Source organism: Rhamphochromis longiceps, linkage group LG1 (genome assembly GCF_057381845.1).
Source record: "Rhamphochromis longiceps isolate RC_006_pf linkage group LG1, R_longiceps_female_GT1.1, whole genome shotgun sequence".
NCBI classification, from domain to species: domain Eukaryota; kingdom Metazoa; phylum Chordata; class Actinopteri; order Cichliformes; family Cichlidae; genus Rhamphochromis; species Rhamphochromis longiceps.
The window spans coordinates 15,631,175-15,774,756 of record NC_140557.1 but is presented as its reverse complement, the minus strand read 5'-3'; the positions used below and the strand labels follow the sequence as shown (position 1 = coordinate 15,774,756).

At 41.1% G+C, this 143,582-nt stretch overlaps 6 protein-coding genes across 9 annotated transcripts in view; 3 read left to right on the top strand and 3 right to left on the bottom strand.

Moving 5' to 3' along the window:
• Positions 1-8,753, top strand: part of rab4a (RAB4a, member RAS oncogene family) — a 10,390-nt gene extending 1,637 nt beyond the window's left edge. Inside the window, exons 2-9 of one of the 2 annotated variants that reach the window (XM_085399786.1) lie at positions 38-88; positions 575-655; positions 2,664-2,778; positions 3,441-3,503; positions 3,742-3,896; positions 4,023-4,118; positions 4,437-4,582; positions 5,880-8,753. In XM_085399786.1, the coding sequence (XP_085255912.1) occupies positions 55-88; positions 575-655; positions 2,664-2,778; positions 3,441-3,503; positions 3,742-3,896; positions 4,023-4,118; positions 4,437-4,552 (660 nt within the window). In that variant the 5' untranslated portion in view covers positions 38-54 and the 3' untranslated portion in view covers positions 4,553-4,582; positions 5,880-8,753. The remainder of the gene's footprint in view (positions 1-37; positions 89-574; positions 656-2,663; positions 2,779-3,440; positions 3,504-3,741; positions 3,897-4,022; positions 4,119-4,436; positions 4,583-5,879) is intronic. The other variant, XM_085399795.1, reaches the window with a different exon arrangement.
• Positions 8,754-9,506: 753 nt separating this feature from the next.
• Positions 9,507-16,630, bottom strand: ccsapb (centriole, cilia and spindle-associated protein b). Of its 2 annotated transcripts, XM_085399759.1 has the most exons (5): positions 15,785-16,630; positions 14,481-14,887; positions 13,563-13,622; positions 13,090-13,310; positions 9,507-13,008 (listed from the first exon to the last, which is right to left on the bottom strand). In XM_085399759.1, exons 2-5 carry the CDS (start codon positions 14,860-14,862, stop codon positions 12,826-12,828), a joined length of 846 nt encoding a protein of 281 aa, XP_085255885.1. In that variant the 5' UTR covers positions 14,863-14,887; positions 15,785-16,630; the 3' UTR covers positions 9,507-12,825. The 2 variants fall into 2 exon arrangements, with proteins under 2 accessions (XP_085255885.1, XP_085255818.1); XM_085399692.1 differs by lacking the exon at positions 15,785-16,630 and having other exon boundaries at positions 14,481-15,016.
• A 129-nt stretch (positions 16,631-16,759) lies between these two features.
• Positions 16,760-20,821, bottom strand: acta1b (actin alpha 1, skeletal muscle b). Its single transcript, XM_085399302.1, has 7 exons — positions 20,666-20,821; positions 19,700-19,836; positions 18,872-19,196; positions 18,347-18,508; positions 17,721-17,912; positions 17,420-17,601; positions 16,760-17,258 (listed from the first exon to the last, which is right to left on the bottom strand). The coding sequence occupies exons 2-7, from the start codon at positions 19,826-19,828 to the stop codon at positions 17,115-17,117; spliced, it is 1,134 nt and encodes a 377-aa protein (XP_085255428.1). The 5' UTR covers positions 19,829-19,836; positions 20,666-20,821; the 3' UTR covers positions 16,760-17,114.
• Positions 20,822-26,842: 6,021 nt separating this feature from the next.
• Positions 26,843-42,104, bottom strand: abcb10 (ATP-binding cassette, sub-family B (MDR/TAP), member 10). Its single transcript, XM_085398987.1, has 14 exons — positions 39,644-42,104; positions 37,741-37,947; positions 36,746-36,948; positions 33,935-34,069; positions 33,256-33,402; positions 32,509-32,644; positions 32,320-32,415; positions 30,785-30,994; positions 30,615-30,694; positions 30,295-30,475; positions 29,733-29,776; positions 29,542-29,576; positions 29,327-29,385; positions 26,843-29,226 (listed from the first exon to the last, which is right to left on the bottom strand). The coding sequence occupies exons 1-14, from the start codon at positions 40,077-40,079 to the stop codon at positions 29,033-29,035; spliced, it is 2,163 nt and encodes a 720-aa protein (XP_085255113.1). The 5' UTR covers positions 40,080-42,104; the 3' UTR covers positions 26,843-29,032.
• A 747-nt stretch (positions 42,105-42,851) lies between these two features.
• On the top strand, positions 42,852-62,530 carry urb2 (URB2 ribosome biogenesis homolog). The gene is made up of 12 exons (XM_085398879.1): positions 42,852-42,953; positions 44,569-44,719; positions 44,808-44,984; positions 45,215-46,341; positions 46,440-46,578; positions 47,670-50,112; positions 50,794-50,954; positions 51,198-51,308; positions 53,979-54,221; positions 57,215-57,311; positions 58,942-59,075; positions 62,117-62,530. The coding sequence occupies exons 2-12, from the start codon at positions 44,594-44,596 to the stop codon at positions 62,312-62,314; spliced, it is 4,956 nt and encodes a 1,651-aa protein (XP_085255005.1). The 5' UTR covers positions 42,852-42,953; positions 44,569-44,593; the 3' UTR covers positions 62,315-62,530.
• Positions 62,531-75,123: 12,593 nt separating this feature from the next.
• Positions 75,124-142,837, top strand: galnt2 (UDP-N-acetyl-alpha-D-galactosamine:polypeptide N-acetylgalactosaminyltransferase 2). 2 transcript variants are annotated; one of them, XM_085398755.1, is made up of 16 exons: positions 75,124-75,483; positions 115,013-115,100; positions 120,782-120,935; positions 123,478-123,576; positions 123,659-123,726; positions 123,822-123,887; positions 124,032-124,153; positions 127,826-127,913; positions 129,033-129,120; positions 129,257-129,360; positions 131,140-131,266; positions 133,968-134,060; positions 134,849-134,932; positions 135,989-136,115; positions 137,669-137,788; positions 137,882-142,837. In XM_085398755.1, the coding sequence occupies exons 1-16, from the start codon at positions 75,388-75,390 to the stop codon at positions 138,035-138,037; spliced, it is 1,680 nt and encodes a 559-aa protein (XP_085254881.1). In that variant the 5' UTR covers positions 75,124-75,387; the 3' UTR covers positions 138,038-142,837. The 2 variants fall into 2 exon arrangements, with proteins under 2 accessions (XP_085254881.1, XP_085254806.1); XM_085398680.1 differs by having other exon boundaries at positions 135,989-136,142.
• The last annotated feature ends 745 nt before the right edge of the window (positions 142,838-143,582 follow it).

Sequence of the window (143,582 nt, the reverse complement as noted above, 5' to 3'; positions counted from 1 at the left end):
ATACCTCAACCTTTTCTCCCTGTTTCCTTTCCTTAAGAACAACTGAGTTTGTAGATGGATCAACTGAAGGATGAGTTTTATCTCTCAGGTCAAGTTATTACAGTTCACTAAAACTAAACTAAAAAAATAAAACTGTTTTTTAAAGATGGACTAACTGACATGACATTGACTAATTAAACTAAACTTATTTAGTTTGTTGTCACATGTAGCTTCATTAGGCCTTGGTACATTTGGTTATTAAGGCTTGGAATGACTGTGAGCTAACTGCCTGTGTTTGTATTATAATATCTGTTCTGAACCCCTGAAAAGCACAACCCAGATTACAATAAATAAGAAAGCTAGCACTGAAGCTAAACACTAAAATGAAACGAGCAAACTCACTGTGGAAATGAAACTAAATTGACAAGAAAAACGAGCTGGATATACCAAACTAAGACTACAGTAACTGAGCTTTTCCCACATTTTTCTTGTAATTTCCTGTCGTTTTAGCTACCGTCTATAGCAACTAGTTTCATATAGTCTGATAATAATAGTCCAACTGATGTAATGTGTGTCCTTGCTTTTCCCTTTGCAGATTTCCTCTTTAAATTCCTGGTGATTGGGAATGCTGGAACGGGAAAATCCTGTCTTCTGCACCAGTTCATAGAGAAGAGGTGTAAGTCTGAAAGATCCATTACACTCCTGACTGTTTACTGCAAACTACAGCACTACATCAGGGAATTTCTTCAGGCAAATGAGACAGTAAATATGCCAGTAATTTCCACATGTTAAAGATTCCTAGGATGGAAATCAAGATTTCAACATTTTAAGTCAATATTTCATGAGTGAAATAAGCAGTGAAATTAATGGATATGACTGCATTCTTAATCCATGGATTTAACTGTGTGCATTTATACTTGCATTCTGAGTTTTATAGGCAAAACTAAGAAATCTGTCCTGTTAACTTTGGGTTAAAGCTAAGCTTCTCAGAGCTGACACGCTGGAAAGGGGGTTGTGTTAGATAAGAAAAGCATTTACATTTCTAATATTGTTGAGGATGATCCACTGTAATGACAAAACTATTTGCTCGTCCACCTTCACACTCATATAAACTTGAGTCTCATCCCATTCTTAATCCATTGCGTTTAATATGTCAGCCCACCCTTTGCAGCTATAACAGCTCCAGATCTCTTCCACAAGATCTAGGTGTGTGTTCATGGGAATTTCTGATCATTCTTCCAGAAGTGCATTTGTGAAGTCAGACACTTATGTGGTTTGAGGAGGCCTGGCTTGCAGTCTCTGCTCTAATTCATCCTAAAGGTGCTCTGTTGGGTTGAGGTCAGGACTCTACAGGCCAGTCAAATGCTTCCATGCCAAACTTAATCATTTATGGACCTTACTTTGTAAGTAAACATGTGCAGTCATGTTGGAGCAGGAAGGGGCTATCCCCAAACTGTTTCCACAAAATAGGGATCATGAAATGGTCCAAAGTGTCTTGATATGCTGAAGCATTAAGAGTTTGCAGTCAGACAAGTGCTGTTCTCTTGGCAACCACCAAACTCATACTTGTCCACTGCTCTAGTGTCCAGTGGCAGTGTGCTCTTTACACCACTGCAACCGACGCTTTAAGTTGTGTTTGGTGATGCATCGCTTGGATGCAGCTGTGTGGCCATGAAGCTATCTATGCACTGTCCTTGAGCTGATCTAAAGGCCACATGTAGTTTGGAGGTCTGCAGTGATTGACAAAATTGACTTTTTTATTTCTAGACACTGTGTGTGTGAGTTGCTGTCGTTCTTAAATGCTTCCACTTTGTTATAATACAACTAACAGTTGACTGTGTAAAATTTAGTAGTGAGAAAATTTCAGACTGGACTTGTTGGGCAGGTGGCATCCTATCACAGTACCACGCTGGAATTCAGTGAGCTCCTGAGATCAACCCATTTTTACAAATGTGTGTAGAAGCAGTCTGCAGGCATAGGTGCTTGATATTTATACACCAGTGGGATTTGAAATGACTGAAACACCTACATTCAATGATTGTGATGGGGGAGTGAATGCTATCGGCAATATAGTGTATGTGAAATTTGCCAGTCTGAGCCAATCTGATATATTGACATGTGGTCAATTTCCCCTTGTTTTTCTTCAGAATGACTTTCCAGTTCAAACATGTAGAGCTCAAATACTCCAGTGTCAACTTGCCATTGTGTAAAGTAGAGCAGTGTTAGTGTGTGAGCAGAGTCAGAGGTGAACCGATTTACTGGAACTGCGCAGCAGCAGGGGAGGAGTGGGTGTCAGTAGAGATTGGAATGAAATTTCATATTCACAGATGCGAAAGGAGGCAAAAGTGTGAGTGACATCAAGCTACATCACATTTTACACCAGGTTGAACCACATTTTAAGGCATGAAGGGATACATTTATGAAAAAACAACTTCTAAATGTGTGATTTTTATGATTGGTTCTGTTTTTTAAGGGTGAAACCAAAACCTACAACCAGACTTCAGGAGAAAAACTTCAAAGAAAATCATTGTCTCATCTACACATGCTGAAATTGGCTTATTTTTCATTGAAGTGCAGAAGCAACAGTTGTTTTCCTTACAGCCACACAGTGATAATCATATCATCCCTATTAATCCCCCTTATTTAATAATATTAATGCATTTACATGTTTTTTTTTTTTCTAGTCAAGGATGAATCTAACCACACAATCGGAGTCGAGTTTGGCTCTAAGATCATCAGCGTGGTCAACAAAATGGTCAAGCTTCAGATTTGGGACACCGCAGGACAAGAGAGGTTCAGGTAGGAAAAAAGCCCAACGTGAATATGCACTTGGCACACAAGTCATCTCTGTTATGCTGCAGACATTCAGCTAGCAGTACTATAGCTTAAAGACCAGAGTAACAGACACAGGAGTTTTGGAAGGTAACGGAGAGCTCAAAAAGCTGTTATTAAACTCGGCTGCCTAATTGATGTCCTGAGTAAAACAGGAATAGTTTTGTTGCTTCTGATTATTTTATTTATTCAATTTTCTGCTATAGCTGCTATAACAATTTAAGGCGAATCTGGTGAAGATATTTTCCAGAATTGCTTTTTTTTTTTTTTGAGGTAGCACACGCCAGGAATTGGTTCTGTTGTTTTGTCCTGGCTAAATGCAGCTGTCTGAACAGAGGGTGCACTGAGCAGCAAACATGACACCCACTCACTAGTGATGCATGCCCCAGACGGTTAGGTCTGTCTGTGCATTGCCACAATCCAGCTCACGTGGACTGTAGAGCTAGCAAGTTAAAGACCAACCTGATTAAACTGCAGCAGACATTTAAGTAGGTCTCTACAAAGTTCAGGAGTTAAATGGTTTTTCACACATGCATTGATGTTTTTTCTTTTCTTCAGGGGGAATGTATTGTATACTTCCTGATTGTTCTCAATGTATGTCTACTAATCTGTGTGTGTCTGTGTGTTAGGTCTGTGACCAGGAGCTACTACAGAGGAGCAGCAGGAGCCCTGCTGGTCTATGACATCACCAGGTATCACACAATGTGATGCTAGACTTTTCACATTTCTCTAATTTGTTCCTCCTCCTCTCCTCTCTCCACCCTCTTGCCTAAGACTAAAAGGAATTGAGGATGCACAAACTGAGAAATATGATAGGCTCTGTGTTTCAAGCCTCTAATTTATTTTTGTTTTCTAATTAGCTTCCACATCTATTCCAAACTGTAACATGTCATTACCTGCCATCCTTTTTATTATTATTTTTTGTTGCAGTCGAGAGACGTACAACGCTCTGACCACATGGCTGAGTGACGCGAGGATGCTGGCGAGTCAGAACATCGTCATAATCCTGTGTGGGAACAAGAAGGACCTGGATGCTGACAGGGAGGTCACCTTTCTGGAGGCTTCCCGCTTCGCTCAGGAGAACGGTAAGACCAGCAGCTGATTATTGGGAACGATTCCTGTTGTTGTTGTTAGCTGTGTAGACCATCAACTTCAAAGAATTATTGAATTGTTATTTATTATAATGTGTTCATTGTAAACTGATGTAACAGAACTGATGTTCCTGGAAACCAGCGCTCTAACAGGGGAGAACGTCGAAGAGGCCTTTGTCCAGTGTGCTCGGAAAATCCTCAACAAGATAGAGTCAGGTATGAGCTGTAGTCAACACCCTTACCTGTGTGTGCCCCAGCGCTTATTCTGTCAAACCACATGATTCTGTATACCTCTTAACACCACTACCTCAGTCAGAAACAAAATATTTTTATATCATTCAGAAGCCCAGACAGCTAACCCATCAACTAGCTGGCCTACAGCATTGTTCCAGGAAGAATCGAACTTTAACAAAAGCCTTTTGCAAACTTATATAGATGATTAAAGCCTTTTCTTAACTGTCAGTAAACTAAGCACAATAGGTGTAAGTTGGTTATCTCGCTGACTGTTCACTCATGTGATCTCTTGTGTTTCAGGGGAGCTGGATCCAGAAAGGATGGGCTCAGGTATCCAATACGGCGACGCTGCTTTACGACAGCTTCGCTCTCCTCGTCGTGCTCAGCCACAGGGCACCCAAGAATGCGGCTGCTAGTGGACGTGTCCTGTAACACATACAGACAAGGTGAGGGGGTCCTGAGTCTGTACTGTCTACACAGCATTAAAATGAAAAGGTGTCTGAGGGCTTTCAAATAAGGAGAACCTGTGTTTAGAAGCTGAAATTATGCCTTCTGCTCCCCGCAGTGTCTCTCAGATGTGCAGACTCAGTAATTCTATATTTAGTCAGTGCCCATTTTTGCTTCTGCGCACTTGATCCACCCATCATTTGAAAGGAAGCCTTCATTATGATTGTCCAAGACAGTAATCATGAAGGCTGTAATCATTAAATAGTGGCATAAAGTAAAAGGTGGATGTATGTTATTACCTACATATTACACAATAAGATGAACGTAGAAATTCTGGTGTCCATAACTATTTGCACCAGACTTTGGCTGCACTGATGCCTGATCGCTGATAGAAAGTCATTACACCACAGTTCCAGCTGCAGTCTGACAGTTTTCCCTGTTTACATGTCAGATTATTGCTTTTGCCTAGATATTATTATTATTGTTGTTGTTGTTGTTGTTGTTATTGTTGTTGTTATTATTATTATTATTATTAGCATCAGAACACTATGAAGCAGTTTTGCTGATTCCTACATGAAGTCCAGTAAGCACTCCTCAGGGCGCTAAAAACCAGACCAGCGGCAGATATTTAAAATAGCTTGATTAATTGTGATGATCTCATCTATGACTCTCGAGTAAGTGGAAATGTTTAATGATTCAAGTTTTCTTGTTTTTTTTTTTTTTTTTAATTCTCATTCCAGCACATGTATTTACATGAAGTGGAATTACAGTTTTTATTTTTGGTCCCTGTTCAGGCCAATGAGGATAAAACACATCAAGAGCGACAGAAACAAGAGCAAGAAGTATATTTACAGTGTAAATGACAAGTCAGTTTCCAAGTGTCAGATTGTGTGCGGTGGATTGTAGCTGAGGATCACCAGAGCTGAAGAGACTCCAGGGAGAAACGATCACTGAGTCTTGTGGTTCTGCTCTGCTGGGTCTTTAAAGTTACTGGAGCCTCTTTTTCTGGAACTGCTGGTGTTTTACAATGAGTCAAAAAATAATTTGAGAGAATAACCTTAATTCAATTTAGACGTAATGGTTTTTTTTCAGTGGCAGATTCAATTTTTTTTGTAATAGCTAGTTGGTCAAAGCTCTGTAATTCTTTCTTGCTTCATAATGATGAGAGATGATTAAGATAACCTTTATTAACCTTTATTAGTCCCACAAGAGGGAAATTTGTTAATTACTGGGTGGACAGCCTGATATTGATAAGCTTTTGTGTATTTCTGCAACATCTGTGTGTTTTATATGCAGGTTTGTGAAGACCAGGAGAAAAACAGCCATGTGAGACCTGATAACGTGGGGTTCAGATCGCTACGCTGGTGACTTCTCCCCGACCTTTGACCCCTAACCTTTGCACGGACCCCTCAGAACCTTGTTGCCATGCAGATAGCTCAAAAGACTTCCCTGTCACGCCCCCTCCCAGAACTTAAAGATCTCCAAGGTAACCAGAGATCAGCCAACAGTCTGCTCTTCTATTGGACCAAACTGTCCCTCCAACCAAGACCACCCCCAACACTTCTCTCGTCCACACACCTGCCAACCCAGATTACCACATTTTAGATTTCCCAGTCGACCCTCCAGCTACTTAAACAGACATACTAAATACAGATTTTTGGAGCAAGCTCCACAGACCTTTAGATTGAGCTAAACTAACTGCCCCCTGGCTCCAGTTTGATACTTAGTGCACTGATGCGTGGTCTTGATTTTCTCAGAAAAAAAAATTTCTCGTCTTGTGGAAATATTCCTTCGACCACATGCTAATTTAAGTCCCTTCCCTTCCACAGGTCTTCTGCTTCTCTTGCTCTAATTATCTGCTAACTCCATGCTTGCATTTGCAAACACACCACTAACAGTATCCTGTGTAGCTGTGCAGTTTGCACTTCTTGTGTGCCACCTCCACTCCCTTTCTTCACCTGATATCACTGTTTGTATTCTTCTTAAAATATCCAGACCATCATTGCAACTGAATAATTATGCATAGGATGTGATGTCATGGGTTTGATGTCACAGGAGGAAAAAAAGATGAGGTTGTGGTGGATGAATGGCTCAAATCTGAGTGTTGAAGTGGATGGGATGAGAATTGGCACCCTCAGATCAGACCCCAGGCTGTAAAAGGGTGAATTACCCGCTCTCAGCTGAGACTGAAGCAGATTAATCTACCTGTCCTCACCTGTGGCCACAAGCTGCGGGTGTTGAACTAAAGAATTAGTGGACGAACAATCCCCAGCTGTAGTGTATGGGGTCTGTTAGAGATAGAGTAAGGATCTCAGTCAGTAGAAACACTGCTCCTCCATGTTGAGGTGTTTGATGCATGTCCTATGGGCTGTTGTCAGACAAGCTGTTGAGATTGCATCTCTCAGCTGGACCATTAAAAACTGTGGATGTTGGGAACAGGGAGGTCTAGGCATCTCTGCTTACACTGCTGCTCTCATGGCCTTCAGCAGGAAATGAGTGGATGAGAAACACTTAATTTGTTTCTTTCAAGCAAAAGCAAACATGGAAATATTTGTACTTCCATGACCTGTTACATTTTCATTGTAAAAATGTGTTTTGAGAAAGGGGAAAAATACCGTATTTTATTAAAATTAGCAGAAACATGGATCTTTTCCTAAAACAGAGTCTTTAACGATGTTATTTCTCTATTAAAAAGCATGACTAATCAGTAACAGTGATGGTCCCAGGGCAACACCTTAATATTGATATGATATTGCAGGAAATACACACACACTTTTACATCCCCCTTTTTCTCTCCTCCTCTCCCCTAAAGCATCCCTGTACCTGTACAGTGTTTCTGTAAATAGTTTGACGCATGTTTTCTCAAACAAAATATCAGAGTATTTCATTATGAAGAGATATTACGTGTATATTATAATAGATATCATATTCAGCATCTGCTTCGTGCTCCACTGCATCATTATCATTTGAAGCAACTATACACTGGCAACTTGTAGCAGGATACTAGTGATGGGCAGTACTCAGTATTTTTATTTTTTTTGTTAAACAGGACAAGCTGATTCAGATTTTATTATGAATTATGAGGGGAAAGATTCTGAAACAAATTTTTATTTGTTGTTTTTGGGTTTTTTTTGACAAGCTCACAGATAATAAACAGAGGTAGCCTGACATGTTCTGTGTAGACACTGGGCTTTCATTTGTGTTAAATGAAGGTACATCTTTGAATTCACAAGTCAGCAACCGCAACTGACTAAAATGTTGGTGTAAAACTTTCTTTATCCAAAGTTTTCCACTCAAGTCTAATGACTGACCTGTCGTACATAAATGTTGCCTGTTTACATGAGTGCTGACTGCTGCCAGATGTGGGGTCATACTAACTTGTTGGTTTTTAAGTTTTAACGATGGTTTGAGGCTTATCCAGTGTGTGCTTTACTCCTTGTTATCTCCTGTTGTTAACTTTGACCGTGTTAAGTCGGAGGAAACGATTATGAGGCGTGTTTTGCATCAGAGCATTCACGTGTCGCATCAGCTCAGATATACTTTAGATCAGGGGTATCAAACCCATTTTACATTTTGGGCCACATATAGCTCAATTTGATATCAATTAGGTCAGACCAGTAAAACTATCGACTAATAACATATAGGCTTACAGTTGAAAAAATAAAGGTGTAAATTACAGGAAAACCACTGGCAGTTCATTACCTCCCAGTTATCTACTTATCATTTAATTAAAAAAAACAGACATTTTCTGTTAACTTACGATATGTTTTAATTTCTATAAGGAAGCATGGAAAAAAGGTTTTCTGTTATGTGATGGAATCTAACAATAATAAGAGAGTCCAAAGTTTATGCCCTTGTGAAGATTTCACATTTTCCAAAGCCATACGAGGGGCCTTCTCTGGCCCCCGGGCCATACGTTCACCTTCCCCGCTTTAGATGATATTAGCCATTTTAAAACGCGGATTTTGAATCAGACACTTCAAATGTTTCCCATCCTTCGGTGTTTGATATCTGATGGTGGCTTTGGTTGTTCTCTATCATGTGTTTTTCTCATCAGGTCATTTGTTTGTATTTATGTGTGTCCTTTTTTCCTGTCATTATGAATATCATAGATTTATAATTTATTATGTATGATAAAGGCATATGTTTTTAAAATAAATACTACTACAAATCCAGCATTGTCTTCACTAAACGAGACTTTTTTACCTACAATCTTTGACCAAGCAGAAACCATTTCAATGAGCTCTGTGAGCTCTGATGGATGGAGTATAGTCAAACGTAAAATCAGAGGATTCCTTTTATTTGCAACAGTCATAGATTCAGTAAAGGGTCATTCAATATAAAATCAATCAAGTATGAAAAACGTTCCCACTTTGACAAACTTGTTTTGGATTTAATCTGAAATGTTGCAACAATGATATAGAACGTGTGAACACCAGTGAAGTTTCTCAGTTTCACAGCTGTAATGTACAGTACTGCATGTGCATATTTACTGCATTTCAATAGCAGTCCTCTAATCTTCTTGACCACTTATGGAACTTTAGATGTCTAGTGTCAATGTTGAAAAGCCTGCTTAGCTTCTGAAATCAGATGAGATAGAGTATGTCCAGAGCAAAGCTAGGAGATGAGCCTGGTTATCAAACAGTAGGTAAAACAGATCTTTCATGCGATCCACCTAACCCAAATGGTAATAAAAGCCTTGAAAATGTATTTATATATATATATATTTGCAGGACCTTTAAAATTGTACATGGCCTTATTAAATATGCTAAATTTATTGTACAAAAACTTAGTGTAAACAGACTTATTTCAGTATACAGCAGGTGCTTGATAATGTACTGAGAGACCACACCATGTCACTGCAAGAATCAGGATTAAGACAATGAAAATAGCCTGTTAATATTAAATAAGTCTTGAGAATAATCACAGATGTAAATGTATTTTATTAAAAGCTCAGCGTAACACCACGTAAGCCCACCTGTTTTAAATCCTTTAATTATGACAATGAAGCTTGTTCAAAGCTCAATATGTAAACAAAGAATGTACAGAATTAAGCAGTTTTACAGTTGTTACATCTGTTGTTAGTAAACTAGACCAAGTACATCAGTTATTTGTCATGCAAGTGCCTTCACAATCACGTGAAACTCATTTTTCACTAACATCATCCTGCACTGTGAAGCGTGAATGAGTAACGTGTCAGGAATGTTTTGGCTTGGTGGATTTCTGCCACACATTATCATGTAAACCTAAGAAAAACACATAGTGAGTAAAATATCTCCTGACTAGAGGTACACGTCTAAACAGTCTAAGTCGACTATAAAGCTTTGTCCCAATAACTAACAAAGAAGTAAGGAATGTATCGTCCTGCTTCCCTCCTGTTTTTTGAGATTGTCAAAGTTCATCACATCTAAAATCACAAAGGCTCAAAACCGACTTTTAAAGCATCAAAATATTGCACCAACCTGCATTTCATTATAACTTAAAAGCAAATCTTAATGTAATACTGAACTCAAAGTTTCAACATTCACAGAAATCAAGTGTGAAAAAGTAAAAACAAAAGTAAAAGCGGGGCCACTAACCAAACTATCATCTGCAAAATATTTACACCAACATATTTTATCTTTGTTACATTACTAGATCTGACTTCTTGTGGTTTGAACAGTCATTATTTGAGTTTACATACTTTTGTCTAATGTTCATAAATTAATTACATGAAAACAACACAGTGATTAAATGATCAAAGCGCTTCTTGACTGGCTGAAAACCAAACAGTACATCAGCATAATGTGTTTGTATGCATTTCCTGTTAATGGTTATTTAAGCTGTAACTGACTCTAAATTAATAACGATAAAGACGTTTGGCCTCAACAACAAACCAAAGGGAGCTCAACACGCTCTAGTTTAATGACATGCATGCAAGTAGCAATTAATTTTTTTAAGTATCTTCCATCTGCCAGCGCATCAACTGCAAATCCAACACTCAATCAGACAGAAGGTTTTAAATACAGAGGCTTAAAACGGAGCCAAATCACGTAGATTAAAATATTCTGATATTTAGTTTTGCTAAATATCAAATATTAAATTGTTGAAAGCAACAGGACAACACAGATTTTGGTTGCCTTTCATGTATGTGCTTACATAGGTACTAGTCAAACCCTCACAAAGGCCTATTCAAAAACTGGAAATATTTCTAGATGACACAAAGAGGTGATAAACCAAACCATAAGGAAGCTTTTTTGCCACCACACCAAAAACAAACAAACATACATACATTTTGACTAGGACTCTCAACATTAACGCATCATCATGATTAATGTGATTAAAATCTTTGGCGGTCAGAATGGACAAACTTTGGACAAACTGCCCGAAATACATTGACGGAGACATTTCAGGGATTTTGAGTCATTCTGCAATTCAGATGGGTGAATTGCATAAAATTTTAATCGCGTTAAGTGTGATGACGGATTAATCTGCATTAATGTTGACAACCCTAGTTTTGAGCCGTAAGTAAAAAATTTATTTATTTCAATTTCAAGTTATTTTCTCAGAAGTTAGTCAAAGATTTTACTCATGGATGCCAAAAAATGTTTGTTGTCCATACAGCTTCCATACATGCTTGTTGTTTTTGTGACTTAAGTTATTGAAGTCAGCAGCAAGTCAGCTGCAAGTCGATAGACTGTGCTCCGTTAGCCAAACACAGTCTATCGTTTTTGCGTCCCCTGTAAATCTTTCAGGTGTTGTCTGTGCAGCACTTCTCTGTAGTTGGTTATTTTCTCTGAATGTTTCTAAATCTGCTTGTGTTTTTTCTATTTACCTGTGCTTTTAAAACAAAAAAACTGCAGTGTGTTCAACTCTCTCTGATGCTGCTGCTACTTGCGTGTGTGGATGTATGAAGGAAAGTCCGCAGTATCCACAATACCGTTGAGACCTTAGCACCAAAATGATTAAGAACAAAGCAATGCTATCAGTTATAAAACCACTTTAAGTCACTAACGCATCAGAGTTCATGAAAATACTTGAAAATGCAATGTCACAAAACACGTGCGATTTTCACTGTCAGCATAAAGTGAGTCACTACCTAACAACCACGTCTGAACCATCAGGAGGGACACAAATGTGAAGCAGCTCCCAGCATTAAAAATCCACTCTTACATATCAATATATCTATACATCAATTAAGTGTACTCAGCTGTACTCTGCACAAATAGGAAAATATGCACATTAAAAGTCAAGTGAATTTGAAATAAAACTTTCATCTGATTAAACTACTCCGAGTTCTTGGCATAAATTTGTGTGTCTGTGTGCGCACACAGGAAATGACGTATTATTATATACGTTCACACCATTGTTCACTTTACCTCAGAAGAACAAGGCTCTATCTTTTCGACATGTCCCACTGTAGTTTGAGATCTATGTATAAAAATATGGGTACATCTTATACAGCATGTATTTAAAGGGGCTGCATCAAAGTATGGCTTTGACATACGTTTGGGACTCCTCATCCTCAACTAAACTTGTGTATTACAGACGTATCCATTATTTTTACATTTGTTATAAAGTATCTTACTCTGTAAAATACATATTATTGTACTGTCTTAGTAAAAGCGGTTTATAGAAACATGGAGGAATAAGCCACACAGTGAAACTTAACATTGAAGGAAAGTCAGCTTCCATCCTGAGAATCTGTTTGAATCCATTTCATGTTATCATTTACATGTGTCGGTGTTTAACCCTCAAGTGACCATGCTCCTTTAGCCACTAAAATGACCAAGTGTGGTCATTTATGACCCTATTATATTATATGCAAGAACTCTTTTCTCTGTTAGTGCTTGTGCTCTAATATCATTCAATAATGCTTTTTATGCTCTTTTGCATTGTTTATGCAAAAAACAGACCTTATTGTCTGTCTGTTACTTCTATTAAAACTATTTTCTTTGTTTCAATAATACTAGGGGAAAAAAAGATTCATTTTAAACCTTGAGGTATGTTTGTTTTACAGCATGCCAATTTTAACTCTAAAATTTAGGGGAAAAGAACATTTAAAAAAGGAACTGCAGAAAACTCTAGATGAAGTAACTATCAAATTCATAGTAGGGAACATTAAAGTAATCCCAGTATAAATATAGTCCTACTCGGCCACTTGAAGTTTAAACTTTAGAGGTGAGAGGCAGTGATGGCTTCAGTTTTGTGTTTGTTGTCTAGAGTCATCCTGATGTAGAGGGTCTTTTTTCCGGTTTGTGTCCTATCGCGAGCGAGCCGAAAAGCAACGCATGTACTCAGTTAGCCAGGGGTTGAACTCAGGTTGGACCACTTTTCTGGCCTTGTCCAGGTCAGCAGACTTGGCTCTCCGCCGCTCAGACCGCTGAGTCTGGATATGACGCTCCACCTCCCGCCTGGTCTTAGCACGCAGAGCTGATTCATAGATCTATCAGGTAAACAAAAATCCAATGTAACAACAAGCTTCTGTATGTACCTGTCAACAAATCCACTATGACAGTAAAATAACCTCATTAGTCGAAGCCACTGGGCCGACGTTGTGCGTCTTCCTTCCTGCAGTGTCTGCATCTTTCTCCCCCGACCCATACAAGGCGAAAGGATGTCTGCTCTCCTTACTGTCCTCTCTGGGCAGTCGAGATGGTGCAGGCCTGACCCGCTGTGATCGCCGGGGTTGCCTCAAGGACTTTGAGGGTTTACTCTGCTGTGGTCGGGGTCCTTCAGAGTCTCTCTCTATAAACAGAAGAAGCAAACGGGCTAAAGCACCACCAACATGGAAGAGGAACTCACAAAATAAACCAGAGGCACTATAAACTATCTATGGACGTTGCTTATAACAGAGAGTTGTTTGCTAAAAGCAAAATACAAATTGATTTAACTTTAATCAACTTTCAGTTCATCATTTCATTAACAGTGTTTATTATAAGGCTTTTTCATTTATTTATTTATTTTTAATTGACTCAGCAACTGTTAATTACTTATTACCTCTGTTGCTGGCTCTCTGCTCCTCTTGTAGTACCTTTGTCTCCCTCATAGCATCAGATGCTGGGCCAAAAGAGCAAAGAAAATCGTAAGTTACAGTAAAGTATCAAGCATGTATCCCTACAATGCAGTAATAGGGCAACTGAATGAAAAAGAAATAAAGGAGCTGGACAAGAGGGCTCAAATTTGGAGAATAAACTTGACAACCAAAAGCTTTGAGTCAAAGACTTAAGAATTTTTCTGGGAACATTATTATTACTATTATTATTATTATTATTATTATTATTATGAACAACCCACATCACCCACTGCATGAGTATTTGAGTGGGCTGAGCAGCTCCTTTAGTCACAGACTGAAACACCCTCGCTGCAGGAAGGAGCGCTTTCGCCGATCATTTATCCCAACAGCAGTTAGACTCTATAACTCCTCAATCACAATGTCATAAGTCACTGGACACTGTGAACATCCACGGTCACCACTTCATGCATAATGGACCTTCCATGTGTATGGACATTTGCAGGTATATATGTATGTATATGTATACATATGTATATTTAGTGTCTACATGTGTGTGTGTACATGTCTATAAATAGGAATAGTAGTGGTACAATAGCTATATCAAGCTATATACTTTATGTCTTCCATATTTCCAACCATATCCATAATCACATACTGTGTATGCTACCATTGTATATAGTGTATTATCTTACTTTTTTTCATTGATTGTACTTATTTGTATTTTTGTATTTCCTTCTGATATCTGTACCTGAACTGAGGTGATGCAAAAATTTACCCGTTGTGGGATCAATAAAGTCTTATCTTATCTTTATTATTATTATTATTATATTTTCGGTGGCTTTAATACATAATATTTAAAATGATACATCCCAGTATGTTATTAAGGGTTTTATACAGGTTACCATGAAGTGCAGACTGTGCAGCAGGCCCTGTATCCTCCTCCTCTTCTTGAATAGGAAGCCTGGGTACGGGCCCCGAGGTTCTGCTCTGCTCCTGCTGTGTGTCCGTCCTCGCACCCCCACACTCCTCTAGCTCAGCCTCCGCGCGGCCACCGGTATCCTCCTGGTCCCGTACCTGGTTCTTGCTTGGAGGAATAGGAGGACTTCTACCTCCCGAGTCCGAGTCAGTATCGGAGCCGCTCCAGAACCAGGGGTTGTGCGTGTGTTCCAGCAGCCTGCGGGTCAGCCTGTACTTCAACATCTCCTCGTAACATTTAGTGTACGTGTCCCATTTGGGATCTTTAAACTTCTTCATGTACTCCGAGCGGATCCTCTTCGCCACCATCTTGCTCCTCTGAAAACTCTATAAACTGAAAAAACAGCTTGTTGTTACTCAAGCAGAACACGCCTAAACAGCCTCCACGCCCCTTTACACACAGCTCCGTGTTTGTTAGCACCGCCAGACATTTAAAAGATAATGGGGAAGCCGTTAAAACCAATGACGGAGCAGCACGAGGGGTTCCCCCTCCTCTAAGGAGCCCGCCTACATCCTGTCGAAGGCGGATGCAGGCGGGGGCAGTTTGCTTCCTTGTGTTAGGAAAGAGGACAAAAGACAAATCTGGGGACAATTACATAGTAAATGATCCATTTTTAATTCATTTAATCGGCGTTTCGTTTTTTTAAATGGCCTCCGGTAAAAACCGTTACATCGTTAAGAGCAGAAAGTTCCTGAACGCGATGACGTAAGTGCCACCTTCTCCTCTGATTGGCCGCAGAGGTGTAAACTGCTCTTGAGTATTCCAATTTACAGGTCGGATACAAATCAGTGTGAAAAAAGGAAACAAGAAACAAAAAAACACGACAGGCTGTGAAACGCATTCAGCTACAGCTCTACAAGCCTGTCCTCACTGCTGAAAAATGCTGTTCCGTAGTCCAGCTAATCAACACCTGCGTACAGAAAGCACAAGTGTACCATACGCCATTAGGCTGTAACTGAGAATCAGTGAGCTGGCTATTTATTGCCTGTAGCTTTTATAGCTATTACCTCCTCATGACAAATGTGTTATTTATAAACCTCCATTATTAATCATATGGCGCTAATACTGACACAGGGCAGTGATAATCGCCTGTCAGCGCCAGCAGGTGAAGCGCAGTAAACGTTAAATGTCACAGACCATCCATCGTCACTACTCAACAGCAGTGCGCGCCTGGCACGGAGAAATTCGGGGCTGTAACTGTCTAATTTTGCGTACAGTAAATATACTCACATCAGGGTCGGATTTCACGGAAGCAGAGCAGGACAGATGGCGTTCACAGTGCCGCTGCTGTAATCACACACGGGACTGCGTCTCCGAGCTTAGCTCCGCCCACCTGAAGACGTTTTTAAAAAGCCAAACACACCCGCAACAGGTGGCCCCGCGCCGGGGTGTCAGGAATGCCGTCTGTGCGGCCATGGAACTTGTACAAAATGGCAAAAGAGGATGGAAATACAGTTTGTTTTTGTCGTATAAGGTATGAGCCGTTTAGGCTTCAGTGATTACACCTAGGCCAACTTGTTAAGATAAATGGTGCTCTGTAGGGGGGAAAACAGGAAACATGTTGTCTTACAATAGGCTATAAATGATGTGCGCGCCTGCAGCCTACTCCCAAACCTACATCTACATAACCTGTGAGCTTATATGCATATAAGGTATAATCCTGCGGAGATGACCCACGGTACCCGGAGTCTGGTTGTGTCTAAAGATGGTCTGGGGGCCGGTGGGTGAGCTCCTATGGTCGTGCAGGGAGGGTGTCAGGTGTCGGATATGCTACTAATCCAGTCAGTCTAAAAGGCTGAGCTGCTGCTGCTGCCTTCGCGCATTCCTGGCAAGTCAAACACCGACTGTCGGCAACTGCTCGAAGGCGTCGCCCTTCAATACCTCTTTCACCTAGCAGCCCCTCCCCCTGCCTCTCGTCCATCCAAATATGATCCAGACATTAGTGCCAGCTCGCGTTTAGATGTCCATGAATGCGCCCTGCACCTGGTCTTTCGTGGAACAATTAGCCGCACTATGTTTCGTTTAGTGGTTATCCCGGTTTATTTCCCACAGTTCTTGCAGGATTTGTTGAATACTGTAATATTGCATTGTTGGCTTATGGCAAATTTATCTTTTAAGAGATAAAAATATATTTATCGTCTGATTTCCCTGCGCTTTTGTTTGTCATCCTCTGCCAATACCGGAAAAACAAGACCAGGGGCAAAGTTACCAAATAATGGACTTTAATAAATTATCAATATGTATATACACTTACATTCACATGTGTTGGGCAACATGTTGTTCTTATTTTTTTATTAAAGTTTTTTTGGTGGATGCATGGTTCAGTGGTGGTTTTCACAGCCTTTCTCCGTGCAACACAGACAACAGACAGCCATAAAATATGCACATTTTTGAAAGGATTAAAAAATGCATATGAATGTCAGCAGCGCGGACAGACAGTCCATCGACAGCAGAGTGTTGTCGTGCCGCAGAGGTCGATCCTCCTCCTTGCGTGATCTCCAGATGGCTGGTGGTAAAAATGATTGAGATGATGGAGAAGCTGGAGAAAAAGATGAAGGATTTAGAAGCACTTCCTGTGGACAATGCTGGGGCCGGCCTCGTCGTACTCCTGCTTGGAGATCCACATCTGCTGGAAGGTGGACAGGGAAGCCAGGATGGAGCCACCGATCCAGACGGAGTACTTCCTCTCGGGAGGAGCAATGATCTGGAGGAGGAAAGAGTGGATTAGTAAAGTGCCGGTTTCTATAAGTAAACAAGTGTTCAGTGAAATCGGGTGCGTATTTGCCAATTTATGCATAAAATATTTCAATCTTCTTGTAAACTCTGAAGCTTTTGCTTCTCTGATTTGAGTTCAATTTCAAGTACCTTGATCTTCATGGTGCTGGGAGCCAGGGCAGTGATCTCCTTCTGCATACGGTCAGCAATACCAGGGTACATGGTGGTACCGCCGGAGAGCACATTGTTGGCGTACAGATCCTTACGGATGTCAATATCGCACTTCATGATGCTGTTGTAGGCAGTCTCATGAATACCAGCAGACTCCATACCTGTTCAGATGAGATGAAAAAGTGTTAAGAAATTATTACCCGGTATGTACCAGTAGCCTCCATAAGTCTATTTGGTGGCAAAAACTTTTTTTTTTTAAAGAACTGATTCTTTGAAGTACCGATGAAGGAAGGCTGGAAGAGGGTCTCGGGGCAACGGAACCTCTCGTTACCAATGGTGATGACCTGACCGTCGGGAAGCTCGTAGCTCTTCTCCAGGGAGGAGGAGGAGGCAGCGGTGGCCATCTCGTTCTCGAAGTCCAGAGCCACATAGCACAGCTTCTCCTTGATGTCACGCACGATCTCACGCTCGGCTGTGGAGTTATAAGTTGATAAGTTATTATTCAGAGTGCCAAAAGCGTGAAGCGTGAAATACTAATGTGCGTAATAACACGGATTTAATGGGCTAAACTACACAAATTCTTCGCTGTTGTGAACATGTACACATCTTATTTTCACTCTATTTAAAACAATATCTTTACATTTAAGTATCAATATGCTCGCATGTGGGCATTAATAGGCCTCACAAAGTGTGACAATTATTTGCTGCGCCTTTTTATCTGTATGGGTAAATCTTTGATCAAAGCATGTCATAGCAAATTATCCCAAACACTGCTAATAAAAGTGAACGCTAACTGACAATTTAGACTCGTCTTCGCCCAGATAACGTCTTGCTAGAAAATGTTAGTTTCCTTCTTTCTTTTTCCTCTTTCTTTCAGGCCGTGTTGATTATTGTTCAATTGCTCACCAGTGGTCACGAAGGAGTAGCCACGCTCAGTCAGGATCTTCATCAGGTAGTCGGTCAGATCGCGACCAGCCAGGTCCAGACGCATGATGGCGTGGGGCAGGGCGTAACCCTCATAGACTGGGACGTTGTGGGTCACACCATCACCAGCATCCAGCACAATACCTATAGAGAGCCACGGAGAAAATTTAGTAAAGTCCGAGCGACAAAAAACGAAAAAAAAAAAAAAGGTTAAAAAATACGTTTTGTGCGTAAAATCATGGGTAAAGTGAGTGCTTTGGGGGTGAATTTACGAGATAAAGTCAAATAAACCTACATGAACAGTTCCAGAAAGGCTGGTCGAGTGTGCGTAAAAGTTGTGCGTAAAAGCGTTTTGTTGTGAAATTGCTCCCTCAATAGTTATTGTCATTTATGTTAGATCGATTGACTATGTCAGTAACATATTATTAAGTAATAAGGTAAACTAGCTATATGTGTTTTATGTGTTTAGTAAGCTATGTTTGTTTATTTGTTTTATGTCAGTCTTACCAGTGGTACGGCCGGAAGCGTACAGGGACAGCACAGCCTGGATGGCCACATACATGGCAGGGACGTTAAAGGTCTCAAACATGATCTGGGTCATCTTCTCCCTGTTGGCCTTGGGGTTCAGTGGGGCCTCAGTGAGCAGGGTGGGGTGCTCCTCGGGGGCCACTCTCAGCTCGTTGTAGAAGGTGTGGTGCCAGATCTTCTCCATATCGTCCCAGTTGGTGATGATGCCGTGCTCAATGGGGTACTTCAGAGTCAGGATACCCCTCTTGCTCTGGGCCTCGTCACCGACGTAGGAGTCCTTCTGACCCATACCGACCATGACACCCTGAAGGGAGGAGAGAGGGGAAGATAAAAGGAAGGTTAGCCGGGGACGTCAACTGATCCATACAGATGTGCGACCTTTCCTGGACAGATTAAAGTCTTCGGACAGACACAGTGACCATTGCGTAAATGTGCCACATATCAGTCACAGAGACAGACAGAGCAGTTGTGAAGTTGGCACTTCATCTGTTACTAATTTAAAGGCTGCTCCAGGTAAAAGAAGCCAAAAATATTGTGACTGCGCTGATATCAGCTGCGCAAGCAGCTGAACTTTTACAATCATTTTTAGCAATAAATGTTAAATGTTTTAACAATCCAAAATGTTAATTTATTGTTTTTGTTTATTGCATTTTGATTTTAATTTATTTTTTGGAAGGTTAATTGTATTTCTTGATATTGAACGGTGTGATGGGTGAGGTGTGACAATTAGTGAGTGTGAAATAATGACTGCCGCCAATTAGTCCAGGCTAATATCAAGTCTATCGGTTAATTTTCTTCGCTGTTTACCTGGTGGCGGGGACGGCCGACGATAGAGGGGAACACGGCCCTGGGGGCATCGTCTCCGGCGAAGCCAGCCTTCACCAGGCCGGAGCCGTTGTCGCACACAAGGGCGGTAGTCTCATCGTCGTCACACATGTTGGCTTCTGTAAGAGAGGAGAGGAAGACAAAATATTTGAGTTTAAATCACATCAAATCCATAATGTATGTGACAGAAATGAATTACACAGTAAGGCGTTGATTAACTCTATCATTATTTTGTATTCTCATCCTACGTGTGGCTAAAAAGACTAAAAATAATTTCACGGAGCATGAACCTGTTCAAGTCCACTGCTTGCGCTATATAAATCTATGGTGCATTAACAAACCAACGCGTGATGAGTATCTTTTGTAAACGTCAATTAAATCTTATTAAAAGTAACTGATATTATTTTTAAATTTTCTATTGGAATTTGGCCAGACTTGTCTAAGATTTACTTTTTATTTAATCTTAGAAGAAATCAAGGCTCTAAAATAAGCTAAAGTTGAACCAAAATCCCTAGTATTCCCATTGTCTCACCAATCCTCCCTCAGGTAAATTTCTCTCGTTTTTAAATTGTCATAAAGTAGAACAGCTTAAGATCAGACCAGAAACTCAGTCCAAATGTTTTATCTACCTATCTATCAATTTATCAATTATTTAGTCTATTTAATTACAGATCTGATAGTTTAGGCTTCTCCTGTCAAGCACAGTGTTTGTGTTCTGCCTCCTCAACTGTAAACAGTTCTTCTTCCTTCAGGTCTCTCCTATGGTCTAGCTATCCTCCAGCAGTCGTGTTGCCCCAAATCAGCCTCAAGTCCTATGCCTCCTGTCCCCGGTGGTCCTTCCTAATTTTTGCCCCTAAGTAATTGCAGTGGCTCCCCGGTTAAGGCTTAGTCTAGTGTCCCAGCCTGGATGAGTGGCTTCAGGAGTGTCAGGTCCTAGCAGGGTCTTACCTTAGGGGTGTGTCTGCGGCTCGGAGAGAACGACCCAACCAGTGCTGCTGCTGAACCAGCTACAGTCCTTACTGCTGCCTGTCCACCTTTTATACCGAACGTCCACCATTCACAAACCTCAGCACTGGCCCCCATCCCGGCCCTCTGCCATATTAGGATACTGACAGGCCGAGGCTAGGGAGTGGGTGGAGGTGGGGTGCCGACGTGAAGGCAAGGAGGGCACTCCATCAATCGGATTTCAGGAGGGGATCACAAGTGACGCTGCGCGCCCCCGACGTGGAGAGAGCGCGCGCCATATATGGAACTGTCGCTCTGACCTCCCATCAAGGCTCGCGGTCCCACCTCGAGGGCCGTATAAGGACCATGCGGACCACTGGGGAGTGTTTCTAGGGGAGACGCCAATTGCTACCAAGCAGGGTTATAGATTTGTTGCTAGTAGGCCTCATCCAGCCTTAAAATGGGAATATGCTTCCCTCATCTGAACAGATTTAGGCCACGGTGAGGGCCAGGGCTTGAAGCAGTGACTGACAGGTCAACCAGGAAGAGAGCTGTACAGGGCCAATTAATAACTCAATTAATACAGGTTTATTAAAGGTCAACGGACAAAAGCTGAAGTTGGAAATTCTGTATATAACAGCTAAATATGTACTGCATTATTTCAGCCATCATATGTCAGAATTAACCCTTTATTTCTAATTAATCACATTAATTAGAGTAGAATTAACTTACAGTGTTGCTATAAAAGTGTACTTTTTATTCATTGATTGCTAGTTTAAATATACTCTTTTTTTTAAAAACACTAAATACTAAACATATTGATCAATGTACAGAGAACCAATCAGAATTAGGAGATTGCAAACGTAACCCCCCCCCCCCCCCCCCCCCTTCTCAGTTATAACTGCATCCACAAATGTATTAAGATGCATTAAATCGTGTATCAAGACGTGCAATGAATTAAACTCAAAATCGGATCCTGCAGCCCATGTGGCTTCAAATTCACGGAGCTCTAAGTTCGAAGTAGCCAGCAGCTGAAACCTTATTTGAAGGGGCTACTCTGCTCTGTCAGTGAAGCAGTTGGATTAATTATAACTCCAATGGAGGAGGGGAGCTGGTGCGTGTGTGACAAATGGAGAGTGTGTGCGTGCGTGTGTGTGTGTACATGCATGTTAGTGTGTATTACTGACGGATACACCGAAAGGAATGAAAGAGGAGGTGCCAAGGTGGTTATAATAACTCCATAGGAGGAGTGAGAGAGGATTAGATTAGAGTAGAAACAAAAAAACAAACAAAACAAAAACAGAGATGGATCTAAAGCAGGAGAGAAGAGAATCATATTTATGGTGAACTGATCAATCAGACAGAAAAAAAAATCACAATGGGTCTGGCAACTCCTGGAATTCCTACCTGAAAGCAGCATACAGAAAGCAGGACAGCATTAACATGACTAATTATTCATTTATTTATTTTTTTAATATTCAGATCTTAGATCAAGGATTTCTTTGTAGATTATTTGTGTTGACTGTGGCTGTTTGTACACATCTAATTGCAAATATTTTGAAATATATCATGATGGGTAATTTATCAATAATGGACATATTGACTGATAAAAAGGGGTTGCTCTATATTTTACTTATCGAGCTGGGTTTCAATGGGAAGAGAGAAATATCAACACATAGTCTTACATAACCTGGACTGTCATTACAGCTCCTAACTATGGCCTGCAAGAGGTTGGAGGTAATGAATTGATTGCCTGTGTAAACAGAGGACTTAATCAGGTAATTTTTAATTGCATTCAGTAATTCAGTGGTTCCTTCCTGAACTTAAAATGCATTTCTGCAGCACCTGTGCTCACTGATATGTCAATGAAAATAGGAAAAGAGGAGGTAGGCTGACAAAATCTTGGATGCCTTGGTGGATGAGAGCAAATGAGCAGGGCCTCCTTGGGTACAGGCCGAAAGTAGAGAGAATGTGGATTAGGGAATGTGTTTGCGTGTGTGTGGGGGGGCTGAAGGGGTGGAGGAGCTGCAGAGCAAGGTTGAGCTACTTTTATGCACTTGCTGTGAACCATTTTGGATCCGGGGGCCAGTGAAACACCTAAAATGTAAAGGGACGGGCAGTTGTTGGGGAGCGCAAGAGGGAGACGCGCAAGAGGAGGTCAGAGGGGCCGAGGGGGAGGAGATTAGAGAGAGCAAGCCTGGAGCATAGAGGGAGGAGGAAGATGGAGGTGAAAGGGTGTGTGCAGCAGGTGGCAGAAAAGATGAGTGCAGTTGGTCGGAAGATGTGTGACCGAGGCAGCTGAAGAGAGACAGAGACTTTGGAAAGGGTAGAATATTTTGGGGGGTTTGTGTGTTTTGAAAATTAGATGTAGTTTGGTGACAGAGAGCATTTTGGACACTTTTTAGACGTGAATAGGCTGAAGGAAAAGGGTATTTTCTTTGTAAAAGCTCCCTCAGTCTCTGTGGCTGCCTACCTGCAACTTTTCTAGTGAGGCTTTCTTCAGCTGAAAGTTTCAGGACTATCATGGGAGCACAGAGGGCGAGAGTGACAGGGAACGTGTAAGAATAGCACAAGCTCAGGCATTCAGTAGCTGGAACCAATACTCTTGCTGTACATGAGCGTGCTACCTTTTAAAGTGTGGCAGCATGCTCGACATGTACAGTAGATCTTTCTTTATTTTAAGAGCGAATAGGCAGGACTTGATGTTGGAGATTTAAATGAACTTGCTGTCCATTTTGCTGCTGTGAGGAGTGGCTGAGGATACTGAGGATGTTGTAAGTGGACAGGTAAAAATCGAACACAACCATAAAATATCAGCTCCTTTATCAGCTCTTGTTTCTCTTCATTTTGATTCAATCAGCTCATGGAATCACCCTCCAGTGCTCGGGGTGAGCATAACATGAAGATGGTAAAATGTCACCATGTGGGCAGTGTTATGGAAGATGATGGGCGGTGTGACATGCCAAAGACAGGCAGAGGTTGATGCATGGCTACCTATTCGGTGGATTTCTCAAAATTATATTGAGTCTTCTCTGCTTTATGTGACTGTAGAAATTCTCCTGAGATTCCTCCATATGGTGCTTTGGCATGACTGAGATTCAAAACGCAACGTAAATTATTCTGGTTATTTAGTTATATTTATTATTATATATTATATAGTTATATTCCTGTTTGTTTGTTTTTTAGCAATGTAAGGCTCTGTGTGGTGTTTCCAAGTGACAAATAAAGACTTTGAATGCTGCTGTGTAAGGCCAAGAAGGGTCAGGACCTCTTTTCTTGGCGTTCCTCAAATAGCTCAGTGTAGTCACGTGGGGATCGGTGAGGGGAGCTGCAGCACATGGAGCTGGAATTGGAGACCTGGTCTGGTGCAGGGGAGAACCCAAAGTCTATAGTCTTAAGCTGAATGCCAACTAATGGAAGCAGCAAGACATCAAAGTCTTGAGCAATATGTCAGAAATATTCCAAGATCAGATATTTAGACTTTAAATTAGATAGTCTTTTTTACAGCATTATTTGGTCACTAAGGTCAAGAATTAATAAAACTATTCATCAAATCATTGTTTTATTCCAGATGTTTTCAGTGTGGTTCAGTCTTGTGTGGATGTGCTATAAAACCTGTCATTTACAAAGCAGAACTGACAAATTTCAAATTTTAAAGACTTGATTCATCTTCATGGACTTTTAAGCTGCCCCCCCCCCCCCCCCCCAGGTGTAACAAACGTTTTACAAGGATAAATATATCGACTGCATCCCTTCAATGCCACGACCTGTCTGTGTGCCAGCAGATGGGACAACGGTCTATTTGCAGCAAAGATCACAGCACTGTCATCACAACCTACCAGCAGCTGAATACACATTAATCATATCACAACCATGAGGTTTCAGTCTGGTATGAAGGACTGAACCAGAAACCTGAAGTGAGAGCCTCACAGCAGGAAGGTAGCTCAGTGTATGAAGCAGCAGTGCCACCTAGTGAGAGCCTGAAACACTGCACAGGCACGCACTGAAACGCGGTTAGGTCAATGAACATGAGGAGAATTACTGCCGTTTTGCACAAAGTAGTTGGACAACTGAGTTTTTTCATGACAAATTTAGCTGATAAAACATCTGGATTTTCCCCCCCAAGTGTTAACAATATAGAGGCTGTTCACCTGAACTCTCAATATGAAGTGAAGTGATGTCAGTGCAAATGAAGGAGCTCATCATTAACCAAAATAAACCAATCAGAGAGACTTTAACAGTGGTCAAATCACGGACCGGATACATTCAAGAATAAAAGCACTTCTCAGTCAGCAACACCAAAAGCCCTGAGAGGCACCTATAGTGGATAACTACAGAATTATTTCCCGTGGATATTACATTGCAAGTTAGTGCAACACTTTTATTAAACTCCTTGAATTGAGGCTGAAAATGTAATCATCCAGATACTTATGTAATATGGATGAACAAATGTGATATAATGACAGAACGGCAGAGCAGCTGGGACTGCTTGATTCATCATCACATGGTTTCTGCTGGAACTGTAGTGGAAAGTCAATTGAAGAGTGGGAGTGTAACAGCTTCTTTGTAAACTGTTTAAATACTAGTGTGATGACCATTCAACTCATTCAACTCTCTCGGTTTGGTTTGGAGGTGGGCAACCCGTGTGACGCGGGGCTTAAGAGGAAGCACACCTGTCACCACGTGGCTGATTGTTTAAAATATGTCCCTTCTCTCCTCTATGCTACGCATGTGGTTTTGTTTAGATTTGTTTCTGGGAGCCAAAAAGGCCATCTTTATGTTGCAGTTTTGCCTGATGTATATTTGAGGATGAAGATGACTATTTCACCATTTTGATGTTATTGTCATGATTGGAGAAATATAAATCAGTTTCTTTATTTGGTTCACATTCAGAATTAACTTCACGATGGTCTTCATCAGCAGACAGATCCTCCTCCTCTATGATCAAAGTTGAATTTTAGAGCTTTCAGGGATATGACCCTTTATTCTGCTGCTCATTCGGTAAAACTCTGACAGGAGAATGTCTCATATGTAGCTGTGGAATGTTGTCAGGACTCCACTGCAGAGATTCTTTACACGTTTTGCTCTCTTGCTGGCGAGTGTCCCCTCAATGTGGGTGGAGAAGAAGTCATAACGCCACCTGCATTCACGCGGTTTACACGAGGTCAATAGAACCTCATGTAGGGAGTGTTGTGCGTGTGGTGAAATGTGTCTCACAGCTGCACATAAAACAAATAGATTTTGACCCCTTTAACAACCACTTTGAATGCCAGGTCGAACTGACCCAAACACTATCTATGTTTTTTTTTGTTTTTTTTTTGTTTTTAAATGACATCAGAAACAGCAGTATGCGACATTACGTGATGGCAGAGCTTCAGTTCATCCTTTGTCATTTTTTTTTTTTTTTTTTTTTTTTTTTAATAAATAGGACAGGGGGAATGAATGAGAGAGAGAGGGGGAGAGAAAGAAAGAAAACCAAAGGGGAGAAGAGACGGTGAGAAGGGGGGGGAAGAGAGAGAGAAAAAAAAAAAACTCCTGGGTCACCTGTATGGAGAAAAAAAAAAAAAAAAAAAAAACAAACAAAAACAAACAGAGGAGACAGCAAACAACAAAGAGCAACATAATAATAGAGAAAACAAAGCACCATCACAATAAACTAGCTAGTCATAGATATCAGTATTTACTAAGTAATAAACGATATTGTGCAGCACGCAAGATAGACAGTATCTATGTGATATAAACATGCGGGGGTTAAAAAATACTTTAAAAAATCGAAGGGAAAATTTTTTTTTAACTTTAAAACAGGCCAGTTTGACCCGCAACATAAAAGGCCTGTTAATCATTGGTTACTAAGCTCTGGTTCTCTTCACAGTGTCTTTTTGTCCCATCTCCCTCCCCAGATCCCCAAACCTGTCGTGGCAGACGGCCGCCCCTCCCCAAGCCTGGTTCTACAGGAGGTTTCTTTCTGTTACGAGGACGTTTTTCCTTCCTACTGTTACCAAGTACTTGCTCATAGGGGTTCATCTGATTGTTAGGGTTTTCTATGTTTTTTTTACTTTACAATATTAAGCACCCTGGGGTGACTTTTGGTGTAATTTGATTCTATGGGGACTAGTAGCTGTGTATGATAACAAACCACTTACAAAAAATTCACATAAAACTCACACACACACACAGCAATTTATTAGTATTTTACTTTATTTATCTTTACATAGAAGTATCATAATAAACCCACCGTGTCATATTTATATGTCACTATTTACAAGTTAGAAAAAGAAAAAGAAACTTGCAGCTGTGAGTTGTGTGAGCACATTGACCTGCTGTCAGCTGGACGTTCAGCATTTACTTTAGTGTGGAGTGAATTTACTCTCCAGCTTCTCCAGTTTAGCAAAAAGACATTCAAGGCAACTTTTCAAGTAAACTTAGCTCTAAAATGTGGACTAACATGTCGCAATGATGTGAAACTCTAATGTGATTTGAGTAAAATTGTTTTTCCTTCTAAAGTGAAAAAAAAAATGATAAAGAAACGGGTCCACAATAAACCACCTTGTGTTCAATATACTTAACATAAAGAACACACAGATAAAATCCACCTGAAACACAGGCTACACGCTGCAATGAATAAATAAATAACTCTAAAAGTGATAAGTCACTGCAGATCAATGCCGGATTAATTTCCCCTAAAACTACATCTGCATTAGTGTCACTTATGAGCCACCTCACATCACTGCCTACAAACTGTGAGCTAAATTGATATTTTAGCCAGTTGTCATAGACAGTTTCCAACGATTAATTAGTTCAAAATGGACCAGAGTGTCCAAATGTAACAAACAGCAAATATGTGTAAGACAGCACTATAACATCTATATTAATGATACGTGATAAATTATACGAGTCCTTCATGTTGCTTGTTTTTTCTCACTCACTGAAATATAAAAGGAGTTTAGTAACTAATGCAGACTTTTCATCAGTAATGTTCCCAGCTACTCGTTACAAAGGTTAACTGGGCTCTACAGCGACAAATCAAAAGGAGCCGTTTCTGATAGAGAAGCAGGGAATTTGGCCTCAGGACATTTACATGTCTGGGTTAAAAATGAAGGAATATCCTCTCAAACAGAATCTCAGTGAGACGTGAAGAGGGCATTTATGAACCTAATATTTATGCAGGAGTGTCATCGCTTCTGAGTCTGTGTCTTATAAGCTTCAGCACTGTAGCTACATGTAGATGGTTACATGTCTATAGAGAACTTAAAGCCAGCCAAGTGCACATCCAGTAAACACCCGGCTGTGCACAGAGGAGACGATTGTGCCACATAGGCAGTTTTAAGCAGCGTCATCTGTGCTCACATGTACACTCACATGTCTAAAGGTGCAATGCCGTTTTCGGCTTTTCCAAATTAAAAGGTTAAACTCTCATCTGCGCTGCATAGCTTTCTGAAAACAATATAAGATGATGAAAGTGTGGATTTCTGACAGTGAAATAGACGTTTTGATGATACGCAGACCTGCACAGACGCTATTGACTTGACTCCAGTGTCCTTCCTCCTTGAGAGCAGCAGATCTCCAAACATAAAAGTGTCTGCTCAGCAGCCTCAGTCAGCTTTACCCTGCATCTGAACTCATTTGTATTACATTTGACAAACAAAGACAGTAGAGTTCAACAGTTTCAAGGCTGTCAGTTAAATCCTGAACACAAACAGTTACACGAGTGTAACTGGTTTAGACTAAAACTGACAAATGTGCTTACATTAATCAAAATGTATTAAAATAGTGTTCAGTCCTGTTTTACAAGGGTGTAAACACCACATACATATATATAAATATATATATATATAGCTGCTCATTTGTTTCATTAGTTCTTTAGACACTAATATGACAGTAAAAGGCTTCAAGTCTTTATAGAAAAAAAAATCAGCTGTAGAGAGACAAAAACAAATATACATTTAGCAGAGTTGTAAAAATCAATCTGGACTGTTTTGGTAACTTGACCAAAAAAAAAGAAAAGAAAAAAAAAGAAATCCAGATGCAGACACAGTGTCACATTTAAATTCTTCAAAATTCCTCCTGAACGTCTGAATGATAGAAAACAGGATTTGAGCTTTTCCCCTAAAACTGTAGTTATAAGTCCTTTCTCTTAATCTCACCTTCTTCAGCATAAGATGAGATATTTTCAAAAAGTACTGAGTGATCCACATGTGATGCTATGTACGGCAGTCTTTTCAGCAACGAGACAGAAAGAAAAGCTTCAGCCTTAAATAAAATTTGATTTTTTCCAGTGGCTTCCCTTCAACTGGAGTTCAAAGGTTATCACAGACAGTGACCTCACCTCCTGATTTCTCTATCATTCACGCATCCGTGCTCCCTGTCCTATCAGATAAGTGCTCGCTGCTGCTCTTCCTGTAGAAACGCCTGTTTCTCCATCAGCTTCCTGAATAGTCCTTGCCTGTTTCCTAGCAGCTCAGTAGGCTGGCCACACTCAGCTATGCGCCGCTGGTCCAGCACAGCAACAGCGTCCGCGTTCTTAATCGTAGAGAGACGGTGAGCGATGATCACGACTGTCCTCCCTGTTAAAAGGACGACAACAGCACGAAATAAAATATAAGTGTGGTTACGTATGTGTGACGCAACAGGAAAGGCAGGGAAAGCAAAGCGGGTAAAGTGTACCTTCCATCAGACGCTCCAAAGCCTCCTGGACAAGAAACTCATTCTCAGCATCCAGCGCACTACAGAAAAATGAAGATTAAAATAAATTAATATCCACCTTTAAACTAAGTTTCTATCACAGGTTACTTACAATCCGTATTCATGTTCAGATGAGCAAACAATGACAAACAAATCAACAAAGTATGATAAGTTATAATTCATTCCCCGTCTCTCACCTGGTAGCCTCATCTAAAAGCAGGATCTTTGGATTCTGTGGAAAGAAACCACAAATATGATTAAAAGACACCATTTCACACAAAAAGGAAATCTGGAAAAAGAGTAGAAGATTCTAGTCAAAATAAATCTACTCAAGTTCTTCGGTGAATGCAATGATTCTAGATGCGTAAAACAATTACGGTCTATTTACCTTGAGTAGAGCTCTGGCTATGGCTATCCTCTGCTTCTGACCACCTGACAAACAGACACAAGGTAATTATGTGCACAGTCAGAGTCAAGTTAGTCAACAGCAGCTAAAAACCCCAGAAAGAAATAATGAAATGATGCTCTGATAGCGCGAGCTTTCAAAAAAGAAACCTGCGCCCATTTAAGGAGTTTAAAGTCTAAAGATAGAGCTTCTGAACAGGTAGTATCAAATATTAAAACATAAAATGATTTTGGAGTTTAAATCCATCCATTCATGATGAGAATTTTGAACATGCTTCCTCAGTAATTAAAACAAATTAAATGAGGTCTATTGTGTTCATGTTCAGCTCCATATTTTTACTCTTAAATATTTAATTCATGGCACTAAATATATATTTTTTAAATTTATCTTATACTGGGAGCATTTAGAGCAGTCTAAGGCACTACAGTGAAAGCACAAATAAATGTATAAGGAATTGGACAGATGAAAAAATAGTTCCCATTTAAGTCTCACAAATAAAACTTTCTGTAGTGTCGGCTCATAAATAGTTGATTTGGTTCCTCACCTGACAGCAGCACTCCTTTCTCCCCCACCACAGTGTCAAAGCCTTTAGGAAACGTCTGGATGAAGTCATAGGCGTTGGCTACTTTGGCTGCTCTGTAGACGTCCTCTGTGGTTACAGCATCTGGATCCGTCGCTCCATAAGCGATATTCTCTCTGATAGAGCAGGAAAAGAGCACCGGCTCCTGCAAGAGGGAGGCGAAAAGTGCAGCAGGGGTGAGAGGTCATGTATTGTAATACATTATGCATTGCTTTTGCCGTATTTAACTTGTGTGGTGTGCGTTATATCTGCTGTATAAAACAAGTTAACCATTAAAGTATTACCTGGCTAACAGTTCCAATGTGACTTCTGAGCCAGTAAGCATTTAAATCCCTGATGTCATGACCGTCGATGGTGATCACACCTGAACAAAAACATTCATGTCAAATCCACTTTATCAGTAGCTTCAAGTGTTACAGTCACGGCGGAGAGGACAGAACGAGCTCGTTCTCACCAGCATCGGGGTCGTACAGCCTGAGAAGAAGTGAAACCATGGATGATTTCCCAGATCCACTCGCCCCCACCACAGCCATGATGCTACCGGCCGGGACCAAGAGATTCAGATTCTGGAAAATGGGGGCTTCTTTACGTGTCGGGTAGGCAAAAGAGACATCACAGAACTTGAGCTGGCCTTTCAGCTGGTCCGCTGGGAGGATTTTACCTTCTGTGGAGGAGCAGAGGATTTTATTGTATTAAACCAGACAAAGCTTAAAACTCGACTCGAGATTGATTTTAAACAGAAATCGTACATTTAAACACGTAAATGTGAGATGAATGTTTCTAGGAGAGATGTTCGAAATGTTAAATCAACTTGTGTTTTATAGTAGCAACTTGAAACTATCAATAAAACCTCTGAAAATTAATATACAGCGTAAACGCACTTCTATGCAACAACGTCATACTTTGCTTATAAAAGCATCTGTACCACTTTTTGTGTTTCTGACCTACAGTTTGTTCTGGTTTGAAAAGAGTCTGAAAACTTGCTTTAGGTTATTTATTTCATTAAGGAAAAATGAAAGCAAAATGCTAAATGTGTCAGGATTTGCATTTCTGACGCTTCTCCATCTGAGAAGTTTTACTGTACTTGAAGCTCAGTTGTGGCCTGTAAATAAATTAGGGGCCTGTGTTTTCAGTTCAGACAACAGTGAGAGAAACATTAGCACAACTAGGCAGGTTGCTACAATTTGTTTGCTCCAGTTTGCCCCAGATTTTAAAGCACACCTGACAACAGGAGCCGTTTAGCTCAAACTTGAGGAGCAGACCTGGTAGTCGGATCAGTTCGATGTTAGATTAAGTTGCCGCCACAAACAAAACCACTCGAGAGTTCTGTGGCCAGGCTAAGATCACGTACTCAGGTTTCAGAGCAGTTATTGCTCAGCTCCCCAAACAAACCAGAGACCCATTAAATTGATCGTCCCTCCTCCCCGCTCTCCTGCTGGCCTGCACTTCGTTAACCATCTCAACTCCTCTCTTTCCACGCACACACGGTAAGACCTCCCCATGGCCACTCATAGGGAACCAATGTAATTAAGCAATAGATAAACAATATAAACAATTAAGTTCCTGTTTTTCCACTATCGACATTGGGTCCACAATGAGGATAAAAAAATTTAAAAAAAAAAAAAAGATATTTTCTTTATGATTTATAATTACAGCACAGTCTGGGCTATGAACTACCAGAGCCTTTTCTTTTATTTGTATTTATTTCTTAAAACTTTAAGCACAAAGAGTCGTGCTGACTCTGACTTTATAATGTAGGAAAACTGAGAGGCACTGTTAAATTGCACTTCTTTACACTGACAGAAAGGAGAGTTTCAATGGTCTGTATGTGGCATCTCTGGTATAATGGACCTGGTCCAAGACTCACTTGAACTTGACTTTAGAGGTAAAATGTGCTCAGGCATTATACAAATACACTTTGAGTGAGTAGTAGTACAACATAACACGCGCAGGTATAAATCAGAATAATAAAATGTTGTGTGTACTGACCATTTAGAGGAAACTCAGGCTTTCTGTCCAGCAGCTCCCAGAGCCTGGCCCCGGCTCCAAAACCCTTCATCAGCTCAGAGTAGAACGAACTCAGACCTGCAAGTAAAACACAAAACCAGCGTGCTGTCAGCAACTGCACATCCACATGCTACATACACTGGTATGTATGTATGAATATGTACATCTTACCTGCGATACTGATGCCCACCCAAAAGGTGTACATGAGGAAGGATGAGAGCTCTCCCACAGTCATGTGCTGACTGGCCATCAGAAGGCCTCCTTTGTAGAGCACCGACAGGATCATCATGTTACCACTCAGACCAGTCTGAAATACACACGCACGCACACACACACACCGATCACATGTTATCTAATTAACATAACATTTGGGACCACTGCTCCTCAATTACACTGATAATCATCTATTAGGGAACCAGCACAACGAGCTAAATGTTGAGTTTTCTCACCAGTCTCTGTCTTAATGCCTGTTACAAATATTGCACATTTATCTGGTGCCTCACAACAAACAAACTCATCAGCCCTGCAATAAAAGGTAACACACAGTGCATGTTTATTGTTGACAGTGCATCACATGGTGTTGATTAAATGCTTTATATATGATCACGTTCATAAAAGAAGGAGAGTAATCCAAGCTATGAAAAGAGAAGACGTGCAGGTTTTATAGACTACGTAACTGTTTAAAAGCTATAACGCTGGACATGCTGCGTTGCGCTTTATCTAACTTTTAATGCACACAGGCTGGTTTAAATATTCTCCGTCGTTGCATGGAGAACTGAATCAAACGGCAATTATGGTGCAACACCTCCTTGATTGTGACAAGCTCAAACTATGGGGCAAAAAGCAGAAGCTTGAGTGCAACACCTCATTTGCTAACGTATTTGATTTGCATCACTGAAAGGACACAAACGTACTCACCACTCCAAAGAAACCAGCCCGCATCACAGCCTCCTTCTTAGCCAGGCCGAGGACGTGGTCAGTCTTCTGTGTGTATTTGTCGACTTCTGACAGCTCCTTACCGAAAGCTCTGACTGTCCGCATGTTGCTGATTCGCTCCTCTGCCAACTACACACGAACGTGATTTTATTAGGACTTCACTGATTGAAAATCAAATTATCAACAAGAAAATTTACTCTGTCTGCCTATTTAATTAAGTTACCTAAGGAAGTAAAGCACTTATATGACATGTACACAAAACTAAGGATCTACTGCACAACACTCTGTTATACTGACTGCCTTCAAAGCCACTTTGAATTACAGTCACCACACTTAGTAAACTATTTAAGCTATGCACTATAGTCATATATTTACATGGCTCTATATTGTAGTTTATCTTTATTATACATTTTCAACTTATTTTTTACTTTTATTGTATCTTTTTATTATTTAGCCTATCAAATTATTGTTATATTTAATAATATTTATTTTGTGAAGAATTGAAAACTTTATTTGTAGGACTTACATGGGATCTTTTTTGAAAAGGCCAAAAACACTGGGTAACTACCCTTAAAAACCAAAACACTGGATCATAACAATAATCCTAGTAATATAAATTCAAGCTGTTTAACCCAGATGCGGTGTCGGTCTGTTTGGGTACCTGTGTGGCTTGTGCGAGTGCGTCCTGTGTGCGCTTGGAGATTGAGCGAAGGTATCTGCCATAGATGACAGCAAGACCGGCCATAGGAGGAACAATCAGCAACACAAAGCTCGCAAGACTGGGCGAGACGTAGAACTAGAAGAAGAGAGAAAGAAGCGAAAACAGGAGTTCTGGTGAAGGAAGTTTATAGAAAATGGTTTCACAGTAACAACACAGCTGATGACCTTTAAGAGTTTGATAAAGATGCAAAACATGAAAGAAAATATATTTACTCATTTACCATCCTAAGTCACGATAATACTCCACACCAAACATCAAGGGCCAATACACAATCTACACCAACCACAAGAAGACAGAGTGTTATTTTATTTTGGCGTTGTTTCAGTATTACTACTGAAAAGTTTAATCGAGTTAATCAGCAACATTAAAACCTCAGTTATAGCTCACTTGACAAGGAAGAAAATCTTTTCTTCTTCAAATAGTAAAAGTTAAACTTGTGTTAAAATTTTAAAAAGTTGCCGGTTTCGCTCTGATCTGATTGAATCCACTGTAGAAGCCACTGTGCGGAAATCTGGGTGCATTTTTGTTGTTAAGCGTGAAAGCATTTAAATCAGTGAGGTCACAGTGACACATCACAAGACTTAGACAGCTAATGGAGCTATTGTGATCTGTGATACTCTGATCCACCCAGTTTAACAGCTGATTACGGTAATTACTTCCATTCATTTCCTTGACCATTTACAAAAAGTGGAAATACATTTACTTCCTTACAAGAAGTAAAAACACCTTGTAAAGGGGGAGAGGTTAAACCATGAAGAAAATCTTATAAAGTATGAAAATGGGTAGAATGAACTATTGATAAACCAGTTTATTAAAAGGCCAGTAAGCAAGCAACAATTTAGCAACCTCTCTGTCAAAACTCTACATGATTTATATTCACATATACACATTTTGTGACTTTAGTAATGAGCATTGTTTGTCAGAGACGTGGCAGCTCCTCACACTCATTTCCTCATGCTAATAATTATTTTGGTAAACCTGCTGTACAACAGTTTTATAGTCTAACAATAGCATTGTGACCACAAGCACGCAGCAGAGAATGAGAAGCTGCAGATCAGACACAGAAAAAATAATAATAAGACACTTCAAAAGCAGACATGCTCTGCTCCAGTGCTGCTCAATGACTAAAACAGAGCTTTAATGTAAGAGAGAGCATGAGAGATATACAAGGAAGGTTTTTTTAAACAGGAACTACGTGACATTTCAGCTTGAAGATGACATTTCCAACAATTCTTTGCTTCCAGAAGTCACACGGATAAGAGCAAAATACTTCACCGCTGTGTGTGTGCCTTTTCAAAAGGCTCATTCTGAGGAGGATAATTATCTTTGTGGCTCCAGGACATTGACTTTATAATATTTATGTCCATAGTAATCATTACACAGTTATTTAATCAGCAATTTTTTATGCTTCCTCCCTCATTCACAGGGTTTTTCCAGGTTCCCAGCTGGTCTTCATGTAGACGTACAGTATTTTTTATATTATATAAAATACACTTTAGCATTTTTCTGTTGTTTTTTGACACTTTATGACAAAAAATATTTATGACTGAGCAACTTAAAACCTATTTTTTAAAACATCACATTGTGATTTTCCTTTGGTGTAAGCCCAACTGTTTTACGTATTATTTTTTTTATATACACCACTGGATTTGGTGCGTGCACTAGTGGCATATAAAACCTGACTTATAAATAATGTACAGATCCATGGATCAAGGTTCAGCTGAAAGTCTGGGATATTTTAAGAAGAGAAGATAAACTAGAGGATAATTTACAAATACATGCTGAGGTTAAGCCTAATGAAATGGATCAAGTTTGAGGAAGGTCTGTCACTGTGAAAAACAGGACTTTTTCAGATATTTGAACACACCATTAGACACAGACTAGATCTTAATGACCCAATATTGAAAATATTCCTTGATGCTTACCAAAGTGATTCAACTAAGGGCAACATCTCTAAAATTTATAAAAATAAAAAAAAAAGCATTTGACCAAATAATTAAATAAATATATTCACACCATGGAATCATTAAAGAGAAATGCAGGGAAAAAAGGAGCAATTTCTTAATATCCAATGAGAACTAGTTGAATGTATTAAATTTCAGTGGAAATATACATATTCTCGGATAGTGAAAGAACTTGAATTGGCATATTTAATTTGTTTGTTTATCCCACCACAACTGAAAGCACATTTTGCAGGAGGAGATTCTAAACGTGGCTGTGTGGGTTCCAGGAAACCAATCACTGGCATATATTCTGGGAATGTCGGCTGATGAGGCCCTATGACGCAGACATTCACTAATTCACTTCTCACAAAGGGCTGAAACACATACTTAACACTCATCTACCTTTGCAGCTCTCCTCTGATACACTCTAATGAATACATATTTGATATTCTGCCTGCAAAAAAAAAAAAAAAAAAAAAAAAAAAAGCACTCACTAAAGACATTGGTTGCTGCCTAAAGCACCCACAATTCATGAGTAGATAGATATATTATATCATCAATTCGAAGTCGCTCTGAAAATTCTTCATAACTTTGTGTGTGCACTCCATCCCTCCCAGAATAGATTACATGAGACTTTCATATTTCTGTAAAAGCCAACAGAAGATATGAGATCGTACTGGCTCCGAATTTGCATTTATGAATATCAACTGCAAATAAAGAATTAAAACAAACAAACAAAAAACAATAATAGAGGGTTCAGATATGACCTGAGGGACAAGAGCAACACACTCGGAGGGGATGTACTCACCATCATGCTGACACCAGCAGCTGCCTGGGCAACGGCTCTCAGCCCATCTGACAAGTTGTCTGTGATTGAGCGGCCCACCACGGCCGTGTCAGCAGAGAGACGGTTTATAAGCTCGCCAGTCCTATTCTTGTCAAAGAATGCCACTTCCTGTCTGAGAATGGAGGAGAAGACGGAGGCACGGAGATTACGAACAATCTGTTGCCCTGCAGAGAGATGGGAAACGTGATCAGAGAGGGAGAAAGCAACTGCTGCTGTGCAAAATTACATGCACTTGGCCATGCCAGAAAAACGTCTGGTTCACACTTGATTATGTTCGGGTAAGTATTTGGCCAATTGTAAATTCAGTGTTTACAGGTGTTATTAATTAACTAAAGAGATAGAATAACATTTTGGGAGATTCCCTCATTCATGTCCATCCATCCATTGAGAGGTTGGGTAAATCCTGTAACACACATGCTCACATCTACAGCCAATTTAGATTTCCAAGTATGAAAAGAAGCCACACAGCCTCAGCCAGACAGGAGGTTGGGACGTCCTGCTCTTCATCCCACCCCCCAACACTCTAATGTTACTCTTGGCTGAGAAAGAAAAAGAAGCAGAGACTCCAGGAAGTCTCTGTGCTGGGATAATGGCTGGCAAAAGTAACTACAGCTTCTAAGTTTTCCATAAAACCACCTCTTTGTAGTTGTGACATTTATGTTTTTGAATAAATAAACAGGGCAAGACACGAGGCTCTCTGTGGTAACACAATCACATCAAAGCCTTCAGGTCACACTGTAAGACTGACCTTTAGATCCAACTCTTTGCAAACAATCTCTTAAATAAATAATTCCTTAAATGGTTGTTTGGATTATTTCCCTGAACTATGAAGATTAAAGCACAGACCATGAGGAGAGAGCTCAAATTTAACTGTAGTCTCAGCTGTCCAGTGTTTTTAATTTTTTAATAGTTACCCAATTAAGTGCCTTCGTTTACGTCAGGTGAGTAAATCTCACCTGAGGACTGCATGAGGTAGACTCTGGCGGCATTACACGCTCCACCACACAGAAACACCCCCGCCAGCATGATACACAGCGACGTCAACGAGGCCGTCATCGTCTCGGCGTCTGATGCACTGGCGTAAATGGTGTCAATCACTCTGCCCAGGAAGAAGGGAGCTGACATCGTTACTGCACTGGAGACAGTCAGGAAGCCTATAGCAGCTGTGGTGGATAAAACAACAAAAAGAGAGAAAAATCAGAACCAAAGCAAAAATGTGACACTTTAAATGTGTGTGAAAAATAAAAACCCAGGGCTAGAAATTATTAAACAAAGTCTTATCTTCTTCTTTGAAAGAGTTATACCAACACAACTACTATGGGAGGTTTTTCTAATGTCACAGATATTTTAAACAGAGCAAAGAGGAGCAAGAAAGGTTTATAGTAGGCAATGAATACCATTTGACTTCAACATGTACAGCTGCAGTCTCGACATGAGATCAGATGAGGTTAATGTAAGCCAGAGATACTAAAGAACTGTGAACCCTAAAGAAATGCAACCCTAACCTAAAAGAAAATACAATGACCACTTTGTAAAGTACAGTGAGGTGACCGGTTGTCACTGATTACAAAAAACATGGTAAAAGTGTAGACACTGTTTTACTTCAACTGATTGTTACGCTTGCATGCACATGACATGAGGGTTGGGAAACAGGAGGACTTACGAAAACCTTATAAAACTACAAATAAACTTCTACAGAAACAGGAAGTAACCTCTTGTTTAATGTGTGAGGTCAGCTTTGGCAAGCAGAAATAGATTTGTGATTTTATTTTTGTAATATTTGTGCCATCATCAATCCAGAGAACAGAAGAAATGAAGTGTGCCAGAACACCATCAGCTCTGAAACTTAACCCGACACGCAAAAACCTCCAGGGGAGCTTGAAGGTTTTCAGACCAATAATAATAATAATAATAATGATAATAATAATAATAATAATAATCCACAGCTATTTACACAACATAAGCAGGGGTTTTCCAGGCTTAAAATGGACCTAATGGTGTCAGCTATGCACATAAGTGTGAATGAGCTGTGTATGGTTAGGACAGCAAGTCTATATTGCCTTGGTTAATAGACATCTGTCCATTTTCTGACATTGCTGCCCATTTTGTGAACAAAACTGAAATTTAAACTGAGCAGAAGGCTAACACGTTTTTTGTGGGCATCGGGAAAAAAGAAGGAAAGGATCAACTTTCATAATGCTGTAAATATCCTAAAGGTAACTGATAAAGTGTGTCAGCAGATAGAGACACTATCAGCCGGGCACCAAAATCATTGTTTACAACGCTTTAGGACTCTGCAGCACATGTCACAGAGTAGCATCACAGCTCACAGACTAGAGTGTGGGGTTTGTCATGCATATAATGTGTTTGGCACTCAACATAACTAAAAAAAACAAAAACGAACTGATTCCACAGTAACACATTTACTTTGGGCACCTGTTTTATTTGAAGTCTTTCCTACTGTTCAAGCCTACTATTATTTCTTTTTTTCCTTTTAAATCCCTAGCACTGCTTTTTTAAGTTTAAAAATACATTCACGTCATGTCAAGTTTAAAAATAAATTTACATTTTTTTTAATGATTGTAAATCACCTACAGCAGTCCACATTTTGCGAGTCAGTGATATTTAAATTATAAAATGCAAAATCAACGTATATTTCCCACAAAAGGGAGTATCAGACACAGTTTTCTAAAATTACAATAAAAGTGACACCTTGTTTTTATTAAGGTTAAAGCACTTTAAAAATAAGAAATGCTTTTTACTCTGTCAGTGAAACACCTAAAGTTAATGATCCAGTTATGTTGTTGATGGTTTTTGTTAATGGCTACACCTTAAGGTAAAAGGTCACATAAAGTTTACCTGCCAGTCTTCCTCTCTCCGGGTGAGCCAGTCTCAAAATCCTTTTAACATCCTCCAGGGGGACCGTGGTGGGGGCCTGGCTTCTTTCTGTGTCCGCCTGGGTCTTCACTGATCCGGCAGGTGAGGGTGTAGAGGCCGCTGAAGAGCTAGCAAAGGCAACAGGTGTGCGAGCGAGAGTCCGGCTGTGTGCGCAGAGCACAGGGACACCCGTGAGGGGGCTGGGCGGTAGGACCGTAATGTAGGGCCTGGGAGCCCACACAGGGAATGCCAGGGTCGGATGGAGTGAGGATTTGAGCCCGGATGACTGCCTCGTCCTCCGGAGGGCAGCTGAGAAGGTCGGACGATGCTCCAGCCATAACAACCTAGAATGCATTAGCTTCAACCTGGATAGATGCACTTTGTGTGTGCAGCCTGGCACGCGTATTAAAAGACACATCGTCCTATTTCACAGCTATTTACCAGATAATATATGATACTTGATGATTTCGTCAAAAAATATAAATAAATCTCTTTGTATTGCTTTCTCCGGACTCAGTCTTTGAGGGTGTCGATGTGTTTCTGGTTCAGTAAGTCCACCAGGAGAAACATTTTTGGACATCCAGCCGGTCTGCCAACACACCGTGTCCTCCCGTACAGCTTGTAACCGCTACATTGTCGCTTTTAGACCGTTGCTGTCAATTTTATCTGTTCCTGACAGCCACCTTTTACCCACTTTATCTCTTATCACCGAACAGCTACCAACACCCCGCCTGTCGCTCTCATCTGCCGCTAAAAGTCCGTTTGGCAGGCGGGTGAAGTGAAAACACCAGCTGCCAAATACTGACCAACAGAAAGTCCGCTGGAAAGGATAGACCTACTTTAACGAAGAGGGTAAAAGATATAAACAGGAAATGTGACCCTGATTTGTCTCGCGTACACAAGATACCTCTTCCAACTCAACGCCGACTTCAATGGCTGACGATATAAACTTTCCCAGACGTAACCAAACAATCCCAGATCACTCGCACATGGTGGCTCATAAATCTCATCTCATAAATCCACCCTTTATAGAACATAGAAGATGTATAAAACTTTTTTTTTTAAAGAGACATTTTACTATTCTGTGAATATGTTTCATCTTGTCAAAAATAAGAGTTCGTTTTAATTTTGAAGGCAGCAACAGGTTTCAATAATCTGGGATAGAACCGTGTTTATCACTGTGTAGCATCCCCTCTTCTTTTAACAACCATCTGTAAACATCTGGTAACAGGAGACCCACTGCTGGACTTCTGGGAGCAGAATACTGTCCTATTCTTGTCTGATAGAGGTTGCTACCTGCTTAAAAGTCCTTTTTTGCTGTATTCTTCATTTCATGATGCTCCAAATGTTTTCAGTTGGTGAAAAGTCTGGACTGAAGGCAGGGCACTACAGCACCTGTACTATTCTACTATGAATCCAAACTGCTGCAGTAGGCAGTTTAGCATAGTATTTGCTGAAATATGCCAGTTTACCTAGTGACACCTCCACCTCGTCCATTTCCTCTCGTACCCACATTTTCCAGTACAAATTAATTTCCCTCCCCTTCTCTTCTAGGCAATAATATAGTGGGGGGTGCTTTGTATAGTAAATCTGACTGACTGTCAGAACTGAGATTATGTAAAACAAAACTTTTCTTTCTGTGAGATTGTTCACCATAGTAACATGATTATTGCTGTCATATCTGCTTTGTATGGGTAAAACAGTCCTCTCTCGTGTGCTTTCTGGTTAATTGCATCATTTTCATTTTCTCCAGAGAAAAAAGGAATCACCACATAGCTGCCCACATCTGTATCTGCCTATTTCCTGTAATTTATTTGAAACCTGCTGCAGGCTCCCTTCCTCTCTTCCAGGTGGCTGTGTTGTCAGTGAAAACTGATTTATCTATGTCCCCTGATACCTGATTAAATATATCATTAGTCATGATTAGAACGAGCAGTGGGTTGATTAAATTACCCTGAGCTATTCCAGCCAAGTCCTTGATTTATGCTCATCTTTTTAATGGTAAATGGTAAAATGGCCTGCATTTGTATAGCGCTTTTCTAGTCCATAGGACCCCAAAGCGCTTTACACTACATTCAGTCATTCACCCATTCACACACACATTCACACACTGGTGATAGCAAGCTACATTGTAGCCACAGCTGCCCTGGGGCGCACTGACAGAGGCGAGGCTGCCGGACACAGGCGCCATCGGGCCCTCTGACCACCACCAGTAGGCAAACACGGGGTTAGTATCTTGCCCAAGGATATTTGGCATGCAGCCAGGATGCAGCCTGGGATCGAACCACCGACCTTCTGATTAGGGGCTGACCTGGGGCCTGTTCTTCGTACCTCGCTAAGTAAGTTAGCTGGATTAGATTGTTGACGATTTTGCGTGATCAAATGCATACTCAAAATGTGCCGTCGATTTCCCCAAATATCAAGCGTGGTCCGGTGCACGCTTCGTGGTCCCATATATCCCACAATTCATAGCGCGGCGGTGGGTGTGGAGAATTTTGCCAGAAGGGAGCAGCCGAAGAGGTTTTTTTTCTCCAAACTTTATTGAAATTATAAAGCGAACAGTCAGTCATTCCAGTTCAGTTTGTACAGTAGACATACAAGGCAAATAAGAGTAACAATATACAGTACAATGAAATAAGAAGATAAATAAAGGATAAATAAATAAAGGGAAAAAAGAAAAAAAAGGGTGACAGACTTCATAACAACTTTGTACTTTATACTTTGTACTTTATTTATATGTATATGTATATATATATATATATATCATAATAATCTGACAATACTATAATATTGGCCATATTATATTTACATTACCACAGTGAGATGATTTTAGTCTCATGAACAACATTAACTAATTGTTATTTACTAACTAATCTTAAATGACTGTTCAGCACAGAAATGAAGCCCAACAATCATGTTTTACAGTCCCGTGGTCTCAGCCTCAGATACTCAACTAATCAAAGTGATGTCATGACAAAAATGAATGACCAACAAAACATTTTTCTCCTTCATTTCTGTCAAACAATGCTGTATGTAAGGTGTCTCGCGGTTAGTATCATGGTTGCTAGGCAACCTGAACAGCGCGACGAAGCGTATACCGTCCCATTTCACAAGCCTCTCACTTCCGCACTTCTCGTACTTATAGTACGCACCGTACGTAGTACGCGTAGTGCGCGTACTTCAAGCCGACAGGTTCATATCGTCTCTCGATTGCTTGTGCCTGGGCCGGCAGGGTGAAAGTTGAGGGGTCGTTCAAATCAGAAAACAGGAGACACGTGCGGATTCCAAAGCAGTAAGTTGAAAGACCTAAATTTGTCAGATGTGGGTCGATGGTAATAATCAAGTAAATCAGACGTTCTGAGCTGATTTGTATGCGTGCAGGCGGCTAGCAGCACCGGGATTAGTCCACGTTAGTATCAATATATGCTGCGTAGCTAGCCGTTAGCATTAAGCATGTCAGTGTGTGTTTCTGTGATGGGACTTCTACTGGTTTATCATTCTTATAAATGATTTTTTTTTTTACTTTATAAGTTAAAGTAACTCCGACAGATGGGCAAATAAACTCGGAACAACAAGTACTCTATAATATAAAACGACAGAATGCATAAAAACGATCAGTTCTAGATTATGAATTGATGACTTTTGTTTAAAACGGTAAAGAAAAATTTATCACTGCTGTAAAGACTTCTCGGGCTGCTTTTAAATAGTGCAAAGCGATACACTCTCAGGCCACTTCACTAGGAGCACCTTGCTAATATCGGATTTGATCCCCTTTTCATTGAGAGCTTCCTTAAATCTTCGTGGATTCATCTTGAAAACATTCCTCAGAGATTTTGATCCATGTTGACATAATAGTATTACACAACAGCTGCAGATGTGTCAGGTGCATTTCCTCACCACTGTGTGAATCTCGTCTTCCACCACATCCCAAAGGGGACCATATTGAATTGAGAGCTGATCACAGCAGTTCACAGCAGAAAATTGAGACTCGTCAGACCAGCCAGCTTATTTCCAGTCTTTTTTTGTGCTCATAATTAGTTTAATAGATATAAATAATCAGTTGTTTGATCAATAAAGTGAAAAAAACCCCGCCTTGAATGTAGTCACATCCGGTTGTAATCCAGATGTTAGACAGATGGGGAGCAGTCTAGTGAGTACAGAGAGTTTGCAATGATGGGGATAACTGATGTCTGATAATTTAGATGAAGCCTAACACAACTGTTTTGCTGTTTGTTCATAGGTAAAACTCACAGTGTCATTACATATATATGTGTATATATACATTACAACATATGTCACAAATACTAAGACACGCATTGGTGCTAAAATAAAGTCAAGCAGCCACTTCTATAGAACACTATATCCCCTCACTCTTGACACTATTTCCTGTTATTTAAGTAGGAGTAGGTGAAGTTCAGGGTATTGACAAATACATATAAAAAGCTTTTTGAAGTTAAAATGATGTGGTTAACTGTTTCAGACAGCTTGTTTAAACACTGTGCCAAACTTAATTTGCTTGTCACTAAACTACTTCATGTGTATAGTAATTCTTTTCATTTTATCGCAGCTATTTGGAGGATGCTAATAAACTAAAAAAAATGGATGGAATAGTTTTTTCCCTTTTATATAAAAAAACAGGATCTGAATATTACTTTATAACTGACAGACAGTTACATACTTCTATAGCATCTATTTATAAAAATAAAATGAAGTAAAACTTCCAATTATTGTTGCATAAAATAAGAGTCAGGAAAAGCCTTACTTATCTCTTTCTGTTTCCTTGTCTGTCTTATATAATCCCAGCTAGCTGGTTTCACCATCACTAATGATTATCAGGAATATCCAGGTTTCCTCTTTCTTCTCCTCTGTGTAACCGCTCACTCCTTGTCTTCTTCCTGTCTTTCCAGACCTTTTGCATCAGCAGCTGCAGCGATGGCTGCCATCTACTCGGGTATCCACCTGAAACTAAAGAGCCCACAGACTCCATGGGATAACAAGCTGAAGCTGGCACGTTTTGCCTGGATCTCCTCACAGTGCCTGCTGCCCAACAAAGAACAGGTAAAAGTGGAAGCTTGTGAATGTTTGTAGCGCGGTAATTTCTTTTTTGGCGTGTATTAAGCAGCAGCTAACCTAAATCTGTCTGTAGGTGCTGTTGGACTGGTGCACCCATGCCCTCTCACTCTACTACAGTAAAAAGGTGGAGTTTTCCCAGGATTTCTTGGAAGGCCTGTGGTGCTACCTTGATGATGTGCTTCACAGCCGGAAGCTCCAGTCTTTCCTCAAGCAGGGAAAGACCATCACTCTCAAGCTCAACATGGCACAGGTACTCCAGCAGTTAAATCAGAAATCATGTCTGTGATATAACAGCACATGTGATCTCCTCTGACTCTGTCTTGTGTCATTAGAAGATAGTAAGAGCATGTCCTGCACAGTTCTGGGTTAATACTACAGTTGTAGCATGAATTGATAAAGACGCAATTATACTAAAAGGTCCCAGAATTACTAACTTGACAAGTGGAAGTTTTACTCACAGCTTTTTCTCTTTGCTTCCAGCTGCTTGACCAGCTGCAGAAGTGCGCACACGTTGGCTCCAAGTTGTCGGGGTGTGTGTCCTATATACTGAGCGTGTGTCAGTGCATTTTCTCTTCTCCTGCACTCTCATCTGTTTTTACATCTAAGTATGAACTTATGGTTGATCTGCTGGCCAAGCTCTGCTCGCTGGCCTGTCGTGAGCTGCAGGAGCAGTTGCCCATGGAATACCTAAAGAAGGAGCCTGTCACAAGTCACGATGAATCGATGGCCGAGTGTCTTCAGACTGAACCTGCAACAAATATGGAGACTTCCCAGATGGACATGCTGAATGGCAGTTCAGTAGATCAGCCACAGTCGGACGTTGACAAATCCTCTTCCAAGCCGAAGGAAAACCTCCATTCAGCTAACCTATTTGAGGTGTTGCTTCAGGTGCTGTCATCGTATTTGTCAGTGCAGCGACAACAAGCCAATCCTAGCAGAGTCTCTAGTATGGTGACAAACCACCTACTCCAACCCTTCGTCCTGCTCCGGCACCTGCTGACCTCGGGAGAATTTGCAGCGCGTCTCGCTCACCTGCGTCTCCGTCAACAGCTTTGTAGAGACATCCGCATGAAGATGGACTCCATCCTTCAGTTGGCACTCTTCCCCTCTGAGCACCTGAACTTGTACAAGGAGGAGCTCCTTCCACCTAAAGAGGATTCTGGGAAACGTGGTTCAAGAGGGACAAAGGGGCCTTTCAAGCCTGTCAACGCTGTACTTTCCAAACTGAGCGACCGGGGTTACTGTGAGCCATCACTACATTACCCTGTGAAGTCCAGTGCTTTGTGTCTGTTGTTTAAGTTTTTTCTGGAAAAGTACGGGAAAGCGAGGGTAGAAGATGAGGAGGAGCAGAGGATGCTGTGTTTCTACTTTCTAAGCAGATTAGTTCCAACTTTAGATCTTCATCTTGGTGAGCAGAAGTCACCTCCAGCTTCCATGAGCTCCCCAGAGAACTGGAACCTGGCTCTGCTGGCTGTGGAGTCCCTCCTAAGCCAGGCGCTGTCGACCGGTATTTATAATGTGGCCGCAGACAGGATACGACACAAAGACGTCCAGCTCAACTTTTACAGAGCCGTGGGACAACTGCTCTTCAACGAGGCCCAGCCGAGGTAAAGAACAACTTCTCTGTAAAACATTTTTATTCCAATAAAATTACAGAATAATTTTCTTTTCTTATGATAGAAAAATTTCCCGTCTTGACTTTCAGCATTCCATCGTGGTACCGCTGTTTGAAAGTGCTTTTGAGTCTCAATCATCTGATTCTCGAGCCAGATCTGGACCAGCTTTTATCTTCAGCCTGGATTAATGCCGAATGCATGGAAGCACGAGTGCAACGCGCCAGACAGGTCTTCATTTAACTTTTATATTTTACAAATTAAAAAAAAAAAGGACAATAAATCAGTGTTTTTAATTACAAACTCAGTTCTTAAAAGTTGAGATGCTGTGATCTGCAAATCTCATAACCCCATATTTTATTTACAATAGAACACAGAAAACATATTAACTGTTTAAACTGAGAAAAAGTACCTTTGTATATCCTCATATTGGATTTTAGCTGCTCAACAGTCCCAGGTTTTCTTTGTCATATTTTTCATTTCATTATGTGCAAATGTTTTCCCTTAATGAAAGGTGTGGAGTGCAGGCAGGCAGGCCAGCTCAGCACCTGGACCCTCTTCTCCTATGAAGCCATGCTGCTGTAATAAAGTTGTAGCATTGCTAAACTGCATATTGCAGATTAACCTGCTGAAATATGGAAGGAAGACAAGGAAGTCTTTCCCTGAAACAGATGTCACCTAGATAGGTCATGCTTCTCTAAAACCTGTATATACATTTCAGCCCTTATGCTGCCTTTCAAGATGTGCAAGCTGCCAATACTATAGGCATTAATGCACACTCATATTCTCAGAGATGGAGGCTTTCGAACTGAGCGGTGATAACAAGCCAGATGGTCCCTTCTCCTCTTTAGTATAGAGGACGCAGTGTTCGTGTTTTCTAGAAAGAATTTCAAATTTGGATTTGTTTGACCACAAAATAGTTTTCTGGATTTCTGGAAGTGTTCCTTATTTCCATGACAGAATGATGGCTAACTGACGGTCCAAAGTTCAGTCATCCAGTGTTGATTTGTTAGCCTTTGTTAGATTTCTCCAAAATCCCTGAATTTTTGAAATTATGTATTATAGATTATGAGATTAAAACTCTTTGCTTTTTTAATGTTTTAATAAGCTGATGTTTGTCATGACATGTGAAAATGTCTAAATGTAAGCATTTGATATGTTTTTGTGTTTTTTCTGTGAGTTTATAAAATCTGCAGATCATTGTGTTCTGTTTTAATATACATTTTATACAGCACCACCAACTTTTTAAGAATTGAGTTTATTCATTTTAATTTATGAATATTCAGATGGTGATGTTTTAATGAAACTTTACTTGCCAACAGCTCATGGTGTGCAGCCTCCTCCAGACCTACACTAAGCTCCGTCAGCTGCCTCGTCTGTTCTCTGAGCTCGTGTCAGTGATCTGCCAGCCTGCTCTGGATGACCTTCGACCTCCTCTTCTGCCTGAAAGCATCTCCACCTCTCTCAGGACCTGCCTTCTGGACACACCTCCATCCCAAGTTTTAGAGATCTGTTCATCGGTGATGGAGGCCATTAGGAAATACATACTGCCTGACCTGGTGAAGGAGAAAACAGAGGGAGAGCGAATGGAGACTGATGGAGAACATGAGGACCAAGAGAGAAAAGACGCTTCTCTCAAACTCCTCCCCCTCAGTCAGCTGCTTCATGCTGTTTTATTCAATCTGAAGACTCTAGACAATGCCTCTCCTGTTCCCTTGGTGAGGCAGAGTCAGGACCTAATGAAGGGGTTTCAGAGCTTGATAAAGGAGTTACTACGTGTGGTTTCAACAGAGAAGAAGAATAGAAATACAAGTTCAGTTCAGAAGGCCTCAAAGAAAGGCAGAAAAAGTCTGAACCTCAAAGAGAAACCTTCAGAGTCTAAAACTGGAGCACTGTGGGAGCAGAAGACCCTGGAGGCAGCTCTCCTGCTCAGATACACCTGGGTGGAGGTGGATACACTCTTCCACATGCACTGCTACAAATATGCATCTCCTGATGAAGCTCCTTCTAGTTCTCCAATCTCTGACATAGAGAGTCTTTTATCAGGTGACATCTTACCTGCTTGTCACCGTCCGTCCCCCTCCTACAGCCCAATGAGCTGCATGCTGCTCAAGCTCCTCACTTTACAGCAGATGAAGAAGATTTTGCTGGACGACGTGTTATTAGGCGAATCCAGCACCGCAGCGCTTCTAAAAAGGTCAGCACAGTTTATTTTAGCTACATCTGAGCTGGAGGTGAGTCTGGATGGAGAGCAGGCGTGGGACAGGCAGATCAGCAGCGTGACCACCAGCTCCTACTTTGCAGCGCACTGGTATCTTGTTACGACCAACTTACCTTTGATCCTTTGCCACCTGAGCAGCGAAGACGTGCGCTGCATAGCTGACGTACTTATCAGCTCATTTCTGAACAGACGGACAGACGGATCAGAAGACTTGCCGCCCGACTCTCTGACCGTCTCCCTCATATCTTCGCAGCTTCTTCAAAGCCCAATGCTTGCTGAGTTGCCTTCACTTTTCTCCGCCACAGTTTGGTCGCTCACACAAAGGATTATCTGTGTGCTCGGGGCAGCACATACACCCGAGGTTTGTTCCACACTTCTGACATTTCAGGAAAGAGAGGCAGTCTCTTCACAGAGAGATGCCAGTCAGCCTCTGCCCACGCTGGTGAAGAAAGAGACTATAGTTGAGGATATTTTGACATCCTCTAAAACTGGAGAGATTTTTGTACTGCTGACTGAAACAGAAAGCAGGGAGCTGGTAGGCTTACTTCAAATCTTAACAATCCTACATCCAGATGGATTGAGCTCCGAGGATCTCTCCTGTGTGTTCCTCCTGCTTTTCTTTATGCTCACCTCCACCTCCTGTAAGCCAGAGAGGATGACAGAATCTGGAGGTGATGCTCTGTTCCTAGGAAAGCTGCTCGGGGTTCTCACTCATCTCCTAGAGAGTAAGAATTTCCAAAGTGTTCTGAAGCTCATGCACGGTAGTACTTTGCTGCAGGCCGCTTTGTCGTCTCTCCTGTGGCATAGAAGTAGTGCGAGAGCTCAAGCCACATGCAGCACTGATTGGTTGGATTTTATCAAAGCGGTGCAGGTCTTCATACAGACCTTAGTCAGTTTGATAATTATCAGAAACAGTAGTGTTCGACTCAACCTGGACCAGTTTGCTTCCTATCTTACTAGCGAGGAAGTGACAAGCATACAAAATGCTGAATCCAGTTCAGGGGCTTCCTTGTCATCAGTTCATCTTTTGCTGGCATCTGTGACTTCTTTCTCCCAAGTGATGATCTCCAATTTGGGAAGAAGCAAGGCACTGGATCAGATTTTAACCCAAATACTTGCAAAAATAACTGCTTCGCTGGTACCAGCTGTCGAGTTTGTCCTAAAGCCCCAAACTCTCAGTGAGGGGGTGAACCAGCCCGCCAGCATCCTCGGTCAAGCTTTTCTAGTAGATGTCGTAACAGTCATGCTGCAGTCTGAGCTGTCCTCACTCTCAGTGGAGGATGAGAACAAGCACAGTGGCACCAGGCTCACTCATATGAGCCTTTATCAGGGCTTCTGCCAGCAGATCCTTAAAGAAATAAGCTCTGCCCCCAGGCCCATGGACTTCCTGGTTTCCTCTCTCCGCTTCCTGTCCTCCTTTTACCAAGCTGTGCAGATGGTGGAGGGAAAAGACACGGAGGAGGAAGGAGGGATGAAGAAGGGAAGAAATGAGCTGGATGACCTTTACATTCAGATACTGCAGACTGTGCACAGGCTACTGACAGGTATATGCAACCATATTAAAAACAAACATCTCATTCACCTGTGCAATCAGTCAGTGTTGTCCTTTCAGTAATTACCTCTGCACATCGCACACATTGACACAGGAATACAACTAAGGGAGTATTTCATGCCATCTGTTAAAGAAAATGAGCTTTTCTCTGTCGCACGTACGACAGTCAGATTCAACCCAGCTAGTTAAATTTCAAGTTGTTTGAATTTGAATTCTGTTGCAGAGGATTCTTGGGCTCCACTAGAGCAGCTTTACATGATGCTTAGTTCGACAACTTATCCTGGGGCCTTGGTGCAACTTTCTTCTGATTGGCTGCTCCTTGCAAACACAATTAAGAATATTTAATTAAGAATATCTGTTCTGGTTGACATCACACAGATCAAAAAGTAATAAAATAATAAAAGAGAAAGCCTGATAAACCCCTTTTTATGAAACCAGTCTCCCTGTTGCCTTTGTCAGTTTTAGTGACAACATTTCTGTTTGGATCAGTATATTTTATGTGTACTTTATTGTTCCCTGTGGGGGAATTCCTCTCTGCATTTAACCCATTCACTCAGTGAAGCAACCATTGCTTGCATCCATCGTGTTATTGAATGGACTGATTTATTATTAATGCAGCACATTAATGATTCTGTTTTCTTGCTAAAATCTCTTTCGATCTCTTTGATTTCAGCTCCCTGGCTGCCTTCAACTGACCTCAGTGAGCTGGAGCCGGCTGTGCAGGAGCTGTTGCGCCACTTGGTGGCGAAAAGTACCACAAGTCGATTTAATCTACTGCTGATGACGATCAGGGAAGGACTGGACATTAGCAAGCTGAGGGCAGGAAACTGCAGGGTGAGGCTGAGACTGAATTTTCCTATTTCAGATTTCATGATCTTAAAACCTGTAGAATCTGCACAATTTAGATTTTTCTGTGTTGTTAATACAATGTTTTAGATGAGAGGCTTTCTCTTTATCTACCTGACAAATGGGAGGTTGTGATTTTGGTTTGTTTTTTTCCCCCACAGTGAATAAGAATGTTTAATACTCTGTGTTAACTGTTTTTTCAAACTCTTCTATCTGTTTGCTGCTCTCCAGGAGGCACTATCTGCAGTAATCACCATTAAGCTGCTGTCCTGTTGTCAGCTGCCTGAAACCTGCTCCAGAGCTCTGTGGCTCATTGCACCACAGATTATATCTGCTGTGGTGGTGAGAAAACCAAACACTCACACTCGAACACATACAGAGTTTAATGCAGTGAGAATACACACACACAAAAGCACCACTTTACTCATGCACATATATACAGTACTTAAAAGGGGCCCCTTAAATGTACAATAAAGACAGTAAGAGAGACTGTAGGCAACCTCTGGTAGGCTTGTTAACTGTTGCCTGCAGCTGCCTTTTTCTCTGCATTGCCTGTGTCAGTCGACTGGACTGCCTCTGGCGGCGCTCGGTGTTAGCTACCGTCAGCTTTGTTTCCCAAGTGGTTTCCTCTTGAGACGTGCAAGTCAAATGCTTCCTGGGTCTCTTATTGGCCCCACCTGCACCTGCAGAGAGGCTGAGGTGGAAGCTGTAAACCATCAGGAATATCAGTTGATTACATCATGGTGTTTATGCTCCAAAACATGTGCTTCTTCTGATCCTTCTGTCTAATCTCAATCATATTTAAAGTTTAATCGCATCCCCTGTATGTATGCACATTTTTCAGTTCAATAGCATGCTGGTTTGAACTGTGTTTAAAATTATTATGATTTTTTCCCCTAATTTTAACGACCTACTTTGGGTTACTGCGGTAATTTTTAAAATTGGTATTAAAATCTCTGCCAGACCACCAAAATGTCCCAGATCACCATGAAGAGAGTGAGGACAGTGTTTTAGAAACAAAATGCATTTCACGCTCGTAGTTTCCCTGCCTGCCTGTCGGGAGGAGCTGCTGTCCAAGCTAAAAGAATATAAAACCTTTTGTGTTATTGCGGGAATGCTGTGTGTCATTGGTCAGTTGTTTGTTTCACAAAAAAAGACGGTTAAATCAGTTTGCACACCTGGTGTGGAATCACTGGAATGATGACAAACGGGGTTATGGGTGTGGGGCACGCCTCGAAATGAAGCCAGCTTTGTTTTGAGGCCAGAGTCAGAAACTGTGACTGGAAAATGAACTGGCTTCAAACTACAAGTTAAATGACTGCTTACATGTTTAGGATTTATGGTTTTTTTTATTATTATTTAGGTAAAAGCCATTAAACAAGAATAATCAGTTTAACATTCACATTATAGTGAAGACAAGCAGATACTGGGCCATGATGATGAGACGCGACAGTCCGATCTCCGGCTCATCATCTGTGATGGTTTTAGCGACCATGCGCTGGAAGTACATGGGACCTTTTTTATTCTTTTATTCAATAAAAATGCCTGTAATTTTTTAATGCTTGACAGCCACCAGCGCCCAAAGACAGCCACAGTCTTTTGTTCATCTTCTTTGTAATTTTCACTTATGCTCTTTTGGCCTTTTCATCAAGACCCCCACCCACTCACACGGAGTGCTCTGATAGACACACATCCCCTCACTCACGCTTTTGTTATCTGTCAAGTCTGTATTTTTATACATGTGAGAGAGAGCCTGTTCAAAAGCATAAAATATTCTAATTAAATTCTTCTTTTAAGTGAAGAGGCAGAATTTTATTAAAATCTTTTTTTCTTCAGCTCCTTAATGGTGGTTACTTGTCACGATTTCTCTTTGGAAATACACAAAACTACTTTAATTTACATGCCGATTGTTATATTTTTGTTTGCATTTATTTAGTACAGTATTACAATGCTTAACAAATGTATTAGACCACCAGTTAAAAACATAGGAAACACAAGTATTTTAGAAATCTTAAAATTATATTATTTATTCTTTATTTATTCTTTATTTATTATGTGTGTGGTAAGTAGAAAGCTTTTAATGTCATACAATAAAGTGCTGTGTAACTGTGTGTGAATGTAGGCTTGTAATATGGAAAAGTGCAAAATAACGACTACTCCAGGGTTTGGAAAACATTTCTCCTTCTTAAACCAATTCCCAGAGCCCACCAGTGAGGCGTGCCTGCATGCATGCACTGAGTCGTTTCTGCAGTTATGTAATCACCGTTAGTCACCTATAACCACGTGATCAAAATCTCACTGCATGAATAGTTCATGAGGTCATCCATCTCTCCAGCCTCATCTCCAGCTCTACCTGTCTACTCGGTGGACTGTGTTTTTTGCATGAGCTGACACCATGAATCAGTCAACAAATGCAAACTGCAAATATGTAATGTCCTTGCTAGAAGGCGTGGGCGGGGGTTGCTGTGGCTGTGGCCTTTGCTCTCTTAAAAATCATCCTCAGTACTCCTAATGGTTTTTCACCTTAAGGGCTTTCCTGGGTGTTTGAGATATTTGTAAATAGCTGTTATTTTTGCAGGGTTTAGTTCAAACTTTCAGTCCTTAGAAAACATTGACACTTGGAATTTCATTTCTGGGAGTTACTCTGAGCCAAGTACTTTGTGAATGTGGACTCTGTTGCTTTGCATGCTGGCTCATTGTCACTGACTTGATTTAATGGGACCTTAAAATACGATGAACAGGTCCATTGTTAATATTGTTAGGCACACCTGTGCTGCTGTGGGAAGTCATGTCTGCTGTGAAACAGCCTTTTGTTGTCAGTTTTGTTAAATATGTATTTTCGGTATTCATTACATCCAGAAAGCTTTAAAAAAAAAAAAAAAAAAAAAGATGAGTTGTGAAGGAAATACTTTAATGTTTGGAAGGCTTGGATTTTTGTAGCTTCTTGCTCTCATTGTTTGTACGTGTTCATCTATCGAACCTTTACTGTGTCTTTGTCTTTCTGTGTTACAGTTCTTAGTGAGATTATCCAGTCAGGACGTCTCGCTGACCCTTCCCTTTACCATTCCCACGATAATGTCGATGACATCACTGCTTCGACAGGGGGAGGGGCAAATCACCAGCCCTCATCATGTGACTTTGATTCTTGGAGCGCTCCAGTCAGTCCCCCTTGACCACATGACCCCAACAGTCTATCATTCAGCTTTCTTGGCTGTTCACGAGGCGCTGTTCGCCATCATCCAGTGTCATCCTCAGGTATGAAGGGACAGGTAAAAGAAGTGGTGCAGGGGTGTGAAACATGCAGTGTGTAAGAGGGTCCAGTCTGGCATAGGGGATTGCTTTTTAATAAGTGAGAACTTATTCAGTTAAATTATATAAAATGTGTTTCACTGCTGCTTAGCTCTAAAATAGTTGACCATGTCAAGGTGTTGTGCGTGTAAATAGACACTGAACATTGTAATGCACATGACAGTGGCTTTGGAAATGTGGAAAAAGTATGTTCTTTAAACTGCACTTGCCTACAGTTCCTGTACAGGCGTGCCAAGAGCTTTGTTCACATTGTGCAAAGCTCTAGTTGCAGCCAAGCAGCAGAGGGTTTCCACTTTGCCACCCTTGGGATCATATCGCTGCTGTATGCAGATGACATGGTTCTTCTGGGCTCATCAGGTGATAACCTTCAGTGTGCATTAAGGCAGTTTGCAGCAGAGTGTGAAGTGACTGGGACCAGAATAAGCACCAATCTGAGACCATAGTTGTCAGCTGGAAAAGGGTGGAGTGCTCACTCTGGGTCAGGGGAGGGGAGAATGGAGCAGGAGATGGATGGATGGATTGGTACCAGTGATACTGACGCTGTGCTGATCTGTTAGGGACTGGAGAGCCCAGGATCTCACGATGGGCTTGGGAACATCTTGGTGTCCTGGGCAGAGACATGCGAACAGTAATGAAAGTTTCTCTGGAATGTCTTAAAGGGAATTTTCAAATTGCAAACAAACTTTCTCTTTGAATTGCAGATGAGCTGATTAGATTTCAGTGTCCAAAGTTCAGGATCAGTTTAACCTGTTACAAGATGTTTTTAGCCTTGACTCAAGAGTTTATGTGCTCCTGGTGTTTTATGCAAAAAGATGAGCAGTTAATTAATTTACTGCAGAAACACAGATCGTTTTTCAGCCATAACTCAGCAGCAGGTAAGGTTTATGTAAACTGCAGCTGGACTCCAAACACTGAATGACCTCCTTGATGTGAGGCCACTCTTCGCTGCTGATCTACTTTAGTACCGACAACAAGATCAAAGTGTCACACCACTCTGATATCAAATAAGACTTTATTTCAACGTTTAGGTGAAAAAAAAACAGTTATTCATTCTATAAAGGATTCCACTGGGAACATTACTCATGATCCACAACAAATAAATAAATCTCCCAAACAATAAATTCTCAGCACCAGAAGGTTTTCCAGTACACTTCTACAAAGACTTATGGCCTAAGGTAGCACCTACTTTTTTTTTTTTAGAATGGTCACTCAAATTCTGAACCATCAGGCTCTGTCTCCAAACATGAACTCTGCCATCATTGTCTACTTCATAAAACAGGCAAAGATCCTGTGTAACCATCCAGCTACCGCCCAGTTTCACTCGTAAATCTAGACCTTAAAATACTTTGCAAACTCCTTGTCACCACATTCATAATGCATTCTGACCAAACAGGTTTTTATTTGGCTTTGCTGCCTGTAATGCGCAGCCAGGCTGCTGGGTGCGGCTGCTCGCTTACATTATTATTACAAAAAGCTGAATGAGCAGTTTAATTCTCATAGATAATTTTCTAATAAATTTCTACAAGATGCTTTTGTACAGCTAAAGAACATTAAAAAGGTACTTTTTAAAAGCTGTTCCTGCACTCTGCCCCCGACTTATGAAATCAGACCTACACACTTGTATAATGAAGGTCTCTGTAGGTCAAGGCTGCTGGTTTGAATCCTTGATTTGAAGAAAATGTGGTATGTGGTGCCGCTGAGCTCACAGGATGCCTCGAAGGAATTCCGCTTTCAACAAAAGGATATTGCAGCTCACCAGCTGCATGGAAAACATCACGATGTCTACTTTTTCTGCCTTGTACTGGGAGTGTTCACTTTGCACCCAAAAGGTCGTAAAAATGAACTTTTTTTTTTATCCTGAAGAAATGGAGCCATCTACATCCCGGCCCACACGCTTTATTCTGCTCCGGCTTTGTTAATGCGATAATTTTTTCAGTTTTTCTGAATCTAAAATGTTGACAGTTTGTTGTTCAGTAACAGCGACAAAGCCGGGCTGAAATGGGGCAGCTGTGTTAAATAAAGCCAGCCATGAACGAGCTAAGTGATATCAGATGTTTGCAAGGACAAAAGACGACTAAGAGAAGGGGGAAGGAAAAAGGAGGCAGTGAAGGAAAGCAGAGTGAGAAAGAGACAGGAGTAAAAGATAAGCGATAAAGAGATGAAAGGATAAAACCGGAGATGGAGAACGTGATACATGAGGGAAGTTTCAAGACAAAATAGAAAAGAGGGTTATGTCAGAGAGGTGTGAGGGAGGAGGCTCAGCAGGGAGAGGTCGGGGAGCTGGCAGGCCGGGTAGGTTGGCATGGAGCAGGTTTAAGTCGATGGAAACCGTTGCTGAGCTCCAACCAGAGCTGGTGACATCATCCCTTCCTCATTTATATTCTTCCCGTCTCTCCTTCCCTGCCTCAGTCTCCCCGAAGGGAGCAAGGTACAGACAAAAATGCATGCGTAGCTCTCGCGGGAATCCAACTTTTACCTCAGTCATTTTGCGAGCTTTAAGTTTATGGCTGCTCCGTTACAACTCTGTGAAAGCGATGTAACAGATGGATCTGTCAGGACTGCTTAGTCCATTTTTTTTTTAAACCGTCTTGGATTCAGTTCTCTGCTCTGTGTTTGTCAGATCCTAAAAACATGTAACATTTGTCCTCCTTTGAGTGTTTTACCACACATATGACAGTATTTCATGAGTTTAGGTCGGGTTGAGCACAATTCATGTTAATGCTGTATTAGTGGTGTGAATGGAATGTAACATAATCCAAAGTCAGTTGCAAATCCTCAAGAATAAATCTAATGACTCTTCTGGGAATTTAAGAGTCTACAGTTTTCTGCCAGGATCTATTGCTTTTCAGCAATTGCAGTATAACAGTGTTTTATCAGGCAGAAGTATGACCTATTAAGATATATGTTACTGACTGTTTACTTTTTGTGTGTGTTTCCAGGCGATGTTAAACGCAGCTCCCTCCTTCTTAAATGTCTTCTACCGTCTAGTGGCTTCTATTGTGCAGGAAGGTCGGCAAAGAGGAGACGGTGACGCAGGTAACATTAACATCGTTCACTAATGTGGCCAAACCAGCTCAGTCAGGCTGTTAGGACTGCACAGTGTAAAGTTGTAGGTGAAAGACATAACAGGAAACGTTATCATGTCTTCAAGGCCCAGAAAAACAGTCTGCTTTACTCTGATGAAGGGGCTGTACTAGCGTTCACTGTTCACTACAGATGTGGCTTGTGTTTTGTTACCGTCCTCCCAACAAAAAATAAAACTGCAGATTACTGAAGAATAATAAATTGCGTTGTGTAATCTGGAGCTGACACAAACTTTGTGCTATGCCCACACATGTTTCAACACTTCTGGCAGTAGCCTCCCAGAAGTAGAGAAGGTTACAGGCTCATTTTCTCATTTTAAATCCACTGTAAATTTAAGACCTCTGTTTGCAGTAACCTCCTACTTAGTCACCATAGGAACTATTCTCTGTACCAATAAGAGTGCTGCATGAGCACTCTGGGGTTTAGCTTTAAATTTTCAGCTGTCTTAATGCTGCAATCACACCATGATGATATTGTCCTCAGGCTCTTGTATCTGTAGAAATAAACATGTATGATTGATTAATGCTTCACTGTGTAATTAAAGAAATGGAAAAAAGGCTGAAGCACAGACTGTATATAAGAACTGGACATTTCTAGGGATGTACCTATCCAGCTTCTTTCAGTGTGATACAACAATATACTAATCAGAGATTTTAAGGGGACACCTGATCAGTTAGGTAACATAAACTATTGTGAATCCATTTCCCTGCATTGGTGGCAGACAACTCCCCAAAAAAGGCTTTAGTGTGCGCACAGGTTGATGATCAAGTGTTTCCCTTAATGATTTTAGCTGTGTGAATGAAGCTGAACAGAATAACAGAATAGAAAAGCACATAGATTGGCTTGTTGTCACCTTGTTTTCAAGTTTAAGGTGCGGGTACGCCACCGGATTGGCCGCTTTGTGTGGTGCGCAACATCATCGCACTGTCACTTCTATTTACACCGCTGTTAGCTCACAGGAAGTCGCTGCAACATCCTCTGTATAATTTGTCACTCTCTGGGCTTCTGCACTGTTACGCTCGTGTCTTCAACCATAATATGGCAAGTTGCAAAAATTGAGAGGCGCACGATCGGCCACCAAAACGACAGGCCACGTTAGCAAAATTTGACGACATTTTCGGCGTGCTCTCAAATGTCTCTTTGGTTTTTTTGTTCATTAAACATTTTCATTATGAGATTATTGAGTTTTGTAAGTGCAACGTGGTGCTCATTTTGCAAATTATGGCCCCAGTTAGAGTCAAAATGGAGGATAAAGTGCTGTATCATCAAATCTGCTTTCAAGACACTAAGAAGGCAATGCTCTTAAAAGATCACCTAGAAGCTAAAACAGCTCAATTTGCTTGTGACACGAGCCATTACTAATGTCCATCTTTTATATACAGATCATGGATTTGCAGCTTTGTATCTCCAGCTGTCATTGAAAACATCCGGCCGGTCAATGCAGTGTTACGCTCCAGTTTATCTATTGCTCATTAGTTTGGTTTGGGTAACATAAAATAAGAATCTTGTAAAGTAAAGAATATCTTTACATTCCACATATGAACATCTGAATAACATGAACACCTTTCTCTGTTTTCTGAAGGTCCAGACAGTGATGTGTATTTCCAGTGCTCCAGGCTCGTAGAGAGGATGTACTCTCACATTGCTGCAGCTGCTCAGAGCTTCACCGCGCTCTCAGCCTTCATGGTGGCTCAGTACGTCACAGAGCTGCAGAAGGTACACACACACACACACACACACACACACACACACACACACACAGTATGAATGTTCTCTGTGTCTTGATTTACTAATATTTGTACTGGAAACATATTCTTTCTGATGGTTTTTACAATTTGGTGACAGAGCAATGAAATGCCAGACACACACACACACACACACACACACACACACACACACACACACACACACTCATAGTATTACAGAAAGCCAAGACAGTTCCCCATCTGTCATCCCCTGTGATTTTCTACAGCTGTGAGTGACACACACACAGACATTGATGTATGGAAGAGGCAGCAGGATCTCAGATGATCCTTTGATCCAGCCCAGTTTGTCTGGTAGCCGTTGAGCTGAGCGATGGAGGCGCTGAAGCTCAGAAGCGGTGATTTCCATTGGCCAAACTGTAGATGTTCACAAATCTCAGTGAACAGGTCCAGGATTACTGTAACTCTGAGTGCTGGAGTGAAGCTCCCTCAGTACAGTGAGTCACGTCTGGCTCCTGAGAGCAGCCGCTCTCAGGAGCCAGACTGTATTTAACATGACGCCAGCCTGACTCAGCAGTTTCCAGTCGAGTCGCATACTGGGAAAAAGAAAATGAGCAAACCGGCGGGCAGACAGACAGACAGAAATAGCGTGGAAGTCATATTTGGGATTCTTTGTACTCCGTAAATCATCTAATAATCCTAAAATTGGACTTATGGGAATAGTTTAAAGACTCTGTGCTCTTTGTAATTTAGCTGCCTCTGTGTCAGAGCTTCTCCTCGTGGCTCTTTGAAGCAAACCTCCTGTGGAGCAGCAAAGCAACATTTTATCAACAGTTTATTAAATTAAATCACCAAACATGGAGTTTGTATGAGTGGGAAAGCTATGATTTCATATCACCCTGTAAATATGCTTTTTAATACTGTAACGTTAAGGCATTTTAATACGGGAATCTATGGGGATTGACTCGCTTTTGCAGAAAGCCTCAAGTGACACCTGGAGGAACTGCAGTTTTGTTTCCCCTCGGTTAGGACCAGTGAAGATCGAGACAGTATTTGCACAAATGTGCAATCCACTGTGAGACTACTCGTCGGTGTGCAAAGTGCTGAATTGTAGATTTGAGCAAAGCTCCAAACCTCACGTGATGAGCAAAGGGGCGATTCGAACTTATCAGTCACAGGGTAGACTGATCTAGGTTTAAACAGATATTTGCATGCGTATGAATGCGTAAAATCTGGTCACAAGGAGCATGATTTTGGTGATTTTCTGCTTTGTGGTTTCTGTTTGTTTGCCCTTCTTCTATGTAGAGTTATATGATGAGCAGGATTTGGTTGCCAGTAAACAGTCCTGTGCTGAGGCCAAAAGAGGCCGTTTGTTTGGCAAAATGCAATCTCAAAACCATCGGTTGTTTTGTGCAGTTGTCGCTCTGCATGTAGTCGTTAACACTTTTGTCTTATGCATGAAGGATCCCCGGTTTGAGCACACACGCACACCTAGCCATCAGCTGGACTCTGTCAGGAAGTAAAATAAAACATATAAACGAGAAGCCAAAAATACCAAAAAAAATTTAGTATTTTGAAACAAGGACCAGAAAACAGAACAGGAAATCTTATCCTATCATCACCTGAAAAATAAACACATGTTGGGGGTTTTCTGTTACGCTTGTTGGACCATAAAAAATTGAATATAATTGTATTATTTTCGAGCAAAAACAAGTAGTGCTTTATAAGTAAACACTGAATGTAAATATAAAAAGCGGAAATAGACGAGTTCTTTACATAGCTTTGGTTATCATGTTCATTTTCTGCCTCTTCTGTCTCAGTTTCGTATTTTTCTGCACACAAAGCAGTTACTATGTGCTGCTGACTGCTTTGTTTGCAGAAATCCCCATGGTGGGTTGTTTCCTTCATGTGTGAAGCCTATCATTATGTGACTCAGGTTTTATCTAATCGTTAAACAGGTACAGTCAGCAGCACAGAGCAGCCATCACCTCCTCGCTCATTGTCAGAGGTCTGTAGACTGCGGTCACCGCTGATAGCATCAGGTCATGGTGTGTTACACCTGTGCGTCTGTGGCAGTGTAGTGTAACAGAGATGAATAACCAGACGATATTGAATATCCACTTGGCTCGTTGTGCAGGGTCCACTGAGCACAATCATTGTTGTTTGACTATTTTACGTGTTATTAGAGTAAGACAGCTCCACCCGTCGTTGGCTGAACACGTTGCTCTGCTTCTGTCACTCAGGTGCAGATGAAACGTGTAAGACCTTCCTATTTTCAGAAAACTAAAAAATCCTCTGCAGCAGTGTGACGCCACGTATACTTGATCCCCCAGGCAAAACCCTGTACTGAATTTCATATGTAAACTACAGCGTGGGATTAAAAATACAACTTTTTACATTTTTAGCGCATTTTGGAGCAACAGTGACGCAAACTGCTGATTATTACTATAAAATCTGCTGTCATGAGGTGTCAAACTGCAAATTAATGTAGATCATGTTGTTTTTTTTAAGTTGTGATGTTTATCGATCCTATTTGAGAAACTCTTTTTGGGATGCACCTGGAAGTTTGAATCTAGGTTTGTGGACCGTTGCTATGGACTGCTCTGTATTTAGATATTTTCTGGGTTTCTGGGGAATTAATTGATCTTCATTGTTGAATTTTTGTAGTCCTACTCTGAGCATTTGCAGTAATATAGTTTTTGTCAGTATAAATGATTATATCTGTCCTTTGATGTCTCTCTAATTGAAACTTATGGCTGAACTAACGACTTAAATGTGTATTTAACTGTTTCGGCGCATAATTTCCGGTTTGAAATGTTGACATCGGGTTGATGGATATTGCAGCATACGGTATCATATTCCTATGCAAATTTGACCTTGTTAAGTGCAAAACAGAGAGGAAGAGATGTGTGTACACAGGATCATCATTTCGCTGGAACACAGATGTGATTTATGAAATGAGCAAATGATGTCTGACCTCAGATTCATATAAATTCTTCTTGTATCTCTTATTGTCTCTGCTGTCTCGTCCTCTTTCATAAATGACCTCTCCAGGTTACTCTGCGACCAGACGTGAAGCTGCATCTTACTGAGGGCATCTATCTGATACTGGACCTGTGCAAGGAGCAGGATATCAAGTTTCTGAGGGCAGGACTGCCGATGGGAGTCAGGGAGGTCTTCAACGAGCTGTACGGCAGCTACACCCACTATCACAAAGCACAGAGGCAAGGAGAGGAAAAGTACACTGTTTAACTGCCCAAATCGCCTTTGGTTTCAGTTTAGGTTTCAGTTTAATTACACAAAAGTAGATTTTCTGCTTATGTTTGATTATTTTTAAGTAGAAAATCAGTTTTGTATACCATATGATGTCACTGTTGATGTTCTTGCTCCTCGGAGTTTATTGTAAAATTAAGACGGTGGATTTTGTACCTAAGACAATAAATATATGATTTCTGCAATTTTGTTAAATGTTGTGAGAAGTCCTGTCTTCAAAACCAAGACAAAATACACTCACTGTCCACTTTATTAGATACACCTCCACTAATCTAATCAAGCGATCACATGACAGCAGTTCAATACATTTAGGCATGTAGACATGGTCAAGACAAGCTGCTGAAGCTCAAGCCCAACATCAGAATGGGGAAGAAAACTGATTTAAGTGATTTTGAATGTGGCACGGTTGTTGGTCTGAGTATTTCAGAAGCTGCTGATCTACTGGGATCTTCCCACACTGCTTTCTCCAGAGAAACGGAGAAAGAGAAAATGTCCGGTTAGCAGCAGATCTATCGATGAAAATGCTTTGTTGATGTCAGGAGTGACAGAAAAATGGCTAGAATGCTTGAATTAATAACCACTTAATACAATCCAGAAGAACATCTCTGAACCACACTCCAGCAACGCTTGTCAATCCTTAAAGCCTGGATGGGCTACAGCAGCAGCAGAACACACTGGGCGCCACTCCTGCCATCTAAAAAGAAGGAAACTAAGCCTACAGTTCACTCACGCTCACAAAACCTGGACTTAAATTGACCTTCGTGACCTTTAATTCACTCAATGAAGTTAAATTGGATTAAAATGCAATTTATGCAAGACAGTGTGTGAAGTTTATCTGTGTAAAGATGTTTTCCCCCTACACACCTGTCCTTCATTTAGGTGTGAAGAGATATTAAACCTGTTAAAAATAGAAGTTTGGAGAAAGGTTGCCTGGTTTCATAAGTCTGGATTTCTGGTGCAACATTTGGCAGAAAGCTGGCATAAACGGCATGAATCCATCCTGCCTTGTATCAGTGGATCAGTCTGATGGTGGTGTAATGGTGTAGGGATATTTTCTTGCCACACTTTGGTCCCCTTAATACCAACTGAGCATCATTTACTGATTATATCCAGTATTATCCATCTCTTTATGGAGTTCAGCCACTGAACAGAGACCTGCCATCTACAGAGGTTTTCTGATGACTGAGGTGGTTGGATGCATCAGTGGCAGTGATGTGACAGAGTACCGGGCTTTGGTGGACTCCTTTGTCATGTGGTGCAACAAAAACCAAGAAAATAATTGCAGACTTTAAGTAGACCAGAAATCCAGAGGGTCAAGGTGGACGTAGCGGAGGACTATAAATACCTCGGAGTTCACAATGACAATAAACTGGACTGGGTTTAAAACCACCACTGCACTCTACTGGAAGGGCCAGAGCCGTCTCTATTTTCTGAGGTGGCGGAGGTCATTTAACATGCTCAGGATTGTCTACAAGTCATGGTCAGTCCCATTTTCTATACTGTTGTATGCTGCGGCAGAAGGTTGAGGGTGGCGAATGCCAACAGACTCAATAAACTGATCTGCAGGGCCTGTAGCATTGTGGGGGTGGAGCTGGTGGTATTAGAGTGTTGGATGTTTTTCAAGATAAAGACAATGCTGAATAATACTTCCCACCCACTCCACGAAGTGCTGACCAGTCACAGGAACACATTCAGTGATAGACTGACATTACACCCTCCAAAAAACAGGAATCCTTCCAGTAGCTTGTTGAATATTAATATATATGATAATGTATCTGACAGTTGAATTTAGAAGACATGTTCTTGCACAATAGTTCACATCCATTGATGATCAGATAGTTTAAATTGTCCAGTTTTATAAATATCTCTGAAATTTCATGGGAATGTGAAGCCGTCTCATACTTTGTTTATGTTGGTTTCATGGTTGGATACCTGCCTGTAAATCACATGTACAGATTGTTAACTCAAGCAAGCATCCCTGGATACCAAAGAGTTAACTGACTCACTTAAACTTCAAACCTTTGAAAAGTTAGATTCAGCTGCTTTCTTTTGGATGAAGGTTTTTATTCAAAAAGAATAAAACAGCGTGGTGTAGAAGCACCTTTAACCTCCAAAGTCATCAGATGTATAAAATCATACCTTTTATATTTTAGAGGACAGAGAAGAAACTTTCTTTTTTATTTGATCGGCGTCTCGAGTGTGTGTTGGCTCCATGATGTATTATGCACCACCACAGCTGACTACCATCACCTTTGTGAACATTTAAACAGCTCGAACTAGCAGAGTTACAAGGATTATGTAAAGTAAAGCAGTTGCGTGGAGTGGCCTGAGGAGGGTTGTAACCAGACCTGCAGGTACCACAAACACAGTTGCACCTCATATAAATATCTGTTTAATGCATACAAAACTGCAAGGAGATCACTTTAGTTACACCCTGAACCCTAAAGACACAGCACATGTGTGATTGCAGGACTTTAAATGACTCCTTTGTCCTGTATTCTTTTTGCGTTTCAATCATTGCATGGTAACAAATATATTAATTTTAAGTTTGTAAGTTTATTAAAAATGCTTCCTCAAAATTCTTCCACCCTTCAGCATCTTTATGAGCAATGGCAGGAAATATGTTGCTGGAGTTTGAAACTTTTAAATCACCACATGCAATTTTTGGATATATTTCTACCATTTTAAAGTAAATTTATTCATTTGCACAGATCATATCATTGTGTTTTGCAGCTGTTTCGCAATGGTAACAAAGCACCGACACTGAAACATAGAAATCATACTGGTGCTGCGGCTTACATGATGATATGATGTTTCTTAATATAGTCTGTAGATCTTCAAGCCCCTGCAGCAGTGACTTTGCGTTGGTTGCCGATTTGCCCCTCTACTTCTGAAATCAACCCTGTGTCCTCTGTGGCTATTAACCGCCGGTGTGACCGCGTCAGTACAGGAAATCTTAACACCGTGTTTGAAAACCAGAAGCTCATTAGCAAAACCACCTCCCACTGAAAATGTGATTATAAGCCAGCGCACCTGCTTCTTTTCTTCACCCACTTAGCCTGAGACTTCCTGACTGTAAGCCCTACATAAGAAAGAATAAATGAATGAATACATAATTAATTAGAAAATGGAGAAAAAATCCTTCTTTTTTTTTCTCTGATGGATATACTGGGCATGTTGCTATTTTTCATCTGCTGCACTTACTCATAGCGGACAACAGCATATGTGTAATCAAAATATGAAAGTCAAAATATGACATTGTTGCAGATTTTAGGGGGACAAATGCTTGTGAAACATTCAAAGGGCTCGATATTTCATGTGTCGCAAAATTCTGTGCGCATTTTTTGCCTTTATTCAGTTGAATATAGAAGCGGATCAGACAGGAAATGTGTGGGAAGATCTGAAAGGCTGGTATTCTACAGAGACCGATTCAAAGAGGAGATGCTGCAGGTTATCCGCGTGTCTTTCAGACTGCTAGGCTCAGTGTTGAGCCCACTTTTTATTGTCGTTTCTAGTGTAGAGGCTTCAACTTAGTGCAATAAATCTACACACTTCACAGGTGAGCCAGAGCAACACATGCCTGAATGAAAACAGACACAAAACTGGGCTGGATAAAAGAAAAGATGCAAAGTGAAGGTCGGCGTCAAGAATGTTGATTGTCAGGTGGAAATTGGGTGGATAAACATCCAGAATTTAATAAAGAGTAAAGCAAGAGAAAAAGGAGACGTTTCAGTTATACATATAAGAAGAGCTCCAGGAAAAAACGCTGCCTATTGATGGAAAAGCTGATGAATTAACCGTTTAAAAAAAGACCAAATGTTGATTCGATCTATAGGATTTGTAGCTGTTTTACAATGGGAAAAAAGTGATACTCATTATTTGGATTTATAGTGCACGGTGGGCACTTTTTTGGCAAGACAGATATTGCTATTATATGATCGCAGCTTTCATCTAGACACACGCTTTCATCATACATGCTCTGTTTGTTTGCAGCTGCTAAAACTGTTCATCTAACGATGAAAGCATGCCTATTTACCATTAAAAGTGTATGAAGAGCAGTTTAAATCTGCCATTGTGTGACCCTCCCTCCTCTTAGAAACACTGATCTAACAGTTTTTTTGTTTTGTTCTTTTAATATTTCTATCTTTCAATACATCAGCCGCGCTACAAAGACTGGCAGTAAGTGACAGCTAGGATTTTCATGCTTTGGAGCGAGTGTTTAAACTGACAGTGTTTGTAAACATTAATGCAAAACTGTCAAGAAAAAAAGGGTGGGGGGGCTAGAGTCGAACTCTTTCAGTATTTACAGAGATATACTGTACATATTGGCGTGACTTGTGCTTGAATAACAGATCTGGAGCTTTGATGTCTCTTAAAACTGGAAGTGCTCAGTTTTTAAATGTTGGGGGGGGGAGAGAAATTAATCGAAAACATTTTTTTTCTTACAACCCTAAGTAGTCAGATATACGTGTTTTTAAAAGTACTAAATGGACTCGTCATCACTGTGCCTGCGTGTACAGAACTTACCCTCTCATAATGCATCGATCAGTCTGAAAACTCCCGTCTTCCAGGTTCTGCGTTAATGGCATAAATGGAAAACGTTTTTATTTACAGGAGTGTCACAGCGCAGATCAAGAGAATTGTTTTTTTTATAAACCTCTTCTCCCCTTTGGTTTTCTTTCTCTCCCTCTCTTTCTTTCATTCTTTCTCCCTGTCCTATCCCCCAGTCATGTCTGTCCCGTTTGTAGCAACTGAAAATAAAATAAATTCATAATTATAATAAAGGTCAATCAAATGGACCAATATGGCAAGGCCATGATGATCCACTTGGTAAAATAAATCCGCTTGGCATCTTTCTTGGCCTTAAGACAACAATTCTGATGGCTAAAGATCCAAACGGGACACAAAAAAAAGGAAGAAAAAAAAAACCTCGTTCCCTTGAGGTGCCGCTTGCCTCGGTAAAAGCTTCACAAATGAGGCATAAACTGCAGGTAACAACGGAGACAGGAAATGTCTTGTTAAAGGTTTTCCCGTGCACGTCTTCAGCTGTTCTCAGAAACACTGGATGCTGTTGTTTTGGCTCTTTCTGACTTCTTCTGGCTCCTTGAAAGCTCTGAAGGTGTGAGGTATGAAGTCTGAAGAGGCCGCACCTTTTAAAAAAAATGTGTGGGTCACTAGATTTTGCAAACCAGCAGCGTGTCAGAGCAAGTTTGCTTTTAGGGTCTATATATAGAACAAAGGTGTTTGTGCAGAACAGAAATGATTCGCCCTGGAGTAAAGGCTAACTGTATGACCCCCACAGCATAAGACAGCCACTGGATCGCCTCACTGTAGGATTCACCGCATCTTAACCCTTAGATGGTCATAGTCAAAAAAGGGACCCTTTTGGGTCCCCTTGGATTTTTGATTCTCAATATATCAGTCATTTTAAAGACTAGTTGCATGAAACTTGGCCAGGAGTTGCATTTTAGCATTATTTTTAAAATTCATTGATCCCCTCTATGGTGTTGTGTATAGTAAAGGAGATTCACATAAGTGTTACCATCTGTGGTCGTCGTACCATTTTGGGTCCCATTGACTCCCTTTATAATCACATATTTTCGATATACTGTAATCCTGACATGTGATAATTTTTTTCTCGTGAATACCTAATGGATCTAAGCCTGAGCCTTCAAAATAAAGGAAAAATATGTTTTGGATCCAATGAGCACAATATTAGGTACAGCACCACCATAGACATTTTCAGTGGTTTTGAATGCAGGACATGGTTATCTTATTATGCAAAATACATGACAATAAAACAGCTGACCACCATAAAATAGTCTCGATGTAGTGGAACTGATATAAGAGAGTGGTGTGAATGTGATTGAGAATATATTTATATTTTATATATATATTTATAATATATATTATGGGTTCCCCCCCCCCCCCACAAAAACAATAAAAAATAAACAGGGGCCTTTATGACAATAAAGCTATAAAAACATAAAAAATATTTACAAAATTATGAAAAACTTTATATCTGTGGTTAGGTCTGAAGTTGTTTAAAAGATCTGATGTGGAAAAAAAATGAAAAATTAATTCATATATGATATTGCTATATCACCTTTTGGATGGGGACCATTTTGGGTCCCGAGGGATACCAATGGATGTATAATGCAAAAACTCTTATTGCTCCAAAAATAATAATGCATCCAAATCAATTCTATTCTGAATTCTTTACCTATCCAAGGCTCTAATAACCTCATGCCAAGTAGTTCCATTTGCAACTCATTTTTTGAAAATATTGCATATTATGGTTTTTTACCCCCCAAAGAAAATAAACAGAGGTCTTTATGACAACAAAGCCATAAAAACATAAAAAATATTAAGAAAATTATGAAAAACTTTATATCAGTGGATAGGTCTGAAGTTGTTTAAAAGATCTGATGTGAAAAAAACTGAAAAAAAAATTCATAAAATTCATTGCTATATCACCTTTTGGATGGGGACCATTTTGGGTCCCGAGGGATACCAATGGATGTATAATGTAAAAACTCTTATTGCTCCAAAAATAATAATGCATCCAAATCAATTCTATTCTGAATTCTTTACCTATCCAAGGCTCTAATAACCTCATGCCAAGTAGTTCCATTTGCAACTCATTTTTTGAAAATATTGCATATTATGGTTTTTTACCCCCAAAATATAAACATGGGTCTTTATGACAATAAAGCCATAAAAACCTAAAAAAATTTAAAAGAAATTAAGAAAAACTTTATATCAGTGGATAGGTCTGAAGTTGTTTAAAAGATCTGATGTGAAAAAAACTGAAAAAAAAATTCATAAAATCCATTGCTATATCACCTTTTGGATGGGGACCATTTTGGGTCCCGAGGACCGTAAAAGGGTGAAAATTTGAAAAACTCTTATTGCTCCAAAAATAATAAAGTATCCAAATCAATTCTGTTATGAATTCTTTACCTATCCAAGGCTCTAATAACCTCATGCCAAGTAGTTCCATTTGCAACTCATTTTTAAAAAATATTGCATATTATGGTTTTTTACCCCCCAAAAAACAGGGGTTTTTATGACAATAAAGCCATAAAAACCTAAAAAATATTAAAAAAATTATGAAAAACTTTATATCAGTGGATAGGTCTGAAGTTGTTTAAAAGATCTGATGTGAAAAAAACTGAAAAAAAAATTCATAAAATCCATTGCTATATCACCTTTTGGATGGGGACCATTTTGGGTCCCGAGGACCGTAAAAGGGTGAAAATTTGAAAAACTCTTATTGCTCCAAAAATAATAAAGTATCCAAATCAATTCTGTTATGAATTTTTTACCTATCCAAGGCTCTAATAACCTCATGCCAAGTAGTTCCATTTGCAACTCATTTTTTAAAAATATTGCATATTATGATTTTTTACCCCCCAAAAAACAGGGGTTTTTATGACAATAAAGCCATAAAAACCTAAAAAATATGAAAAAAATTATGAAAAACTTTATATCAGTGGATAGGTCTGAAGTTGTTTAAAAGATCTGATGTGAAAAAAAAAGAAAAAAAAATTCATAAAATCCATTGCTATATCACCTTTTGGATGGGGACCATTTTGGGTCCCGAGGACCATAAAAGGGTGTAAATTTGAAAAACTCTTATTGCTCCAAAAATAATAAAGTATCCAAATCAATTCTGTTATGAATTTTTTACCTATCCAAGGCTCTAATAACCTCATGCCAAGTAGTTCCATTTGCAACTCATTTTTTAAAAATATTGCATATTATGATTTTTTACCCCCCAAAAAACAGGGGTTTTTATGACAATAAAGCCATAAAAACCTAAAAAATATGAAAAAAATTATGAAAAACTTTATATCAGTGGATAGGTCTGAAGTTGTTTAAAAGATCTGATGTGAAAAAAAAAGAAAAAAAAATTCATAAAATCCATTGCTATATCACCTTTTGGATGGGGACCATTTTGGGTCCCGAGGACCATAAAAGGGTGTAAATTTGAAAAACTCTTATTGCTCCAAAAATAATAAAGTATCCAAATCAATTCTGTTATGAATTTTTTACCTATCCAAGGCTCTAATAACCTCATGCCAAGTAGTTCCATTTGCAACTCATTTTTTAAAAATATTGCATATTATGATTTTTTACCCCCCAAAAAACAGGGGTTTTTATGACAATAAAGCCATAAAAACCTAAAAAATATGAAAAAAATTATGAAAAACTTTATATCAGTGGATAGGTCTGAAGTTGTTTAAAAGATCTGATGTGAAAAAAAAAGAAAAAAAAATTCATAAAATCCATTGCTATATCACCTTTTGGATGGGGACCATTTTGGGTCCCGACGACCATAAAAGGGTGTAAATTTTGACGGCTATCCAAGGTTAATATACACTCAAAAGCTGCTTCATTAGGTCATTAGGGTTAGGTCGTACCCTCTTTTTCCTTCAGAACCATAAATTCAACATACTAACATAACAGCATCACACAGTTGCTGCAGCTCTGTCAGCTGCACAGCCATGATGCCAATCATGATGCATGGAACGCCATCCTGCTGCAGGCATCGGAAGATCGGTACACTGTGGTCGTAACAGGATGGATATGGTCAGCAACTATACTCAGACAAGCTGTATATGGTGCTCAATTGGTACTATGGGGCCCAAAGTCTATCAAGAGAATATTCCTCACACTATTACACCACCACCATCTGCCTGAACTACTGATACAAGGCAAACTAGGCCTTCAAATCAAATAGGCATTTTCACCCAAAGAAGTGGCGCTAACAGGATATTAACCATCTCCATAAACCTTAGAGATGGTTATGTTGGAAAATCCCTGCAAATCAGCAGATTCTGAAGTACTCAGACCAGCATGTTTGGCACCAACAGCCTACATTCAAAAGGCACTGACATCACCTTTCTTTCCTATTCTTGGTTTGAACTTGAGCAGGTTGTCTGGACTATGTCTGCATGTCTAAACGCACTGAGTTGCAACCGTGTGATTATCTAATTAGATATTTGAGTTAACAAGCAGTTGAAGAGGTGTACGACATGGCCTCGCAGTATGTGACCTCACTGTGGGAGTCAAGCATTCAGGTTTTTCGTGTAATCGCTGTCTAAATACTGCATATATGTCTGGAAGAAAAGCAGACTCTGTAATGACTCTAGCGATGCCCAAAGAGCCAGCTGACACTGAAAGTAACTGATGGCCTTAGTTTATCTCTGGCAAGTCAGCTTGAAGGATCGGTACACACTAATCGTAAAGTACGATGGATCTGGAAACTTTGTCATCAAGAAAGCAGTCCCCGGTCACCACAGCTTGAAAAATACTTGCACAATTCATCTCTGAGTCTGACAAATAGTTGGCAGTTGCACTGGGATATTTCAAAACTGGATCCATTCCTCCATGTTCCAGACCTGGGGAAGAAAATCCCTTTTTTTCTTGGCAGCAGTGACTTTTAAACAGTCCTCCCAGCTCAGCTAATGTTGAACCACCTGCACTTTAAGTGAATGAGCTCATATTCCGCTGCCACTTCACAGCAGGTTTTAAAGGCATGTGAATTAAAATCTGAGGCTTATTTTTCTAAACCATGAACTACACCAGTGTGTTCGCTCCATTCAGCACTTATTTATACAGTGATAACAAACACAGGGGTGTGAACTTGTGGAAACAAAAGAGCTCTAATCATAGAAACAATGAACAAAATTAGTCAGCTGTAATTTGGTTGCACTTAATCCTCTGACTGTTATTCTCCGTGCAACTCTTTCTCCTCTGTGTTTATAACGTTAGATTTAACTAACAAATTTGCACAGAGTCTCAGAAAGCCTGGGATTCTACTTCCTGTTATCATATTGTTGCCATCTTTGGAAATTTGCCCATTAAATGTGGCTTATTTTGTAAAATTAAAAACTTCCCTCAGATGGTTTTGTCATGTTTCACTGACCCTTTAATTACAGTTTTTAGATTTCAGCTTTAATCCAAAAGCCAAAACAGACTGTAATTTGCATATAATTAAGTTCCTGTGTATATATATTATCATAACATAAAATGATAAAATACACCACACTTGTTCTTGTTTAATGGCTGCTGCACAGGCCTTTAAAAAAATAAGACCAAGAAGACAACAACATGATTTAACAAAGTTAGACATGACATTTTCTTGCTGCATAACAGCTTCACAGCCATGATCAAAGCCAAAAAGATGTCACTTGTTGCTGCTGATCTTTATCTGAAATCCTAGAGCCAAACTGACCCCTTCGGGGGTAACTTGAGATTCTCATAAGAGCTAATCAGGGCATCGGAGGCAAAAGGGCAAAACATAAAAACCTCTTTTACTTCAGTGCTGCTAAATAAGCACATCTGTTTCTGTGCTTCTTAGTCCTCCTCCCCATTCTCTCAGTTTGACTTCCATCCATCCATACTTTAAAACTACTGTAGGTAACATAAACACACCGAGTCTCTTCTCAGACCACCATAGCGAGAGCAGCGCTGAGTAAATGTGTGTTTTTCTGCATGTGCGTCTGTCTCTGTGTGTACTGCTGGGACATCTGCTGGGACATCTTTGGAGAAAAGCACAGTGTGTGTATTGATAGGATCTCTTTCTTTTTTCTTTTTTTCTTTTCTTGGACCGAGAAGCATTTTGCTCTCCAGTCAAAATCTCATTTTGTCACCATTAAAATGAAAAATGTCAGAGGCAGATTGAACCACGCAGAACATGAGCTAGACCTTTTAGTTTAGCCAGGGGTGTTCCAGCTGAGCTCGATGTCAGAGAGAGTTGGTCTGAGTGCTGCAGATCATAGAAAAGTCTATTTCAACTGTGTTTTAAAAATGTTAACAATTTTAGGCAGGACGAATGTTTCCTTTTCTTTGTGTCTGAAAGTTTTGCAGTTTTATGGATTTCGACTGCTTAAAGCCTCTGAAAGCGTTTTACTGTGAGCAAAGGAGTCTAAGCGCACGATTTTCTGCCATCGTTGTCACGTTTTTCACTGCTCCTCTCATTAGTCTAAAGATACTGGGGAGGTGATGACATACTGCACATTTGAGGAAATTTAAAGGAAACCTATGATACTCATTTCCAGATCCATATTCTTGTTGTTGGACTCTACTAAAGCAGCTTTGCATGCCTCACAAAACCCTTATTCGTCTTGCTGGGCTTGGTGCAGCCGCTCAGAAGAGCTTGTGAATGAGGCATGTTGTATAAAGTGCTCTAAGTGCTCAAGTAGATTAGAAAAGTGCAACATGGGAACCAATACATTTACCATTTCAGAATATCTGACATGCAAAAAAGGAAAATATAAAAGATTGAAATTGTTCTTCCTATTTAAGAAAGACCATACTGAAAATCATACTGTACGTGAATCGTGCTTACAAAATAATAAGACGGATGAATGGATGCATGAGTGGATGGATGAGGTCAAGTTCCTCTAGGACACATGCACATGCATTAGCTGCACAATACCTCCGCTCCTTAAACGAGGAAGAAAATTAATTAGTCTTTCCCGCTTTTCCTGCCCTTGCAGGGGGAAAAAAAAGAAACTCTGGCTAATACAGGAGACAAAATTTATTAGCTTTTTCAATAAAACCAGTTAAGCATGATTTATCTTTTGTCACTGAATGCATGGATGATGTGATAGTTAGTCACTTTATGAATGCAGACAGGCGTCTGAGGTTTCCATGGACATGTTTATATTTATAGTACATGTCCTTTGGGAAGCAGCCAGGCCACTATGAGCACTGATTACTGATTTAAAAGAACCGATAAGTTGTTTTCAAACACCAGATTTTAACTTCAACAGCTTATCAGGACCAACCAGCTACATCCAGACTGGTCTGAGCACAGAGGTAAGACACAGCTAACAAGCTTAGAATGACTGTGACTGTCTGCTTTAACGTTCTACTTAAACTCATTAATCTCTTTATTGATTAATCAGTGGATTAATTGATTGTTTGTCTGCAGTTCAAAATCAAAAACCTATTGTTAGACCAAGAGGCGTCAATTATGAACTTTAATGTTCCTGGGAGGATCAAAGGTAGGAAGATCTTAACCACTTCAATATTGTAAAGTGGCTCCACATGTTGAGGAACTCAAGATTTTTGCTTTAGGATACAAGTGATGGAAAAGCAGTAAATAGTCACAGTTTAAGTTTACAAAGGGAAGAAGTCTGGCATTTTTAATGGAAAAAAATATTATTAATAATTAATTTTACAGTAAAATAGCTCAGTATTGTTATTTTCTGACCATTCATTAGATTAAATACGAATATGAGTGAGAAATGACACGAAAGGTTCCACTGTGGGATTCATTTTTATGGATTTCACACCAATCTAAAGGAATGGATGCAGTTCCCATTGTTCCTTTGCTGTCCCAGATCTTTTTACTGAAATAAACCTATTTCGATGTGCAACATCATGGGCAGGAAGGAGACATGGAAAAGAAGTAACTCTTCAACCCCCCCAAAAACAAACAAACAAACAAACAAAACCTCTGCGCTGTTTAATCCGTCTCTACCTTTAATGGGTCAGTTCATGTCAGGGCAATGAAAGGTTTAAACGGGAAGCTTTCGTTTTCAGTTTTTATACCCGGTTTGCAGCAGGGAGGATATCTCTGGCGCCCCTACCGACTCCTTAGAGCGTATGCGGCTCCACACAGAGTGAAATCACGATGATCACACGTCCTCTCTCACAGCTCCCACAGACACATAACTGAACGTTTACAAGTCATTTCCTTCGGGGACTATCCAGCCCCTGTTTCTCGGTTTCAGTAAGGAACCGCTCGGTACAGCTTGACTCGCTGACGGCTCCGGCCCTCTTCCAGGCCGGTGTTTTGATTGGATTAGAGTCGGCTAGCCTTTGCCCTCTAACCTCGCTGATGTTTGCTTGCTGCTTCCTGCTCGCTCCGCTCCGTCTGATCGACTGACGAAGCCTGCCGAAGCCGCTCGGCGAAGCGCCCTGCACGGACACAGCAGACCGGGACAAGCCGCCGCTCACAGCCGAAAGGAGAGCCGAGCAGGGGGAGCCGCGAAGCGCACACACGGGCGGGGGGACGCAAAAACCAGGCAGCCATGCGGAGGAAATCAAGGATATTGTTGTGCTTTGCTGTGCTGTGGGTGCTGGGGATAGCCTACTACTTCTACTCGGGGACAGCGTTGAGTCGAAAGGTAGGATTTCCTTTCCTCGACTGCTTTTTTGTGTCCGTGTGGAGGTTTTCTTCCAGGACAAAGCGAAGATGGAGCGCTGTGGTTCGGCGCTGTTGAGCCTCTTTTCTTCCTTTCTGGGGGCTCGGGGGGGGGGTTGCGGCTGCACGATGCGGAGAGGAATTAGTTTTTTTAAAGAAAAAAAAGGGGGGAAAGGCCTGCTTGTATCAGTGGCGAGGCATTGATTTGGTTGGAGATGAGTGTGGACAAGGGTAGCGGGGCTGGATGGCTCGCTCACTCCCTGGCTGGTCGGCGTACACAGACCTCCCGCTGTGCCGGGGCTCGGAGCGCGTCTGCACCAGGCAGCCCAGCTCACCACTTCACGGTGCCGGCTGATGTGACAGCGGAATCAAGCATACAGGGGGGTTGTAATTAATATAAGGCTGCTGGCCTGTCTCGCAGGGCCGGGGGAGGTGGAGGTACCGGTGGTGGTGGGGGTTAGCCTATAGAGCACGTCAGCACAAGCTGCTGCTGCTCCGATAACTAGGTAGAGATCAGGAAGTGTGCAGATTAACGCCGGGTTAAAGCTCTACGTGCACTGTGCTGTCAGGAGGAGATTTTCTTTTAAAGCGGCGTCTTTAAAACACATTTCTTCTTCTGATTTTAGACTTTGTGCTGCACAGATCCCCCCTTGTTAAAACATTTTTACACTGAATTAAGCCGATGCAACGCGGTCTATCAGCCCTGCGGTGAATCTCCAGAGATTTATCTTTATGTGGCTCATATTCTGTCCACCTCTTGCCTATCAGAGAGGGTTAAATATTAGAGGTTGGAGATGAAAGGAGATATTAAATATTCTGACTTTTCTAGTTTAAAAATCTTAAAAGTTCCTCAAAATTCTCTTTTTCACGTCCTTGTCCCGGAATGCTGTCCGGATAAAGTCACTAGATGCTGTGACAGTCCAAACTTCAGCAGGTTCATCAATAATGAAAAATAATATTTAGTGGGAAACAAATATGGGAATTTGCTGCTTTCTCCTTTTCCTAACATATTATAAAAGGTTTGAGTTCTTGACTTGGGCAACAGCATAAAGACATCACCTCTCCAACTGGCCAGCTCAGGTCTGGTGTTATGGATCAGACGATTACTTGAGAAATGACCTGCCAGATTAATCAATAAAGAAGATAATTGATATTGGTATTAATAGAAGCACCTCTCAGTATAAGGCAGTGCAAATGAACCCAAACTGCCTCCTCCAAAGTGACCACACAGTTGAACTGGCACACTTCTACACACACTTTGATAAAAACCTGAACATTATAACCTCCATTACAGCAGCTATTAGACTAGATTTTCTATAATAACCTGAAGACATGTAGCTGTCTGTTCAGCCGGACAATAAAGGTGAAACATCACAGCTGGTGGGGTGACTCTGTGCATGTTTAGGAGCCATGGATTTCAGTATCTGGCCCGTATATGCAAGCAGTACATAATCCAGGTTAAATAACCTCCAGGTGTTCATGAAGAGTAAGGCACGGCAAAGCTAAACTTACACATATCTTCTGAGATAGATGTGAGACACTGGGTTTTGCCTTGGGAGAGCACCTAGCGTGTATGTGTGTGTACCTGTGTGCTAATGTAAGTCAGTGAATTCTGGTGTGTGAGTGAGTGAGGTGTGGTCTGCATGGGTGGTTGTGTGCACAGTACACTGCCTTTATTACCTCTCCAGGTTGTGTGTGTGAGTATATGTGTGTGAATGTCCTGTGTGTATCCCACCTTTCTCTTGTCTTGTCCTATCTGTCTCTCTGTGTTTGCTTTGCATCAGTCAACCCTAGCAGCACTTTTACCTTTCCATTAGGCTGATAGCTTTCCTCACTCTGTGTGTGTGTGTGTGTGTGTGTGTGTGTGTGTGTGTGTGTGTGTGTGTGTGTGTGTGTGTGTGTGTGTGTGTGTGTGTGTGTGTGTGTGTGTGTGTGTGTGGGGTTCCTAGAGGGGTCAAAGAGACACTCCACAATAAGCAACTTTCACTGGCGTTGGGTTGCAGGTGGCATTAATATGGATGATGGCCTCCACCAGGTTGGTGTCTTTACACAGAGGGACATTTAATCTGGTTAAACAAAAGCGGTGCTGCACAGGTGAAGTGTTGTTTTTTCCATCGCATCTCCCCCCGTCTCAGTCTGAGAAAGCGGAAGCATTTAATGATCTCTCTCCCCCGCTTTGCTGTCATGGAATAAACTCCGTAATAAATGGACTCGACGCTTCATCAAGACTCTCAAAAGATTGACTAAATTTCATGGATGTGCTTTTTGTAACCAACTGAATAACACATTCATAGATTTTACAGTTACCGGCCGGGGTGCAATAATTCCCCAAATCCACAGTTAGGTTTATTAGTGATTTTTGGGCACTGGTTTCAGTCCATTAATGGAGGAAAAGATGGAAAAATCAATTTTCCGCAGATGTAATCAATTATTTCAACTCGGGGCTCTCCTGATGTCAGCATTTGGCTTCACAAAAATGATAATGTAGCCACATGTGTAGAGAATTCATCCTAGTTAAACCTTAATATTGTTCATTAACTCTTTTTTTTAAGATCAGGCTTAAAACTTTCCTTTTCGATAAAGCGTATAGTTAAGGTTAGATCAGGTGACTCTAAATCTTCCCTTAGTTACGCTGCAATAGGCCTAGGCTGCTGGAGCCTTCCCACAATGCAGTGTTTCTTCTTCACTCTGTATGTTTATACACCACTTTGCATTTCCACAGTGTGTCTTTTGTCCTGTTGTCCTCCCCTCACCGGCAATTGGTCTCGGCAGATGGCCGCCCCACCCTGGTTCTGCTGGAGGTTTCTCCCTGTCAAAAGGGAGTTCTTCCTCCCCACTATCCCCAAGTGTTGCTGACGGATGTGGTAATTGTCTGATGGTTGGGGTTTTCTCTTCGGGGCCATTTCTATGTGTTAATTACTGTGTGGTCATGTTTCATATGCAGTGCCAGCAACAATACAATAAATAGAAAGCTGGGACTCTCTTGCCTTCTGGGTCCTCGCTCTTTGTTGTGGTCTTTTTTTTTTCTTAGAGAAACACATTTGTCCCTCAAGTTTTTCCACATCTTTGTACATTGCCTCACATCTATTCTGATTTTTGTGAATGTCCCTCGGAATTTGCTGACACATGTGAGTCCTTGTACTGGTACTGTAAATATCTTTTCTTATATATGAGGCATTGATTGCTGTTCTCTACTAATCAATTCAAAAACTGTGGTGAAGTAGTATCCAGAAATGCACGGGAAGAATCGACAGTTTCTGTTGTGGTGCACGTGAGGTTAAGGCGCAGAGTTTCAGAGGGTTTTGCAGTTACAGTGTACCTATGGTGTAAATTTACCACAGAGCTGTAAATCCCCGGTTAAGGCTACTTTGCAATATGCAGAGGCTTGAGGTGACGTTTGTTGAGATTTGGTGACATTTAAATAAAATGAAATAAAATAAAATGGAATAATTGAACTGGGCTTTACAAATTTATACAAAAACGTAGTTACATTATATGTACATCAATGGCACTTATCTTTTAGTTTCAAATATCATGCAGTACACAGCTATCGTGACACCTCTAACTTGACATATCTCTTCAGTATTATAGCTTTAATCAGACTAGCATGCTGTAACCCGGAGCCAGCAGCTTCTCATGGTTAAATAAACAAAAGCTAGATGGACACATTGCTAATTAGCATATGATTTTAATGCATTTACCTAAGGCTATTATTCAGCCTATATTTGCTGAAAGGCTGTTTACACCAATACAAAACAGACCCTGTGTTAAACTGTGTATATAACTACAAAGTAGTGCCCCTGAAGGCTGCAGCTATCAAGCCTTCTCCTCATTTCTCCGCCATGGCCATAAAACACTTGTTCTGGTTGGTGTTTGAGTAGACTCATGCAGGGAGTGGCTAAACCTGTATGTCACCTCTTTGTGACAAAAGAAGAGACTAATGGAGGTGGCAGCAAATTGCTAACAAGACCATGGATGTTTTCTTAGCTGTGATTTTGAAATTTGTAACTGCTCTTATTAGCTTCCAGGATCATATCATTTTTTTTGCGTGTGAAGCGTGTTTAAAAACACATAAAATGCTTAATAATTATGATCAGAGAGCCCAAAGTGCTAATTTCAAAGTGTTGCCAATTAACCTGCAATCGCTTTATAAAATGTCAGTGACTTCCTCGGTACCTGCTGGTGTTTCTTTGGGTCACGTTTTTAATTAAATTGAGATAAGGGCAACCGGCAGATGTCGATGCAGTGTTGAGTGGTGCAGCGTGAGACTTCAGAGCAACCTTTATAGCTCACAAAAACACAAGATATTTATATGCATCTCACCACCCCCTCTTATTTGTAACACATACTGCTTGCATCCAACAAGCTACACTTTATTGTGTTATTGGTGCTCACAAACACCTTGAGGTGAATTCAGCATCCTGCCAGCATGAAGAGTAGGACTCGGACTATCATGGCAGCTATTTCAAATGCCCACTCTTGAATAATCTGAAAGACCACGTCTCTGCCAGAAGAATTAGTTCAGCTGGCTTCTTCAGCTCTGTCATGATACTGTGGTGTAGATCAAAGCTCTTGGCAAATAGCATTTCCTCTATTATCAGCTGAAAAGTCCCGTATTTGGAAGAATGTGTCTCTTGTCGGCTCGTGTATGACAGTTTAAAGACTTTCTGAGCACAGTATCAGTGCCTGTAAGCTAACATCACGGTGTTGGAGGCAAAAATTAATGTGGCCATCTCTGACAAATTGTCTGCATTATTTGATAGAGCAAAAAAAAAAAAAAAACCTGAAATTTCACAGTGTTCCAATAGAAAAACCTTTAGACAAAATGTTCCTGTTGTGTTTTTTTTTTTTTTTTTTGATCAAAGATATTGTGGTCTATCTTAGGGAACATTGATTTTTCTTTTAATATTCAGCCATTAGCGAGTCTGCTCGTATTGAGCCGAGTTGTTTGAAGGGAGAGAGGGAAATACTCGGCGTCATCACAGCTGATTATTATGTCTGAGGCACAGAGCAGAGGAAAAAAAGGGGGCGTGCATGTGATTCAGGTGTGCACAAACTCCACTTCTATGCGTCTGACGTCTTTGTTTTGCAGTGTGTAATCAACATGTCAGAAAAGTGTCAGCACTGAGGAGCTGACAGGAAGCTGCTACGTGCTACTCTCCCATGAACGTTGTACAACCTCATTTGTACTTTAAAAGTATTATCCTGTTATTTCTGGAAAAGTGTAGTAATTTGTGTTATCAGCCTCCTACAGTTGGAAATGAAAAAAAAAATCTGCTTTTTCTGTGATGATAATAACTGTGAAATCTCTCTTCTCCTAGTTTGTAGCATAGCGGGTACTCTTTTCTTTTCCCATACTCACTCACTACAGTATGTACTACGGCGGGGAACCTCAGGGGTCTCCTAGCAGCTGGATGTGGTACAAACCCTCATATCTGCGAGCGCATTGTTGCACACAGGAGGATAATGTTGCAAATACGAGCCTGCTGCCTCACCAGGATACCCCATTAAAGTCTTCTCTGTTGGACAGACCTAAGATTTTTCTTCCTGCCAGCTCTCGAGGAGCCAGCTTCTTACCGAGTCTTGTTTTCCTGCTAATCAGTGAGGTGCGAGCAGAGCTAAATGGCTGATAGAGGAGGGTGGCACCGCACTGCAGGAAAAAGCAGCAAACGCGGGCTTTATTAAGGAAGTTATTATCTGTTGGAGAAAAGCTCCAGACAGACGGTAATTGGATTTATCAAAGAGTTGTTCTTCAGATGAAGTCTGTGACCCGCACCTATCGAAACGGTTCAACCTGTGTGTCTTAAATTAGTGACAGAACAGGGGAAAAGCAGAAGAGGGACTGTGTGGGAGCAAATCACAAACACATGCTGTAAACAGTAATGCCAGATTCATTCATCCGCACATCGACACAGTTGCTATGGAGCTCGGTTTTTACCCAAAGGTGCATCGGGCCTTGAGACGTGCAGGTAGCCTTTTGGAAAGAGTTATTCCTCCAGCGAACCTAAATGAATTAGCTCAGCGGGTATCGCGGCTGACTGAAGGTTGCAGTCTCTGCTATCTGCAGCTGTAGGCGTTCAGCCTCTGCCTGTCTGTGCCTGTTTCAAACTTCTGCTTTATCAATGCGTCTGTCTCTCATCGAGGGTAAGCTTTGCTTCACTCGCTCTGAGCGCTTTGTTGTTTTTAAAGCGGGAAACGCTAGAAGAAAAAAAATGGAGAAGAGGCAAATCACGCTTTTGGCGAGGGCGAAGATGGCGATGATGTTGGATCGCACTTGTGTTTTGTCTTCATATACAGATGAAAGACGCTGACCTCTGCTCTGCAGCGCACGAGCCCGCACCGTCTGCTGAAGACACAACACTGCACGCACACGTAAACAGACCAGCATCTGTAACATAAGATTTAGGGAAATCTGCGTGCACACACGCTGCGTCCCTCATAATAATGATAACGCGTTGGAGTTCCTGCTGCTTTATATAACTGCAATACAATCATCTAGCTTAAAGACCTGTGGATTTGAAACCACTTGAGGCAGCTCGATATTTTTATAATGCCAAAATACAATGTAATTTCAGCCAGCGTGCAGATCTGTTATTGCTAACTAACTAAATGCAGTTCCATAGAGCAATCGATAAAAGGCTTAAATTAAGCCGGGAGTCCCTGGGTACCGAATGCTTTTCAAATATACGGTTTTTGTTTGAAGTATTGACCGAGTGAGCTCTCTTTTTAAATAATGATCACTTCTGACAGGTGCTCAAGTGATTCGGGGTGGAAATAGAAACACCAAAGAAGTTTTTTGTGGGTTTATTTTCTGAGGGAACCGTCAAATACAAACACTCTTTGAACCAAAGCAGTTTTAATCACGTTAAGCTTACACGTTTAGAGTCTCAGGAGAGAAAGTGTTGCTGTAGCAGAACACATCCACAGATACAAGGATGTGAAAATGTATTTGCCCCCTTCCTGATTTCTTAGTGTTGTTACTTTTTTTTGTATATTTGTCACACTTACATGTTTCTGAGCAAACAAATGTCAATAGTGGTCAAAGATAACTTGAGTAAATACAGTGTATTTCAGTGCAGTTTTTAAATGATGATTTCATTTATTAAGGGGAAAAAGCTATCCATACCTACCTGTCCCAAGAGCGTTAGATTCACTCCCTGAGAGCTCATTGATGCATCTGGGAGGTCACAAACAGAACCCAGAATAACATTTAAAGAACTGCAGGCCTCACTCGCCACTGTTATGGTCAGAGTTCACCATTGAACAATAAAGAGAGAGAGAACACAAAGGCTTGTCTTACATTTGCCCAAAAACACTTCAAACTAAATGAAGTTTGGTTGAGATGCTTTGGCGTGACCTTAAGCAGGCTGTTCATTCTCAAACCCTCCAGTGTGGCTGAATTAAAAGAATTCTGCAAAGAGTGGGCCAAAATTCTCCACAGTGATGTGAAAAACCCGTTGCCAGTATTCACAAATGCTTGACTGCAGTCGTTGCTGCCAATGGTAGCACAATCGGTTATTAAGTTTAGGAGGCAATTATTTTTTCACACAGGGCCAGGAAGGTTTGCATATCCCCCCCCCCTTAATAGATGAAATCATAATTTTAAAAACTGCATTTTATATTTACTTGGGTTTTCTTCATCTAATATGAAAATTAGTTGGATCTCAAACCTTTGAGCTGTGCAGTACACTCTGGTAGCATCTCACTGTGCTTGTAGGCAAATCTGAGTTTGCATTGCAACAGGAGGATCCAGAAACTGTTTGAAACCAACCACAGTTGATCAAAAACAAAGATGATTTAGCTCCAGCATAAACGGGCATAGTTGTAGATAGTTGTGCATACGCATTGTGCATTCTCAGCAGCATATTAAACATATCAGGTCCCCATAAGGAGAATCATGTGCTAACGGCTGTCTAAATGACTCGGGTAAATTTTGTAGCATGCGTGCTTGTTGTTTTTGTCTGCTTTCACTTGTCTTTGTACTACGATGATGTCGGCATAAATGTGCAGTCATACTCATTGCTAGTGCTGTCGGCGTTAATCTCGTTAAAATGACATTAATGCCATAACGTGGCAAATCTCCGTTAACGACTTACCGCGGATCGCCCCGTGCGTGGGGCTGGACGGTGTCAACACGTTAACAAGCTAACTGCACTAACGCACTAGTTCAAATTCAAATTTTATTTGTCACGTACACAGTCATACACAGTACGATATGTAGTGAAATTCTTGGACAACTGCTCGTGACCTAAAGAAAACAAAAAAGGAAAAGGCTATGAATAAGATAGGAAATAAATATGAAAAATTAAAAAGGGTAAATTTAACTAGGAAGGAATAAAATATAAATTAAGGTTAAAAATGAAATAACTGTACAACACAAATTAGAATGAAGGGTAAATTTAACTGGGAAATAAAATAACTGTACAACAAAATACACAATATAGAACTATATAAGAATGTATGAAGAAATATAAATAAATATATACACAATAACAGCAGCTGTACAAGTATTAACTGGAAATGAAGAATATAATGTCCAGTGTTGTGCAATCCACATTATGTCTTGTGCAGTGCAAATATGCTTAAAGTGATTTAAGTTCCCACCAATTGAGCATTGCATGGCACATCCGACATACTGTTTTACTTTTGTCCATGATGCGCTTACCATCAGGGTCATGCTTCACATAAAAACCAAGATAGTTCCAAATGCCAGATCTGAATGATGGTGGGGGAGGTTCAGTTTCAGGTAGCGTTGAGGCAGTAGCCATGTTGCAACGAGCTTAGCTTCTGTCTTGCTAGCTTGCGCTGCGCTCAGTGGATCTGCGCTCGACAGTGCAGCCTAGGCGGAGTAGTCGAACGCAGATCCACTGAGCGCTCCACACAGACAGCATCGTCAGAAGAAAAGTTGATAAAATAAATTAAAAATTTTGTATTGTTCGATACATATGCGTACCGAACCGAAAGCACTGTATCGAACGGTTCAATATTGATACGTGTATCGTTGCACCCCTACTGTTTAGTGCCATCTGGGCCACATAAAAATATGTGGAACAACCAGTTTCATGATGTTTTTGGGATCTCAGATGTTCTTTCACGCTTCACCCTCTGCTCTCACTGCCTTTCCTGTTCCGGCCCACTCTTCAACCAATCAGCATTTGACCCACGCATCCACACTGAGCTAAGTGCTGCTGGTTCTTTGAAGAACTGAGCACAAGCACCCCTGTATTCCTTCACCCTGTGTAGCTAAGTACCTACACAAACAGACACCATGAATCCAGCATAACACATCAAATGTTTCCAGAAACACATTTCAGTGTGACCGTATGGCACCACTGTGCATCCTGAGTTTGAACCTGGGCCATTCTGCGTGGAGTTTGCACGCTCTACTCAGGAAATCTGGTTTTTCTCTCTCCATTGAAAAAACACATTAGATTAATGTTCCCCATTTTGGAGCAGGAAAATGTGATTTGAAGTTAAACTTCCTGTTTAAATAAAGGGAAAACTACTTTTCTAATGAGGTGGAAAGTTTGTAAATAATAAGGTACTCCATTTGGGCCAGCAATGAAATTTAGGAACAGGCAGCCCTCTTCAAGCATTTGTCCAATCAGGTGAAACTGCCTGTTTGTGTGTGTAGATGATGGAGAGCACTTACAGTCATCTGTTGTGATGCTATCTAGTGGCACGCCTGTGAAGTGTTGAATGATGGGAAACATCTTTGTCCAAAAATAGGCGGATACACCTGTCACGGCTGTTTTATCTCACCTATTTATCCTTAAGTGATAAGTATAAAACATGCCACAGAAAGGTGTGAGCAGCTGGACTTTTAGTTGAGCCTCATTGACTGAACCAGGTCCACTGTCTGTATTATTTTGTCACTTCTTAGAAGCTCCACCATCTGGAGTTACTACACTGGAGTTTACATTAGCTTCCGCTCGTTAAACACAGTTAAAAAAAACTACGCCTCCCTTGGATAAATACTCAAAGTCTGACAAACACACAAAGCTCCCAACAGCTTTCTTTGGAAACTTCTCCTCATAAACCTTTTGCAGCATTCACCACAGCAACAGTTGCCTTTCTGTCAAACTCTTCCGTTGTCCCATAAATGCCCACGGCTGTGTTTATGTTTATTTCCTACAGTACGCTACATTTACCATCTGACAGTTTATTTGTGTGTCTGATTTCTGATTGTGTAATTCCACTCAAATATTTCAGAATCATATTGCTGAAGCATTCAGTAAGATTTCAACTTACCGATCGCTGCTGACTGCCAGTTATACATGGAGTCAAGTAAACTGTGGTTTTCATTTCCCAAAAGCCCCGAGCCAGCATAAATTATTATTTGAAGTTGCACATGTGCCGCGTGAGAATGGAAACTCCTGATAGGCGTAGCATTCGTAAAGAACGAGCTTAAATCCTTCCCAAAGGACAAAGAAAAGGGAGTGATTATGGAGAGATGGAAGAAGAAGACTGATGATACAAGTGGAAAAGCAGCTTTTATTTTATCCCACTCAGAAGGGGTTAGTCATGACGTGTAAACTCTGAAAGCCTGACTAAAGACTGCAGGGAATAGCCAGACAGCTGTGGTGATACAAGGAGAAAAAGTGATGGCCATCAAAAAAAGTAAAAAAGCTTTCTTAACAGCACTGCAGTGGCAAAGCAGTTTATATCTGTCGATTTAAAGTGGTTATTCGTCTGTTGGCAGTAGGGCTGCCACGATTAGTCGACTAGTCACGATTACGTCGACTATCAAAATCATCGACGACTGATTTAATAGTCGACGTGTCGTTTGAAGCTTTGTAAGATCACAAAAGATGCAGGAATAAGTAGTAGGATTTAAGAGTGTAATAACGGACTGGAACAGAAGATGGCAGCACTGCATGTACAAGGATGCCAGCTGCCGTTAAACCCCGAAGAAGAAGAAACTGTCCCAGAATTCATAGCGCGGCCCAGCTCAGTTTCCAACAATGGCGGCAGCTAGTTAGTTTTAATATTACTCTTATTATTCTTTCTGGGTCACAAAATAAACGTTTAACATATTTTCAGGCGAGAATGTAGCTGTGTAAACCTCAAATATCTGCTTAGTTTATCAGGACACCACATATTTTCAAAAGCGCTCCGACGTTTTCGGAGACGTCTGTTACCCACTAGCTCGTTAGCTAGCCGGGAGCTAGGCTCACTAGAGCCGTGAGAACACCGGACTCGTTTTCATCGTTTTCAAACCCACTGCTGTCTTTCGCTACTCAGGTTAAACATGATATATAAGTCACTTAGATAACTTAAAAATGTTATTGTTTGGCCTTTTGTAGTATTTTATTTGTTCCTGAGTAAATCAGTTTGGCTGAGATTAAAGTTATAGTTTTTACACAGCTGAATCAAGCAGACAGCTGATCATCAGAAGTGTGAGATGCTCCAGAATTTACTCCGGTGTCCTGTTATATTTTAGATAGCAAGGAGTTTATTAAACTTCACCGAAACAATCTGCAAATTTCATTAAAATTTAATAAACTATCATCTTGTCTTTATTTTTAGTTAGCACCTTAAACACTTAAAGCTGTAAGCTAATGATAGTTATATAAGAGCAGATGCTGCTGGTGCAATAAGCTGTACGCTGTATGTCCAATGGATGATGATCTGATTAGTCGACTAATCGCAAAAATAATCGGTGACTAGTTGACTATCAGAATAATCGTTTGTGGCAGCCCTAGTTGGCAGATAGCTTCATTACAACCTGATCTGTGGCATAAGGTCTGTTTTCATCTTTTTGTATTGCCCCCCTCGGTGATTAGTAGGGTCCTGTGGTTCAGCACAACAGCATGTTGCATCTGCGTGTGTGCTCCAAAACTGGATTGTTTTCTCCTTATGATGATTTTCTTTTCACTGGCAGACAACGAGCTTTTACGGAAAAGTTGAAAGGAATGAAGATATCCATTGTTCGGGGGACCAGCTCTGAGACGAGAGCTTTTCAAAGAGCTTGTTTTTATTTGAACATCAAGAGAAAAGAGAGCAGCCCCCCCCCCCCCTTACCCCCCCTCCCCCCCCCCCCCCTTACCCCCCCTCCACTTTTATTCAGTATGTCACAGAGAGATTGAAGCTGCGTCACAACATTAAGTTGATGTTTTCAGGACCGCAAGTCTTTAATGTGTAATCTGGTTGTCTGGCCAAACAGGCCTGATGTGGAGCTCAGACGATCATGGCATTTAGCCTTTGGCCATATTTTTGTGTCAGAGAAATTCAAATATATTTTACAGGTATTACATAAATGGAAATGTAACAAAATGAAAAACCCTTTATGGCATTTTAGCTGCTGCACTGGACTGTAATAATGTTTTAATGATGCTCCGTGTTTATATTTTTGCATATATTTGTAGAGTAAACGATCTGGACTCAGATCATCTGTAAGCTTTCTGATGTTTCTGTTTTAATGTTGCTGCTCTTTAACCCTGTTGAATTAAATGCCTTCCTTTCCTGGATTCAAACTGAGATGCTGCCTGAGTGAAGCGCGCTACCGTTTCTTTTTGACATGTTTAGTTTGACTTCTCAACCTGTAATTGCCTTTTTAAGAGTAAAGAACTTCCGTCTATGATCTTATCCATAAATTCATTCATGTATGCATCTCTGACATATTTAAAAATGGAAGGAAATAGAAGAAAAACTGTGTTCTTATCAGGGAAGTGTGTGGCAGGTGTGTAGATTAGATTTTAGTTTTGCTTATTTTGGGGTTTTTTTGCTTTGATTTTGGTTGTTAGATTCTGTCTGTTACAAATCAAATTTTAAATGCAACCCAGGTTGGATTGAAATACAGGCAAACTTTTATTGTAGCCATCCAGCTCTTCCTCATCTGTAAGCGTTTACAGTAGATGTGTGTGGTTTGAGGTCTGTCACATTTGGGTGACAGGATCCCGATGCTGCCATCGTTCCTCAGCCCCAAATAAGCTGCAGGCAATTTTTTTTTCTCAAATATTTGGGGAACATCTGGAAAACTAATATCACAGTTATTATAACAGTAAATTAATTTTGTTTAAAGACTGCTGACATGGAGATTAAAAATCCAATTTGATGCAAGAAATACTGTCTCCAATTTAGATCAGATGTTTTTTTATGCCGTTAATTAATAATAATGCTAAAATGTAATATTGCCCAATGATGCATTGACCTCAGTGAAACACAGAGACGCGGTGAGAGAGAGTCAGTGGGTAGCTGTGGTTTATGTGAAGAGAGGCCTCATGGTGGGGTCAAAAGTGGGACTGACTATGCAGGGTCTCATTGGTGGGTGGGGCCATTGCAGGCCTGGAATGAAAAGTTTGTTTTTATTTACATTTTCTTATTATTTATTTTTCCAAGTAATTATTGAGAAATAAACCGTCTAAATCGGTTGAGCGTCTGAACTTTGATCCCCAAAACTAGTGAAGGCTGTCTGATGGTACTTTCACCCCTTACAAACGATGCACAATGGTTTAGTCTACCTAGATGATGAGTCATGTAAGTGACTTTTAATGTGCATCTCATCATAAAGGGAAGACAGAAAGGCGACTGAGAGAAACTCAGCTGCTTTCAAAAGCAAGAGGAGAAAACCACTATTGGTAGATTAAGAATGGTTTAGCTACCATCAGTTGTTAAAGGAAGTGAGCCAATGAGGATGTGGCACTTTATCTATCAAAGTCAATAGCACAGCTTTACACTGTGACCCTGTTACAAGCATGACTCTTAATATCAGAAAAGCCAGAGAGTGAAGCAGCAAGTCACTCTCTGGATCATGTGACACGAGGTGAGCTGATATTACAGTAAATAAAAGTTAGTCCAAGCAGTCGTTTGTACTAGAAGATTAAACTGAAATTATAGCAACACTAACATAAAGTTGCTTTAATCTTTTTTGCATATTGGACCAGTGAGGCTGTGGGCATTTTAAGGAAGCCGATGCAGTAAAAATAATGTAGGAAGTCACTTAAATGGCAATAATGATTTGGTTCTAATGAGACAGCCAACACGCCAACATACCTGTGTACGCTCTAGCGGTCATTTTCAGGTATTACTAATCTATCTATTCATTTCCTGCTCCTTTCCTTGGGTTGGATTTCTGGAGGCAGCAGTCTTAGTAGGGAAACCCAGATCTCCCTTGCTCTGGGAACCTCCTCCAGCTCTTCCAGGGCGGGGACACTGAAGGATATCCAAGCCAGCCAAGAGATATAATCTCATGTGTGTTCTGGGTGTGCCCTGGGCCTCTTCCCAGTAGGACAAGCCCAGACTCCATCATTCAGGAGATGCCCAAACCACCTCACCGTGCTCTTTTTGATGTGGAGGAGTAGCGGCTCTACTCTGAGTCTCTCTCCTCATTCTTTAAGTGCTACCCCGAGCTCATTACCACAGAATAAGAAAGTGACACTTTCACTTTCATGCTTGGATCTTTTGTTACGACTACAGATCGGTACGACACCCACATCGCTGCTGATCCTGCACAAATCTGTCTGTCAGTCTCCCGCTCCACTCTCCCCTCAGTCGTGAACAAGACCTCCATGGAGGTTTCTGCACCTCATCTTAGACTCGGGAGTGCATACTCCACCCCTTTCTACCTGCAAACCATGGCCTCAGAATTTTTAGGTGCTAACTGACACTTTACCAACCCAGTGAGAGCTGGAGATCACCATGTGACGGTGCCAAAAAGAACCACATCATTGGCAAAGAGCAGAGATCAGAAGTCATCAAAGAGGACACCAAGAACATTAGACTACAGTATATGATATCTGTAAGTTTTTGGTTCAGTAACATCCCAACAACACTAGAAAAACTGTCTTTTATCATAAACCTAATTCAATAAATGCATTTTATATACTCTTAACACATTATTTTCATTTATTATGGAATACACTGATGAGCTGGTTTACCTCTGATGTGCTGTCGCTCCAAAAAGCCTGAAACCACATTAGGGTGCTAATGTCAATCCTGTATCCTTCACCCTTGTAGAAGTCTCTTTCTAGCAGTTAGTGAGCAAGAAGATGTGATTGAGTCTGATGGAAGTGAAAAGACGAAGGAAAATGAAGGATCTCCTGAGGGTGACGGGAAAGAAGACTTTTATTCAGTGCACTGTGTGAACACTTTGTTACGAGCTGCTCTAACAAACCTTGCAGGTTGTTGTATACAGATGTCAGCACAATTATTTCTTCATTAAAAGAAAGAAAGAAGTGACCGAGACCCCGACGATACCTTGAAGAGCAGAGAGGCTCCTCCTGCGCTGAAACTGACTTTTGAAATGGACCGAGTGTCCAAATAATGTCTGGCCACCTGCCAAAGTGGTGGGTAGAGAGATTTTTTTATAACAGTGCTTTGTAGGAGGTGTTAATTTCTCACTCTGCATCACATTATGGCCATTTAATAATCAACTGGCATTTGTTTTAGCTGTACTCACTTAAAATATTGTTCTCTTAAAAGTGCTCATGATGCACTCTGGCCCTGAGATGTTGCATTAATTGATTTTTCTTGTTTTTATCTGCATTTTATTTATGCTTTTACTCTCTTACTGCTGTCTTCAGTTTTAGGGTCTTTACCTTTACACTGTAAAGCACATTGAGGCGACTGTGATTTGGTGCTATATGGAAAAAAATTGAACTGAAAAGATATGTTTGAATGAATGAGGCTTTCTTTCGTGTTGCACACGGGGAAGGAAATACAGACATGACCGGTTTCCTAACTGTGGATGAGAATAGGGTGCAGCTGCTTGTGCAGCTTGCAGGTAGATTACAGCACTTTGTCAGAAGTGCTGCTGCTGCTGCTTCTCATCACCTCTCCACCCTCGTGGCTCTGTCTGAGAGGCTGAAGTGAACACACTGCTGAACAGAGACGCTTATAAAAAAGGATCCGCTATAAAGTTTGCTGTGTTATTGGCCAATAGTAGAAGGTTGTAAAGTGTCTTTTTGCAGTATGTTGAAATGGGCTTCAGGAAGCAGAGGTGCTGACTCGGCTCTACCAGCTCCTTCTCACTGCTCTTAACCAGAATAACAGACGTTAACCACTGTCGGAAAGATTTTTCCCGCTGTCCAAAATTAAATTCCTGTATTTACATCATGTTAGAATCTAATACGTTCATATATAAAGAGTCTTAAAGCAGTTTTCGGGCGAGATGACAAGGGTGCGTTAGTAGATGTTTGTTTTTACGATGTATTACGCAATCTGATTTTTCTTTTTTCTTTCATAAAATAATATTACCACTCATCCCTGAAGTTAAGTGTCTGTATCTGAGCTGGATAATCCAGGCTCCCAAAGTAAAACAGTGAAAAGGGAGCTCAAAAGTAGCAAGAATAGGAGTTATCCCTTTAAGTGGTTAAAAATCTGAAGTCTGAAAATCACATCATTTAAAAAATAAAAAGCCCACAGAGACAGCGGTGCTAGTCGGGTGTTTAAAAACAGACCGTACGGCATGCTCCTCTGGTGATGCATACCTTGGCCGGCGGTCCTGTAAAAATAGCTGCATTTAACATAATGCTGAAGTATGCCTCTGTTTTAACACAAACCTTCAATTTTAACACAAACTCTGTCCAAAGTTCATGCCAGCAGAGGTTTATATGTAACAGCTTCTCCCTCTAGTTCTGCTGACTTAGGACTGTGGGACCTGTGCCAATCGTAACTGTGTGTTCATGCGCAGTGATTCATGGTAGGAAATTCTTTGTTGCTGCAAATAAGCTGCTGTATCCGTCAGGTCCAGTCAGGAATATGAGCATTGCTGGAAAACATTGTAGTTGAGTGGCAAACACTAAACCTGAAGAATCCCCCCCTTTACAAAAGCAGACGCGTCAGCTTGGACTGAATACATTAAACTGTGTGTAATGTGCACAGTAGCATTACTGCCTAGTTCATACTATATCAAACGAGGCTAAGTTCGCATTGCTGCATTAATACGGTGCAATGTATAGAATGACACTGTAGTTCTTCAGCTCAGTGTCACACAGTATTCTCCAATCGTTATCTTTTTAATTGTGGTTCTCAGCTGAAGGACACTTTGCGTCATATCATGACATTTGAAGTTTATAGCTTTCATTTTATGCCTTTTTCTTTTTTCTAATAAATTTTGTCCACCGTGAAGAAATCAGTTTTATCCTCTTTCAACTCTTGGTGCTCATTTTAAACTTGTTGAAATAATGAGCTCTGTACATTTTGTAATCCTTTGAAGCAGAAGCTCAGGCTTCAGACTCGTCTAAACGCTTTATTTTTCTCCTCCTCTCTCTGCAGCATGGCATATAGAGGTGATATACGTATTAAGTGTACTTATTAAGTTTTATAATAAGTGTTATATACTTAATACCACCTCGGAACCTATTCATGCAGGTCTAGAGACCAGTCAGTGACCTCCGCTCGTTAGGGAAGATTGTGAATTCCCTAAGTAACTGGCAAGTGATTGCTGGCACCCTTTTGCAACCAGTTTCATCCAGTGACAAACCAATACCGGTCTCCAGCCCTGTGTGGCTGGAGTTGTGGAGTAAATTTCAATTTGATTGCCAGCAACCAATTGTCAACTAATCAGGGAATAAACATTTCTTCTTTGCGACTGGAGATTTTCAGGGCGGTCACAGACTAGTCTGTGTGACTGAGACATCAGGCAAGAATCAGGCCTTAATGGAGCTAAAATAGCTCATTTTAGACAGTGGATAAACTCTGGGACTCTACAAAAGCCCAGTACAAGATAAATGAAGATTATTTTTAAGTGAATTAATCAAGCCTGCTCTACTGGATTCCAGAATTTAAAAATATGATTGAATGTGGGCTTAAGTGATTGAAGTCATTCGCCGAATCCCACTCATGACTTTTTATATATTTATCTTAAAGTTTTATGGGTGAAAATGAATTGAAACCAACCTGCCAAGCTAATTAATTTCAGCCATCAATAATGGATTTACTGTAAATCTTCCACAGTTGTCACAGAGGACTGAGGCGGCTAAAGGAGAGCCAGTAATCAGCAGGTTGGTGGTTCAGTCCCTGTCTGCACCAGCTTCCGTGTCGAAGTGTCACTGAGAACTCCAAACTTCCCCCATGTATCGCTCTGTGTCACAGACAGTGTATGACTGTGTGTGTAAATGTGTCAGTGTGGATTGCAGCGTGAAGCTCTTTGAGTGGCGCAAAAGTCTAGACAAGCACTATTGTGATGCCAGCCCATTTACTGTTTATCAGTGTAAACTGACTCTGTGTGTGTGAGAAGGGTGAACTGTGCAGGCTGAGCAATAATGAGAAATACAGAGAGAATTGTTCTCATCACAATTTAGAGGTAATTTGTAAAACTTTCAGCAGTCAATGTTTCCTTTATCCTGTAAATTTGCAGGCTGAGCTTTGAAACATTCTCACAAAGATGTGTGTATGTGTGTGTTTGTGTGTGTGCGTGCGTGCGTGCGTTGTCCTGACTCGGGCCATATTTCACTTTCCCTCCAACAAGCCATATGGGAGTGTATTCATTTCCCTCGGCCTCTAACACCCTCCATTTCTCTCCTTCTCCATCATTTCTTTTCCCCTCAGGATTATTTGCTCTTTGTGATTCTGCGTTCTCACTCTTATCTGTCCGCACGCATGCTTTCTTTCTCGTGCCATTTGTTTTAGTTTTTTATTTATTTAGTTTGTTTGTTCTTTTGAAGTATGCCAGAATTTCAGTAAGTCACCCTGGGAGTCAATTAGACAGCACGATACAATATTTCAAGCGTGCAGAGACCCACCATAAGCAGGCTTGTGACCCACTCTGGGGCCTTAACCCAGAGCTTTGGAAACCACGGTAACAAAATACCCCGAGCTCTTGGGCCAGCAGGCATTGTGCCTTTTTTTTTTTTTCTGTCTCACTGTGCGTTTCTGCCTTAAAAGGTAGGTTTGATTTATCTGTGCTTTCAGCTCGGTGGGGGTGGAGCAGACGTGATTATGTCAGACCCCATCAAGAGTGGCTAAGAATAGCTGAAGCCATCTCACACCTTAACTCAGGTTTAAAATGGATTGTTTAATGCCATCTCGCTTGCATGTTATGAAGCTCTGGAGTCATGTTTGAGACGAGGCCAAATGTGCTGTTAGAGCTGCAGGTAGCTGCCTGGTGCCAAGCTCTGGGAAGCGGTTTGAATACTTGTTTTTCGGGTGGTGTCCTCGTTGAAGCTGCGTCTGCGTCATCCTCTTTCCATGGATACGTGGACTGTTTCCTTACAGCAGCATCCACCTTTTTTCCGTCAGCTTTGTTTGCTCCCGATACACACGTCTCACCTGTCAGCTATTAACAACACGGCAGATGCGGAGTGAGTGACGTTCTCGAGGGCCAGAGTTCACCGTCCCACCCTGCCAGTGAATGATTCACTCACGGGCACAAGGATCTGCGGCCGTAAAGAGCCGGCAGCGAAGTCTGCGTGCGCAGATACTGTTAGCTGACTGATTAAAATGTATGAGCAAGCAAAATGGAATTATAGTTTCAAAAGTCAAATGGAAGGATTGAGATAAATTGTGGCCCCTGAGAATTTTTTATTTTTTTTTACTCTGGCTTTCTATTGTTGGCAGATCACTGAGGTCTCACACAGCAGCACACTAGAAATGAAATTAAACTTGTTATTGCTCTGCTGTTGGATCTTGGTGTTGAAAGTAAAATGTCTGTACGCTCGCTGACACTGAATTATTTAACTTGTAGCTGAACTAAGACTGTCGACCCTTCCCGTGTAGATGCAGTACTGTTTTCTCCCACATCTTCATGGATTCTTGCTAGAAAGGAGCACAGCAAACAACATTACGTGGCCAAGTCCAGAATCCTCCCACGGTCTTCAGCTTACCAGGGTTCTGAATAAAAGCTGGGCTAATTCATGCCATAATAAATCGATATATTTGCCACCATACAGCAATCTCTGCTGTGTAAACATGATGGGTTCATGTTTTTCAGTTTGGATCATCAATGCGGGTCACGGTAAAGTGTCTGGCTATGCAGATTGAAGTATTTTGCAAATACAACCTACGTGCTCCAGCGAAGTGCTTCACAAGTCAACAGTGACCACAGTGATGATTGTATGTGCAGATCAAATGCTGATTGGCTGAAAAGTGGGTTTGCACAGGAACGAGAACGATAGCGGAGTTCACCATGAAGAGGGAGAGGCGCGAAAAATCCATCGAAGATAAAAAGGGCAGCAAAAGGAGGCACGAGGAGCTCAGTTCTCTCACTTCAGTACAAAGAAGTTCTTTGTCTGTTATGACTTTGGGCAGGAACTGAAAATAAGGACCAAAAACAGCACAAACATAAAAGGGAAGCCATTTAAAAAGCCCGCAGGTTGTTTTTTAAATGTAAAAAAATGGTTGTTCTGGTGAAACGAACAATAACAAACAACATGTTAGATGATGGTCTGCAAAGCTGCGTGTAGGCTCTGCTTCGAACCAATGCACAACCTTGCTGGCCTATTTAGGTCAAAGAGATGGGACAATTGACATCTCTGCAGTTAAGCAGGGCTGCTGACTTCCTATGAGCCTGGCTGCAAGCGTGGCCTCGTCATAGGTCCCAAAGTTTTGTCTAGTCATTAAAGATGATCGAGCCTTTGCAGGTTGTGCTCTGCAATGGTGAAACTCACAGATGGGCAAACTCTGTAGCCTGTTTTAGATTTCTTCTTAAAACCGATTTTTATTGTGTTTCTTTTCATGACATCTAATGTTTTTATCTACCTCTTGGTATTGTGTGTGCTGGTTAGTAATTGCTGTTTTTAATTCCCTTTTAATATATTCAATTTTTTAAACGTTTTTTTTTTGTAGCATTTAAGCTTTGTTTGGAAAAGTGCTACATGAATACAAATAAAGGAAAGGTAAAATGTGATGTAATGGGTGTGATCGGCTCATTTGGTGCGGTTGTTTCCTTCAGTGACTTTTCTGCTTCCAACATTTTTCCAATCAACTGGAAGAGAGCGGATCAATCCAAAGAAAGAAACTCCGCTGCCAACTAGTATTTTTGGGCCCAAAATTGCAGAGCAGCGCAGGCACACCATGCACACGCATAAATGCTGGCTAAGGCATCGACTGTTTGCGTAGGCGACTTTGTAGGATCTATAGAGCCAACACGGAAGAATAACTGAAGCTCGACAGGATTCTTTGAGTTCTATTTTATAATGTCTTTGCTGATGATCAGTTGGTGGTGAAGTGGTTTTGGGGTTGTTGATTAGTTTTGTTGGTCATGCTGGGAGTTATTGTCGTAGCCCCATCATAATAATGGCCTGTAGATGCTGTTATAAATGAGACTTTTGAAATATAATCCCTTTACAAGATGCGAAACTTTCTGAAGGTTTGGTTGTACTGTTAGATAGTTTACATTTCAAATATCAATTTATATGATCTTTAAAAAAGAAAAAAGCTCAAGGGCAGTTTTAAGCTGTTTAACCTATTTACACACATAAGAAGGGATGATGAGCACTCATCCATGAGTCCTCGGGCAAATTTTCATAATAACTGAACCAAAGTGTGAACAATACACTCTCAAAGCAGAACAACCCCCAAAAACCTCCACAGCAGGTCATATAAACGGTTTGATAAATGTCTGTAATAAGTCACAGTCCGGTTACTAAAACTATAGGTCATCACTCAAAATGAGACACATAAATGTCCTCGGGGAGAGCCGCACGATGAGAGCAGCAATTTGTTTAAAAGAAGGGAAAAAAGTTTGTGTGTGTGCCAGAAAAAGCTACAGAACAAGAGCTGGGTGTGTAATTAGCCTTCATTAAAGGCCTTACATCTGTTCCCCTTCTGTAACTCCAGCCTGTTGAACTTGTCGGTACAGTTTTACGGTAACACAAGCCGGAGCTGGTGTCACGATCCTGCCGCGTTTAGGACTCGCACAGAAACGTGACGCGCATACATCAAAGAGGGCACATCAGGGCTACATGTGTCAGTGACACAGATAGAAGAAGTGTGTCACATTATACACGAAAACTAGAACAGACGCAAGGAACAGGGCGGCATGATTACACACTTTATGAGGAAGTTTCACCAACAATTTCATTTTACATTAGCTATGCCGAGGGTTTTACTGGTTAATGGCACAGATTTATAAACTCACCAGTTACTTTATTCAACAGTTACACCTGTTTGAGTACTTATAAATGGAAGCAAATCATAGGGCAGCAATTTGGGTCAACGCAACCTCCTGAAGTGTGATTTAAGTGGCGCTGAGCATGGTGTGGCTGTCGGTGGAAGACGGGCGAGTCTGAGTATTTTACTGACATTTTCCTCACAAAATCATCTATTAGATGAACTATAGCAGTCTACTGGGTCAAAATGCTTTATTGACGTCAGAGTAAAAGGGCAAGAGCAAAAAAAGAGGCAAACATAACCACTCATTACAGATAACATGTCAAACCTTGAAGCAGATGGCCTACAAACCACAGAAGACCACACCAGGTTTCAGGAAACTGAGGCTACAGATGATGTGCAGCCCACAAATCTGCAGGAATAGTGTAATGCTGTCACGTCAATATGGGCTAAAATCAGAGGACTGTTCCCAACACCAAGTTGAATCACGAAGAGTTTAGCATCACAGATGAGCGGAAGATGGTACAGATTGAAGTTGTGTTAATAGTCAAAAATCATGCATCCAACAAGAGCTTTTAAGTCTTCTGTCTAAAAGGAGCATCTTAACTTCAATTAATACATCGACGTAAGAGAAAACCTGCTTTAAAAAGCTAATCACTGAGTATAGGATGTAATAGAACATACAGACGGTAAAGAGTAATGTGCACACTTCTATGCTCGCAGTAGATGTGGCAGCATAGCCTTATAGAGGGACCTGATGTTGCTTTACTTTGTCCTCAGCATGCACACTGAACAACATACACACACTCTTTATGTGCCGCTTCATCCATATGTAAGCCACATCCACAAAAAGCACACCTTTCCCTTCTGACTTTAAGCGCAAACTTTTCTCCTTGTATGGCAAAGTAAATATTTATAGACTTAAAGCTCCTTCGTGTTCCCTTACACATACACACACATACACTCCTATGGTATGAGGTAATGTGCGATATCAGTTGCTATCAGCAACGTAAAACACGGATTGCCCGAGCATACTTTGAGGATCTTACTGTAAATTCATCCAGACAGTAAAATTCTGCATTTTGTGCTGCAATATATCTTTAAAAAAACACGCCAGGGGCTGCAGTTTTCACTGATTTCTCATAATGAACATGGTAATGAAGGGCAGATTTGCTTAACGCAGTCTGAAACCCTTTTTGGTGGCAGTAATCACAGACCTCCACTGGTGGTAGAGTAGGAACAATCAATTACTGTTAGGAGGGAGAAGAAGAAGGAGGAGGAGGAGGAGGGGTCATAAAAGACACGATGGAGGAAGAGGGGGGCAGTGAATGGAAAGAAAAAGAGAGGAAACAAGTAGTTGATGAAAGAGTTACTACAAGTGAGCTGGAGATTTTAACATCCCCACCCGCTGCACCCAACCACTCTGACCTACTTCCCCCCCCCCCCTCTGCTGAAACACACTCAGATGATTCAGCACTTCACTCCATCTCCCTCCCCGCCTCATCTTTCACCCTCACACTTGACATTTCTCTCCTTCTCCCTCTCGCTGTCTTTGTTTTGTTTTGTTTTTTGCTTCCTGTCTTTCGGTGTCTCCAGCAGCGCCTTCCCTCTTTTCTGAAAATTGAACCTGAACTCGCCCATTATCGGGAGTCATTTGTTTCAACTCCTACCAACTAACAGCGGGGGGAATAAGCAGCTTTCACAACGCTGGATAATCACTGCCGCCATGTAGAAATGTGACATTTTGAAAAGATTTCATGGCTTGGAAGAGAACATTTTGTTTTCAGACTGGTAATTGTGTGTGTCTGTGTTTTATTTATTTAATTTTGGCATTTTGCCTCTATTGTACAGCACAGAGAGAGCGAGGCAGAGGCAGGAAGGTGCTGAGAGAAGGGAGCAAAGGAAAACCAGAGAGGGCTCAAACCCGGGGCACGTATTCTACACGTCGAGCCACAGAGCCGCCTGAGTTTCTGTTTCTGGCCGTGTAATGTCATAAAGTCGAGGTTGTTATGACTTGAGTGCTGCTCGGTCAGCAGATAAAGGATAGATGGTGCAGGGATATAAACCACATGGTTGTACAGGATGCTGCGGCTTGTTTACATCCCCAGCCTTTTGTTTTTCAGCCCCAGCTGCTTCTGTCAGTGAGTGTGAATCACCTCTCCAGCTTTCTTTTATGTCTTCTTTCTCACCTTATCTCGCTCTCACTTTTTTAATCTCACTCTTTTCATGTCCCGCTGTTATCCTGGACAGAAGCACACAAGGTCCAGTCTCTGACCCCTCAAACACAGTATAAAAAAAAACTGTGTCCTAAAAGATAAAAGGTACAACATTAGATTTAAAGAACACCAAAAGTCAAAGAAAGTTGTCAAAGGACTCTTTGCAGTCCTGTTAAAACTAACGCCTGAGTTATCCATAAGCAGGAAATCGAATTTATTTATTTTTTAATTATTATTTTTTAAATTTAGTTGTAATGTATGATGTTACCAGAAACTCCTTTTAAACCTACATTGTAACCTTCCACCCAATCTCATGCACACAATCCACATCGGGTCGACACAGCCCGTCACAAGTTGAATGGCGTGGAAGGATGCAGTGAACAGTTGAGAGGGGTTTCCAGTTATGTTGGAAGTTAGGACGTAGATTTCCTACAAAGTGGAAATCAAAGTTCAGCACACCCTCACTGCTTCCGTAGGAACTAAAAGGCCAAGGAGCCTTGTTGCTAGCATTCAAGTATATTTTAACACAATGCCACAGTCTTCCAAGGAAATTCACCCTAACATCAGACTGTGTACTACACAGTAGTGCCACATCTCAGAGTCCACAGGCTTCGGTTAGCATGTTAAATTTTGGCCGTACAATTAAAAAAAAAAAGACTTCTTCAACCGTATCGCCACGTGTCCAGAAGCTAAAGCTTGCCCAGAAATGGATCATGGAACAGGACAGTGATAACAGCACAGCGGGGACTCTAAAGAATCAAGATGTTTCAATGGCCCAGATGAACTGCAGAGCTCTACGATGTGGACCTTAAAAGAGCTGTATGTAAATGAATGCCCGCAAACCCACAGAAAATCAATGAATCCTAGAAACAAATGTTTGGCACATGCGTTTTCACAATAAGTGTGACTATCAAATTGTTTCAGCTTTAGTGAAGAAAGACTTCACTTGTTTGGCACGGTCGACAGGAGTTTCTTACTTTCCTCTCCAGGGTTTGTTGAGCTGCAGCTGTGGTAAATCGCAGCAGCAGGAAGCTTAAATGCTTAAAACTCGATTTTTTTCTCCTCGGGCAAAGATGTTCCACATGGTGGACATTTTCTCAGCACTGGAAGTGTGGTGGTAATTTGTTTTCTAATAAATGACAAACAGCGGGTGGTGCACAATTTTGTGCCTTTCCAGTAAACACTCTTTTGTTAGAGCAACAGGTTTTCAGTAGACCGTGTGCGTACAGGCTCTTTTAATCCTTTCCTAGATGCTGTGGCGTTAATGTGGGGAGTTTTCACCTGTTCTGAAATTTGCTTCTGGGCGGCAGAAGTGACCCGCCGTGGCTGCTGCTGAAAACTGAGGAGCTGATGAGAATTCTTTAGATTTTTTTGTCTTTGTGTGTGTGTGTGTTTGTGTGAATGTGCATCTTTCCTTGCATGTTTGTGTGTGTGAGTGTGTGTGTAGGATGCAGATGGGGTTTTGGGAAGGAAGCCAGCAAACACAATTGGTCCATTGAGCCGTCTTACACCCCCTGAGTCTCTCTCATTCTCTCTCATATGTAGACACACACAACCACTCACACACACACACACACACACACACACACACACACACACACACACACACACACACACACACACACACACACACACACCCTGGTGAGACTTGTCACAGTTTGCACTGAGCAGTCTGAATTCTGAGCCGACTGAAGTCAAAGAGGCTTCAGGGTTGTGTTGTGGTTTTCAACATATTATTCTGCCCCCCCCCCCCCCCCCTCCTTTCTCTCACAGAGCATTTTTTTTATTCAGGCGACAAAAGTTATGACATTATTACAGTTACAACAAAATGGGCTCACCCTGCATTTGAAGTTAAGCAATCATTTCCCAGAGCCGTGTGTGTGTGTGTGTGTGTGTGTGTGTGTGAGACACTTTTTTCCCTCAGTCATGCCTTATTCCCCTCGGGCAGAGGGGAAGCAGAAGCACTTTTTTGGGGAATGAATTCAAGCTTCTCTCTGTTGGAGAACTGATTGAAAGTTTGGGTATATTCATACATCAGAAAACTAGTTTATTGATTTGCTTGGGGGCAGCACGGTGGTTGCCTCACAGCAAGAAGGTCCCGAGTTCAATTCCACCATCAGGCCAGCAGGGTCTTTCTGTGTGGAGTTTGCATGTTTTCCCCCGTGGGTTCCCTCCGGGTACTCCGGCTTCCTCCCACAGTCCAAAGACATGCACTTTGTGGGGATAGGTTAATTGAAAAATCTAAATTGCCCATAGGCGTGAATGCGGGAGTGAATGTGCAAATGGTTTTCTGTCCCTGTGCGTTAGCCCTGCGACGGACTGGCGACCTGTCCAGGGTGTACCCCGCCTCTCGCCCTATGACAGCTGGGATAGGCTCCAGCACCCCCCACGACCCTGAAAAGGATAAGTGGAAGCGAATGGATGGATGATTTGCTTGGACTTGACAAGGCCGAGTCATGTGACAACTCACAGTAGTACAATAATGGGTGAATTATTAACAGGGAAAAGAAACAAAGTAACCAACATGGCCAAGATTACATTGATTAATGAGGTTCTGAATGTTCAATTAATTGCCCAGCCCTACTTTTTCCCCCCTGTTTTTTATGTGCTTTTGTAATCAATCAAAGTGTCTACATATTTATTATTCATTGCCTTATTTCCTTATCTTATTAACAGCCTTGGATAGGGTATAATGCTGCAAGAAGGTGGAGATAAAGTGGCTAACTGCTACCAGGTGTCAGACCAATAAACCGCATGAAATGCTGTGTAATTACATAGACTTATAGAAATAGATGAAACATTGAAAGACAAAGATGACTCCATCACATCCATCAGAAGGTTTTGTGTGAGACTCATTTAAGTAATAAATTGACACGATGTGACTTGTTCCAGTTTAAGCTAGCATGCCCCAAGCCTACTAGGACTATTTGTAGTGATTTAAGATCAGTTTGGGGTGATATTTGAAAATTATTTGATTCGATTTGATTTTTTATTCTTTTTTTTTTTTTTTAATGGTATACAGCACAAAACACTATACTGTGAGTACTGTTGCAGTGGTAGATAGTTAACCTGAACCTTATTTTTATTTACTAGCAGGATACACACACACACACACACACACACACACACACACACACACACACACACACACACACACACACACACACACACACACACACTCTAGTATGGAGCTGGAAATGAGCATAACTGGCTCTCTTAAAGCAGCTCCAGCAAGATTGTTTGTTTTGATAAAATCATTATTGTTCTAATCTGATTTTTGGATAGCAGACTATTTTCCTTTTAGCCCGACATCAGTAGAAAATTGGTCTGAGCACACACCTCCGCCTTGGGCCAACTTGCTCTCCATCAGTCACCCTGTGCAGCGTTATTCAGACAGCACAGTAGGTGAAGATCCGTTAATGCAGTGAGAGTAATCACTCTTAAATGACAGGACAGAGATCACACGGTCCACTCAGACCGGTGCGACTGAAAAGAGCTGGATAAACCTCCTACTGACTGACTTTGGTGTCCTTTTAGCCCTCTCTAATGTCTCTTGATTTGCAGTTTGCTCTCTTTGTTGCTCTTATAAAGAGAGGATCAAGCATTTCTGCCAACAGTTGTGTGAGAGTTTAATCAGTGATGTGCAAATTGTTCTGCTGTGTTTCCCTTCAGCGCTATTTAGCACGAGCAGTTAGATAATTCAAAGCGTTTAGTGCTCAAGCAGAGTCTCAAATTAGTTTGGTGTGATGAAGACACCAATGATGATGAGGATGAGGCCTTTTTTTTTTCTTTGTGGTGCTGCAGCATCTTCAAGTGCAAACTAAAAGTAAAAATGTAGCGCTAATGACTGAGGGGAACGAAAGGAGAAAGAGAAGAGCAAAATGTGGGAGATGAGATGAGGGCTCGTCGGTGGGGGTTGGTATATGTAGGGGAGAAATAAAAGGAGACAGGCAGAGATGACAGGGGAAGGTGCGGCATGACAAAGAGCTGCAGGGAGGCAGGTCGATGAGAACGGAGATGAGATGCATTAAAATAAAATGAAGTAAGGAGAAAGAGGAAAGAGGGGGTGTTCACAGGTGAAGAGTTCAGTCGTGTGCGTAATTTGACAGTTTGATTTTAAAGTTTGTTGCTGCAGAGGCGCAGAAACCTGAGCCTCAAAATCGTTTTACTGGAAACAAAACTGCCCGCAAACGCCAGAAGCTTCCATCTGCATCCTCCCTCCTTATCGAACCTCGCTCTCCCCCTGTGTTTGTAATGATATTCCAGCTATGGCTGTTTTTTGTAAGACTTGTTTTGAGCAACAAGCTACTTTCACTGCTTTCATCTTTGATGTTGAAGATAAGATAAGATAGAACTTTATTAATCCCTCGGGTGGGTTCCTCTGGGAAATTCGATTGAACTGCTGCCAGAAGACACTGTGTGTTAGCGTGCATGTGTGAGGGGCCTGAGGATGCAGAGTTGTGATTAAAGAGGAGGGAAGAAACGGGACTTGTTAAAGATTCTTTCTTTTCCTGGATAAACGACTTGCAGCTCGAGCCGGAGAGGGGGGCATCGCTGCAGGGAGTCTGGGATTTTAACGTGGTCGCTGTGTGAACACATGCAGTCTCTCTGAGTCTCGTGTAGATGAAGATGTCAGAATTTTGTGACAATTGATTTATTTGGGAGAGGAGGGATTGTACTGTAGACGAAGCTAAATTTGGTCACCCAACGTATTGTCTTCCAGAAAGCACAGCTCTTAATTTGGTTTTCATTGTCAATGTAAATCTTAAGAGGCCAGTTATAGTTCTAACTTTGGAGTATGCTTTAGTTTGCTTTAGCCAGAGCGTCATCAGATGGGTACGAGGCTGTGTGCCTGGAGGAGACTGCGTGGACTAATCCATGGCATCTATAGATGTCCATGTCTCTGTACTGCATGTAATCCCTCCCTTTATCATTCACTTCAGCACCAAAGGGAAACTGCAGGCCTGAAAAATGAAGCCAACTCACACATTTCCTAAAAGTATTACTTGTTCCAAAAGCAAATCGACCCATATAGATTACCATGTTAAAATGTATTGCATAAAACCGCATGGTGTGACAGAAAGGGAAGCAGATGATCGCTTTACACTTCATTTGGACTTTACAGAAAGACATTTTAATTGTGGACAAGTTGACGAGTGTAACAGTGAAACTAAAAGGAGAAAATGTAATTAATGCAGATGAGGTGAAGAATAGAGTGCAGGCAGGGTGGAGTGGGTGGAGATGAGTGTCGGGGGTGATTTGTGACAGAAGGATATATGCAGGGGGGAGGGTAGTGAGACCTGCTATGGTTTGGAGAGAGCAGCACTGACAAAAAGGCGGGAGGTGGAGCTGGAGGTAGCGGATTTGTACCCAGGGTGGTCAGTATTAGAAATGAGTTTATCAGAGGGACAGCTTGGACATGTGCAGAGGAGGGATGGTTGGAAACAGGGGACAAAGGATGTTGGATATAAATGCCGAGCTGGAGGAAAATAGGATGATGTAGTGACGGAGGACATGCCGGGGGTTGTGTGACAGAAGAGGCCACATCAGTATCCAGGTGGATTCACCTGGATACTGGAAATTTGTGTGTTTCACACTGTGCTCAGTCAGCTCGGTTCATCAGCTGCTGCCAGTCCAGGTTTACACCCCCCTCCCCTACACAACACACACATTTTGGTCCCAGTATGTTATTGCATAAATAGGAGAGACATCATTAGATGATGACTGACAGCTGTGGCAGCCAATCTCTCCTGGCACTGCCCCCTGAACCCTCAGCTTCACCCCCTGCACTGCAGCTGAGCCAAAATCAGACCCTGCTACCACAATCTTACTGAGAAAAGGGACACCGCATGCTTACGCCGTAGCCACCTCAGTAACAAGGCAGGCTCACCATCAAGCATTTCCTGTTAATCATCTATTGTGCTGTAAATGGGACAGTAATTTATAAAATCAACAGCATGCTGTGATAAATCAAGCTTAAAATTAACGACCGAAAGCACACATTTATCAAGACTGTGTTTACATGCTTGTTACTTTAAGACAGAAGTAGGGTCATTTTCTCATAGACATACAATCACGCTTCTTTCTGGAAGCAGAGTAGTTGCCCCCTGCTGGTCACTAACAAGAATGCATGTTTAAAGCTTCACTTAAAAGCTGGCTTTGCTTTTCAGACCCTGAATTGCGATGGCCATCTTTTATATACTGAAATTTGTTCTCACCCTTCTGAGAAGTATTATCTACTGGAGTACCCACAGAGTGTAACCATGAAATTACACATATAATGTAACTGTGTCTCTAAGACTTTCGCGAAACATTTGAGAGTTCATGTCCAGTTCAAGTCTGGCGACGTATTAACATTTTATGCAGCTGATTCTTCCAGAAGTGTTCTTGTCTCATATGTGGTCCGGTTCAGTTATACTCTGTACTTAAGGCCACAGTGCATGGATGCTAACCTCGTCTAAACTCAGTAAGTCAGAAGCAGCTTGTAGGAGATCTAACTTGAGTTGCACGAGAGGAGGAAATATGATTCACAGGGTGATGTGAGGTACTTGTTTAAAAAGATGAAATTTCCATGTGCTGTGATGCTAGCTGGGCAGAGACTGTTGTGACTTGTGAGAATCTTCTTTTTTTTTATGTTTATCTAACTAGACAGCCTGCATTTTATTTAAACTAATAGAAAAGTAAAGACACACTTTAAAAACCAGCTCACAGACACTGAGGGAAACTAGTTTGATTCCCTCTGGGACAGGCAGAGCTGCATGATATCTAGATTTTTGCTTTGAGCCCCTTACAGTGATATTTCTTCCACTCCTCAGGGAGGTTAAAGGTCAGGCTCAGCTGCTGACTGCCCTGCCTGGAGCTGATTAGGATCAGCATCCTGCTTAAGGACACTTCGGGAAGACAGATGCAGCCTGTCACAGTCGTCCAGTTGAAGGACGTTTTGTTTAATCAGGAACAGCACATGCTGCTGTAAGCCATGCTCAAACTGTCACACATGGTCATGAGCTCCAGATAACGGCCGAATGACTAAGATTGCAGATAGAAACAGCCACAATGAATTTTCTTAGTAGGGAAGCTGGTATGGTTGGGTGATATGTGAGCATTTTCTAAATGGCCATGTCCAACTGATAACAATTATCATGCGTTTACAGTTTAAGGTGTGCATGGGCAACTGGATTTAAAATTTACCTGTTTACAGATTTAAATTATCAAGGTGGCAAACCTCCATCCATCCATTCACCCATCCAATTAACAGCTGGTCCATTTCAATCAACCCCAAAAGACAACCAGTGTTGGACTCCATAATTGTCCAGTGAACCAACCTTAGTAGCTTACAGCCTCCATATAAACTGAGTGAGGAGCTTGAGCATCATCAGGGAGCTTGGAGTACAAAAGCATCCAGTTCAGGTGGTTAAGCAGTCCAATCAAGACATCACCTGGGAGCCTTACCTTGGAGACTTTCTGGTCACGCCCAACTGGAGACCTTGCAGATCACAACTCGTTGGAGGACTTCTATTTCAAAGGAGGAATAAAAGTGAACATATAAAGATTGACTAAATGTTTCCCCCACAAATGGAGCTAAAGTTGTTTCAATAATGGCAACTAAACCTGGGTGTGACATGCAAATTCTGTGTCAGAATTCATCTGTTGAGAACTGAGAACACAGAAATAACGTGTTGGTGCATGGGGTTATCGAGTTCATAGTCGCGTGCGTGCAGCTGTGGCCATAGATCCCAACTGTAGCCAGAGTCATGGACTCTTCAGATAACTTCACAAGAAGTGATTTCTGTAAATATGTATTTGGATATATCAGCCATTCATGTGTCTCACCGCAGCGAGAGTACTGTGTGTGTGCGCGCGCGCGTGTGTGTGTTGTTGTTGTTGACCTCTTGGCTGCTTTCCGAGTTAATCTATCCGTGGATGTGATCAGATTACTGTGGATTATACTGACTGAGGTTCTACCAAGACTGCATGACACACTCACATACACACTTGCAGACTTTCAGATGAGCGCACGATAACCAAACTGACACAGTAATGCATGTAAGCTCTGAGAACCCCACATAATAAATATGAGCTGACACTTGTTAAGACACACATGCACAGTTGGCCTGATCTGACGGAGGCTTAAAGTCCATCCCACTATTAGAAAAGCAGGTGTGATGGCTCTGGTGTGCACAGGTAGATGCTTCAGTCTGCAGGTAACAAAAAGTTTATAAAGTCATATTGTTTCTTGAAGTTGGTGTCTGGCTATATTTTGATGTTAAAATGTGAGAGGACGGCATGTTTGAGTTGATTGACACCCTGTGGTTATTTAGAAGCAGCGCTCGCGATTCCCTTCACACCAAAGAAAAGAAACTGCTGTTTTCGAACATGATATTGGTTTTGACAGTCTCAGTGTGTGTTCATTATATTGCCGACTTCAGTGCTTTGACATACAGCGTGTTCTCGTCACGTTGTGAAAATGCTGCTCACATCCCGCCAGGTGTCATTTCCTCGCCGCCCCATCCAGCTGCCTGTCTCTCTGTGTTAAAGCCTGACATAAAAAAATTAAAATTAAAGAAAAAACCCACACACACACTGACTTTTCTCAATCAATATGTTTTCTACATTGCTCAGTGTGTGGTAAGATGCTTAATCCTGCTCTTTATAAACCACCAGCGAAGTACAGAGATAAACGCACGCTGTTTGGTGGCTTAAAGCAAAAAGAACAAACCAATCACCGCAAAAGAAAAACAGAAAAACCAAACAAAAATGGGTTAAACCTCTTAGACACTTAAAGACATGTTAGCAGCAGCTCTGTGAAGAACAACAAAGGACAGTATGACAAGCAGAAGGTGTTTTAAACATAAATGTAACATTATCCCGTCTCAGGAGACAGGAGTGTCGTGGATAGATATAGAGCTGGACACAAGCTGGCTTTACACCATGACTCATTCCTTTGTGTGTGTGTCTGTGTGTGTGTGTGTTTGCTTGTGTGTATAAAGTCCCTTTTTTGACTCTGTGTCATGACCATCTGTCCGATGGCAGAATAAGCAAACGGCTGCCCAAGTGACGCGATGCAAAACAGAAAAATGAAGTGAGAGACACACACAAAGAAAGTGAAAGACAGACAGGAAGAGAGCTGCTCACAGGCCGGGACCAAAGAGCGAGAAATGAAAAATAGAAATCCACTTATAAGGTTTGTTGTTATCTTCTCATGAGCTAGATGACAAGATTAATATCTTTCTCACATCCGTCCAGTAAATGTGTATCTACAGCCAGGACTCACTTAGCTTAGATTAACAACTGGAAAATTGATCCCGGCCAAGAAAGGGTCTGGCTCTTGAAGCCACTTGAACATTGTTTTAAAATTCTAGTGGAGATCATCTGAACTTTTGAGGAAATGAGGAAGATTCTGCACACAAACAATATTTCCATTTGATGAAACATTGCAGCCATGACAGAGTGTGAGCTGTAATCATAGCCTGTATATAAAAAGTGGATGTAGCCACTGTGATGTCACCTTGGATGTCAGATTTGGATTCTTATTGTTGGTATTATTTATTGTTGATTAGCAATAGACTCTACTAATAAAATAATAGAATTTCACTCATCAGAACTGAAGCACAGAAGTCTTGGACTGGTTCGTCCCCTGCTGCAGGCTGTCTTATTTGTCCGATACTTGCATGAAAAAGGAGATGCCAACAGGACAAACGTAGTCGACAGGTCCTGTTCAGTGACTGCAGGTAGCAGAGGTGAGGACAAGGAGACAGTTACCGGACCAGCTGCCTGTGTCAGCACATCTCTCAAAGCAGCACCTAATTTTAGGCCTGGCCTGGCACTTTTCCTGATCTTATTGACCCCTCGAACTGCTACAAGCTGACAGACTACAAGCCACATTTACCCACAGACCCACATAGCACTTCATCTGATTAAAATCCACGGCCAGTTTATACAGATCAGCCATTACATTTTAACCACCTGCCAAATGTTGTGTTGGTCCCCCCTTTTCCTCCCAAACACCTCTGACCCAATGACGCATGAATTCCACTAGACCCCTGAAGGTGTGCTTTGGTATCTGCCACCAAGATGTCACCAACCGATTCTGTAAGCTCATCAGTTGTTAGGTGGGAGCTCCATGGATCGGAATTGTTTGTCTAACACATCCCACAGATGCTCGATTGGATTGAAATCTAGAGGATTTGAAGCCCAGGTCAGCACCTCAAACTTAATACTCTGCTCCTTCCTGAAACATTTTTCTTTGTGGCAGGTCACATTATCCTGCTGAAAGAGGCCACAGCCATGAGGGAGTATTCTTTCTATCAAAGGATGTGCATGCATCGCAACAGTGCTTAGGTGGTACATGTCAAACTAATATCCACATGGATGGCAGGACACTGCCCAAAACATTACAGTGCCTCCGCCTGCTTGACTTCTACTCATAGTGCATCCGGATGCCAGCTTCTCCCCAGATAAACAACGCAGCTGGTCATCCACGTGATCTAAAAGAAAACGTGATTCATCAGGCTGTCTTTTTCCATCACTCTGTTGTCCAGTTCTGATGTTCACATGGCCCTTATTGGCACCTTCATGGGGCACCCTGACTGGCCTGCAGCTTTGCAGTCCCACATGCAACAAACTATGATGCACGGTTTATTCTGACACTTTCAATCAGAATATGCATTAACCTGTTTGGCTGTTTAAGCTACAGTAGCTCATCTGTTGGATCGGACTACGTGGGTCAGCCTTGTGCATCAATCACGTGCATCAATGAGCCTTGGCTGCTCATGACCAGGTTCACTGCTGTTCACCTTCCTTGGAACACTTTTGTTAGATACTAACCATAAAGACCAGGAATACTCCACAAGAGCCGCAGTTTTGGAGATGCTCTGACCCAGTCGTCTAGCCAGCACAGTTTGTCAGACTCGCTTGAATGGATTGTGAAAGCAATCCAGTGAAGGTACAGGATGGTTCTAGCCAGGGTTCACATGAGGAGTCTTCATGCTGTGAGGCATCAGTTTTAAACATTGTAGTGAGCCTTAACAAAATCCAAATGTGTTGTTGGGACAGAAAAGAAAATTACCCCAGTACAGTTGTTATGAAGGGGGAATTAGCTTTTGGAGCCTGCCTCGTGAAGCTATTAGAGGAACTGGAGTTCTTAGCACTTTGTGTTGGCTTTATTTTTTAGCCCCAGAGGTTGCAGCTTAGTTTGATGCTGTGGAAAAATCATTGAGATTCAATTAACAGTCAGAACAAACCACATGAACCCGACATCAAGGGGTTAACAGTTGCTCAACATCGTGCCTTTCTCTGTTTCCAAAAGCCCACAGTGCATCACTGAGGTTGATTTTATTTCTCTTTAAGTGGACATCATTCTAATCAGTCATTTTTTTTGTGCTTTGAGGAGAGCCAAAGAGGGGCTGAGGCCACTTTCACTAAGAGGTTTTCAAGCCGTTCATATGATGTGAGCTATAAAAATAGCTCGTCAACATCTGCTCCCTACTTACTTGTTTAAATCATGTCTCAATCAGCGATTTGTCATATTTATAGTAACCATTTGTTGATAAATCACATGCCTGGCTCCTTACAGCACTGCATTGTTCTCATTATCTCCTAACGTTTTCTATCTTGGTGTGATCTGTGATGGAGAGTACTTCCCATAAGTCAGAGAGAAGTTTACACGGGAAGCACGTAGCTCAAATGTACCAGGGATTTATTTTCCCCCAACTTTATCTCCAATTACCTTTTCTCTGGTTGACTCCTCTTTCATCTTCCAGCTATTATTTTAAGAGTATTTCTTGCCTTTTTGCTCACCTCCATCTCCAACTGTCTTCTTTGTTTAAAAAAACAAACAAACAAACAAACAAACAAACAAACAAACAAACAAACAAACAAACAAACAAACAAACGAATCCTTTTGGGGACAAAGAAAGAGAGAGCGAGATTGAGTTTGTTCAGACCTGCTGGGTATGTTGTGAGATGGCTAAAGAGGTTGCAAGGTCACAGATTTGGAGCGAGAAGATATCCGTGTGGAACAAGGAACCGCCTTCATTATTCAAATAAGCCAAGCTACACTCCTGATAGATCAGGGATGTTGGACTCCTTTTACATCGTAGGCCACATACAGCCCACCTCGACCGTAAGTGGGCCAGACCGGCGAAACTTCCTGTTGTGTCAGTGTAAAGACATTTCCACAGTGAATCGCTGAAAAAAGAAGAGATGTAACTAAAAACCGTTGGCCTCGTTGTGGAGTCTGTCCCTGTGTGGGTTCAATCTCGGTACCCTCTTCCCCTCTTTAGGTCAAAAAACATGCATTTTAGGTTAACTGGCACTTCTAAATCATTAAATTGAATGGTTGTCTCTCTCTCTCTCTCTCTGTAAGCCCTGTCCAGGGTGTTCACCTCATGACAGCTGTGATAGACTCCGCCCCCTATGACCCAGAGTTGGATAAGCAGAAGAAAATAGATGTCCTCAGTTTTAGTCTTTTTCACTTTCCTCAGGTTTGTCAGCACAGCAGCCAATCGGAGGCTTTGGTGTATATGTTGTATGTGACTAAGATCTTTTGTAATACCCCGCTACCCCACAGTATAGTAATAAAAGACTAACATAGAAACTCATAAAACCTAAACCTACATTTCCAGATACTAAAAGCTAAACTGAAGCAAGCGAATGGAGTTAAATTGAACTGAAACAAAAATCTTGAGATGAATTAAAAATGGAAACTAATGAAGAAAAAAATTGGAACTAATCACTCTAACAGACTCAGTATTATCAGCACCTGTACTTTTCCTGCTGTAGCAAAGAAACGTGTAAAAATGTCTCTAGTGCACGACATAGTGTTTAATGGTGTACTGTACAATGGCCTTCTGCTTTACTGATGCGATTAAATATCAGTAGAATCTACGGGGTGTAGGTCACTTTACCTCCACAAATTGTAAGGGCTAGGAGAAGTGTTTATTAAAAATGAGGACTTCATTTAGAAGTTTTTTTTTTCTTTTCTTTTTTTCATTTCATGATATATAAAGTCCTCTGGTAAGGTTTATATCAGCTGTGTTAGGTTAGATCCCCTGGTTATCCAGTGTCTTTGTGCACTGGCCTAGGTCTGCTTTGCACATTTGATGTTGTGCATGATGCTGCTGCACATAAGCACAGATGCTTTAGATGGAGGTCTTTTCACAGCAGCGTTTCAGCATGTAACTGCTTCTGTAGTGGGTCTGCGCGGTGGACTGGGAGGCATCCAGACGTATAAAGAAACAGATGACAGTTTCCTGGTGGGGGTGGGCGTGCTGGGAGAGAGTGAAGATGTGATAGATGCCATCAAATTTGTCTTGACAGAGACAAAGAGACACCTTGGCTGATATGAATAATTGTCTTATAATCACGTTGAAGTGTTTGGTCGTACTTGAAAGACTTGTGCAAACACGAGTATGATCAGCGACTGCAAAGAATACAGATCATCAAAACTAATGAGAATTCAAGAAGGGGGTGTGTTCCTTTATAACAAGTATAATCTTAATTTGATCTCTTCTCAATCACTTATTATAATGAAAGGTGGCTTATTATTTGCTCATAATGCAGCCAGCATTTGAAGAGTTGATAGTAAAATTTCTGCAAGTTGTTTCCTTTTCAGAAAACTGCTTCACCAGGAAGAAGTCCTGCACCAATTTGTTGCTTTATTTTACCAGAAAATCAGCCCCCATGTTTTATTCTTACCCCTCAGAACCTGTCAGACTGTGTTTGCACAGGAAGTACACTGCCAGCTTTAGTCTTTATCCTACGCCGAACATTACTCTCTAACTGTGCGCACACTCATCTGTCCTGAGCACTTATAGAAATTGATTTTATGTAGGATTTTTTTTATATATAGTTGTTGCAGGTAGTGGACGGTCTAATCTTATTGCAGTCACTGAGAAAAGGTTGTGGTTTCAGAACAGACTGAGACTCTGTCCACAGCAGATGATTTAAAAATTTGGCATACAGTTAAATGATGGGCAACAGTCACAGAAAACAACAGCAGTTGTTTTTGCTAATATTAATGCATAAAAAAGCTGTGAAAATCCCTATTAGCCCTTCTGTCAGAGGTAGAAATTAACAGCTGAGTACGGTCTGCGGTGGTTTGTGACATCACGTCGTTATTGCCTGTCCTGAAGGCATAAAGAAAACGGATCAATAACACATTTTGGAGAGGCTGAAGGTGAAATGCGGGCTACAGAGCAAATAAGAAAGCTGAATAATAGTATTTCTGAAGTCAAGGGCAGCAGCCTGGACCCAGAGTGAATGCTGCTAATTGTGTTCCCTGCCAGCGTATCGATCCGGTGGGTTTTAATTGTAACTTATGTGGACAAGAGGATGGATGGGTGGCTCGGTCATCTGTCCATTTGTACAAATGGTGTGGGCAAGACAATGACGGTGTTTCTCAGAAGGGCTCAGAAGATGACTTTACAGGGATAAAATGAATGAGTGAAATTATGGAATCATGAACAGAAGAGGAGGAAAGGAACAGCCAAATTAGTGAGTGAAATAACGAACAAGTCGACCTCTGAATCGCTGCCAGCATTGATTTTAAATGGCTAACGGAGAGAAACTGACAGGCTGCAGATGATCACGGGAGTGTGCGTATTTTAACTGATGATGAAACCGCTCTAAAGCACACGTTGACTGGATAATTTATTGATTTTTAAATGCTTTGACCGTTCAACATCTTTGACCAGTAGAGCCATGTTTGCTGGACATCCTGTTATCTAAATAGTGAATTTGATTTCATGAGGTTTCACTGAAAAAAGGAGCGCTCAAACTGGAGGTGCTTCTCAGGCTCCAGAAAAGTCTAAACGCTCGGTTTCAAACTGCTCTGTTTGATGTCAAAGGGAGGGAATATCCTTAATGTGCTCTCATGCGTACAGCTCTGCTCACACAGCCACCCACCTGCTGTTTAAACCTTTTTCTGAAGGAAAGCCAATCAGATCAAAGTTGGCTTATAAAGATAGAAGAGCTAAAATGTCCATCAAGGTCCAGTAGAAGATAAATGGGGATCATTTACGAGCTGGGACTCACGCAGAGCTACTCTAGCGGTGTCCAAGACTTGAACTAGTGAAGCTAAAATGAGCTCTTTCCATTCTGCATGTTACGTTGCATTGTGAGGTCCTATTTTGTCTTTCCTTGCACATTTCTCTCTGTAATCTTCACAGCGCTTCCAAATACAAACAAATCAGATGTTCATACATTCAACTCACTTCTGTTTGCCTTGCTTCAGGTTTGTTTGCTGTTTGTACCCAAGCTCACAGTGTGAGAACTGTGACTAACCGCCTTTCTTAATGTTTTCAGGATGACTGGGTGTCCAGGGACTTGTCCGGTAGGACCAAAGGTCACAACTCTGACGACAAAGCCCACGGCCCGGAGACACTGCCACCAGGTAGGAAACGTCCCCACAAATCATATATCACAACCTCTCTGGCCCAGTTACACGGCTAAATGGGGACATTCAGAGAGCAAACCTCTGAGGTGCTACAACTTCAATAGAGTCAATGCAACAGGCTGAGAAACATCTGTTTTTATTCCAGATGCTGTTTCTCCTTGTTAAAACCACACACCATATATCAGTTTTGGATGTAGCCACTGTGGCCTCAGCTATTGGGGGGTGGAGTCCTGCTTTCAGTATATTGTTGTTTTTGTTTTTTAAACCACACATCACAGGAGGAGGAGTGGATCTGACTGTAAAAACTGTGGATGCTCACTCTTATACAGTAGTGACTTGTAAATTAGTGGAGCCAAAAGCAAGCTGTGGCTTACTGTCTGTATTTACTTAAAATGAGGCCATAATTAAAAAAAATTAAGGTTTGATATGAGCAATTGAGATGACATACTTGTTAATAAAGTGTTTGCAAGGGTAATAAATCATGCAAGAAGTAGACTTCTTCTTATCTTTGCAAGCACACATTGTCAGAAAAAAAATCACATTTACTTGTCAGGCTTGGCAGCTTTTATATACAGTTTATTGCTCACAATGCATCTTGACAGCCATTGGTTGTGTTGTCCTAATAACGCTTAATTTGTCCTGTGCAGACATGGGAATGGAGCTTCAGAGCTCTGGTAAGCTGTCTTCTTCTTAACTTCTTAAACTTGTAGCTAACGTAGTGGTACATTTGCAGTAGTGCTCCCAAGACCTGCTGTCCTGTAAAAGTAGTGTAGTAGTTCCCTTTAACTGGCAGGAACGATTCATGTCTGAGGCACATGTGTGTCAAATTTATCTTTTATTCTTGATCCTTCAGGATCTGTGGAGTTCGCTTTCTCATTGCTTGCAGTTGTGACTGAACTCTAGGAAAAGGCACGACACAAATGCATACCAGCTGCAGAGCATGTGCACTGCAGTCACTGTAAACCACATTCATGTATCCAGAGAGTATTCCGCATCATGTTCCCACAACCGAAACCATTTCCTTTTTCAAAACGCGGTAACACAGCAGCATAGTTTGTTTTATTACCAGTAGAACATGAACATCCTTAACCTTATCGTGTTTGAATAACCACAGCGAGGGAACCCAATGAAATACGCACATCTGTATGGTTCAGACTTAAAAACAGGTTGGAGCCGATTGCCTGTCCAAAATAATCCAGGCAGCCAATTTCGATCTTCCCACAAACCAACTATGCGTCTCCACCCAAACTCTGAGAGACATTGTTTCAGTGTCCAGCAGCCAAGAGGAGAGCAGGAGGAGAATCTGATTTCTCATTCAGCACCCATCGTCAGGCTGACTCAAAGCAGCAGAAGCAGCCAACGCCCCTCCTTCACAGGCCCGTGACCTGCGAACGCTGAACACACACTCTCTTATCTGATCCAGCAATGCTATCCAATTTGAATGTTGAAGTGAGGGCATTTCAATTTCAGGGTGACATTACACTCAGCAATGACAGCGTATCACAACATCACCCAGAGCACACAAGGACACTTAAGAAGAGCAGAAAGAAAACAGAAGGAAAGTGTTGAGAAAGCAAGAGAACAAGGAGATGGAGCCTAAGAGATACGTGGAAGAGTAAAAGATTTACTAATAAAAACAGAGTAAATAAGTAAGTCTTTGGGTTCGTCAAAGATGGGTGCTGGTTATGTTTTGTTTTCTATCTAATCCTACTCAGACAGTCATTATAAAGTAAAAAGGTGAGGCGATACCTCAGATCTTCATTTTTAAAAAAAATTAAAGCATAAAATGTACTAAACGGTGTCACTCTGAGTATGTTAGAAATGTTTCATTGTTGCACTGACGCCTTGTTATTTTTCATGGTTGTTTTTAAGCGTTTTGTTATCGTTTTACCGTTTGAGCATGCCAAAAATATGTTTTATTCAAACAAGGGGAAAAAATGACTAAGATGGGGAGGGAGCAACAGCATGCTCCTTCCATTCAACACATCCAAATCCTCTGAAACAAGAAGAAAAAATTTTTTCAGAGAAGTCAAAACAAGCCTGCACTGGCCCTCTTCCAGATCCGAATCCTTTACAAAGTGAAGAAAAAACTCCTCAAAGCTCTCAGTATGTGTTATTCTTTCTAGTGAACGTTTGGCATCATTTGTCTTGTCTGGTACTAAACATTTATTTGCGCTCGCCGGCTACTTCGTCAGTACCAGGCTGATCCCTCTTTGCCTTCAGAACTCCCTTAATTCCTCATAGCTTCGATTCGCCAAAGTGCTGGGAAATATTGCTGTATTCAAGTCTGCCACCAACAACCATCCCACATTCAGACTCACAGTGGGGTATATAATTATTTCATCCCCTGCTGAATTTGTAAGTTTGCTCACTTCCAGGGAAATGAACAATCTCTATTTTTTTTTTTTAAATTGAAACAGATTTAAAAAACAAAATACCAGGAAAAAAACGCATTACACAAGTTAAAGTATTTAAACTAGTACACCTGTCTACAAAATCAGTTTCTTTCAGTCCAACTTCTCCACCACCATGTGTGAGACTAAAGAGCTGTCAGATGATGTCGAGGGACAGGACTGTAGACGTGAATGAGGCTGGAACAGGCTACAACGTTATCAGTAAGAAGTTCAGTTAGAAGGTGACACCTGTTTGTGTGATTAGCCAGATATGTGATGCGGGGTGGGGGGTTCAATTCTTTGTGAGCAAACTTACAAATTCAGCAGGGGATCAAATAATTATTTCCCCAATCACCTTGACCATGTCAACATGCCTAAATTCATTGAACTGCAGCCATGTGATTTGCTGATTAGGTGGGCCTAATAAAGTGGCTGCTGAGTGTAGTTATTTAAAATGATGCTTTTATAGATTTTTGGCTAGAACTTTAGCTGACGCCACTTTGTTTACTTTTCATATTTATGTTCTTGTGGATGCAAAGGAGTCGAAGCGGCTCAGAGTCCAGTGGAATTTCTTTCTGAACAAATTTTCTCACGCGTCACCTCGACCTCTTCCCAAAACGTTTTAGTCTTTGTGCCAGTGAAACAACAGAGTTGTTTCAGTCTGTGTGTTTAGCGCATATTTCTGTTATTATAGTGATTTAACTTGTCACAAGCTTTAGCCAACTGTGGTGTGTTAATCTCAGTCCCTGCAAGTGGAGCGATCCAATTCTCTGCTGCGATTTTAGTTTCTAAATCTGCTGAAAACGCGTTATAAAAATTCAGATTTGACGCCCTTCCATTTATCTACTTCTTTCTAGCTATTTGCTGAATAAGACGCAGACAGTGGCAGTGTTGGTCAGAGTATTCATTTATTTATAGATGAAGTGCCGTAGTGAGTCTTGATACATGACTCTATGTGGGCGCATTTTCAGCAGTCGCAGTCCTATGAATCTACGGAGTGTTTTGTAGCACATGGGGAAGCAGTCTTTTCCCTACTTAAGCCTAAAATAGTAACACAGCTTCAGTAACGCCAAACTCAATAACTTGGGAATCTTTTAGCTTTTGCATATTAATCAACATCCTTCTCAGTGACTACAGTGACTAAGTGGCAGGTTCGTGAATGCATCACTTGGTGCACGGGAGCAGTGGCACAGATTGGTGCTGGAGTTCAGGCAGTGGGATCAGGATGCATCTCAATTGAAACGCATCCATTAAATACACATCGAGCACTGGTGCCCTCTGAGCTGTCTGCTAGGCAGTGAGGGCTCATGGTTCAGCACAGACTGGGGGAATGACACTGAGCTTGAATCCTTTTTGGCAGTTAGCATCACTTAGAAACGTGATGAGGGATTTCTACAAAATGCGGCAACAAACAAAAACAACAACCAGTCAGCCGCTGTGGGCTGAAACAGTTCAGCGACCGAGAGTCGGAGTGAGAGTGAAAGCTGTTCAAACAGCTATAATTTCAGCCAGCTGATCGCATCATTGACCAGTACTGCATGACAGAGGCTGAGCGCACATAGATGTACCTGCCGAAGAGGCCTCGCGGTATCGCGAACACAGCAGAAAAACGGGGCAAACCCGGAGAGAGCGGAGCGTTAATCCGCTGAAGGAAGCGGAGTAATCAACCCCGGGTTTAACATTCATTTCACCACATCGCTTACTCGCTGCCACTAAACACAGATATCAGCAAGGACATCACACACTCTGACGCACGCGTCTCCGAGGCACCGTTACACAGTCGCGAGCGGATCATAGTCGCGAGTTTCGGTTAATTGACACGCGAACCACGTTCACGTGCTGCCACAGGAGACGCGCGCAGACGCACACGCGCTCTTCAACTTCTCTGCCATGCACGCGCTCATCTATGCTGGGAGATGGCGTAATCTCTCACTGCCACATGCTCGAGTTGTTAGCGTGACAGCTGCACCCAGCTAATTAGTTGCGTTATTATTGGTGTGTGTCTGCGTCTCAATAGTCGGAGATAAACTGTGAAACTAAACGTGACGGCTTTCTCTGTTTATTCTGCAGCGTTTCAGTATTTTGGTCAAACTGACACGACACAAAACACTAAAAATATATTTTTATTTATACTGATCTTATAAATCATGTTTCTAAACTGCAACAAATTAACAAGTGCTCCCCCCCTGACTGTCTGCGGTGCATATTAAATGTTCTTTTGTGTTTCCTGGCTTTACCAAAGTAGTCTCGCCCTGTCGGCTGAGTTGTCTCCCGCGTATTTTCGCATACAGGCGGCATAAATTTCATGTCAGCTTTCCTCAGTGCCATGTCGCTGCCTCGTCAAGCAGCAGCTTGAAGCAGCCAGGTTTCCTCGCTGTCAGTCGTGAAGGATTCTTGCATCAGCCAGGCTCCCTCCTACATTTCATATTCCCACTGATCTGTAATCCCATTCATTCGTCAGACGCATTTGCAGCCTTTGTTGAAGGTTTTAATATCGCGTTTGGTGGTGGCTTTTATTTTTGGATGTGCTGTATTTATTTAACGTGATTTCCCAGAAATTCACATGAGAAAATATTTCGTATTAAAACCTAGGTTCACCAGTTTTTTACCACCAGTGTTTTTAATATTTTTGGAGTGCATTTGAATATTTAATATACCACTTTTGTGGGTTTATAGCATCATATTATAGACGGCGCTTTTACAAAAAGATCTGAGGTTAGAATCATAAAGCAAACCTGATTTAAATTTACCCAGTTTTACCTTTTGAATGTTGTCTTCTCACGCACACACCTGCGCTCCTTTTAGGGTTGCTATCTTTAGGCTGCACCCTGGCAATACAAACATCAACTTCTCTTTCAAAATGACCCAAATGTCCTGTGAAGAAGCGCTGCTTGTGATGAGAGCTGTGTCTCTGGCTATGACCGAGAGATCAAAGAGTAGTTTTCAGCTGAAGTAGGAGCGTGGACAGTCACAGTGGCTTTTGCGCCAGACTGTCAACACAAAGTTCTGCTGTAATGTCCCGAGGCACATGAAGTGAAAACATTTGAGAGAAACAATCTGACCCGTGCTGCATGCTGCTTTTTGGCCACATCAAACCCAAAATCAAGTCACTGCTGGTGCACAAAAAGGTGACCTTGAAGGAAATGGCACCTTCAAATGAATGAGCCTGGTCAAGTGGTCACAGAACTGACTGGGAAGCAGTGTGTGCCGCGCATCTATTGTGGATATCTCTGGTTGGAGATGTGCCTAATGTGTGTGTGTTTGTGTGTGTGTGTGTCCATCCAGGTAAGGTGCGCTGGCAGGATTTTGACCAGGATCTGTATGTTGGAGCCACGGTGGTCCGGCCAGGTCAAGACCCCTACGCCAGAAACAAGTTCAACCAGGTGGAAAGTGACAAACTCCGAATGGACAGAGCTGTACCAGACACGAGACATGATCAGTACGTACCTGTGTCACTGCACACACACACAGCTAATATGTGAAACACAATGACATCCCTCTTAACTTCTGCTTTTTCATGGGTGATCGAAAGGGTTTTTTTTTTTTTGCGAATACATGCTGTCTTATCACATTCGTTGATTTGACTAATTGATCCCAGACTGGATAAGATCTCTCAGGAACTCTCGCTATTGTGGTTACAGTGGAAACCAGGAAGTAGCAGTGGAGCAGACACTGTCTGCCTTAGTGCTAAAATAAACCCACAGGCTGTAAAAGCTGCGTATTGTTCTGCTTGTTGTAACGGACAGAACAAAATCATAAAATGACTTCGTTTGGATTCTTTTATTAGAAGAATATTAGGTTTTAGTCAGCTCAACAGGCCTTTTTGGCAGTGAAAAGTCCATTAGCGTTGTATAAGTCTGGTTGCATGTCCTAACTTCTGGTGCTACCCTTTTGTTAATAAAGACAGAATCGCTGGATTGTGTGAAAAAATGTCAGCAGAAAGGCCTTACACCTAGAGAACAGGCACCGCTGAAGTGTTGAAATATTAAAGAGCAAGTTTTTACTTTTTCTAATACAGCAGCAGAAAAAGGGATTTATATATGTAGTATCCAAAATATTTGGAAACCATTTCCTGGACTTGTAGAGACTTCTTTATCTTGGATATATCTCACATGGACTAAGCAATACTAACAAATAACTTCTTAAGAAGCAAGCATAAACAAAACGTCATGGTGAAAGTTTAAGTCCTCTATATTTGGTATGATATAGGGTTTAAATGATTAATACAAACATTCCATATCACGTGTTTAAACTAAGATATTTATTAATGCATATTCTCATTCAATTTGTTCCCTTTAAACACATTTCAGTGAAGTTGTGACAGGGTGCAGCGTCATCTTGTCTTTAAACACCACTGTAAGCATGTAAGAACTGAGGAACAGTTTTGGTTTCTTATGGTTTTTAAATTTCATGATGCACCAAATACTTTGAGCGAGTGAAAAACCGAGACTACGGGCTTTATCACGTGAACACTTACAGTGGAGCTGTGCCGCTGCAGTACGCGCAGGTTGTGGTTTACCATGGTCTTGCTGAAACGAGCAAGTCAGCCCAGAAAATCTCCATGACCACAGACGTTGCTCCAAAACAAGTCCTTTTTTCCATATCGTACAGAAAATAGCCTCCAGTTTTCCTCTCCGCCTCAGTTGCTCCTCCGATCGCTGTTTTATTTCTTTGCAAAGGGAGAGTTATTAATGCAGAGAGAAACTGCATTCAGTGATGCTGATTCTTGCTCGAGTCCCCGAGGCCGTGCAGATATTTCCACTACAGAATTGCTTGTTTTCATCCAGTGCTCCCTGAAGCCATGAAAGTCATAGGCATGACAAGTACCAAGCTTTTATTTTGCTCCATAGATAATTGCAATCTACCGTGCATAAGTTCTTCAAATTCTCTGTGGTTTTATTTTTCATAATCTTATAGAATTTTAAAGACCCCTCCATACTTTGCTTGTGAAATACCTTGAAATATGTTGATATTAGACTTTTTTGATGTTATTTATATAAAAAGAACATGATTCCAAACATGTTACTGACCTACTCCATAATAGTCTAAATGATTAGTCCAGCTGCCATAGTTAAAGTAGTCACCTGGCCTTACTTATATGTTGGTCAAAAGTAGACAGTTGGAGCCATTAGCCTACTAAAAAGAGCAAGGATGTGTCTCCTATTGATCTGGTATCGATGTCTTTGTAATTTGTGAGCGTGCTGCAGCAATCATTGTGAAACATTTCCAGGAGGAAAAAATAGCCCAGTTGTTTTTGTTTCAGCAAAAGCACCTAGTTGTTTTCAACGCAGGATCAAAATGACTTGAATCTCTGATGCTTTTTCCCCCCAGTAGAAATGAACACGAATACAGCAACTATGCAAGTGTGACAGCCAATACTAATGGCACACCTTCACACGTGATCTTGTAAAACGTATCTGTTCTGGGTTTTTACCTCCAGGTTTGACAGAGTGGCTGTAGTTAAGTGACAGATGGAATAGAAAGTTTTCTTCATGCCCTTATCGGCTCCCTCCTCCTCCTCCTTCTCCTCTCTGTCTTGTCACTCTCCTCTCATGTAGTGCCCTATCACTCATGTTCCTTACTTTAAATTCGGTGCAGGATTTGTCTTTTTGGGTATGCTCGCACACACAAATACACGCATACACAGGCACACCCGTCATCTCATGGGATTTTTGCCTCACGGTATGATAAACCCAGTGTCAATCCCAGCTGCAGCAGAGCATTACTCCATGAGAGTGTGTGTCATTGCATCCTCTGTGTGTGTGTCAGTGTCACTATGTGCGCCATCGTATTTATTGTGTTCAAAATCGCTTTACTGACCAGTTCCAGCTCACAGCTTGGCTCACACATTCGGTGACGTGATTGTTTGTGTGTGTGGGCGTGTTTGTCTACGCATGTAAGCATTCATACTTTAACCATTTTTTTCTCTTTTTTTCCCTAATTTTTATGTCTTTGGGGGGTTTTGTCTTGTTTTTGTGCAGTTGCAGACATAAGCAGTGGAAGTCAGACCTGCCAGCCTCGAGCGTTGTCATCACCTTCCACAATGAGGCTCGCTCTGCTCTGCTGCGGACTGTGGTCAGGTAGGCGTGTATACTGAGCTTTGTGTACTTTCAAATTCTGAGGCAGATGTGCTGTATTTTTATATGATCTCACTCTGTTTAGTGTCCTGAAGAAAAGTCCACCTCACTTGGTCAAAGAGATCATTCTGGTTGATGACTACAGTGATAATCGTGAGTTGTGTGAACACACGCAAACAAAGCTAGCATCATCAGTGTGAAAATACAAATAAACATCACTGCTCTGTGTGTGTCTGTGTGTGTTCCAGCTGAGGATGGAGCGCTGCTGGGGAAGATTGAGAAAGTACGCGTGTTGAGAAATGACCGCAGAGAAGGTACTTTAGAAGAAGAAGGTTTTATCATAACTTTTATGCCCGAAAGAAATCTCAGTGCTGCTGCACACCATGTGGGATGAAAGTGTTCAGTCTGGCAGCAGGACTGTTGTTTTTAATCACACTTCTTTTCTTAACTTCCCTCAGGCTTGATGCGATCAAGAGTTCGTGGTGCAGATGCTGCCACAGCACCAGTCCTCACCTTCCTGGACTCTCACTGTGAATGTAATGACCACTGGCTAGAGCCGCTGCTTGAAAGAGTGGCTGAGGTACGCGCGCACACAGCGTACAACTTCGTATCTTAATATCATTATAATACATTTGAGCACATATCCCAGTGAACAAACAAGTGAAAAACAATAGTTAAGATACAAATTAGATGGGGGGAGGTTTCCTCTTAAAGACTGGCATTGAATTTTCAGTTTTATCAGTCAGGGCACGCTCTGAAGAAGATCTCGCCAGACAGTGAAATTGTTGCACTTTGGCCATCTTTCTTCTAATACGACAGCTTGAAATGAAAAGTGCCCTTTTAACTGAGTTATGTTTGCATATAGCCTTGTTTTTGATTCTAATTGGTTTAAAATCTAAAGCAGAATAATAAAAAAAAAGAAGCTACTTTCAACTAATCCCTTATTCTAAAGGGGTCACCATGGTGTGTTGCTCTACAAGTTTGTACGCCTTGCCGACACAACCCAAAAGGGATTTGTTTCTCCTCCCGGGAAAGATACAAACTTTGTATCTTTTGCTTGTTGGGAGAATGTGTAAGCCACTACACTGTGGAGCCATTCCAAAGCAAAAGTGTGACATAAACAACTCATTCATAGTGAAAATGCCCAGAAAACCTGTTGAAATTTTAATTGGTTTCAGAGGGACAGAGTAAACCATTTAATAGACCAATAGAAGGAAACAAAGGCAGTCAGTTATGTCACTGTGCATTGATTGACACGTGTAAACACTACACTGGATTCAGCCCAATTTCTTGTGCACTGACCTGTTATCTTTAGTCAGAGTGGGGGAAAATATCGTAGATATGTAGCGGTTCGGTTCTTGGCTGCTCCGGTCTGCATGCCAAAGTATCACCGTGTAATTGTTAGACACTATTTAGTGTAGACAAAAATGCTTGTATGAATGTGTGTGAAAGGAGCATGTTGTTTAAAGTGCTTTGAGCGCTCAAATACAATCTATAATAATCAGTCCATATACCATTGATAAGTGAAAAACAGTTCACATGTTGTAATTGTGCTCATAAATGGTTTAAATGATGATACCATAGTTTGATCTAAAAAGAAAACGGCCAAAAAACTACAAAATGCTCATTTAAAAATAACAAAAACGCTGGAAACAAAATAAATCTTTTAGGGGGAAAGTTTCCGAACACTCACAGTCACTTTATTATTAGGTACTCGTCTTACCTACAACTCATTGAAAATATCCATTTAGCCAATCACATGGCAGCAGCTCAGTGGATTTAGGTTTGTAGATACAGTCAAGACAACCCGCTAACTTTCAACGTTGAATGTAGCGTGGTAGTTGATGCCAGGGGGAGTGGCCTAAGTATCTCATAAACTACTAATCTACTGGGATTTAACAACAGAGCCATCTCTAGGGTTTATAGGGAATGGCCCAAAACTACAGTAACTCAAATAACCGCTTGTAACAACCAAGATATGCAAAAAAGCATCTCTGAACAACACATTTGCCTTGAAGCAGATGGGCTACACCAAGCAAAAGACCGCACTGGGTGCCACTCCTGTCAGCTGAGAGCAGGAAACTGAGGCTACAGTTCAGACGGGCTCACTAAAATTGGAAAATAGAAGATTGGAAAAATGTTGCAACATTCAGATGTTGGAGTCAAAATCTGGTCAAAGGATGGATCCATTCTGCCTTGTATCAACAGTTTAGGCTGGTGGTAGTGTAATGGCAGAGTTTTGGACCTTTTACTACCAACTGAGCATTGTTTGGACACCATGGCTTGTCTAAGTATTGGTGCTGACCCCTTATGACCACAGTTCACAAGTTCTCAGTGGGCCTCAACAATCCCCAGATTTTTATTCAAATAGAGCAACTTTAGGATATATTGTGGATGATAGGTTTGTAGCTTGAACCTATTCGCTGGAACGTTGAAGGCAATATAATTACACAGCAAGCAAGACACAAAGTAGGCAAAGTTCTTCATGTTTCTCGTGCACGGGAGAGAACCGGACAAACGCCGTTCCTTCGCCTGACCCCAGTTGCTCTCGTCCGTTCTCCCGTAACACTGCTCTTTTATTGAGGTTACATGAATATGCATAGGTTCATTAACATATGACGTCTACATACACACAAAGAGTACCTTGCGCGCGTGTGTGTGTGTGTGTGTGTGTGTGTGTGTGTGGTCAGAGTGTGACCCCATAAATAACTTCCCTAAACCTGCTGGTCTGGAAATCCAACAGTTCATCAAACCAAAAGGCACTTAGACTAAGACAGATATAGCTACGTTAATCCTACCATAACACAATAAGACAAGGTACGACCTCTTCCCATACTCCCAGGATGTAGGTGTGCATTCCACACCAAGCCTTTGTAGCCTGCTAAAGATCACACATCCTATCACTACACAATTGATTATACACCTCTAAGCATATATGGTTAAATATTTCTAAGCATAAATGACAATCAACAATACAAAACCTAACAGTGGAGATTCCCATCATGGAAATGCAGTTGAAAAACTGTGATGCTATCATGTCAGTGTGGAATAAAATCTTTGAGCAATGTCCAGCACCCTGTCGAATCTGTGCCACGAGAAATTAAAGCAGCTCTGGAGACAAAAGTGGATCCATTCCCAAAATAGCAAGGTTGACCTGATAATTTCCCTGACCAGTGTATCCCAGTAAAATACGCATAAAATTGATGCAATTCATGTTTTTTTCCATCTAATCCTTTACACGGAGGCTGGGGTTGGCTACAAAGCAGCACCTCTGAGCTTATAATCAGTCAGTGTCTTGTTAACATTCATGTGAGAAACAAGGAGCGCATGACTACATTTCATTCACACAGGAATGTTGGGCCTGTTTTCATTATAAAAGCCCATTATCACAGCTAAACCTGACAGTGTGAGACATGCAGATCTTGATGGGTGACAAGATCTTTTATCTTTTGGGGCTGGCAATTTGATTTTTATTTCCATTAAAGGAAAAACTTTATAAACGCAAACCGAGCTCTCTTACAGATACAGTCTGGTGATATTTAGAGCGAAGCCTTTTTTTAAAATAAAGACTTCAAAAAGGAGCTTCATGATTGACTGTAATCTTAATCTGAAATGGGACACTGTTGTTCTTTAAAAATGTATCTGATTTGACTTAAAACAGTCTGATTCTGCATTTGATCCTCCCGAATGTGCTGTTTTGTTGTTCCCTCGTTAATAAATGCCTGGAGCCAAGTCTGAAACGCTGCGCTGTCAGAGTAATTCACTTTGTTTTTCTTTTGCTTTAGCTGCTTCTCTAAATAATGAATCCCACCATACACTGTGAAACCTTGTCTTATAAAAATGTCTCAGGCTCAAACAAATGAACTCCCCAATATCTGCAAGCTGTTTCTGTTTTCGTCATTCGGGCCGCTTGAGTAATCCTTTCTTCGAACTGCCGGGTGATGTGGCTCTGTGATTTTTAAAGCTTGGGTTTGTTTTGGTGTTGGTAGGAAATGGCTGATTAACGTTCAGTTTTACGTCATAAACGTGGCAGTAAACTAAATATAGAACATAAAATAAGCTTGCAGATGGGAATATTTACTTACGCTCTAAAATTTCGCAAACACAGTTAAGTGCTCTGAGTCCTTTGTAGTTCTGCATAATTTTGTCCTTTTTAATTAACTTGTAGTAAATATTTATTGATGATATTCCAAACCTGCATCCGTCCTTGAAGTGGCTTTGTTTAATTACTGTCTCCGTGTTTCCTTCTCAGGATAAGACACGAGTAGTTTCTCCCATCATTGATGTCATCAACATGGACAACTTTCAATATGTCGGCGCCTCTGCCGATCTGAAAGGAGGTAAAGTACACAAAAGACACACTCGACTCCTGTGTAGTCTAGTCAGTCGAGCTTGACAGCGAGGCTTTGCATTTATTACGGTTTTAGAGGATTTGCTTTTTAATGCTTTTCATTTACAATGAATTGACGTTGTTATCTCACAGCCGCATTAAGACCAGGTGTTTTGCCATCCAGTGCTGTAGCTCATAAACTGTTCTCTCCAGGTATTTCTCATACTTAAGGCGAGGCCTCCTGAGGAACATGGTATATTTCAAACTGTTTCTCACCAGGAAATGTTCACTGAACAGTGCCTCCTCTTCAAAGTATTGCAGATATTATCTTATTATCTCATTAGGCAGCACACATGATCCCCCACTTGTTCATCATAAATCTTTTAGACAGTTCCTTCTTTTATTCTGACATAGGCTGAATGGAACATCACGCCTACTTTGTACTGGAGAGCTGGTGGGTTAAAGACAGTTTAATGTCCAATCCAACTGATTTGGGCATGTGCCTTCTTGAGTATAACTCCAGTAGATGATATCCAGAAAGGACATTAATGAATTCAAGTTAATTAAATAATTGGTGTCATATATGTAATTTTACGCATTAAATATCCTTTTTTTGTCCACTGTGATGCTGATGGATATAGCTTACATACGGTGCAATGCACACTGGAAATGGAAGAACTACTCATAGCTTAAAAACCCCCCACTCTTTTTTATATTAATAATTAATTAACGACTTCACATAATAAAAAATTTAATGTTCTGAATGTGAAACTGCCGTGCAGTCGCATTCTTAATTTGGCTGGATTAGCAAGTGTTGGCACTTGCATTGCAACATTTCTCTTTTTTGTGTGGGTCTGTGAGGTATATTAATGTAAAAGCCAAAGTGGTGTACTGGCTGTGCTGATTGCAGTGTATTGTAGAACAGATACATGCCAGTTACACTAGTTTAACTCTCTCTGCTAACACTTAAACAGTTACAGCAGTTGCCTTTGAAGTCAGGCAACTGCTGATTTACCCAGTCATCTAATATGAACCTGCCAAATCCAATTATACAACCAGACTGCTACTTAATCCCAGCTAATGGTCATAATTGTGCAGTGTTTTTTTGTCTGTGTGTTTATGTTGGCAGGCTTTGACTGGAATTTGGTGTTTAAATGGGACTACATGACTCTGGAGCAGAGACGAGCCAGACAAGGCAACCCGATCGCTCCTATAAAGTAAGACAAACACACTTTCAAAAGTTACAGGTTGTATCATATGCAACTAACAGAGTATTAATCTACTCAATTTTTACCAATGCCTTCTCAATTTTCTTGTTTCTTGTATTTTTTTGGTTTTTTTCTGCCCCTCCAGGACACCAATGATAGCAGGTGGCCTCTTTGTCATGGATAAAGAGTACTTTGAGCAGCTGGGAAAGTATGACATGATGATGGATGTATGGGGAGGGGAAAATCTCGGTGAGTGGTGCAATTTAGAAGCTCATGGTAGACTGAAGAAAGTGTCTAATGGATGTCGCAAGAATAGAAAGTCTTGATTAGTGAAAGAATCAAAAATTGCATAAAACACAGGTATTAAAAGTGGAAAGTCAAGTGAAGTCGCAGGCATGTCCTGGGTTTCCCGTTTTGTCTCCAGGCTTTTAAGGTTTTAATGAGTGTTTTGGAAAATACACTCATTCACTTTCTTTGAGCAGGTTTAATAGCACAGTCCTATATGTCCATTGAGTATAATGATGTTATATCATTATGAAATGATAAATGTATAAAATGTTATAAACTTTTAATACAGAGACTAGAGCAGTCTGTTTGCATTCAAGGGCATGTGCTGCATTGGTTTGAATCATATCAAACCAAATTTGTGCATTTAAATGTTTTTGTCTTCTTTACACATTAAAGTTAGCCACGGTGTTCCACAGGGTTCCGTGTTGGGGCCGGTCCTTTTTACCGTATACATGCTTCCCTTAGGTAATATTATTAGAACTGCCCTCCATACACTTTCATTTCTATGCAGATGACACCCAGCTATATTTCTCAATGAAACTCAGTGATGACAAATAAATTGAAGTCCCTTTTTCTTTTTCTTTTAAAGCTCAAGCCAAGCATTTTGCTGCTGTCATCTGATCATTCAGTAGCGACTTTAAATAACGAAATAACCTTGCACTAAAACATAGCCTGATTTATTTACTTTTTGTTTTTGTAATTTTATGTTTAAAAAGACTTGAAATTAGTAATTGAAGCCATAAACACATCAAGAACCGGTTTACTGAGTCTGCTGATTCTATGCATCCAACAGGCAGTCAATTTTTTTGCTGTTTTGTTGACGTTATGTTTGCACATCCTTATATGCCGGACAGTGATTTGGCTAAACAAACAATGGAGGATTTTGTGAGCTTTGGATAGAGCTGGGTTTGCTGTTTCCTGTTGTTTGTACTCTCAATGATAAGCTACGTGATTACTGGCTGCATCGTTATACTTGACATGTAACTGTGATAATTGTATCAAACCTCTGATCTCATTCTCTGCAGAAAACCTAATACATGTCTCTCCAAAATGTTGAACTATATCTTTAAGACTTAAATGAGCTTGCAACTGTAATCTCTTTCCCTCATAAATGCTGCACTTTTGGCTCAGAAAACCACAAATTCCTGCCCAGTTATAAAATCTCCACTCCCCTGTGAGATCTGGTGCTAAAGCAGCAACGTGGATTTGCCTCACACTGTGATCAACTCATGAGATCATCTGGGTGCCCATGCCAACAACGAGATAATAGAAAATCCTTCAGTAATTTGGTTGTCATATCTAGGTAAAAGATGTCTTCCTTAGTACAGTTGATCTTAGGAAATTACAGTGGCAGTGTAATAATGTTTAGAGTCAGTGCAGAGTGTGCACAATAGAGCTCATTTGCAAACAGTACAATGATATAATAGCAGCTGTGTCTCCCTTTTGCTTTTGTCTGAATGCACTTGGGAAATCGGTAAGAATAAACAGCTGACGGAGTGATTCAGGCTCCTCTCGAGGCGGTCCAATGAATCAGAACTGGATTGACAGTTCAGACATTGCTGTGCTCATTTAAAGAACGCTCATTCAAATGCTGGAGAGCAAATCTAACAATGTCAACACACTCCAAACATTCATGATATGCAGATGTGGATTAACTTAACTACTTTTTCTTGGCTTGTAGTAATTAACTTACCTGTTTTTATTCATTTTTTCCGCCTGCGTGTCTGTCTGTGTTTTTAGAGATCTCATTTCGTGTGTGGCAATGTGGCGGCAGTCTGGAGATCATCCCCTGCAGCAGAGTTGGCCACGTCTTCAGAAAGCAGCATCCTTATACCTTCCCGGGTGGCAGTGGCACTGTGTTTGCAAGGTGACACACATGCAGACACACACATACAAGAGGACCGAACACTCATTTAACCAGTCAGGTTACACGCATCACATAGTTCATCAAAATTCCCCATGTTGCAGCCTGTGCATCTCCATAATGACACTACAGTTAATGCATTTGGGTTTATTTGGTGACTTTAGCTCAGAAGGTGAAGCCACACAGTTCTCTATTTGTCATATCCAAAAACACACCAAAGCCCAAATGCATTCTGAGGTTAGGCCCAGCCTTCCATATCATCAGTATGTGAATGGGTAATCAAATGCAAAGAGCTTTGGATAATAGCAGTACTTGAATTCATTCTATTTATTTATTATTATTGCTGCTGAGCATATATAAAAAAACTTGTTTTCTCCTTACATAAAATATGGGAGGGAAAATCTCTATTTAAGTAGTTTCACTGTAAATCACAAGAAATGTGGAGGCTAAATGGACTGTCCTTTATATATAATGCTTTTCTAGTCTTAATGACCACTCAAAGCACTTTTACAGTACAAGCCATATTGCTTTTATCGATCACGCACATGCATAGGGAGCAATTATGTTTACAGAATTTTGCCCAAGGGCACTTAAAACATGCAGACCGGAGAAGACGATGATTGAACCCCTGACCTTTCTGTCAAATGGTGACCTGCTCTAACACAACCCACTCTTCATTTCTAAGAGTCAGTTAAAGTTTGGAGACAGTTTGACTCAACTGTAGTGACATTTCAAGACCAAATACTGAGGATGTTTATCCTGAGGTTCAAATTTCACTCACTAAATTTAATGTGGAAACAGCCTTTGAGAAAACATTCCCACCACAAGGTTCATTTACTGGATCCTCCGGGGCCTTTTTGTCTTGTCACGTGATTTTCATCAGCAGATGAGTTTGCTGTTTAGCTTGAAACTGAAGATTTTTGATTTACACTTTTCTGTGCAGCAGAACAACCGCACAGAAAAGGACTAGAGATTTAATTCATAGCTCGGTAGAACCCTTAGAGGGGAAAAAACTGTGGATGAAATTCAACATTAAACCAACATTTATTCAAACAGTGTCAAAGATTAGACACCACTGGTGGACTGCTAATGTTTTCATCAGTTTCATAACACTGAACACAGTCTCATATTAGTTGCACAACCATTCCTAACAATCGAAGACATCACTTATTAATCAGTGGGTGCAGTGGAGTTCTCTATTACAGAGCAGAGCAGCTTCATCTGTGCTCTGAGGCAGCGCCTTGCCCTTCAGCCTGAATCAAGTCCCAGACAGCATCCCTGTGGCTGCTGCAGTGACTCTGGGGACCTCGGAGACGGCACCTGTTTTGTCTGCCTGGATGACATTGTAATTGTTCTTCAGGGAGCAGCATTTCACAGCAGAGTTATAATAGGCGTGTTGTGGCAGCAGCAGCTTGCTATGTGACAAAAAGCCCCTGTGGACCTAAATAAAGTTTGCAGTGTGTGGTGTCTGTATTTTTGGGATGCAGGTGCATGAGAGTAAAAAAATCCTGCAAGACAAAGAGACTGCACATCAAAATAAACCCTTAAAATACCGTAATAATGATAGGGCATCTAGTGTCACCACGGTCGCTGGTAACCTTCAGATGTTAGAAGAGTTGTTTTCTTGAAGCTTCTCTTCCAGTAAGTGGAAGCCGAGTTTGGAAATGTCTAGAAATATGTGAGCCTCACTAAGACAAAACCACTGCTCGCTATTTAAAACTGCGCAACTCATGGGTTATAGAGAATTTCTGCAGAATATGAAAGGCTTCCGGCAAGCGCGTCATAACTTTTGCTTTTGGCATCACATAAAGAGGCACTTAGTTTCCCTATAATTTGGTCAAAGCATTTACACTTTAGGGATTCACAGGTAAACATAATGAAGCTGATTGTACTGCAGTTATGGCTATAATTAACCCTGCTAGCAGTTTTAACCCTATTTTTAAGTCTGAACTGTGAAATAATTGCCTGAAAATTCACAAAAATAGTAATTGGAGTGCTTGTTTAACTTTCTCACTATGTTATCCTACTTTATGAGACACTGCATGAACCAGAGGAGCATATCTGTTCCTAAGAAACTGGATTGCAAAAATAGTGTTTGTGCAATCCATAAACAGTGAGGCCGATATAAACTGGTTCCAGTACTGAGGTTTGCAAACTGGGAGAGCAACAGAAGCTACTAAGGTCTCAGTGTTACCCCCCGTTGCTATAATCATCATTGCACTCTTTCTCTTGTCTTGATTTGGTCTAAGGAAGGACTGTTAGTGTCATACTTTGAGCTGCTCTGGACTGCAAAGATTGAGTTGTATTTTATTGACTCCAGCCGACACGTAGTCTGTCAGAAGTCCGTTACATCACTCGAAAAATAAAAATCTGACAAATTGTCAAATGTCACACGTCAACACTTTGTTTGGCAGCATGCACACGCTGTTGACCAACGGCTGCAATAACAGGGAAAATAAACACACATTCACATTTGTACAGCCAGGATAACTGTGCCCTCTGATGGCTGTCGGGGGGTGTATGAGCAGGCAGTGAGTGTGTCACAACCACCAAACAGACACGTCCATTCAGGAGTCGTGCAGTGTGACACATACCTTTCTGTCTTTTTTTTTTTTTTTTTTAAATCCTCACCGACTCTCGGTCTTATCCTCACCCAATGTCTCCCTCGCCTTTGTGCATTTTCTTCTTCTCACCCATCCATCAGGAACACAAGGAGAGCAGCAGAGGTGTGGATGGACGAGTATAAAAACTTCTACTATGCCGCTGTCCCCTCAGCAAGAAATGTCCCCTATGGGAAGTAAGTACTATGAAGTATTAGCCCTGTGGGAGTTGAACATAATAATGGAGCTGGATCATAAAATTACAAAGGCAGCCACTTGAATGGACATAATAATTATAATTGTACTGCCAATTAGCAGAATGTAAGCCATAAAAGGTGTAATTTTTCCCTTTTATACTTAAGTGAGGATGTTAATGTAGCTCAGAAGAGGACAAAAAGTCAGTGGCTGATTTACAATACCGGAAACGCTGCTGTTATTTATGCCCTAAAGGGATGACAACGCTCCTTAAAAAGGTTGGCGCAGGATTGTTTCAAGCGTAGTGACAGCGTCAGTCATCCGCCATTAAAAAAAAAAATACCTACAGCTGCTGAATGGATTGACATTCATGTTCTTTAGGGGGTGACACCTGCTGACTTTGTGATCCTCTTAGTTTTATGCCACCAGCAGGACAAAGTAAGTACTGTAAGTGTGTTAAGGAATGCTTTTCACCCTTATACTAGTTTCCTTCTGCTTTATGCCACACATCCAGAAGTCTACACAGCAATAAGCACTTTCGCATTCAACCAGAGTAGCTAGACAGCACTATATATGCTTATTATGTGACCTTGTGGGAACAGACTTGGCATCTCCCCTCTAGTGTCAGTCCAAACAGTTATATTTTCCCCAAAGGATCTAGACTCAGACATGCCCCGAGCCTCCACTCTCTCCCCTTACAAAGCGACTGACGAGGCGTATAATTTAAACATGAAACCACAGCTGATTCAACCCTTTAATTCTCTTCCTCCATCTCCTTCCTCTCCCTCAGTATCCAGAGTCGTTTGGAGATGAAGAAGAGATTAAACTGTAAGCCATTCAAATGGTACCTGGAGAATGTCTACCCTGAGCTGAGGTAAGAAAATGAGGGCAGTCTGTGCAATATGATGGAGCCAGTGTTACACTGCATGACATGTAATGTTGTATAATCAAAACTAAATTGCATTTACCAAATTGTTAGGAGACCACTCCTCAGCCAGAAGTTTGAAATATGACTTTGTGCTAATGTGTGGCGGGATGTTTTATACACAAATGAGACTGCAGTGACGCTAATGCCCAACCAGGAGTTATGATTCAAGGTCATTATTACATTTTCACAAGGTTCTCAGGTTCGCAATTAGTGGCTGATGTGAATGAGTCCACAAGTTCAGCAGAGAGCACCTCTGATTTAAATCTGACTGCTAGATTGCACCACTCCCAGCGTTTTTGCTACATTTTGCCTGAAGGTCAAGTTATGACCGCTGTCACAGACTCTGGTACTCTTCCAGGTTGTCAGATAGGCAAACCTTGAGCTTGAATGTACTTTTAAGTAAGTACAAAGTTGCTTACATCTAAATCTGTTGAGCAGCGTTGGTGAGAAACAAAGATTTTTTTGAGGATTACCAAAAAAACCCTTATTTTTAACACACCAGAATCACCATCGCACACTGGAACAGTTCAGGTTGTTTGGACCAAATCTTCTCCATCACATGTCTCAGGATAATAAAGTAGAACTACTGCTGATAGGTTCATGGGATTTCTGCATATCTGTGAAATGCACATGTGCAACTGGTCAGAGTGGGACTTTCAGAGAGCGTATTCAAATTTAGCATGAGCCTGGGGCATGGTGTATCACTGCACAGTGAAACAATCTTTAAAAGCATAAAAACCACATTAAATCTCAGGCATACTTCTTGCTTTTATGTTTTCACAGGGGGAAGAACATTAAAATTGCACCTTTTTAATGCTTCTAATTTGAATAATTTAACTTTTACAGAAACATTAAAGCCCCATTGTCCTGTTTTGTCAGAAGAAAATTGACTATTTTCCTCTCTTGCTGTATCTCGGCCTGTACGCTTTCTTTGTTTGGCTTTTTAACAGCTTGAAAAACTGAATACACGCTTCACTAACACTTTTTCGTGTGTGTGTTCAGGGTCCCAGATCACCAGGACATTGCTTTCGGAGCCCTGCAGCAGGGAGGAAACTGTCTGGACACCTTGGGTCACTTTGCTGATGGTGTGGTCGGCGTCTATGAATGTCACAATGCAGGGGGAAACCAGGTAGCGTTACGGCGAGGGGACACCCAGGTCAGCTTGTAAAATCCTAACCTTAGAGACTCGTGAGTGGCAAGTGGTGTACATATGGTGAAAGCACAGGGGGTATGATAAAGGATTTACGTATTTAAGGTCACAGTGCCATACTTAAAGTAAATGTATTGTAATCAAAAGGACAAAGATGTTTAAACACGAGGTTGTTAAGACAAGAGTAGAGCAGATCTATTGAAACTTTAACTTAAATATAGAGTAGTGCATAACAGCATTTTAACATTGTTCTTAGAGGAAATGTACAGCTCTTGGAGTACCTTGAGGAGGATACACACTATGTCTGTGTGTGTAAGTTTGTGGGGAGTGTTTCTGTCAGCAGTTTCTCAAATAGTTGAATCCTGAAATAGAATGACAGGTGTAGAGAAGAAAACTGCTGTCGCTTCGAGTCAGCGATCGCTGGCTTTTTTTGGATTTACGTGTCTTGTTTTACCCTCGTGGATTTGCAGGTCTTTACTGTTTCCAGTGTTGCTTCATAAATACAGCAAATACAGCTAAGAAACATATCTGCTCACAAGTGGAAAATGTTCAGGACATGTACCAATATTCCCAAGGTCAAACCGTGAAATATTAATGGTTGTGCAACATCCTTTAGAAGACGAGACAGAAGAGGAGACGCTTTGCTGTAATTCACAGGGCCACATTTGGCAAAAAGCAAACATGGTGCTTTATTATCCTCTTATATGAAAAACGTTAGAATTGGAAGAGGGTGTACTTTGTTTTTACTATTCATTTTTTAAAATGAATAGTAAATGAATGAATGAATTTTTTTTTTTTTTATTTCTACCAGGGGCAAAAAACAAACAAAATTGTGAATGTAGTCAGTAACAGCTGCGGTGCTGGGAGGGCAAAATGAACAACCTTGGATTTTGGGGGGTATGAGAGACTGGGGAGAATTTTAAAATGCAATTTTATCACCAAGCGGAAGTGGAAAACTGAAAAACTTGGTTATTGATTTTTAATCCCACATAATGAAAACTGCAAACAAGTCATTCGCTGTGATGTTATTCAATCCGTTCTAGCCATTCTCAAAGAGACACAATAGAAGTGAAGTACCACAAATAATGTCTCCATTTTATTCACACTCATACCAGGCAGTCTCTTTACTAAACTAACGGCCAATTATTATTGTTGTTATTGTTGTTATTATTATGGGTTTGTATACTTTCTAAAATTTATTTAAAATATACAGAGATTTTCTCAGCCACCAAGCTTTACCTGCTGGGTTTATTTAATGGCCTTAATGTGGCTTTAACATGGGCACTGTGTTCTCAGAGCAATCAGAGTCCTGCTTGTGAGATTTCCACAGGGAGCTCCAGATTCTCTCTATCACGATGCTGCCCATGGTGCCCATTTTGCAAAATACATTTTTGTTATTTTTCCTGTGTAAATAAGAGGAAAACATGATCATTACTTGATATAAAAGACGTGTTATTAGATAAAGCCTTGCTGAGAACATCCCAGCATGCTTTATGTGTACTAATATTTTACGTGTATCCATTTTTATAAAGGAATGGGCTCTAACCAAGGATAAATCGGTAAAACATATGGACCTGTGTCTGACTGTGGTGGACAGAACAGCTGGTTCCCTCATCAAACTACAAGGCTGTAGAGAGAATGACAGCAGACAGGTAAACACACACTGAAATCGCCTTTATTGTTGTTTATACCCCAAAAAAGGTACAGCGTTCAATATTTGTGACATTGTGTTGTTTGTCGTCCAGAAATGGGAGCAGATCGAGTCCAACTCGAAGCTTCGTCACGTGGGCAGTAACCTCTGCCTGGACAGCCGCAGCGCCAGGATGGGCGGACTCACTGTGGAGGTCTGCAGCCCGAGCCTCACCCAGCAGTGGAAGTTCACTCTCAATTTACAATCGTAGGGGGCGCTCCAGATCCCCGGAAGACTCGGTATAGCGAAGAGAAACACCTACAGACTCCTGAGATGCGGCTAAAAAGATGAATAGACTCAAGAAGAAAGACAAACTCTTCCTCCTTCTCCTCCTTCCTCCTCCACAGAGGTACAGCCAGTCACGTGCGCACCCTTCTCTCACCCATCTCCCTAAACGATGAGCCACGCGTAATGAAGGGAGGGGCCGGGAGACCCAAATGGAGTTAACAGGAACCTGACTGCATGTGGTGGATGGATGGTGGCGATCACGAGGATAAAGGAGACGAAGAGGCTTTTGTTTCAAAAATACATACCTCAGTGTTTTCTCATTGATGGTTCCAGCTGCAAACGGCGAAATTGTTCTTCTCCTTTCTTTAATGCTGGTGGAAAGAGAATTTTTTGGTGTACTTGTTTTATTTTCTTATTCATATTTTTTTATTTCTTGCTGTTAACTGTCCACAGAGACTTGCTTTTTTTCCTTCTTCTTCTTCTTGGAAGCATCCTGTAATGGCAGATGGAGCCTTCAGGTTGTGGTTTCGGGGAGGTGTGGGTTGTTGAGTGATGTGAAGGGAGGAAATGGACTCGAGGCCTTGAGCTTTTCCTCTCGTTTATTCTCACTGGTTTACAGAGTCAACCGAGAGAAAAGAGGCAAAGAATGCAGTTTTTCTACAGACTCTTTCTTGGTGGAGGTGAAGACAATCTGGGAGGGTTTTCGCTGCTGTGCATGGGGTTTTTTTCCCCCCTCAGAAGTGTTGTGAATGCCTCCCTGAAGATTTTCCTGTCTTTGGGCTGTAGTACTGGCTGCTGCAGCCTCCAATACTTCCACAGAGAAAATACCCAGAGAATAAGTCACCAGTCTCTCTTTTTTTTCCTTTTTCTTTTATTTTGGTTTACTTTCTAATCAAAAAATGGAACCAACTTTTAAAAGGATGTTTTGAGTTTCAGAAAGACCAGTGATTAAAATGGTTTTCTTTACATACTCTCGCTGCTCTGTGCCTGCTCCCCGTGGAGAGGCTCAGTTTTAATCTTTTTTTTTTTTCTTTGTTTTTCCTGCACAGCTGCTTTCCTTTGCCTGTGTCTATATGTTGCCATTGTGGAACGTTTACTGTCTAACAATCACATCTAAACTGGATTCATGTTGCAGCTTGTTCTCCAGAGCCAACAGGTGTTGCCTGCTAATGTGGCATTTCTAATAACACAGTAATGAGATTACCAGTAATGTAGAGTTTGCATAGATGTGACTGAGATGATTGCTTCTCCTCTTCCAGCACTTTTACAAAGTTAAAGAAGAAAACTACACTTAGACCTTGCAGGAGGAACAATGCAACCCTGCAGCAAAGTAAAGTGGGGTTTGTTTGGGTTTTTTTAATTCATCGAGGTGTCAGACGTCCGTCTCTCTATTGACAACGGCAAACTGTGCTTATTCCAGCCTGAGAGCAGATTTCATGCAAAAAGAAAAGTCTCGACAAGTAGCGAAGCAACTTCTGACTGCATGTATCGCCGACATGTTTCCAGCGTTGCACTGAGTCACAGTGATTTACATCAACATATTTTTTTTTCCTCTAACTTTCCTGTTAGATGAGCCATCTGTTCTGAAGTTTGGAACTGCAGTAAACAAGGTTTTACTGTTTGTCCTCACTCTGTTTCTGCAAGAGGAGAGCAGATTTTTCTGATTGCACAAGCAGGACTGTGCAGCTTTTGCTGATGCAAAGTAGAAATAAGAATACTCTTTCTTTCTTTCTTTTTTTTTTCCTGCCACACTACTATGCAGATCAACAATATCTTGGTGTCATGAAACGGTGCAGTTTTTGTTACCAGGTGGTGTTACTGATACGATTTGCAGTACATTTATCTGTTTCCGAGTCCATTAACTCTTGCCTTTTAAATAGTTTGTTTGTTATGTTTTGTTTCTAATCTCCTTTAGGCTTTCACATCACTTCCTCATCTTCACTGCTATGGTCTCCTGTGCTGTTAGTCACCGATGAGTAATGACAGTGGAGTTTGGGAAAATTGCGCTTGATTAAATTTAGTGTGACTCATCACTTGGCGACCTCAAGGCAACTACAGGAACACAAAATATTTCTGAACAGATGTACAGTTTGGGTACAGGAAAGCTGAAATCTCAAGTCATCTTTAAAGTCGTGCGCTCTCTGCTTTTCTCAGTCCTTCCCGCTCTCGTGCACACTCACATCCGAAACTCCTTTGGTTTTATTTTATTGAGCCGCCAACTGACAAAGACAGCTGGCCTCGGTTGCTTTGCTGTCTGATACTTTTTTTTTTCTGTGTACCTGTTTGCCTTGTCTTATATGTTCATTTATAAGTGGGGTGAGTGGAGCTGAGAAGGTCAGCTGAAGCTGCAGCTGGTTTGAAAAGCCTATCCTGTGACTTGACAGGTTGCTGCATTGTGCTGCAGGGCAGGGGACCCACAACATGGCACGAGGCCAGAGAGAAACTCAGGCAAGGCCCTGCTTAGAAAAATTTGGTGTTGCCTTTGATGCTAAATCCAAAGGCCCAAATCTGATTTCATGATGATGTGTTACTTTAAACATGGAAAAGTCTGGTTTGGTTTGGAAAATGCAAAACAAAATGAAACACTTTCAGTGTCTTAAGTAAGCATGGTTGCAATACAGGAGAAGCATTAAGTGAAATTTAGGTTTGAACATCAGTTTTCCATTTCAGTGTGTGCTGTGAAATCAGACGCTTCAGTGGAGATTTTAAAGGCAGGTTACAGGAGAAATAATCTTATTAAAAGTAGAAAAATATAAAAATGTTTAATTTAGATGTATTCTTGAAAGGGCACCATTGAAGTTTTTTTTTTTTTTTTTTTTTTTTCTTTTTAGCTGATTCTCAAAGGGTGTAAATGGGAAGATCTGTCATAGGATACATGCAAAATCTGTCTCGGTTTAGATGTGTGCAAGTACACATTTTAGTAGTTAGTTCATTTACTTTTTCATCGCCTTATCGTCTAGATTATTGCAGAAATTGTGCAGCCTCTTGAGTAGTGGTGATATCTCAGTCAGCATAGAATAAGTGAAGGTTTCCAACATGCTGAGGTTTTATTTAGTAGTTTTTAGCGCCCTCTATTGCCACACATGATCAGCTGCGAAACAAAAAAAGGAAGAAGGACTTGAGGTAGTTTCTGTCTTTGCTTTATAAGATCTCCATGTGAGTTTGCTACTCCGCAGAAGCAGACTGTGCTCACCTGAGTGACCATGTCAGTCCTGTCTGCAACAGTTCCCGTGTTGTCTGAAGCCTTTTCTTTTTAAAGCTAGTCTTATACTTGTCATAAGGTTTGCTATTTTATTTCTTAATCTTTTTTATGTTACACACAGAAGAAATGACTGTAACACTTAAGTGCAGCGCCTCATTTCAAAAGGATGGTTAAATGTTTACATCTTTTGCACAACGTGCCAAATTTCCTTTTCCGAATTTGCTGTATGATGAAGAATAAGAAGGGGTGAAAGTCTTTGGAAAACAGTCTCGGAGGACTTGTTCCGTGACAGGTTGCTTGCAGTGTAATGAGTATCTTCCCTCCAGTCTCAACTTGTAGAAGCCACTGTGGCCAGGACTGCTGTTATCTGCTGGTCTTGTGTCAGTTTTATGATAGAGAGGGGATTAAAAATGGTCGTTTGCGTGTTTCCATGTCTTAAAAACTTTAAAATATTCTTTAAAATATCCATTAGAGGAGTAACAACTCTGAAACATAGCTCAACAAAAGTCATCCCCAGTATCATATCATGGTTCCATCTTTTCGTAGTGCGTTTACCTGTTTGGAGCCATTTAATCAAAAGTTAAAGCGTGCTAGGCTGCATCACAATAATGCAGAACATTTTGTTTTGGTTGTGATCCAATTATGACCAAGTGATCTTGTGCGTATAAAAAATAATTTTAGGTATGAGCCAAAATGATGACGCACAAACCAAAAAATGCCTATTGAAATAAATTTACAAGGGAAAACATCGAGTAAGAAGAATATTACTGACAATCCCGCAGATGGTCGTCTTCTTTAATAACATAAAACGTGAGCTTGAGTCAGTAAATAAGAGCATCCTACCCACTGAGCCACTAGACATTATTTATTTCGCTGTGGAGGGAAACAAGGGGTTATTTGCTAGAGTTAAACAAGAAAAGGAAGCTTGAAGCAAAATCTTTGTGTTCGTTCAGCTTTTCCTTTAAACGGAGAAAAGTTCAGTCACGACTTGTCAAAAACCTGGGACGTTTTCCCCCTATCGGCCCACCTCAAATCCCCTCATAGGATTAACAGAAGAAGGGCCCTCTCTCTAATAAGTGAAAAGCCCTGCTGAGACATCCAGCTCAGGACTGCTTAAGCTTCTCCGTCTTCTACAAGCGGCTGTGCCAATGTAAATGAGTCGGGGCACAATAGGGGCAGATCATGCACAGCAGACAATACACTGTAAAAGTCTCATCAACTGGTAATGACAGATAATAACAGTAATCAATATGGGTGGGATATGGGGTGGGGTGTGAGCTGGTGGGTTAATGTGTTTTCTGAGAGGCATGTGGCTCTGAATGGCTGGTATTCACATTACGAGGTGGCTGATGCAACCCGAGGGTTCACACATGTAAAAGTGTATATTTTTGTATATACCTACATCAGTGTGTGTACAGTATGTACATATATACACAGTGTACTCAGCTGCAGTTCCTAGTTTTGTTGTCAGACTGTACAGCGCTTCTAACTGTTCCCTGTTTTATAGATGATGCAGAAATTCAACTTTGAATGAGGAGAAATGATTAACTTAAATAAATACATTTATATATATAAACAAAAGTGTGTGACGTGTTTTGCCTTTTTATTTTTGCTGTTCAAGTTTTGACAGTCGACAACCCTAAACATGCACCATATGTACAGGGATTAAAAGGTTAAGTGTTGTTGAATCCATCTGTCAGCTGGAAGTAAATCCAGTTCTCTCAAGTTTTCCTTCATTGGTTGATCTTTTAGCGATTTGCAGTGTGGCAGCTGTGCATGAATTTTACATGTATTCTTAGGCTTTAATATTTAAAGAAGAAAAGTTTTCCATCCGTCAGTCAAGCATTCCCATATGGAAAAGATATATATAAATCTTATAAAGTTTGTATCTGTCTTGTGTGAAACTTGTATGAAAAGCATATAAGTGTGAAAACAGATATAAGATCCGTTGAAAAATTATATAATGAAACTTGTATGTTTTGGATACTTACTAAAACAATGTATGAAAGTAATGCGAAAGTGGCCACTTTCATGAGTAAATCATGTAAGCCTTATATGATTTACTCATGAAAGTGGCCACTTTCATGAGTAATCACATATAAGTTTTTACTATTTCTTTTCCGTATGGGTTGTAGCGCGCTGGCCGAGTGCATTAGTGTGAGTATTGTGCTACAAGGCAGCATATGAGTGACAAAGCAAAATTAATGCAAGACTTTTAGAAATGAATGATTTGGCAGCACAGTGTGACTCTAATAGATAATGACAGATAATCTACTACCAGTCACTTTATTAGGTACAGCTGATGTCTCTAGATTTCTACCGTGAC

Bases quoted from the DNA above. Each gene is read 5' to 3' on its own strand.
- ccsapb (XM_085399759.1), bottom strand. From the start codon at position 14,862: ATGGTGGCGAAGAGGATCCGCTCGGAGTACATGAAGAAGTTTAAAGAT. The intron at 13,311-13,562 runs GTAATAAGTAAT...TTCTGTTTATAG, and splicing joins GCAGAGAGCCAGCAACAGAG to AGAGAGACTCTGAAGGACCC. The intron at 13,009-13,089 runs GTTATTTTACTG...TTTACCTGATAG, and splicing joins CAGTGGCTTCGACTAATGAG to ATCTATGAATCAGCTCTGCG.
- acta1b (XM_085399302.1), bottom strand. From the start codon at position 19,828: ATGTGTGACGACGATGAGACTACCGCCCTTGTGTGCGACAACGGCTCC. The intron at 19,197-19,699 runs GTAAACAGCGAA...TCCTCCCTTCAG, and splicing joins TCGGCCGTCCCCGCCACCAG to GGTGTCATGGTCGGTATGGG. The intron at 18,509-18,871 runs GTAAGACTGACA...GGCTCTCTATAG, and splicing joins CGCTTCCGGCCGTACCACTG to GTATTGTGCTGGATGCTGGT.
- abcb10 (XM_085398987.1), bottom strand. From the start codon at position 40,079: ATGTGTCTTTTAATACGCGTGCCAGGCTGCACACACAAAGTGCATCTA. The intron at 37,948-39,643 runs GTAAACTTTATG...TATCCACCACAG, and splicing joins GGAGAGAGGAAGACTGGCAG to CTGCTATAGGCTTCCTGACT. The intron at 29,577-29,732 runs GTAAATAGACCG...TTCTTTCCACAG, and splicing joins TAGCCAGAGCTCTACTCAAG to AATCCAAAGATCCTGCTTTT.
- urb2 (XM_085398879.1), top strand. From the start codon at position 44,594: ATGGCTGCCATCTACTCGGGTATCCACCTGAAACTAAAGAGCCCACAG. The intron at 46,579-47,669 runs GTCTTCATTTAA...ACTTGCCAACAG, and splicing joins GAGTGCAACGCGCCAGACAG to CTCATGGTGTGCAGCCTCCT. The intron at 50,113-50,793 runs GTATATGCAACC...CTTTGATTTCAG, and splicing joins TGTGCACAGGCTACTGACAG to CTCCCTGGCTGCCTTCAACT.
- galnt2 (XM_085398680.1), top strand. From the start codon at position 75,388: ATGCGGAGGAAATCAAGGATATTGTTGTGCTTTGCTGTGCTGTGGGTG. The intron at 129,121-129,256 runs GTAAGACAAACA...CTGCCCCTCCAG, and splicing joins AACCCGATCGCTCCTATAAA to GACACCAATGATAGCAGGTG. The intron at 136,143-137,668 runs GTCAGCTTGTAA...ATTTTTATAAAG, and splicing joins TACGGCGAGGGGACACCCAG to GAATGGGCTCTAACCAAGGA.